Here is a 142011-nt window from a genome sequence, read left to right as displayed (position 1 = left end):
CTCGACTTGTGATTTCAGTTGTCGGACTTTTCAGAGAGGATTGGAAGCAAACTGAAGTGTTGGTTGAGTTAATAAATATGCGGAAAACCTTTATTAGGTGACCTCACAATCATGATACTGAGCTTGTAGTTGACACCTCTCTCTACACCGACTTTCGTAGCGCTCTGTGAATAAAAGTTGAGTCATTTTTTGATTCATTCATTACATTTTTTTAACAGCTTTCTGTACCTTTATGTTTTTTGTCACAGTTAAACTGTTTGTGGCGCCGCCCATGCTTTTCTTAAAAGAACAACGATTGGGCAGCCACATCATGTTGACTGGTTTCCGTCTCCTTTTTCTAAATCTTCAATTAAGTCGAATCTAAATCCACAGTGTCATCGACATACAATGTGAGGATCATGTTCCGCGTCTAAACACAAAGACTTTTAACATGGATCTTCACAAATTCAGATTTAGAATCTGAGTGATATATTATATTATATTATATTATATTATATAGCTACTGCCAGCTCCAGGGCCAATCTCAGTGATCCCCCACTTTTCTATTTCTGTGCAAGTTAACCACACGTATCCGCGCTAATTCTGCTCCCGCTTTATTTTTCCCCCACCACTCACTGACCTTCTTTTTTGTTCCGTTGGGCTTTTGCAATGTCACATAAATCACTTGCACTGAAGATGAGATATAGACTACTGGACCACTCCCACCTCTGCTGGGCAACCTGACCCATTTGGACCCCAGTAATCTCTAAATCTTTTGTGGCCGTTTTTGATGACACGTTACCTACAGCCACCATTAGAAGGAAAAAAGCTGAAACACAAGACGAGGGCCAGCGGTTAGCCGCTTCACAGCTTGTGCATTTGCTGGTCTGCTGGATTTCAAAAGGATGAGCTTCTTCTTTGCACTCCAAGGGTCTAATGTCCCTAGGTCAGGGCTCTACATCATGTCCAGATATGAAAAGACTGTCAGTGGGGTTGAGGCCCATGTAATAAACACCTACTGACCACTGTGAGTCCATTCAGGACTTCCTGCTTGCACAGAGTTGTGACGAACACGATGAGAAGGAACAAAAACAATACAAAAACAACGTTAGACTCACAGCCTCTTTTCGATTGGGGCTAATTTTCAAAGTGCTGGTCTAAGCTTGTTTTCTGCTTATGCAGGTGGTGAAATAATGGCGCTCATGTGATAATTTATCACATTCTGAACGCTGGCTTTCAGAAATGGGGGGCGGGGCTTCCTGCAGGGAGACAGAAAAGGTTTCAGCGATGGTTCACTGCTCGAACCCGTCGGAGCAGAAACTCTTTCGCCTCCAACCGCACGTCCTCACTCCCTTCTGTTTCCCGTACAGTGTGGCATGACTCTGTTAATCCCCTCCACTGACATCGTCCTGTTTGTTTTGAGAGGAATGTGTCCGAGTTGATGAAGCAAATCCAATCTTTTGTGGTTCCGCAGAATGATGAGGGAAAAAAAACAAAACAAAACAAAAAAAACGCCTGCCATGGATTTTGTAAATGCAATTAGCCGCCGCCTGCCTTTCAACGCTGATTGTGAGAGCTCGCCATTGTATATTAATGGCACAAAGTAATTAGCAAAGTGAAGACAGTCCATTACAATCATCATTGTTATCATCTAATCAGGGATATTAAAGGGAAAATTGTTTCTCAAGGACATGTATGGATCATTAATAAGAACAGGGGGAGGTCGCATTTGTCTCGACTTTGACGGCACTTTGTGCAAGAAAAGACACGACTAATAAAGTCAAAGGGACGTTTGTTTTATTTTATTTCTTTTCATGAGAACGGACTCGTGCTGCATTTGTTACGTCTACTTGGAAAAAAACAAGAGAAATACATGATTTGATCCTTTGAAAAAAATGTTTAAAAAATTAAAGATGTCTCCAGAGTGGTGAATAGTAAGAGGGAGAAATAGCATTTATAAGGACACTCTGGAAACAACTCTCTCTATCTATCTATCTATCTATCTATCTATCTATCTATCTAACTAACTAACTAACTAACTATCTATCTATCTATCTATTAGATCAATGGTTCTCAACTGGTGGACTTTCAGGATCCAATTTCTTTTCTCCCTATTATGAAGCCGTGACCCAAATTAATTTCAAAGTACTCAAATTTATTCCATAAAAATAAAAATGCTGTCATGTCAAAATATCCAGATATTTTCTGGGCCCACAGTCACCATGTGTTGCCCTCCTTCCCTGTCTTTACATTTGTTTTTATTTTCAGCCTGCTCCTTCTCTTCGCAGCCAAATCCCGTGACTCGCTTTATCGATTTGGAGATATTACGTTCTGGGCAGCAGAGTGGAAGAGGTTTGGGATCAACAAACTGATAAGAGTGCAACACCAAACTGCGTCTCATCCTATTCAATGGCTCCTGTGATGGTGCAGGACAATTGAACACAAATGAATGACGACAACATTTTTTTTTGTTGTTGTTGCGTCTTGTAAGGATTCGGGGGTTGCAGAAAGTGAAGGGCAGCGCACGGCAAAGGAAGTAGCACATTTCAACTGGAGCAGAGGGAGAGAGCACGCCACAATACGACAAAATTGTTCCCTTTGTGTTCCTGAAATGAGAGCCGCCCTCCTAACGACTGGAGCGAAGGTCCCCGATCAGACTTATTTGCCACTGAGTTGGTGGTAATTTAACCTGCGGCTTTCAGCCGTTCCAATTTTTCAATATGGACATAAAGGTCATTTTTCAGAAGAAGAATTTCAGCACAATGGCATAATCAGGTAAAATCTGCCTTCATTAGCCAGTTGTATGAGTCTGGAATCTTGCAGAGCCATCTTTAGACACTCAATAGCCCACACACACAAAAGGCAACAAGCATAGGGTGGAATTTTACAGACAGATGGTTTCAAACATGTGTTTCTCCCAATGGATGTGCGACACATTCACAGGGTGATACATTCCATTCAGAGGATCATGCTGTATTTTCTTCTGGATTAGACAGACTGCACATTTTGACAACTCCTAAATACCTCTAGAAAAAAACTATGTTGATGCTGGATTATGTTCTTCCTTTTTAAAGGCTAAAATAAAGGGAAAAAAATGAGGTGGGGAGGGATTCCTGCCGGCAATGGAAAATGAGTCAATAGCCTCAGTTTGGATTAGAAAGGCTGTTTTTTGGGATATGCTAATTCAGAACACAAGGACTTACCGAGGCGTTGCACTGAAAACCGTCTCAACAGCATTGAATTACTGATGAGAGCTTAATGGAAAAAGTGTAAACAGCCCGCAGAGTCGTAAAATTTGAGAGGTGTGTAGTTTTTTTAATAGCATTTTTAAATTTATTATTTCCTCAAACACTCGCTAGCGCTGCAGCATCTCTGCAGGATTTCCTTTTATGGTCTTCGACCTGAAGGAGAATAAATAAATAAAAGGCAGAGAGGCTTCCATCGCTGTCCAAAGGCTTGTAAACACACACAAAATCACAACCCATGATTTATTGGGCTCTAACCCGGCGCTGGTGTTACACACAAGCATGACAGAACACTGCCAGAGTTCTGCCAGCGGATCGGGTGCATATCAAAGAGTTTTGTCTTTCAACGTCTCGCTGCAGTCGCTGCGCGCAATTCAGCAGCTTGTTGCAGAATTAGTGCTTCTCCTTTGATAAAAGTTAGAACAGAACCAACATTGTGATGCCTGTTGGTCCAAACCCGTCCCGGTGAAGTGTATCTGCTGGGCCTCGGCCTTTGAAGTCTGCCAGCGCTTCCTGTAGGAGCGCCGCTCCAACAGCTTTGTTTTAATTGCTCCCACAGAAAGAGGTGAATGGCTAAGCAGTAAGAGACTCTGCGCAGGGAGGATTACAGTTATCTGAATACAAAATACTGGCAGCCAGAGTCTCTGAGGGACTGTGAGAGTAGTTTTTAATCCTCGCTGTATGCCCACCGCCTTGTGCTGTTTTGGTAGGATGTCCTTCGAGATCTGCAGGAAGGAGAAGTAAGAAAAAAAAAAAAAAAACAATAATGATGATGATGATGATGATGAATTACAAAATTCCCATTGTTTGACTCACATTGACATCAAAAACATTGATTCATAACCAGCCCAGGTAAACAATACAAACATGCAAAATCTTTGTGAAACATTTTTTGTGTTTTGTTCGTAAACTGATTCAATCTGCTTCCACGATCAAACAAAGTGACACGGTCAAGCAAATATTCATACTTCCAGCTAATGAAACGAGTGGCTGCTGTTTCATGTATAATTTGCTTCCCTTTATCGCCGCTTCCACGCGCGCCCGAATGGCTCTTTGTGTACCTATTGAACAATGGCAACAAATCAATTCCATAATCAAAGCGTCAGCAGCGCTGAGAGAGCCTCACGGTTAGCAGCTCCTATGGAAAATACATAGACTGGCAAGCATAAAATCAATAAGTGCACACATGCCCTCGCCATGGGGAGCCATTAGGAACGTCTGAAGCGAATTCCCTCGCATACGTCAAGCGTGCGGGAACACAATAGACTCCTAAATCCTGTTTTCGAATGGCTGACTTGACATGAGGCGGCTTATTGCCGTTGTGTTGACACAAATTTACTTCAACAATGGACCCGGGGAGATCAAAATGTGGCCCGGGACTAATCATTGGTTATCCCGCTAGCTTAATGACCTGTGTAACGTGACATTACGGCCATGAACGCTGATGACTCGCCGACGCTCTTGATCTTGTTCTTTTAATCGGACGCCGACTCGGACGCCCATGGCTTCCGAGCACCGCTGAGGCAATGTCCTGGGGCTCTGGCATTATCTGGAGAGGTTCTGTAGTGTAGTAGTTTAGTAGTGTTCAAAGTTTTATTGACCCTTTTATCAATTGCAATGCAAAAAAAACTAAAAACAAAACTGTAAAGCCTGAGTAGACAGAAAATTTAGCCCTCTGTTTACAGCTAAGAATATTTGGAAGCAGACAAAGACGAGGTGGTGTCAGAAAGTGGAGCCAACACTCAATGCTGTTTATGGCAAGACAAAGGGATGTTTTTAAGAAATGACTGTTTCGCACAGACATCCTGTTATGTGTAGCTACAAAGGAAATGAGAGGATGGCTTTTTTCACTTTTGACTGACAGGATAAAGGCAAACGCTATCATTAGAAACCATTAGTAAAGTCAAATCTGGCACAAAACAGCATCTTTGAATTAGATTCTAGTTTTCATGCAACATTCTCCATCTTTAATTACATGCACTCCCAGTCAAAAATGTGGACACGCACTATGAATTTAATGTCCTTTCATTCTCATGACTATAGACATTGCTGTTTCTCACTGAAGGCATTAAAACAATGTATTAAGACATGAAATTATGTAGGAAACAATAAGAGTGTAAAATAATTCAAACACGTTTTATAATGAAATTCTTTAAAAAAAAAATAAAAAAGCAAAAAAAAAAAGCATAGAGTTGTTTAACATGTTTTTCTTTGCTGCATGATTACATATATCTTGCTCATATATTTGATGTCTTCAGTATCTATTTGCAGTATAGAAAGTTGCATGAGAAGGTGTGTCCAAACTTTTGACTGGTAGTGCTGCTCGGCACTTTATTCCTGCTCTTTTTTCCCCCAGACTTTCTTTTGCACATCTTTTGCACATCAATGAGAAATTGCATAATGGAAAGAGAGAGGGCGTGACTGGACAGTTGCATCTTGTTACCGTCAACCCCCTGGCCCAACACCGTCGCCACCACCACCACATATGAAGTCCCGGACGTTAATTGGATAATCAATCTCCCCTAAATCGCGGCGGTCCGAGGCAGCGGCCGAGCGCTTCATCACTGTCACTTTGTCAGCAGTTCCCTTGTCCTTATTTCCTCCCTTTCGATAAAGCTGCAAAGTTGAGGCGAGACGGTTCAGGATTTATCTGTTGCGAATCACTCCGAGTTGATTTATGTATCTCTGCGAGAGAGTTCACAGTGGGAGTGGAGCTCACCTGATATCTGCTACCTTTGACCCCCAGTCCGGCTTTTACAAGTTGTCTTGCCGAGGGGGAACCCGGGGAGAGTTAAATCCTTCTCTCAGTACCCTAAACTCTGATGGCAGATGTTTATGGAAGGGAGCCGGCTGACCCCCCCCACACCCATCCCATCTCCCCACTCTGCTGCCGGCCTGATGGAATTCAGGTGGCAGGAGCTAACAACATATGGAAAGCCCATTAGGAGGCTGCATTAGAAATGACCTTTTAAGCCCCCCGTGTCTGCGCCATATTTCATCATTTTGGACATCACCTGCACACGGGCATTAGGCTCAGTTTGACTCTGACCGGATTAGGAAGTCTGGTGATGTCTGAATTTGGAGGGAAAACTCGAGAGCGAGCTCTCCGGCGGAGGGGGAGCGACATCTCCATCGTCAAAAAAATCTGTCGGGGGCATTAGTCTCCTCAATATAATAACAAGGCTTGCTCAGAGTTTTTTTTTTTTTTTTTTTTTTTTTCGACAGCGAAGCCAAAATGTAACAGATCACGTGGTTTGAGTGCAGCAGCTGCAAAGCATCTGTGTAAAAACGTTTATTGCAGCAAAGTGCAGTAATAAATTGGTACATTTAAAAATGGGCAGTAACATATCGGGAAAAGCTGCTTCAATTTCCAATAACGTATACCTTGGGGGGAGGGGGGGGTCGGTTTAAAGCTAAATGGCTTTTTGTCATAAGCGACATACAAAATTAAAAAGAATGGAATGTTGCCACGGACGTTTCGTTCGGCTCCTTGCGTTCCGTCCTAAAGCAACAGGAGCTGCTCGTTCTTCACGGTCCAGCCGGAGGGTCTCCTGCCACAACTTCCCTGTAAACCATAATGCGGCTTCCACCACATGTTCACGAACAAGGACCCTCATAGCGGCATGAATGAAATCCCAGTGCACACTTAAAAACAGCAGCCATTGCTTTCCTGTCAACGCTAAATTGGATTTGTTTTCATCACATGCTGTTGTTATGTGACAATGTTTAACGCTTTTATGTCTTTAACTGTGTTCATCACTCTGGTGTAGCAGCCTTAATTATCCAATAAGCTCTGTAGATGTCCAGAAGACAGCCTATTTGGCTCTGCGTGTGCAGCGTCCTACCAACAAACACAAGTGCTGCTACAAACAAGGCACCAAACGGAGCCGACGCCCTCGCTGAGGTTAATGTTACAAGAGAGGTGCTGTGTCTTTATGACATCACAAAGAGCTGATTTTTTTACCCACGCACTTTACTGGAGACACTGTCACCGTCTGTTGTTTTAGTGTTTCCTGTTTTATTTTGAAAGCCTTGTCTCCCCTTGCATTTTCTGCAGATTACTTCCTGTTCCTGTTTTCCCGCCTTTTGTTGTTGCCTCATGATTTTCACCTGTGTCTCGTTGTCAGTCCTGCCCTTGATTGCTCTCACCTGTGTGCCCCTGCCCTCTTGTATAAATAGTTCCCTCCTCCCTTTGTCTGTGTTTGAAGGTTGTTTCTCCTCAGCTGCCTTGTGTGGTTCGACTCGGTTGTCTGTTTCTCCGTCAAGCGAAGGTCTGTTGTCTGTTTCAATGATCTGTTTCCTTTGAGTGCCAGTTGCAGTTTCCCATTTTGGTTTTGTTACTTACACCTTTCGGGACACATTGCGCTAATGTTTATCATTTAAAAGGAAAAAAGACCACGCCCCTCCCTACTCTGTGACAGACGCACATCACAGCGGATAACATTGGTATCAATTCACCGTTATGTTGGGCTTTTAAATGGCCATTACACAAGCATATAAACACCTAAGTGCATGGTTGAATAATGAAAAGGATCCCCATTTAAAATAATTTTCATCGGAGTGACGGGTGAATTGTTTTTCCATGACAAGATTCCATCTAAGAGGCCCATTTTGAGAGCGACTTTGCGCTAAAAGCCCCTTTCCCTGTTTTTGCAGGGACCTGATTAGCAGCAAATGTGCTTTCGTTTTTGGAACTAAGCTGAGACTCATTTGCATCTGCGGGCTTAACATAAATGTCAAAATGCACTCTCTGGCTCATTAATAATAAAGCGGAACATCTCGATCCCAAAGCCTGTGTGGCATTCTTGGCAATTAACGGTCTGACTGTTGTATTTTCAGTTCCTGCCCTTAGGGGGCATGGGGGGGGGGGGGCGATATGCATATGATAAATATTTAAATTAAACTGCAGTCAACAATCAGCCTGGGAGAGCCAGACGCAGGCAGCAGCTATTTAGCCGCTGTCACTCACCATGAATGTTTAACTGCCGACCTGCTTACGCCGTAGCCCAGCAAGATTCACAACTGTGTAGATCTGCGCTCATCTGCATATTTTTCAACAGCTCGCTCTGAAAACTGCAAACATAGATCATTTCGTTTGAATTCATCTGCATTTCATTACACTTAATATACAGATTATCGTTATTGTTAGGAGTAGTAGTATTATCATTATCATTGCTGTTGTTCAAAATCAGCAAAACAAAGCACAAGGGGGGGAAAAACAAAAAAAATCCTCTGCAGCAACAAGAAAGGAAACCTGCCGGACATAAAATAGTCTGTTTATGTGCGAGGCGCTAGTGCAGCCAGTTTGAGAATTTTAAACAAGCCACATTAGAGTCGCAATCATGTCTCCCTGAGTGCACGTTAGCGTGTGCATTAGCACCCACGGTGGATTTACGAGGCCTTGTAAACTGTGCCCGCTTCAATTTTTTGTGTTTTTTTTACGGCGTCTTTTTACAGGCTTCACTGCGGTGATGCATTGCCCCGCAGGTCAGCTGTGCCTCTCTTCTGCGCTCAGGTAAAATTAAGCTCTTGAAGGTAAATCTGAGCATCCCGCCGTGCCGGCAGGAAGCTTCTCGATCTCCGAACAAAGGAATAAATACGTTTTCTTAGGTCTCGGCAGCAGCAGAGCTCAGCTCAGGGTTCGGGTTCTTCTGCTGTCCAGTGTTACGGTCAGCTCCACCAGTGGGACCCCAGTCTGGGCCCCCGACCAGCTGGGACCTCAAAGGGGCCTGGACCCTAACGTCTGCCACAGACGGGCGTGCCTGTAGCGCCTCTATAACCCCTGGTTTGCACCAGACTCGTGCGTGTTGTCTTGCTGTGGTGCAGCAGAGCAGCTGATGGCTCTATTCTGGTCAACCGGAGTGTTCACACTTGTTGCTTCGACTGCGTCCGCGATCCGCCACAGCTCCGGTGATCCCAAGCCCCTGGAGGAAAGTATGAGGCTTTGCGAGATGCAGTGCAGCAATCACAACACAATAGCAATTCAGCCCAGAATGAACCATTCGGTTTGCTTGTTATTGCCATGCCAACAACAATGTTTGTGCAGCACTTTACAAAAAGATCACAAGCTACGAAAAACACATTCATTTCATTGTGATGCAACAATTTATTTGGAGATAATGTGGTTCCCTGTGGTAGACGTACAAAAACCCTCCAAACAAAGGCTGATCGGCTGCTGACTTCTTCTTTTACAATCTCTGATCAGGCCTGTAGCTCAGCTCTTCGGACCTGGAGCAGCAAGAATCCCACTATACAACAAAATATGATACATTGCATGCAAATTGCATGCATTGTATCACTATCACCACTCCCACTAATAAGCACCGACGCAGCATTTATACGTCCGCAGGGCTTTATTCTCTGCAGGTTTAACAAATGGAGGGAGCCTGGTGTCTGATTTGCTGCAGTTCTTTTTTCCCCCCCTGTTTGTTTTAGTCACGTAAACAGAACAAGAGTTGCAGTGGAGACAGTGGATGAGTGGTTTTATTTATTTTCCTGTATTCTCAGAGCGTCGAGGCACTTCATAACAGTCGGCTGATCCGCACACAAAAGGGCACAAGAGCAATGAGAGAGACAACAGTTGCAAAACTTAAACAGCTTAGTCTGCAAACAAATTGTGCCGGTTATAAATATTCACAAGCAAATTTCAGTTGGCGTGCATTTTATATATATATATTTTTTATGTACTACGGTGCCTTTATAGTGCAGCATCCTCTCTCTTTTATGAGGCTGGCGCAATCCTTGGAGTCTGAACCTTGCCAGTCGCAACGTTATCAAATAAAACATAGAATCACCGCCATAGTAAACAAGCCGTGACGTGCATACACGTGCACTTATCACTTCGGTCCCTGTGGAGACCTTCAGGCAGAATGCTGCTCCTGAAGAGAAGACGGGCCCGGAATTGAAGGCTCTGTTTTTGCTTGTGCTAGTGACATAGACACCAGACGACCTCATTTGACTGAGACACGCACCTCGTCTAAGCTAAGCAAACATGCTGAGAAATAAAATATCAGGATTTATGTCCTTGATCCACTTAATAAAGGAACAAAAGCACACAGCTTTGTGTTAATTGTGTTTGTTTGTGCTAAGCGCTAAACCATATCTGTTAGCTCACAAGCTTGTCTTGCACACGCAACACTTTCCAGAGCTGCACAGGGAAACGTCAACATTTGCCACAGCGGGGCAAAGATTTATGGGTAATTGTGGAATTGGGCGTTGCACGCAATGCACAGCTCCATCCAGCGCAACCCAGCGCCCCCGGAGTTAGCAAGCAGTCAAAACGATTCATCTGAATTTTGCATCTTGATGTCTTGCTTTACATCAGCTGTGGGTGTAAAACCTGCACCGTGGAGCTCAGACATGGGGTCAGGCAGTAACGGCTGATAATAGCCCTGACGGCGGCGCTTCCTCATGTCGCTGGGAGCACTGAGGTAGAAACTCTGCGGGTTGCCCGGCTTTCCAAAAAAAAAAATTCCCAGGATCTTTTTTCAAAATGCGAACTATGAGCGCATCTTCTGCCAGGTACCGGTGTTTCCGTGCTCCCTGTTGTCATAGCAACCATACTGTAGAGTTTGCAGGCAGGTTTGAATGTTGCACCCTCCCCTACGCAAGCCACAGTGTCGGGTAACCAGCGTCTCTGTGCCGTAAATGCACTCGGACAGCAATGTCAGGAAAGTCAAAATCACAAGTTGCAAGGTAATGCGTCGTCATTTTTAAAGAAAGTAACAGACTTAGCATTTACCAGCTAGCTATTGCTTGAACAGCCACTTTAAGAAAAAGCAGCCTTATCAGGTGTATTCTACTCTTTGTATTAAGATAAAACAAATCTATACTACATTTTACCACAGTGCGACGGTATATTTTTGTTCTTTAACCAAACATGGCCACAGCTGCTTCTGTTCCCTTTAATCAATTGTTTTAGCGAATCAACCCCAGTGGCCAACCTGTCTCTGAGCCTCACGCCTGTTGACGCATTGCTTCAGAAATGCAGAGGCCCGATCCTCTGCGGCTCTGCCCGCGTCCAGATATTATCCGCGTTTCCGCCTCCATCCCTGCGACTCTCATTGTTTACCGGGAAGCCGATAACACAAAGCACAGCGGGGAGCGCTGTACGCCTTCAAAAGGCGGGCGAGAAAGTCGCTACCAACCGCGCTTGTGAATGCCATTATCTCCCGTCTGCATATTGAGAGGCACCGAGGGCATCGGCTAGCGACGTGTTGTGTGTGTTTTCGCCGCGCTGTGGGGCCCGCCTTTCAAAATGCGCGCTTCCAAGGGCAGCGTTGAAAATGCGCCACAGAAGCCCAGAGATAGAAAAACAATATCCTCAATGGGCCATCAGCTCCAGTTCCTTTCTTCGGCGGCGAGAAGGGAGAGGAATGAAAAACCACCGTGACCTTTAAAAAATTCACAGAGGAGGGATGATCCCCGCGGGGCTTTCAGGGTGTGCTACAACCTCGGGGCGGCATCACGCAATCGCGCTGTAGTTTAACCGTGTCAAGGGAGGCCTCGAGTGCGTCATTTCTGACATTACCCCCCCCCCGAACTCAAACAAAGAGGTGTTTTCTCACACAAACAGGCACTCCGAATGGGCTTCCCGAGCCGCGCTTCCAGCTTGGATACATTTGTAGATAGTGTCTCTCTGTGGCCAACCTCGAGAACCTTCACAGCCGGGTCACAGTGCTTAGCAAACACTTGTGTTGAGGGATTCTGTGGTTTTTCAGATTCCTTTAAGATTAAGATTCCCCTGAGATGTGTGATGGATGGATGGATGGATGGACTGCAAGTTAAACAAATACAAGTTAAAATTAAAAAAAAAAAACATAATAAAATTGCCATTCTTCAGGTTTCTTAACTGAGAGTTCAAATAAGGGCTGAATAAAAGGTTGTTTTTTTTTTTGGTTGTGTTTTTGTTTTGTTTGAATGGTGAAACAGCAAACAATATGTGAAACAATTGCAACATGGCATTTCACAACAATAATGAACCAAGAACTAGCAAAGCTACATCCTGTCCACAGATATATATTTTATTGGAAATCCATAATACAAGGTGGCTGACCTTTTTTGCACTCTGTAATAACCTGGAAAGTTTTCACATGCACCTCTTAGACGGCCTCAGACAAAATGATGGACGGCATTCAACAGAAACGCCGGTGCTTTTGTATGTTTCTGCCAATCATCCATGTTGTAACTCAACGGTGCTGTTTCCTCCTCTTAATAGGAAAAAACTATGAGCTGCCATTCATCCTTCTGTTATACAACTAAACAACAACTTCCCCACTGTGAGAAAATTCATGGCAGGAAACATTGATTTTGCCCCCCTCCAGAGTTTCTGTTAGCCGGCTACTTTTAACTTCTCTGTGTGTGTGTGTGTGTGTGTGTGTGTGTGTGTGTGTGTGTGTGTGTGTGTGTGTGTGTGTGTGTGTGTGTGTGTGTGTGTGTGTGTCCAAAAGTTTCAATATACTATCAATGTTTATGCACTCACGCACAAAACAAAAGAACCACAAAAAGAAGTTTTATGACCTGAAATGTCAAATTGAAATATACCAGATTCATCTTGAAGAGCTCCAATCGGATTCGTTCTCAGAATGCGAACAAACCAATCAGATTGTGGAAAGCTGCAGCTAGCACATAAGCAACGCTAGCCACGGTGCGACCAATTTGATCAGAACTGGACAGTGTTTCCTTGTTGAAAGAAGAGCAAAGAACGACGCTTGAAGATTTTCTCTCGTCCTGACCGGCTGGCCGGCAGAGCCTCCGTTTGATTGGTCCACTTGGAATGTCAAAAACAGAGCGTCAATCAGATCTTGCCTGATCCTTATAGCAGCTTTTTCTAAGGGCGGCCACGTTGGGGATCCAATCCAACAGCACCAAACGGCACCCATTTTTGCTGTAATTGTGGCTGTTTGCAATCAACATAGATCCTGACACAGTCCAAGAATTGAACCCACGATCAGTGACATTCTGCAGATTGTACACACGGTCTCCCCTTCCGTTATCTCCCTTGAAGTGTGACGCCCGCGCGCCCGCCCGCCCAAATGTGCTTTAATTATCTGCGTGTGTTCCCGAGATTCTCCCAGCCTTTTATCAAGCCGGGGGTGTCTGAAAGTCATTACAAAGCGCCGCATCGAGTGGAGACGAGGCTCGCGGAGACAAAGAGGGCGCGCCGTGGTGGTCAACATTTAGAGCATTAACGCTGCCCCCGCGTCTCATCATTATCCCCGCCGCAATCTAAAGCTCAATAAAATGCAAATCAAGAAGCGCCGCGGCTCCGTCTCGGGGAGATTTATACATTAAAGTGCAGCAATAAAAGGAATCCACCGGGGTTTAAGGTCATGTTGAGAGAGTGCCGTGTAATGGAATATAGAATGAGCGCGATGGCTGATTAAATTAGCTGCGCGCTGCGCGACTGTGCTGTTGGGTATCAGGTGTTTTAATCAGCACCGAAGCTGAGTGTGACCGTCGCTTTACACACTGCATACACATGATTTACTCCTGTGCCTGGTGCATTTTCATTTTTTATCTCATTTTTTTCTTTTAGAAAAAGGCAATTTCTTTGGTTCTCACAACTTGTTTTTATAGACAAACGAAAGAAATGTAAGCTTTTGACAGAATTTTCCATTTTTGTTTTCTTTCAAAGTTTCCATTTCATACTCATTTTTTGCCTCCTGGACAGCAAACCAGAGCCAGAGCGTTGTGTTTAGCACTCTGTTTAGAGCCTCCTGTTAAAACGGATGCTTTGCTGCAGCTGCCACGTTGTTGGATAGAGGACAAAAACACGGCGCTCTCGGGGTGATGTCACAACGGTTCATTCCAGTTCGTACCACGAAACCCGACTTGGCTTGCATCAGGATTCACCGTGAATCCTCTCGAGGCACCGTGCGCTCACAGGTCGCTGGGCGGCTGGCTGCACGAGTCGACCGTCCCCGAGGTTTAATCCGGAACACGGCTGTGCAGAGTGAAACACTGTAGTAGGAGAACCGACCAGATGGTCGTTGTTGACGTTGTGCGTGACAATGAAGCGACTCCCTGGATGTCCCTCCCCTATGCCGGTGGTGCAAGGCGAGGCGAGGCAGCTTCATTTGTGTTGCACATTTCAAACACTGGGCAACTCGATGTGTGATTAAAAGTTCAACATTTTAAAAGCATTAAAAAAAAAAAACAAAGAACACAGTCTTCAAAGACAAAATGCAGAGAAGAAGACAGCATAAGATGCATAAATAGAGAAGTCATAAAGAATAGAAATAAAAAGATGGTGATAAAATAAGATGAACAAAAGCACTCAATCATGAGCATAAGAGAAGAGTCTCTAACCTGGATTTAAAGAGACGAGTGTAAACAAGTAGCACAACTGGCTACTACTTTGGATTCTACACGGGTGTTTTGCAAACCTGTTTGAAGCATATCGCCACCTACCACACTGGAGTATGTATTACCAGTGACCGGTGGAACGCCTAGCAGTGGGTTATCAGGAGGGAGCAGGGGGTTTTCAGAGTGGTAAAAGTGCCCTCAGTGACATCACATAGGGCTAGTTTTCTAAACACAAAATTGGATCAAGCTAAAACAAACAAAAAAAAAGATGGATATTTTCTCATTGTCTTTGTATAGTTTTTGGGGTTGGCTATGGACAAATATTCATGTTAGAAACAATATAATTTTTTTTTGTGTAATATCAACACTAATCACTTTTGAGTGCATGTTTTTTAAGGTTGTTTTTTATCAACCTGAGGGCTAAAACTGTAAGTACATCAGCACACCTCCCATCAGTCACCTCTTCCCCGCCGCCACCATCCCATCCCGGCCTTTGAGGAGCCTGCCTTTTCTTTACTTTCACATTTAATCCAATTCATTATTGCAGACCCCCCCACCCCCCGCCCCCTCCGGCTCTCCCCCCTTACCCCATACACTCAGCTGTCAGGGGAGACAAAAGCCCCCTGCCAAATATGGATGCGTTTTTTTTGTTCCCTTGGATTTGCGCTGCCCTCCCGTGGGGATACTGCAACCCCTTCCTCACCTCCCAGCCTTTCACACACACACACATGCGCGCGCGCACACACACAAATACCTGGGGCTGTTCATTGTGTCACCTCTTATATGTGTGGAAATGGCATTCAGAGAGCTGAGCGCAGCCGTATTCTTTCTGACGGCCTGCTAATTCCAGGCAGAAATGTCGCCCAACTCGGAGCAAAAGGAGGAAAAATATCAAGGAAAAACTTAACCAGTGACTGATGAATGTGTGGGGGGGGACACGACTCAAATAGGCTTTCACATATATATACGTTACATATTTACCATACAAAATACCACCATATTTACTGATGTTGCCCAATTGTTTCATATTTCTTCTTCTTTCGAACGAGTATTTCTAACGTGTCTCCAGTAAAAAGGCACTTCTGCTCAAACATTTCACCGAGGAGACCCTGGACTTTGTTTCCACCTGGTTCTCTTCAGGTTCTTCTTCACAAAGCAATGAGCTCCTGGGTTTCACCTCCAGGGATGTTTGGGTTTATTCATGTGAATGTGTAACGGCTCTCTAATAAGTTGACATTTTGCCATAATAAATGTTGTTTACGGTGAAGGGGACCTCTCCTTGATATATTCACCAAAACCGATCAGGTGATGGGATGAGGGAGCGTTTATGCACTCGCACACCTGGGACTCTCCCCTCTGAAGACGACCCAACAGCAGGGGGCGTGGCCAACCAGCAAGGCCGGGAAGAGCGGCACTCACTCTATGAAGAAGATGACGTGAAACCCTCACGCTTGCCCGAGTGTAAATGTAAATCCCGTCAGCGCTGCCAATGTAAAACACAAGAAACCGACAGCAGCGTGCGTCCTCTCTCTGGAATGGCCTGAAGCATTAAAAAAAAAATAGGATATAAAAATTCTGAGTACCGCTGTTTCCACCAGAGGCCTCCACCTCAGGGTTCAGCTCACGCCGCTGAAGAATAATCGTGCAGGCAACGAGCGGCGCGTCGCACGGTAGAACCACGGCCGGACTCAGACTGCAGGGACTGTTACGAGGAGATGTGAAAATAATGGCGCGTGTCGCAGGCTGTTGTTAAAAGAGAGCAAGCGTTTCCTCTCGTGACTCCTCCGCACAGCGGGCGGGCGCAAACGCCGGAGCGTTAAGTCCTGTTTGGCGCTGCGATGCACAGAGTGGGGAAAAAAAAGGAAGATGAAAAGGAGAGTGAGCGGCTGATGGGGAATCAGGCCCCCCCCCACCCCTCACCCCCGTTCTTCAGAAGGAGCCGCAGATTCAGCTGCCAATTACGCGCAATCTCCGCCACTCTGATGATGTAATGACTTGGGGCAGCTCCCCAAAAAAAATAAACAAAAATAAAACAGACAGCGGCTCACGCTGCAAGACAATCAGGACAGATTTACTGTGCTGGGTTCTTGGAAAGGGAGGAAGGAATCAAATCTCAGATTGGCTCCAATGTCTTGAGGCTTGAGGGCCGTCTTTCGGGAGGCTGTTACCGGACCTGGACATAGAAACACAGCTAATCACGTCCAACCGCAATGTTCTGCTGAGAGGAGAAGATGCCGACCAACTGAAAGGAAAGTTTCAACACGAGCTCCGGCGTTCACATTCATCCTGGTCGCTGAGGTGCATCCGCACCCTCCTCATTTAGGTTTTCTTCATGGAACCTCAGTTGACAGCAAAACACGTCCTTTGTCCAGAAGCGACGGTTCAGCAGAGCCCGGTCGGCGTGCTGAGAGCTTTTTCCTTTTTTTATTTTTTCCTTCTTCTTCTTCTTCTGCTTCTCTTCTGCAGATGTTAGCCGTCCAGGGCTACATCTCAACCAATTACCCGCCGTGAGTGATGGGCGGTGTTGGTGGAGGTTCCTGGGCACAGACCGGGGTCACCGACGCTGGGTCTCAATTAACCACACAGCCACACAAGGGATCTGCCACGGCCCTTATCTCATATTTATAGAATAACAGAGAGACAAACACGGAGCCGTGTCGGCAGGCGAGGTCAGCTGTTGTTACCGCCGGATGTTTGCAGCTGCTGCTCAGGGACGGAGAGAAGGAGGAGGGAGGGGAGAAAAGTTCGCTCCTCTCCGACCAGTTGGGGTTTGTTCTTCTCCGCACTTTGGCCGCTTTTTCACTCACAGCTAATTTCTGAAAGAGGGAAACTTCTTTGGTTAATTACCGAGCGGCAGCTCGGCAAGACACTCGAGGGGGCGACGCGGCACCGTGTTGCGTGATGAAGCTGTGCCGCTTAATCAGTGGTTCTCTCCTGCTGGAGTCGCAGGACCCACATTATTTTCCTTATCTTGAAGTCACGACCCAAATTTCTCCCACAGCACTCAAATTCATTCCACAAAAATGGTCTGGAAATTATTGAAATGACTGAGTTGAATTGTGTCCTGCAAAATAAAAGCATACATTTTCTCTGTAAAAAATATATACACTATATATACTGTATATGTGTGTGTATGTACATACATATACATATATACATACGTATGTATATATATATATGTATATATATATATATATATATATATATATATATATATATATATGTATATATATATATATATATATATATATATATACATGTGTATATATATACACCAGTCAAATGAAGCTGCGACCCAATCAAAACAGTTCCGCGAGCCACTTTTGGGTCGCGAACCATCAGTTGAGAAACGCGGTTCTTAATGACCTTGGATATCAGTGTGCAAGACCGTCGGTATGTCGCTGGATTGATTCATTAAATATTAAGAATGAATTATGCTGCTAAGGAGCAGCGCCTACCTGTAACGTCCCGAATGTCTCGCTCGTTGTCTCGGCAGACAACAGCTGTTACACCGATACTCAAAGAAATACGATGATCTCTCCCTGAGAAGAATCCTCCCCCCCCCCCGCCGCACATGAGACCCAACTTAATGAGCTTTGGCAGATTAAAAATTGTTATCCATGCGCTAATGGCCATGGCATTTTTGTCTTGCTTCATTACAGAGATTTAATGCAGACAGTGGGAGCCGTCAGATTCACCCACCCCCCCGCCACCCTACTCACGCACACCCCCACCCTTTGTTTTATGACAACTGAAAGGCAATCAGAGCTCGCATTAAGAGGTTCGTTAGGTGGCTCGCAAGGCTTCGTGGGATCCAATTTGCGTCTCCGGTCGAAGAACTAACAAAGCTAAACACGCGGCGCGCATGCAGATTGGTTTAATTATGGCTCGGCCGCCGCCTTCCTCGGCATCCACGGCCCACGAGCCGAGCCTTTGCTTGACGAGTAGCTGCGCAACACGCAACAAAGGTCGAGCTCCAGATTGTGCACGCTATGCGATGAGATGTCAGCCCGCATTTTTGTATCGTGCCCGGTAGCAGGAAAACAACACGCTTTTACGGTTCAGTTATGTTTACAGGGGATAGAGAGGATTGTAGTTGGAAAATGGAACCGAAGAGGCACCGTTTTTTTTCTCTGTGAGCGTCCGTAAGAGCTGCCGCCTGAATGAAATGAAAAGGCACCAGACCAATTCCTACTTTTTAAATAAGGAATGACAGCGGTCCATGCAATCACCTCGCAAGGCCGTTGGAGGAACACATCCATCTGCGGTGCTCCCCTTGAAAGCACTTTCGGCCGACCTCCAGTTTTCCTGAACCAATCAGCTTGCAGGAGGGATGGATGACACCAGGGGGGCGACAAACGCAGCGTGTGGTCAGAGGCTGAAGATGAGGAAACCAGAAGAAGCAACTGAAAATGTATGACGCTGCATTAATCGCAGTTTAAGAGCATCCATGGCATGACAGAATAATTTATTCATTCATTCATTCATTCACTATTCATTTATTCATAAGTGTATTTATTTTAAATAAAGCGCTACGCTAGCACTTTGCTGCTTGCTCTTTTTTCACCTTGATCATTTGAAACTGATTCGCTGCAAAGGCTGTTGTCACAATCAGCCTTGGATTTTATTTTGAAATGGCCCTCCTCTTCCAATACATTCTTCTTATTAGCTCTAGCAGGAAAAATATATGCAAGCCTATAATTAAACGTTATCTTTAGGGAGCAAGCTTGATTTGTGGAATGCCGTATTGCAATATTAACGCTCTTTGACTTCATCACAACACCTGCGCCAAAGGAGCTCAGCCGCTGATGTCACGCTGGATATCGTCATTGATTTGTCCCCATTAAAAAAAAAAAAAAATGCACCTGTTTCATACGGTCAACAAACCAAATGGCTCTTTCATGCTTTCGCATGACGCTTTGAGACGGATGACTCCCCGTTTCCCAATTGACGTCGACTAATAACGGCGCAAAATGGTTTTCAGAGTAATGATTCATTAAAACATTTATTTTTATTTCCACATCAACTTGATTAAAGGGGCAGGCTGAGGCACTGCAGCGCCGTGACCTTCTGCCTCCCGGCGGCAGCCAGCGGGGACAAAATAGCAGAAAAAGTATTCCGCTCTAAACTGGCCTTGACAGCTCTGCCTTTTCAAAAGGAAGAAAAAGCACTTGCCTGATGAAACACAGCAAGAGCGCACAGAGAACAAAGCAGAGAGAGTGGTGCTTTCTCATATTCAAATCCGTGTTACGCCAAAACAGAAAACTCAGCAAAAGGGAAGGGAAAAAAAAAAAGAACGGAGACAAAATGAAAAAAGTGCAACCATGTCAGCATCTCCCTCATGCAGTGATGCATTTACAGTTGGAAATGGTTCCCCCGAGTCAAAGAGGTGCCATCAGGGATACAGTAGCTTTGAAGTAGAATGGAGCTGCAGACGGCTTTAATGGCACCAAATGTGCCAAAGTGCAGCTGCACCTGCGGTGATGTACAGACCTGTCAGGGAAAAAATCACCCAAATCAGGTCAGTTTTTGCTCTGCGGGCAAATGGACAAAGTCTGGCCCAGACAGATTTAATCAGTGTCTGATTTACCACCCTCAACCACTTAATGTCCCAGCGCCGCCATCAAACAGCGCACTCATTTCTTTTCCTATCACTGGGCTACAATAAATCTGGGTTGAAAAAAATACGGGAGGAGAATTTTGGTTTAAGGGTTGTTTTTTTTCCTCTCCTCTATTTTCAGTTCATCACAGGACGGTAATGGCTTGAAAATGACAAAGGGGAAATGATAAGAAAAAAAAAAAAAAAAAAACGGCGTCAGTGTTTTGCTGCAGGAGTCCAGAGTTTCACATCTGCGAGGAGCCACTTGGCACAAAGAGTAAAACTGCAGAACGATCCCAGAGCTGCTCCTTCAATAGTTACACAACCTCCCTTTCTCAGCGCTTTGTCAACAGATTTTACTCTCCGCCGGTTATTGGATGCAGCGAGACTCCCCGGCCGCACTGAATGGGCACAGCTCCACAGGTTTTTTTTTTCCACCCTGAGAGGAGAAAATTTGCGAAAAGGCCACGAGGTGGAATTGGGAGCTCTAAAAGAGCCGCTGGAAACGGAGCGCGTTGCCAGATGGCTTTCTCGGCCGTTGTTTTCGAGGTCAAGAACGTCAGCGGTCAGGCCAACTGGACGGCCGCTTGGATAAGAATCTGCTCCTCCCGTGGCAACATGGCGAGCGCAATCCTTGATGATATCATTTAAAGTTTAAAAAAACAGGTTTCTTTTGGTTTGGTTTTTCTCAGATTCGCTTATGCAAGCTTACTGGGGGGGGGGGAAGCAAGTACTCACCCTGCAATACTGTTCTAATCCAAGAAACACCAACAATGACAACAATGATAGAGTTGTTTTTTTATTTTCTTATCATTTATAATTGTACGTTTATTAGATCTTTAAGATTAGATGAAAGACTACATTTAAAGTGTATATACGTGTGTGTGTGTGTGTGTGTGTATTTATATATTATCATATATATCAGATATTTCACAGCACAGATTTGGTTTCGAGGGATGAACGTTCGCATCCTTCCTTCGAATCTCCAGTCTGAACGGTTTGCAGTCAGTGTCCAGTGATTCATTTTACTTCCTCCAGGAAGCAAAATAAGACAGCAATGTAAAAAATAATAATGAATTGATAATAATACCGAAGAAAACAAAGAAACAAGCAACCGTGAAAGGCTTTCGTCAGACAGCTGGCAGCCGGTAAGCGGATTAACAACGGATGATGCCGTGGCAACAGACTTATCAAAACTTTGTGCTATTACACACATTTTAAGGAGATTTCCTTCGGAAGAAATTATGTTATTTTTTCATCTGCCTTGAGCAAGAATTCAGCTAGACACCGTAGATTAAAGCTCGTGCAACATCAGAAGCCTCTAGTTGTTGCTTCCTGGTTCAGTCAGCTATAAACAATCCGTTCAATTTGGCAGGCAGACGGCTCTTTCAACCACGTTTTACTGTTTTACTGAATGACTCTCAACTCTGGGCTCTTTTCTCATCAGACAAGTGAAACATGGTCAGAAGGTTTGGGATGGAAACCTTCCATCTGGCACATCAACTTCCAGCGAGCTACTTCCTTTTTATTTACTTTTTTTGCCTTTGTATGCATTTATATATTGTCCTGTCACGAGGTGTGTCTGGTCTGATCTGATCTGTTCTATATGGTGGCATCATGCACACAGACACATACACACACACAGAGAGACACCCTTGGACTGATAAGGAAAAAAAAACAAAAATTGACAGAAATTGTCTTTTTGCAGCAACGACTCGGAGCTTCAGGGCGTCCATTCGAAAAGACCCTTAAAATTTGGGCTGAAAATTGGTTTCCTGGCTGGGACATTGATGGGAAGGTTGATGGCGCTTTTGCTCAAGGCTTCTTCCCCGAATCCCAATTGCTTGAGATTTGATCAGCTGCTCTCCTGGCACGACCCGAACCCATCCTGTCGGCTAATGAAAACTCCATTTGGGCGCCTGGCGATGTTGCCTCCTCCCCTTACAAAACGAGGGTCGGTGCTCGGTGGGATTGCAAAGCACTTGTTCCCAAATAAAATAAAAGAGGCCGCAGCGATGCATCAGATTAGAGGCATGAGCAGCTGCTTTCTGGGGAATCTCCACAGATTAGATGAAGGAAAACTCAGCAAAATGGGGCAGATGGTAAAAAAAAACAAAAAAAAAACAGCAGCAGCAGCAGTGAGGATGTCAATTGGTGCCATTAGGGAATCTTAAAGACGGCCTCAATTTATGAGCGCTTGTCTGAGAGAGGGAACAATACAATTTAAATTTCATACGCTGTGGCGCTACCAAGTATTATTAAAAAAAAAAGAAAAAAAACAGTAATGGATCACATGATGCTTATTCCGCTTCAAGGCTTAATATTTCTGTGGCTACTTCACCAGTAATAGACTCGGGGGAAATAAACTCGGCGGCTCCATAACTGTTTCCACTCCACCCGTGGCACTTTGCCGGAATTACTCTCCATTTCAAAACAGGGTCATTCCCACCTTTTCCATGGCCGAGATGGAGCCTGTGTTGAGCAAGTGTGGCCGTTGTCTTTTCCCAAAAAAAAAAAAAAAAAAATGAACAATCTTGTTGGAAGCAGAAAAAGTGTGACTGACCCCAGAGAACGAGAGTACTTCCTGCTGAAACTGGTTTTCCTCACCTGGCATGAAGCAAAATAAGCTTTGATTCGGTTCTGTATCAGTCAGCTGTTGAGTTTTTCCACTTCTAAACTTGCAAATAACAACAAGTAGACGTAGAGCGATCCATCGTTAAAGGCTCCAGCATTATTTTTTTTTTTTCAGTCGCTCCGCCTACGACTTGACCAATCAGTAGAAAGAGGACTTTTATTAGGACAAAGACAGGGAGCTATTCTGTATGGCTGTAAACAATAGTGATAATGTGGTGCAGCCACTTTTGATTGTTTGCTTATTAAAATGAATTTGTTATATCAAAATCATGGTGGATCACGCCAATATTTTTTTTGTTCGATTTTTTTGTTTTGTTTTGTTGTTTTCACGAATGTGAGTCACAGCTATTGTTTACTCATGTTGTCCATCTTCCTTAAGCTTTTGAAAAATTTTTGGAGCTTGTTTGAACCAAGAAAAAACCCCACAATTGTTCACAGTCACAGTTCGCAGTCACAGTGTTCTGACGGATGTTCAGAGCTTACAAACAAAGGAAATAAACGGAGGGAAGCAGGCAACCGTTTTTCCCTGTCAATAACAATCTGAATAGCACTTGGCTTTTTCTTTTCTTTGTAAAGGGTGCCAGACCTGCTATGTATCAGCTCTGCACTGTGTGTCTCCCTCTAACAATCCTCTCCTCTAACAACTTCAAAGTGTCTATTCATGTCTTATTTCCCTGGAAACTTACCGATCGATGACTTCACATTTTTCCTGGCCAGCTTTGGAGTGTATTTTGTCGCGGAATCGATATGCCTGTTGTGGACTTTGAAAAGGTTGTTGATGCAGAAGCACAATTGATCCATTAATAAAATAGACGACTGCGATCCATACGCAACAAATGAACATTTGAATGAGCAGCGAGCGTGCGCACGTGCACACGCAGGCACAGACAATGAAACACACAATCAAACACGTGCAATAAAGGAACACAATCTATTTTTTTTTACTAAGCCGGCGCACCTGGCAGGTGCCTGAATAATACATTAAAGGTCAAAGATAATAAGAAGTGATGTCAATCTAGTTTTATTAATGTAGCTGCACTTGTTCCAGCTCTTCACCAACAGAGTGTCTCCTCCTCTGCCTCCCCTAAATCTGCCTTTCTCCAGTGTAAGCGGCTGTGATTTGTGATAGTCTGCAGAAACTGCTCCGTGAAGGCATCTTTAAACGACTAACTAGTTTGGAATTGCCTTGTTACTGTCGCATAAAGCGGCAAAAAAAAAGGAGCGAAACACAGAGAAAAAGCAGCCGTTTTGTCTCAGCCCTTGAGCCTTATCGCAGGAAGGATATTGGAGGAACCCAGTGGCCTCCGAGGACGGAGATTTGTCGACAACAATCGTTTAAAGAATTTCACATAGAAGTGCAAAAAAAAAAAAAAAAAAGCCGCAAAACACTCTCCACTCAGGCGTAGAGACGCGGGCTGAAGTTTGCCTGCCTCATTTTCAATCATCAATGGCACTCGATGTCTAAAGCGCGAGGCATTCATTAGGAGACATCTTCTTTGCAAATGAGGAACCTGAAGCATAGGAGGCCTCTTTAACCCTGGAGCAGGAAAAATCTGAGAGGCTTGAGCTCTTCAGACGAATCTCGGTGGGAGATCTATTTTCTCTCAGTCATCCCTTTCTCTGCGGGAAGGTTGGAGGAGTGTGTGTGTGTGTGTGTGTGCGTGTAGGTGTGTGTCTGCCTGTCTGTGTGTGTGGGTGTGTGTGTGCGTGTAGGCTGAAGTCAGGGTCACAGACGGATGGTAGAGTAACTCCACATTGTCAGATCCCCGCACAGATTAATGGAGCGGAGTTCAAAAGGAGCGCCGCTGAAGAAGGAACGCCTCTCTTCTTTAAATGTCTACCGACTAATTAAAAAGTCTGAGGGACGCTCCCGAAAGCAACATGCGGTTCGTAAATGTGCAAATTCTCAAGCGGCTGACATCTCAAGGTGTGAAAAAGAAAAGAAAAATATGTGAAAAGAGAATAGTTGCATTACACTTGCAGGAACAAATTCGCTCTTCAGCCTCTCCGGGCTCAATGAGGGGAATCAATTCCGCAACCTTCCCGCTGTATTAGTCGGCAGAGCTTAATATATCAACTGGAAATAAAAAATCCAATGGGTCCACTTTGATCCAACTCATTTTTACTTGACAAAGATTTTCAATGAGCTCTTTTCCCGACAGATAGGTGTGTAGCAGTGTGAGGAGAGATTTAGGAAATGTTCCATTTGGCAGGACAAATTAAAATGTTTGATTTAAAATTCGGAAACATGGAAATGGACAATCGTGAAATTTTAAAATCTTAAAAACTGACTTTTTGCATTCAAGACTTTTTTAGTATTGGATCCTTGTTGCAGCCGCATCGCAGGTAAACATTTTGAGGACACACAGAGGAAGGAAACACAACGGCTTGAACTCGGTGAACTGCTGCCCTCAAGCCAGGAGACGGTGACATGTTGGAGAAGGTCTTCAAGATTTTTCAAGTGACAGCAGCATCACACCAGCCGGGGGTGAGCGTTATCAGGAGTGCTCAGTGTGCGTGGGGGGGCGGGTCACAGACCATCACGGTGCACCAAATATAGAATTCCTCGTGTCTCTGGGGAGACCATCAAGTCTCTTTTCTTCGTTTTTTTTCTCTTTTCTTTTTTTTTTTGCTCAGCCCACTCCAGCTGATGAAGCACACGCCGAGGAAAAGGCTTTTGTTCCCCTCGCGCTGCCTGAGAGGAAAACGTGGGCTGAATTTAAAACAACGTTGGAGTAAACAAGCGCTTATGAAGCCATTAGAGACGGCCAGCGGAAAAAAGAGAAAGAAAAGATCGTCACGACAATAATTACAAGAGGTCTTTGAAAATTTTAAATCATCCCTCAGATGAAAAAAAAAAACAAGGTAACAAGTGTGTGAGTGTTTTTTTTTCTTTCTTTCAAAACATGGGGGTGGGGGAGTTGTTTTTGATTGTGCGACAATGATTGCGAGTAGCCGTGTGAGTTATAGCAGTGTGTCTGCCAGTTGCAAACATGGAAGTAATAAGAATTTATAGCAGGAAACTGTTGTTCTCAATTCATTTGATAGCAACGGTTTACCGGTGATGGTGGACGTTTTGGTGACAAACGCGTAAAAGCCAGTTGAACGGGTTCAGGCCACACACAAAGACATGGGAAGGTGCGAGGGACAGACACCTTCTCCATTACTTGGCAATGAATGCATTACTTTGTACATCAAAGGTCCAGTATGTAATAATTGTCCTGCTTTATGATTTTTATATTGGTAAAGTTTAATACACTGCCCATAAATGCATTAATAAAAGTGTATACTCGCAGTACAATAAAAGTAATTTGCTTTCCCCACCCATAGAATAGTTCTTAGTTGTATATAAGAACATACATAGAGCAAGAGTCTTGCTACCTGACATCTTGAGCCGCCATGTTTGAGGAAGCGAGGTATCCAGGTTTGTGTGCGCGGGCCACCGTAGTTCACTGGCAAGCTCGGGAGAGGAGGTGTGAGGGGTTGAGTGCTGCAATCTAAATCGTAACCATTAGATGTCGCTGTTTCTTCTCAAGATATCCAAAGATCACACACGTAACCTTGAAAAAAGCAAACACTTAATTGACGGTGCGTCCCTGGGAAAACGCAAAATTCCACATTGTTATTGAGACTGTCGTACGAGAGCGAAACCCTATGAACTGCGAGTATGATGGAAACTGACTCGGTCATAAAACCACCACTCTGGGCCTCTCCAGCACGTACCGTAGCATCCCATCAATCATCATGCAGAAGATAGACGTTGCATTCTCCGCATAGCTCTGACTCTAACTCACTGAGAAGCTTTACTGTCTCAGTGGCCCAAACGATCCTGGTGAAGGGCCACAAGTTCTCAGCTCTGCAGCGCGGGGTGCCTGAGCGCGAAGGCTGGCCTCTTTGTGGGGAGCGCCAGAGGGCAATGGAGCGCGGCTCTTTGAGAGTTTGATTTATAATTGAAAGCTGTGTTTACATCAGCTCTGCAGCGCAAGAGAACAGTCGATCGCCTGATGGAGGAGGAAACCTGGAAATTGGGCCCGTTAAAAAAAAGTAGAGTGCTTTTTTTTTTTCTAAAAGGAACTCTGTGGCAGAGGCTGAAACTGAGTTGGTTTACGTTTTGCTGCTGCTGCTGCTGCTGCTGCTGCTGCTCTGAAAGCGAGGAGAGGAAATGTTAAATCACATGTGACAGCTGAGAAATTGACCACGCTTTAACGCTCGGATTGTGGGAAGGCAAGCAAGGTCTGAGCGAGAGAGATAGAGAGAGAGAGAGATGGCGACGGACGCTAATGAGCAATCATTACAGTTGGTCTACTTTGTGTAATAACATGTTGCGCGCGGCCGTGTGGACGAACTGCTGAGTAGAACCGTTTTAATTCGGTGTGTAATCAGAGCGTAATCACAGAGTTTTCATTTTACATCCATAGACAATAAAAGACAAGAAAAACAACTGGTTTTATGAAAAGACAAAGATGCGATATCAGCATGCTGCATCACAAGATATGCAGAGTCTGCAGCCCATAATAAACATTCAGCACCGGAGGGAAACATTGATTGGATAAACCTTGAGTCAGATTAGTCGGATTCCCATAAAGCTGCCGGAGCCCGTTGACAGCGGCACCGGTGCATCGGTGTAAAGTCTGTTGCTGGCCTGTGAGCCGAGCCACACGCATGCAACCAAACTGCGTCCAGCATTCATTCATTTGGAACGGTCTACAGGCGGCGATGAACACGAGAGCGCGGTTAGCATCACTTGGCTGTTTATGTTTCTACTGAGCAACAACAGGAAAGTCAGAGGAAGTGCAGTCACTTTCCTCAATTTGGTGCGTCAAGTAATTGAAGATTGTCCTCCGTTGGGCCCATTTAAAGCGATTGGACTTTCAAACCTCGTCCTCGGTTGTGTAAATCTTCCTCTTTTTGTAGCTGTCAGCAGGCGAGCATTAACCTCACTTGACTTGGCTTTTCTTTGATTCCTTTTTACGGCACTGCTCTCACAAAAACTCTAAATCTTACAAACATCCATCTCTCTGTTGCGCAGCAGATTCCTGGCATTCAGGCCCACCCCCCACCCCCCACACTCGCAGACATATTGCCTTTAATTAAATGCTGTTTTGCACCGATATTATTTATTTAAATTTCTGCAGTAAATTGACTCCAAACCATGTAATGGCCCCTCCAACTGTTCCAAAGGCCTCAGCAGTACAATTAGAGGCAAAAAAAAAATAAAAAAATCTCCATCTGCGTCGTAACCACAAGACAATCCTGCGTGTGCTCACTGTGGCACGTTATGGTCAGCGGGGGCATGAATCTTGAAGACTGGGAGCAGTTTCAATGGTAAATGTGGAAATAAGTTTAGTTATTTCTGCTAATGGATGCTTTGTAGATAATGACGAGTAAGAGTGCAAGACTGTAATGACGTTGCCCATTTAAAGTGGGCGTCTAAACTGGCTGTGCTGCACGTTGACATAAAAGAAGAAGAAAAAGCACATTGAGAAGATTTAAAGTAGTTTGCAGAAGGAGGAGATTCCACTGAACTGCGAAAAAAACAACAAAGAAACCTCTTTAAAGTGGATGACGTCTCCCTTTTAACGCTGTCCTTATCAAACCCAACTAGTTTTACGCCTTAGTCCCTGTTGTTAAAAAGGACAGAGACCGCCATCTAGTGGCTGGTTTGTGCATTACACCAATAATCCAGATTTATTATCTTTTTTTAATCATTATTACATTGTTATTGTTACCTAAATGCATTCACTGATATTCAAGTGGTTTTGCGAAGTTGCAACATTAACAATATGTAATAATCTGTATATTTTAAGGAGTTGCTTATGGAGTTTCACATATGGTGTCTTTGCCCATATACTTTTCCAAAATGCCCTCCACTAGAATTCCTAGCTTGCTTTCTGCAATCACCTAACTAATTTTCTGGCCTTGGCGATCTTGGTACAAACAGGCCTCCTCTTCCGGAGTCTCTCTCTGACTTCTCTGGCCTTCCACTCGAAGCTGAAGCGACCGAGCTTATCTTATCTTTATATCCAGGTATAAAAAGTCATCATTCTGTGTGTTTTGGGGAGCTCCTCCCCCCACAACCAAGACTTCTGCTGACTCCATCCATCCACACTCATCCATTCACACCCAGAGAGGACGCAGGCAATACGTCTAGATGTAGAAAATATTTTATTCAGCAAAATGCACGGTTTCACCAACACTCATCTCACTCAGGACAAACAGGTTCACTACAGTTTCCTATAGAACAATCAGTCCACATGACCCACGTATCTTTTCACCTTGATACGCCTCTGGTTTTCTTTTGGTAAAAGATTTCTACCACACACTGAAGATCTGACATGACGCAGTAGGACTCGGCTCTGGTGCGGACGTGCCCCAGCACCCCTGCTATATCTTCAGCTCCTCTCTTCCTGGAGATCAGGAGGATGGAGCAGCCTGAGACGTTGAGGAGCTCCTCTCGCTCCAGAGCCAGCAGGTCAGGGAGGTACTGCTGAGCGTCGTGATCCATCAGCACCAGGCTGAAGCCCTCCCCAGGCCCTTCTGCCCAGCTCCTCTTCCCATTCACCCCAATTAATGACCGCAGCTTCGGCATTGCTTCTGCAGAGCTGGATGTCAACACCTGGAACTGCAAAAGACCAGAAGAGCAAATGTCTCTCTGAAGGCTAGTTTGCACTCAGCGAAGTACTGCATTTACTTTGGGACAAATGAAGTATTCATCTATCTATCAATCTATATATCCATCACCTGGTCATGCTTGAAATTAGACACCAGTATGATTTCCTCGCCCAGGTCTGCTGTGACCGGGTCCTGCTCCACTGTGATGAGTTTGCCACCAGGGGGCAGCAAATGCAGCATTCGGACGGAGCTGTAGCCACAGTGGGTACCCAGCTCCAGCACCAGGGAGGGTCGGGTTCTCCGCACCGCTTCATCCAAAGCTGCGGCTGTGAGGGACGACAGTGATGTGAGACGTTTCATCCGAAGCACCACAAACACATCGACCAGCTGCTTCAATCAACAACCGGGTGGTTCTCTTGAAAAACGACCGCCACCCAAACCAGTCCAATGGAACACTGACCCGCCTGTGGGCTCACGCAGAGGTGCGGGTGCGTGCGGTTGTAAAGGTCAAAGGTCTCCAGGACGCTGACCACTTTGCCGTGGGTGCAGTTGGTGAAGACGTAGGCGTGGGTGCTCCTCACGCACACTTTCCCTCGAGTCAGCCTCTGCAGCCAGGACAGGAGTCGGCGGCACAGAGCCGCAACCTTGGCGCCGTAGACAGTGGAGGCCACGAGGACGGCGGGGAGCAGCGGGATGGAAACGGCCACCAGCCACATGTTCCCGAGCTGCGAGGGAGAGAAGGAAGTTACATTTACATCATTATATTTTTGATTAATCATGGTTCGGTTTTTCTTACATAATCATGCTAGGAAAAAAAAAAAAGTACTTTAAATCTTTAAAAAAATAAACACCACAGCGTGACCCATTTATAAACAGCATCGTGACACCCGGTGCACAGCAACCAGCATAAACCAAACCTCTGGCTCCCCCGTCTGACGTGATATGTGTACTGCCCGCGGCGTAAACCCACTGGCGTGTCAATAAAGTCATTCTGCAAATAATCTACAGGGCGGTTAAGTACGTTTTTATTCAGTTAAAGTGGTCACAACCTTTAGCTAAGAGGGTTGTAGTTCGTTCAAAGAATACTGACAGACGATAACTCAGGGAACAACGACCATGTTTCATCGCAAATCAAACATCCGCGCTCAGGATTCACATCGAGGCAACGTCAAACTCGTCACGAAAATGAACGCGGGGGGAGTGTTTCTACTTCCGAGGCACCGCTTGGCATTTAAAAGGGACGGAAGCTTGTTAAATATTCGATACTTACCGACGCGGCCTTTCGCCTTGTCCAGGTCTGTCACGCACAGATGGAGCTGCCGCCACTTCAGGAAGTTGACAAGTCAAAGTCGAGCAATCAAAAGAGCCGCCGAACTGGAAACACAAACAGGCCATGATTCTTCTTCCGCGCAGAGACGCCCACACGCACACGCAGACGGAGAAGAATGAACAGCCGAACTGGCAGAGGGTGCACACACTCAAATACACAAATAATACACAACCTTTTTTTTGTTTCCTTTCTTTCTTTCTTTTTCCTTTCTTTTTTTCCCCCCTGGAAGACTCGGCCTCTTCCAATGTATCTGCAGTAGTGCGCTAGTCCACTGGGGGGCAGCAGAGATGTGGAAACTTTTACCGAGCTCTCACAGCCGGGAAAGGAGTGAAATGGGATGAGGACCTGAGTTTCACATTTCAGTTTACAAACACTGGGAAAGTGGAGGAGGAGGCAACACGCTGCAAAACCCATGAACAGGCTCTGATAATAGAAAAAAGAAATACATGTTCAAATTTTAAACAAGTACGTTAGACACGGAGCCGTTTAATATTGAGCTGTGGATTACTAATCAAAATGTTTGTTGGTTTCTTTATTTTCTTCTTATTTTGAAGGGTGGTCCTGACGCGTTTACTTCCGCTTCTGCATCCCAGTTTGTTGAAAGGCCAGGTATATACCAGCGCTGCAACGTCTTTGAGATTAAAGTTTAGAACTTTACAGACCTTTATTATTTCTCCCCCAGTGCTCCCAGTTAGCTGTCTTCTGTCACTGGTGCCGGCGCTGCAACAGTGGGTGTTCTACGACCCCACCAGTGGCCTTGTTACTGGCCTCATTGGTCGGCCTGATCCGTGTGTCTCTGGCCATTGGAGCGCATCAGCACACTGCGGCGTGCGTGTCCTGTCAGTGCACTGGCGCTAAGTGAGCCGAAAGCAGCTGCATTGTCACCGGATATAAAGCTGACCGGCTGTTAAAATAAGAGCTTGAAATTATGTTTGATCCATGATAAGGGTGTGTTTTGACATTCTTTTGGATATCAGTTGTGATAAATATTATAGTATCACATGAATTGGGGCCTAATGTTTTTTTTCCCCCTCTGGTCACATGAATAAATGATTTCTGACTTACTCACCAAAATAAAATTATGCAAACCAATTCCAGGCGCTTCCTGTCACATGTTGCATTTTGTTGAAGTATGTCGCCGAACTGGAGAACACGCTCCCTTTCAGGTTTGAGCCCTCCTTTTTTTTTTTCTTTTTTTTTTTTTTTTTTTATCATTTTGAATGGATTTTAAAGAATCATTTAGTCACACAGTATGACTCACACTGTCACTGTGTAGGCTGAACATGAAACTGCAGCCTCTGTTAAGAGCATGTTTAATAGCCTTTGTGCTAAATTGGGGAAACTACTAGTAAACATGCTAACCAACTGGGGTTGTCCACAACACAATAAATGCAATATGTTTATAGAATTGAACTATTTGTCTCTAGTTTGAGTAACTGACTCAACTACTGACTACTGTCGCGTGTTGGTTAATCCAGGAAGGAATCGTACAAAAATACCAAGTTTCAAAAAGGTTTAATACTGAAAAAACAAGCAATCATGGCCATGGATTCCCCGTTGGATGGTCAGAAGAGCAGCCCCAGATTAACCGAGATGGAAGTCTCCGGGTGACCCCCCAAGTGAGAATGAGAATCCTGTCTTCAGTCCGAGTTTATGTAGGATGAAGTCCTATCCGTTGCAATGAGGGGTCATGGTTCAAGTTTAACCCCTCTGATTGGCTTCCTCTTGACCGTCCCGATGGAAACAGTTGATGCCCTGAGAGTATGACAGATTAAGAGAAAGAAGGAGGAATCGCCACCTAAACAACCAAAAAACACTGTCCTTCCTCCAAAGCATTGGAAGGAAGGGGAGTTTGACCTTTTTCTGAGTGTCCGCACACTCAGCATTTAAGAACAGTGCCTTATTTGAGCAACCACTCAACCGAGTACTCAAAGAACAGTACGCTGTGTATGAGTGACCACTGTCTTTGCCTTGTCATTACTGGTCACTTCCTGGACTTATGAACGTTTGCCTATGCTGCCTGCCAAAATCACTATTATTGATCTGCAGTGTTTGCTAGCACTGCGGGAACTGCTATAACTTCAAAATGGTTAATTTATATTTTCTTTATTAAATGACTTTTAATCACTTTTAATCCTAACACTACTATTGTGTGAAAGGTATTGGATTTTGATTGCTGTTGTTTTGTTTTGTTTTTACTGTTTGATTGCTTTGTGTTGTATTCATTTCTGTTTTGCATGTATACACTTTTGTAGACGCAAAAGACAGAAAAAGTTACATTTTTCAATTAATTTATATAATATTTGATTAATTTCATTCATATTAAAATAAAGGTTTGTTGACGTTCTTGTCAAACCTTATACAAGTAATCTTAACCTGATGGGACTAGATTTAAAAAAACAAAACAAAACATACTCCTGCGTCTTGTACCTTGTTTTCATGAAAACGTTTAACTTTGCAACACGGGTGCTTGTGTTGAACATTTTACTACCTATTTTCGTAAATGACAGAAAGACGCTACAACGTAATTTTCAGATGTTGGTAGTTTCTTAATTATGTCGCAATAAAGTGTGTCTCATCAGGGGGGGAAAAACAAGTAGTTTGGATTTGAACCGATGCTTTTATTTTTGTACCTCACAACCGGATACTCTAAAAGTGGCTCCGGCTGACTTGACCGCGGCTGTGTTCGCGTCCTCAGCCTCCCAGACTGGAGCCGCCACCGGAGAGCAGGACGCGGTTCGTTCGCTCGCCTCGCCGGTGCTGCTGCGGCTGCTGCGACATCCCACAAGCCGACGTTGGTGGCTGGTTCGACGGGGCCGACCGAGTCACCTGACGGCTGGTTCCGCTTTGGAATAAAACCACGCACGCACGCACTCACGCAAGCACTCAGGTCTCAACAAAAAAAAAAAAGAAAGGCTGTAACAGTTGGAGAGCGGAGCCTCCTCCTCGCCAATGGCAAGTCCGGTTGCAGGCATCGGAGCGTCTCATCAGCATCACCCTGCGAGCGAGTCGGCCGCAGACTCCGCGTTCCAGGAGGCGCAGAAATGGATCGAGGTAAGCAGCAGCAGCACTGATTGTGGATGATAAAGCTCTCTGGCACTTTGCTGCTCTTTTTTTTTTTTTTTTTTGCACTGAAGTCTGGTTTGGGGTTTTTTCTGCCACCACTTATTTCATTTTAACACAATTTTGCTTGGTCACCTGTTGAGAGGTGTTCAAAGCTCTAATAATACCACCCCAATGTAGGACAGCGTTAAAATTCCAGTCTTACAAAGGCTGCGTCACGGGGTCACGATTGAAATGAATAGATTTAGCTGAGACTTTTGCAATCCCTGACGTGACTTTATCTGAGAAACCCACTGCCAACCTGATAGCATGAAGCTGTAAGCATAGCATTGTTATAGTTCAGCTTAAATATCTCCATATAGTGATGCACATATTTGTGCAGGAGCCTGCTGAATGTTGCACTCGGCTGTGTGTTGTTATTTGGTGAGGGCCATTGTACAGTGGCAGCGGCTGCTGTGGGGCCTGGCGCGTGTTTGGCTTAAAAACAATGAATGCATCATGTGGAATGGGTCCCCCCCCCCGCCCCTCCTCACCCCCCTCTCGCTGCTTCATTGCGAGCAGGGTGAACAATAATCGCACAAACAAGGTTTTGTGCTAAGGGAATTTCAATCACGACGCTCGCCTGCCCCCGCTGCATTTTGACTTTGTCATCCTGCGGTGGGCCGGCCTGCTGTCAGCCTTCAAAGGGTTGGCAGCCGGCTGACGCTCACCGTTTCTGTTGGAATGCAGTCGCACAAAAAGCTGCGTGAGAGCTGATGGAAGAGCTCAAGGTGTTTCAAGCAAGTGCGAGTGAGTGCAGGGGGTGTCGGTAAGGATTGGGAGGCGGGGGATCTTTTAAAATTATGGATACAGTTTTGGCAGTTTTGTTCACTTTGTCTCACTAGGAACCCAAGTGCAAAACTTTAAGGTGTTGAATATCGACAAACATGCGATGCATTTGGTAACATCTGTGCTTTAAAGTGCCGCCATGGGTGAAAACTTCAGTCGCCATCTTCAGCCTCCATCAGCTCCTCTTCAAAGAGACTCAAACGCCATCGCAGTCCTATTTAGCGGCAGCAAACTCCTCGGGGGGGTAGGGGGCGCCGCCCGTGAAGTCTTTAAAAAGCCACTACTGACCCAGAATCGGCGAGACAGATTGGGGCCGCGAGCCGAGAAGCTGCGGCAGTCGGAGCCCCCGTTTCACTGTTCCTGATTTGTTTTTAAGCCCCTCCCACCCCGCCCGCCACACCTGGAGACAGTCACCTGAGGAAACCGGAGACGGGTCGCTGGCCGGTGTCGTATCGGGTGTCGCTCCCCCGAGGGAACCAAGTCGGGCCTCCTGTCTGCAAATTGTTCTCATCATCCTGCAGCTCGATGATTAAAATACCACCTCTCGTCCTCCGAGTTCGGCAGCGCCAACCAGGCGTTCCACAAAACCCCCGTTGCACAAATAGCGTTGGATGAGGAGACACCCGCAGTGTTAATAACGCCAAACAAATCTGAGATAAAGTCGGCATGAACTGCAGAGACACGCATGACGGGCGAGGAATGTTTGGGATGATTATTTCTTTGGCAGAAAATTTGGTTTTAATTGCCGCGCATAGCAAACCGCACTGATAGCGATGTCGAAACCTCAGCGCAAAGGCGATTGTTTATTTTTGTTTCCCGGTCTGTCGCCACCGTAGTTGTCATGCCATTGATTTATTTGTGCATGTTTTGACGGATAATAATTTGGTGGAAGGTCTTGTTGCGTAATTTTAGCTTCCGCAGCAGTTAAAAAGGAAAGCTTGGTCATCCAACCACAATAAGAACCGATTAATATTTTATGTTTTTCCCCGGAGAAACATGGAGTTGATATTTGGAAAGATTTATTTATTTATTTATGTATTTATTTTTTTGCTCCAAAAATCTGAGGAATCTTGTGTTATCCACTTTAATTGGGCAGGGGGCCACCACCACTTTTTGCCCACAACTTCCCATCGCCGTCGGGTCAGTTAACAGCGTTTATGTGTTTAAGTGTTTAGACTCCATTTCGCTCCAGAAGATGTTTAGCGGCTCCTCTGGCGTGAGTGGAATCTTCAGTCGTGTGGGCCGCTCGGCTTCTTCTCCTCTTCACACGTTTGTCCTGTGATAAAACGTTGCTTCCTGCCCAACGGTGAGCCAGGCCTCTGCAAATTCTTATGAAAACATTCGCCAGGACATCCCTGGCAGAAATTAACATACGCCGCTCTGTGGAACAAGTGGAGGGAGAGGGGGGCGGGGGGGGGGGGGGGGGGGTTTGGTTTCTAATTATGTAACTGAAAACTTTGAAAGAAAAGCAAACCCGCTTCAGCACATTGAGTGTAATAACAAATCCCGTCCCCTTTTAAACAGAGTCAAGGATGAGAGATTAGCTCACCGCAGAGCCGAGGCAGCTGATAGTTCCGGCTCTTACACATGTTAGCATTTTTCACTGCGAGCCTTTGGCTTCTTCTCCGCTGACTGTACTTCTTTATCTCGTCCGAAAACCTCATCACTATCAATATTATTACCAAAGCAACTCGACTGAAGCTTTTTCGATGTATGTGCTCGGTGAGCAACTTCATTGAAACGAACGGGCCGCCATCTTGGACTCTGGGGGCCTGAAAATGACACAGCAGATAAAACGAGCCAGTTTTAGGCCGAGGAGGCTTTACAAGCAGCCAGTCACCCTGGCTGTAGCTCCGCCCCCTTCTCCTCCACCGGTTCCTGATTTGACCTGCACTAGTCCGACCAGCCGGACGACCGTTCACACTGGAACTTTTCTAGACGCTTCTGTGAGAGCGCAGGTTTAGCAGTCCACCTGCATCGCCAGCTTGGAATTTTTGTCAACTGAGATACTTTTAGCACATCCGCTCCTGGAATACTTAGTCCTAACAATCGTGCGGCTCCATCCAAACACAATGCGGCGCAAACAAAAGGTGTGGACTTTGATGGAGCTGCGCTTCAAAGTGGCCGCCGCTCTTTTTATCAACTCTGCCACCCTTCAAATTGGAATGTAATCAGAGGCCTCGTGTTTGTTTCCAGCATCGCTGAAAATGAGTTGCGACATGTCGGAGGCTGCGCAGATGACGCTGTCTCTTTGTTACGTGCCCCAGCGGGCAGCGTTATACCATCGCATTGTCATTGTGCTCCGCATCCAAATGACAGGGTTTGGATTTTGGCATCAGCCAGTCGATCTCTGCTGCTGTTTGCGCAGCGCTTTGCAAAATATTTCCAGTTTTTTTTTTTTTTTCCCTACGTGGATGGAGGTGGTTCGTGCCAAGCAGAGCTAAAAGCAGCGCTTTGTAGACTGACAGATTCTTGTTTCTTTGTTTTCGATTGAGGAAAACATCACATCCACAACATCGGTCTGCCGAAGCCAAAACAAATCAGCACAACTCGACTGTTCTGCAGCCAGCAGTGGGACACAAACAACACATACTGAACGTGCTGATTTGTGGAAGCTAAAGTTTCCCTTCAATTGTTATTTTACAGTTTCTTTCAGTGTCATATTGAAAAAATGAGCACAGTTTTGTCGATTAGGTGAAGCCGTCTGGCTCGACGCGCCTGCCAGACTTTGAATCTGTACTATCAACGCGTTATTTCCCCTTTCCACGACTGCAACTCAGCACACGTTTATTTTTTTGGGCCTGGGGTGCTTCTGGAAAGCTGCACTTGTCTTCTTTGACAGATTTTCAGTCTCTGCTCGTGCATCCTTCAGGCCATCCTCGGTTTCCAGGTGATGTCAGTTGTTTTTTTTTCCGGATGCCGTAAGCCAACATGTTGATGCTGTCAGTTTTCCCCTCAGAGTTCATGACTTTTAGTGTGTCGACACGTTGTTGAAGAATCCCGTTTCAAAAGGGAGCTCCTGTCAGTGAAGAGTTCAGGACCTGCACTTGCATCACTCGCTCAAACATTCAAACAAGCAGGACGTTTAAGCCTGGTTAAGTTCATTCTGTTTGACTGGCAGCTTTTAAGCCAGGCCTTTCTTCATATTTTTATTGGCGTCATTACTTCCATAAACATGAATGACGACTCATTCATCCGTGACTGTGGTACTTGATTAAGAGGTTCAATAAAAACCAACTGCTTCAGCCAATAAAAAGATAAAGCAGAACCTGCTGCTGCAGTGTTTGCACTTGGATCCAAGGCTCATTCTCTCCCGAATGGGCCCCAACGCGCCCTCAAGCCCCTCGCACACGAATGAGAAATCCCTGAAAGTAAGACGCTAATCACTAATCCTGTGGTTATGATCTGCTTAATCTCAGAGCCGGCCGTCTGTCCCCCCCTTGCGTGGCCGGCCAGCGTCAGAAACGCCACAGTGGCACGAGCGGAAGAGAAAATAACGGTTCAGCTCTTCCTGACGGGTTTATTCAAGGCCTCGTCGCTCTAAATATATCAAAGTCATCAGGGTTTTGCTTTGTTTGGTTTTGTTTGGGTTTTTTTTCGCAGCTCTTTTCGCGGATGTTGCCGTAACTCTGACGACCTTGGCGCTTTTCAAGGACGATGCAGCGAGACGCACGCCGCAAAAAGCACTGGTGTTGAGACAATGATGTACTTTTGTCGGCGGAAAGCCTGCCACTCCGGGTCCAGATGGGTCTTTACAAACACACGCGTTTGGGGTGAGAGGTGATCATGTGGTGGATTACCAAAGTAGATTGGAGATTAGCACACACACACACACACACCCACACACACACACACACACCCTTTATATCCCAGTCACCTTCCTGGAGTAGCCACTCAGGCAACATGATTTCTTGATGTTCTTCACTTCCTGGGAACCATCCTCATCAATCATCAGCCTTCCCTCTGTTTGTCCCTGTTCCTGTATGAGACGGCCAAAAGTAAACGGACGTGTCCCTTTTAAAAGCGGCACAGAAGAGCAGGATGCACCGGTACTTCATCTCACAGCCAGCGAAGACTGCTTGGCTTAAAAAAAAAAGAAGAAAAAAAAATTGGCATAGATTGAACCACAAAGCTATGACGTGAGCTGCAGGGTGTGAGTGTACCTGTGACTGTGACTTGTGTTGCTTGTTGTGCCTTGTGTGTCTGTTGTCGCCTGATGTTGCAGGTCTGTCTGTGACAAGGTGAGCACGCCGATCTTGTTGAGCTGTCACGTCAGTGTGTGTTCCTGCACTGAGAGAGAGAGAGAGAGAGAGAGAGAGAGAGAGAGCAGCCTGGCAGTCAAACTGCACTGTGACACACACACACACACACACACACACACACACACACACACACACACACACACACACACAAAGTACGTGACAGCTTTCTGCTGTGTAGCTGTTACAATAAAACAGCTATTGTTATATGAAACATGTCTACTGCTGACTCCAAAACAGAGCAACACCAAGTGTCATTCAGAGATGCAAAAAAAAACAAATCAGTTTTTGCTCCAATTTAAAAAGAAAACGACAATGACACAACAAACGTGTCCACCCAGGCATCCGAGAGCTTCATCTGCACCACAGTAGGCCAACAATCCACTGCTCTGCAAAATATGTTGTGAACTGTGCCGATAGGCCCTTTAAATAAGTCCGGAGCCGCCGACTGATAAACCCATGTGGTTCTATCTGGTGGCTGCAGTTCCTGCTGCGCTTTTCATTTGTATTTCCCCCAACAAAGAGATTTGCGACGGCTCGGTCGCCAGCTCTCTGCTCTCTCTGACCTCTCAAATCAAAAAGCTCCGCAGCCTCTCGCCCCCTCGCGTTATCTGCCACCGCTCTATTGATCGGCCCTGTTTGCAGGGAATTTGGGTCACATTGCTCGTCTCCCTCTCAGATTTATCGACGATGTTGTGTTTTTTTTCTGTTTTATTTTTTTTTTCAAGGTCTCAGTACCTTTTGCCAGAACTTTCAAACATGCAAAACCTTCTTTAAATCCTTCCTGCAGATATATTTTCTACAAAAGTGTGCTTGAAGTGTACATGGTGTGCTGTACTTGCAAGTGTTGGTGTGAGAATGAGCGATGAGTGGCGACGGAGACGGTCCGGGTTCTCGCTCCGTCGTCCAGTGGGGATGGTTCTAATTGGGTCGCGCGGGCTGAGCTGGTTTCCTAGTTCTCTCCGGCGAGGCGCTGGGGAGCTGGACTCTTTCCGACTGTCGAGGGAACGAGTGCAACCTGCGCTGGATGGCAGGCTGAGTGACAGTCACCTGGAAACAGTGTGCAGTGCCAGTCTTTTGTTTTCTAATTGTTTCGTGCTCGTTCGACTGGTTTTGACAATACTTTTGTTCGTTTAAAGTTTTAACATATGCAAAATAGCACGATAAATGATGGCATCGGTCAAAGTAGATCTCAGATAAATGTCATCAAACACAAGTTGCTGTGTTGACTTTGTTCAAACCTTCCATGAAATTGCCTTCATCAGTTTTTGAGATTTTTTTGTGGGTATTTCTCACCTCTGCTGCTGTGGAAACACAGGAATGTAGTTGTTGTCAATTATTGTGGGAGATGTAGTAGATGATAGTTGATACAATACAATATGGACTAATTTGAAGACAATCACCTGCGTGCACCTTTAATGAGAAATCCCACTCAAACGTCAAGGGACCGTATCTTTCCCCCAAAATTCTTTGTTTCATTCCATATCCCACCGGAAAACTACTTGCAGCATTAAATTTCCGAAAGGGACTTTTAGCATTTGAAACAGTCTCGCTTGGTTACAGAGCCACACAAAAAAGTGCCTATCGCCACCGCAACAGAATCGTCTTTTGTGTCCTGGAAGCGAAACCGAGAAGTTAAAATATCTCCCCCTTTTTTTTGCGGCACGCCGGGACGATGCCATGAATGAATCCTTTCAGTGAGCGAGTGCGACGCCTCTCGTCGTCTGATGCAGATCATCGCGTGGCCACTCGCCCCGGCATTCCTCATCCCCTCCATCCCCCGGCCCATTCAAAAGCCGCAGACTCACACAGACACAATCGCGGCGGTCCCCCAGCTGGTGCGCCTCCCACCACCAGCGGCAACAATACGTGCTGTCACCAGCCTCTGGAAAGTGACACAATCGACCCTCAGCTGACTCGGCCGTCTGGACGCAGCTGCGTGATGCAGCAGTGTTGTCGGAATCGACTTTCCCGTGTGGTTATTGTCTATTGGTTTATTTCCATGAACGCTTGAGCGAACGCCACAGCTTTGCTGGTTCATGAGCTTCTCGCATCGCGTTCAGCTCAGCTAATCGGCTGGTATTTGCATAAGAACAAGCGTCTTTTTTTCCCTGCATTTCCCCACGCCTCCTCCCCAACTATTCTCCGGCTAAATCTAATCCCAGTGCCACAATTTTAACCATCTGTTGGATAATAAGGCCTCGAAAAACAAAGCAGGCACTTCCTGGTAGTGATTTAATAAACCTCTGGTAAATTGTCGGACTGACTGAGTGACTGTCTAATTCTTTTCCCATTTGATTCTTCGTCATAGAACCCTGGGTGGTCCGGCTAATGATTCCATGTTTTGACGATTTCCCAACTGTACTTGTAAAATGTGCCACCTCCGCGTGGGAGGTTTTTAGACTCGCAGGCTTGCTGGAAAAAAAAAAAAAAAAAATAGTTTGCCTGTAAACCTTGTTTTAGCAGATGTTAAGCAGTAAACCTGTCGTGTAGTTATTTCAGCGGCGCACTTGTTGCCGTCGCTGAGCCAGACACGACTTTCCATCTCATCTCTCACGTTGAAACTAATCAAAGTATTTCACCAAAACAAAAAAACAAAAGGAAGAAAATCACAGCTCAGCTCTGTTTACTGATGCAGTGCTGCCACCGGTGTAAGTCACACACGGCGGGTGCGCATTACCACCGGGCTCGGCTGTGCAGTCGCTCCAGTGAAGGCGATAAAAGCCTCCACTGAACGGCAGCGGGAGTCCTGTTCTCTGCGGACGCTGCAGGTCAGCAGGCAGAAGGGCTCCTCAGCCTCCCGCACGCTTGGACCGCTGCCAGCGCTGCAATCTGGGGAGGCGGCGCCGTATGTCCGTCCAAGTATTGAACTGCTGTGGGCAGGACAAGAGGCGGCACTCGTTGACGTGCGATCGTGTTGTGTTGGGTGATTGACAGCGAGATGCCAACCAGGGGGACCCACTCCTGAAAGCCTGGAGTGTTGAGGATGCGACTGGAAATTGGTGCATCTTCTAGGCGGGCATTTACACTAGTCTAATATTATGTATCTCTACCATGCCAGGGTAATATTGGGGATTACTGCAATGCAGTCTGTTTGACAAGACAGTTTGATCCAGTTTGTTCCAGTAAAATCTTCCTCGTGGACTGCATGTTGCTAAAAAGCAAAATATTGTTTGGCATGAAACCAAACATCAGCATCTTAGATAAATAGTTTGTTTTTTTTTAAATCTAGTATATCTATCTGGCATTGGCCAGTAACAACAGGGAGGCATCGCTCACGTTTGGTCCCTTTGGGAGTGCTGTTGTCCCAGTCGGCTCGCTGGCAGCAGAGGATAAACTCTAATCCGGACTAATCCAGCTAGTTGCACCTCCCCCCCTAAGGAAGAGTTTGGCAGCTGCCCCCAAGTGACATAACTCCGACTCTGATGCCATCTGTAAACAGTAAAAATTAAAAGCTGCTAGTTGCGCATGCTGTTTTGTTCTTTTTTTATTGATGTTTCGCACAACTAAACAACACCGGAAAATGCAGAGAATCTACGAACACCAGTTTTGACTCTTGATAAGAAAATCACCTCTCAATCACCTTCATTATTATTTGCAGTAGTCTTTGCGAGAAGGAAAACGTCTTTGGAGGAGGTGGCCACAGTCATCCAAATTGGACTGACTGAGAAACTGAAGTTCACGCCTGATGTCTTGCCTGTCTGTTCTGCCCTGCTTTAAGCAAATTGACGTGTCGCGTTGTTAAATTTGCGTTCCCCTTCACTGGTCTGGTCCGCTCAGGGAATTGTTTCAACCTCAAATACGATTTCAACAGCCGCAGTCAGTCAGCAGAAGGCCGTCCCACAATGTTCTCAGCAATCCAATCAGTTATGCAAACAGCGTCTTAGTAGCTTGTGCATTTTTTGTGTGCAAACCCCTCATTCACTGAATGTCACCACTCTGGATGTATAAGAACCTGCATTATAGGTGTGAAACTGCTCTGAACTCACTCAACTACTATTTCTCCTTTAGAAGTTCCACCTTTGGTGTAAATTTCCAACCCTTAACAGCATCGAGCTGTTGAGTAACACCAGTCCAACAAAGGAGCTTGACACAATAAGTAAATTCCTCTTAAAATCAGCTTAAAAGGGTACTTTATTCATTTTATCGCATTTGAATATTTGCATGGTTCGGCTTATAGTCGTACAGCTGCTGTTTTTGTTCACGTTCCTCGCATTGGATTATAAGACCTCATGCAGAAATTGCTGTGGAATCGATAAAGTTACACATTCGCTGCCACTTTGTGCTTCCCCCTGCAAGACATCGGTCTCGCCTTGTCTGGAACTTCAGAAGGCAATATAGTTAGTTGATTGACCGGTGCCTTTGGAAAATTGTGTCAGTCCGGGGATCCTTCCCCAAAATCTCTGAACTCCCGGAGAGAAGCACAATGGCAGGATTTCTGTGCTCCCGGCCTCGGAGAGACCCCGGCTCCGGTGCTTCCTCCTCCTAATTGGAACTCACGACTAACCTGGACTGACAGACGCTTGTGTTCCCGGGAGTGACACCCGGGGAGCAGTCGGATAACCGGGATTCCATTTCGTTCAGTGCACACACGATGGAATCTGTGACCAGCTGGCGTATGGACACAGTCATGTTTTAAACCCCTTTGAAGGGATCTGCTCTCTGGTGACATTTTGTGATCCATGTAACCTTTGAATCGCTGGAAAAGAATTCCACACAATTGTCACCGACAGTTGCAATGCACTCAACACCATTTTTTGCTTTTGGTTTGTTTTTTTACACTGTGGATCATAGCTACTGCACGAGCATCCACTAGGGCTAACAAATATCATCTTACCTTTCCTCTCATTCTTCAAGATGCACAAAGCCTAAATATTATATACTTTAAATAATTAAAGTTGAGATCAAATTTGCTGACATAAAACCTTAAGGTGCACTGTATCTAATTTCCATGGAATGGATTTCCATGGGTTTGTTGTAAAAGTAAAAATTGACATTTTAATTGACTTTTTCAAGCAGCAAAGACGCCGTGAACAGTGTTGACACGGTGTTGCCACTGAGGCTCCTGATTGGCCGAAAAACAGGCTCCGTCATGAGACGAGCAGAGAATGAGTCTGAACCTGAACAAAAGACTGGAAAAAATACCAAATGGGAAAGAATCTTAAATATCTTCACGTTGAAGGTTGAAACAGGTTTGTGTTGGTTTTGGCTGCAATGCCAAGTTTCCAGCTTGAAGATGTAAGATGTAGGTTGTCGTCATCCTCAAAGATCGTGGGTCTGTTGCCTGGATACTGTGCTGTTGCGTGGAAGACTGTGTGGAGTCTGAGCCAAAACTTGTATTGCTGGGTTTCTCAGATAATAACCCCTCAGGTTACGCTTCACAGAATTCCATTAGAGAATGTGAGAGAGAAAAGAGAATGAATTTAATAATCAGAGTACTCTCAACTTCAACTGCAGAATAGTTGGTGCATTTTAGTTTTTTTTTTGTTTCTTTCGTAAAAAGCCTTAATTTGGTCATGGTGGCCTACGGACGCCTAACTACACTTGATGTGCAGCAGGTCAACTTTAATTTCACACGTGAATGAAACGCTTTGACAGGTAGCTCAGCCTACTTCCTTGAATTTCAAACGTCAGCTCTGCTGGCGTCGAGCAGTCCATTGCAGCGGGTCAGGACCGGGCCATGTGTTCCTCTGACTGTGGCTCCCAGTGTGGCCAGTGGCAGGATGTGCCAGCGGCCTCGTGGACCTCTAGCAGGCAGGATATTGGAGACTAGCCGAGGCCCCTGCAAGAAGCCCGGCTGCATACAAAGCTCTGGTCAGAAGTCTGGTGTTGACGCCAAGCCCCTTTTATTTTTGATCTGGCAGAGCCGTGCAGGTTCGGGGTGGGGTAAAGACCTTGACACTTTTTCGAGACCGGCCACTGATCTGGTTTTCTGCAAATGGCTAAAAAAAAAAAAAAGTTTTCACAAGGACTGAAGTTATGTAACGAGTCCCCTCCTAGTGCTTTGCCTCCTGAATGGAATTAAGTTCAGTTTATTCATAGAGCACATTTTAAAAACACCAAAGTGCTGTAAATTTTAGACCTTATCTAAGATGAATATGAGGCTTTAAAAAACTCCTCAAGTTGTTTCTCTATTTCAGTTAATTATATTCCTCTCTGCAAGTTTTCTGCCTGATTATTTCATTGTAAACTCACATCATGGTCTGTCACCAGGATTGTTTTCACATCTTACACCTCATTAGACATTTTGTTGGCTGCTCAGGTCATCTTCATGTATTTTTAATTCAAACCTTCCACCTCCTGCTGGTTGAAACGGCAGAATGTGTGAAGTGACCTTGGTAACACCAAGGAGGGTTTGTAACTGCTCAACCACCGTAATGACTAAATTAAAAGAAATAGTGGCATTCATGCCACTCGAGGAAATTGGGGCTCCTCTTGAGTGTGTGTTAAGAGGAACTTGAAGGTTCATTACACGCACACACACACACACATACACACCCACACACCAATACAACGAGTCGGGACCAGCACAATGAGACCTCTGTGTGTCCGGTCTCAGTCCAGACGCTCTTGCTGATTTTCTGAAAGGACATTGTTAATGTGATCAGACAATTTTACCCTTCCACACGTCTCCTTTAGCAGCTTTTTCCAGCCGGTGCTGCGAGGTGGCTGGTTTTGTGTTTCACGTGTTCACTGTAGCTAAAGTCGGCCGAGCGATATTTCATGGCACGTTTGACTTCCTTGTGTTGATTTGATGTAGCCGCCTTTGTTTGTGCTGCCTTCCAGCTTCCGCCTGCATCCACCTGAACTCACCTGTGTGCCAATAAGCCCGGTTCACCTTTGTTGGGTTTTGGATTTTGGATTAATGCCACCTCGCAGCTGAAGTAATTCATGACTTGCCTCACAATGTCCCTTATTTAACATGTAACCCTAGTTAGAAACCCCATTCGCATTTTTTTTTTTCTTTCGTTAAAGATCCACAATGGTTTCTTTATCCCGCAGAAGTGCCGAGGAATCTTCAGACTTCCCTTCATCTGCGTTCCAGGCCCTGCTCAGCCTGGTAGAGAATGGAAGGAGAAAATCATCCACGGAAGCGGTGGGGGGTGGGAGTGAGTAGCGCCGACGGAGGCCAGGAGTGGGGTTAATCCACAACCCAAACACTGTTCCATCATCTGATCAGCATGGAAATGGGGCAGATCGGCTGAAATAGTGGCATTTAGCCACAGTTTGGGCCGTTTCACTGGTTGGGAATCGGTTTTGTTTTAATCCCAGAGTTAATGGAAGGCGGCCTGGGAGGCCGGAGGCAGGGTGTCTTGTGTCTTGTCTGAGCTGTCTGAGCTTTTGGAAAAACAAGTTTGGAAGCAAACATTCCCCTCGGCGTGAAGGTCTGCGTCACGATTTGCATGCCAAGAGCAACGTGCGTCACGCGATCGCAGTTCGGAGTCCCTGCTGGGCCGGCAAACCAACTGTTGGACTTTGATGGATCTGAATATGTGCGCCTGCCGCATTTGTTTGTTTGTCAACAAAGGACATGGTCTTAATCATTACACCTGGGGGCAAAACTGTAATCAAGGAGATTGTGGTGCTTCAGAGAATAGACTTGGGAGTGTGGTGGCTTATTTGCAATAGAAAATTCTGTCTGCGAAAAAACACGGGCAGGACCAGAAGAGCCCCGAGGTTGAACTGTACCAGGAGTGTCTGTAACAGAACCAAACAAGCTGTTTTCACTTTCCTGGAGAAGTGTGACCACATTTATTAGAACCGGATACCAACTACTTTTATTTGATGTAATTATCTTATTTTGTGGTGGAATTAGACATTTCAACAGGTTGTTGTACAGGAGTGGGTGTAGACAAAGACAAGCAACTGCCTGAAACTGCTTTTGTTCGCTTCGGAGGTGTTTGAACGTTGACCTACGCGCTCTCAGGCTTCCTCAATCGTGGAGGAAGTGGCTTTTTGCCAGTGTTCCTGCTGGCGCGTGTCCACCTGACTTTGGTGACCTTTCATGTCACATTCAAACAAAGCATAAGAACCACCATCTGTGGCCGAACCTGGATATCCTACAAGAGTCAAAAGGCCGCCGTGGGCTTCACCGACTACCATTCAATACAAGAGGACTTCAGTGTCAACGGATTTGGCGTCATGTTGCATAAGTAGTCAGTGAATAAGCAGAATTACAGGTTCCAGTGGAAAAACCGAGAGAACTGAGAAGTTTTGTAGGAGAAATATTCTGTACCTTTAAAAAAATAAAATCCCTTTTTGTTTAGCTGCTCAACAGGCAATTACATAAAATTGTTTCTACGCTTGTTAAAGCTGCCTTGATTCCATTAAATACTACATTCACAGTGGCCATGAACCTCTGTATTTTACCTCTTTAAGAAAATATGTTAAACTGTGGACATTATCAACTGCGTTGTTTACATGATTTAAGATGATGTCATGCCCCAAACTCGACCAGCCTGACCAGTTTTTGTTTGTTTGAGGTTAGGAAAGGCCCCCGTCTGTGTGCGTGTGCAAGTGCGCATGTGCATTTGTGTGTGTGTGTCTGAATTTACAACATAGTTGGTTGACTTGTGTCACCGGCAAATTGGCAGATGCTTTTTATCGTTTGTGAGCCTGCATTCCTTCACATGGAGACCAGTCGTTAGAACAAACTGCACTCAGGCCGTTGTTTGTGTTTATGTCACACAAACACTCTATTTGTGGAGATCCGTGATGTGTTGCTCGACTCGATCAACAGCCTGAAACTGAGCTGTGCCTTGGATGAGTTTGACAGCTTCGTCCAACGTTAAACTTTTGCACATGTGGTGCCAGTATCATAATCACAGGTTTAGTTTACAGAGGGGGCCGGGGGATCTGGTTTGAAGAAGTTTGGTGTAAAACTGCAGGAAAAAAGACTCGAGGCTCCTTTCTGTCAATCAAGTTTTATTTACAGCGCGCCAAATCGCATCCACCTGCATTTTCAAAGCACTTTTCCACAATCAAACGAGAAACCCAAACAGATCCCACCAGAGCAGTGGGAAGAAACCCTGAGCAGAGCCCGACTCTGGAGGGCAGCCATCTGCTTTGACCGATACTGCAGTCTGCCTACCACCAGGGGGAGCATTCAATGTGTTTTGACTTTGGCCAAGATCTTAGCAGCATTTAAAGCTGGCGATTAAGCTTATAAAAACAAACTCTTTAAGAGTTTTTTTTTTCTTGCCTCCACATTTCCAGTGTGAAGACTCCAGAGACACTCACAACATAGTGAAGAGTTCTGCTGGAGGGAAACGTCCCCTCAAGGCCTCGTGCAGCTGACACATCAGAAGTCCCACAGGGTTCTTTTATTTTACCACTTCTAATTCAGTATTGCTGCCCGGCGGGCCTTGTAATTATGTCAAGCTGGTGTGTTTACAGTAATATTTCCACCAAGTGTCCATCCGGCCTTGTTTATGTGTGTATTTTAACAGCTTTCCTGGGCTCCTGCCGACGCTGCTCCCACCTCCTCACCTGTCAGCGAGACAGCCGGATGTCACGCGCTCAGTCTGCTGTTGGTGGGCGACACGTGATGAGAATCAAACTGCTGCATCTGGCAGAGTGGGAGAAATAAATGAGCAAGCGACGTTTGTGTAAGGTTTTCCCACGACTGCGCCTGGGAACCCTGGTGCTTTTCTGGATAAAATTAGAATGCGGAAACAGAAAGTGTGTTTGGCATATAAATATTGTCAATAAAAAGGGAATTTTGGTTGAAAAGAAGGCCTTTGATTGCCAAGTCTTCCAACGCAGACTTGGGGGGGGGGGCAGGCAGTTGTGAAACATGTTTACGACAGAAAGTTTGGTGCTTTCCCCCCTTTTGTTTTTGTAAAAACTTCCAAAGTCTTCCTAATGAAAGCCACTTCTTTCTGAGTCCTCCATCAGCGTGTTGGAGAGACACACAAGCTGCTGCTGTTGTTTTTCCAGACTCTGATCTCCTGAGCACCTTTTTTTGACGGGGTGCAGCTTTCATCGAGCAAATCTTACCCTCAGTTCGTTTAGCAACTGTAAAGTCCAGTATTTTCATTTTATGTACACACTGCGATGCCATGTATTGTTTGAGTCACAGTGTTTTGAGCGCTACTTGAATAATCCCCATTGGACCCTCTGCCTCTCTCGTCCTCCGGCGCAGCAGGCAGGGAGCAGCGGGCCGAGCTCACAATAGGAGATCCCCGTGGCGGCGGCGGCGGTGGCAGCTTGTGAAAAGGGCAGAATGATTGACTGTCTGTTGGGACAACTTCTGACCCCTGGCTGAACTTGGTGGAAACACCGTGAGCGGAGGGGAACCACCGCTGGAGACCCTTCCCACCCCCTCGTAACGTGGGAGCAGTCTCCTTTTTAGCAGTTTGTTTTTGATTTATTTACTCAAACATCGGTTCTGTTCAAGGTCCGTAACATTTTTAAGGAAGCCCGTCTGACGCCGTGTTTCGTCTTTAGGGTACTGACAGGCTGCCTTCCTTAACAACTGGCGACACAAGATGGCAGCTAACTAGGATCTATATCTATATCTAAGGGGAGGAAAACCAAATTACTTTTATTATGCTGCGAGTATGCACTTTTAATAATGCATTTATAGTCAGTATGTCAGGCTTTTACCAATATGAAAATCATAAATCAAGCCAAATTTTACAGACTGGGCCTCTACATTGAAAGAAGAGATCATTGTCTACTTGTTGAACTGGAGTGTGTCAGTGTGCGGCAGCTTGCCGGCGCTTCACAGCCGCCCCGGGCTCCGACAGCGCTGTGTGGTTTCCTGTAATTGCCTTAAAATTTTGCACTGAGTGGCCAGATTGCCAGCTTCTTTTTTACACGGCTTAATCAGTAGCGTTTACAGATTAGGTGCTCTTGCCAAGTTCCATTAACCTAGATTATTGGGCGCAGGCCAGGAGAGGTGATTACATATGTTCTGGAACCGACAGAGAAACACACTGCGGGATTCTAGTCGGGATTATGCAACCCAGTTACGGCAGCGTCTTGTGAATTGGAACGCCTGCGACTATACAAAGCAGCTCTGCGCGTGTGTGTCTTGAGAGCACATGTTTCTTGTTGATGCTCACTAGCAGCAGCGGCCCTGCAGCTCGCTGCTGTCAGCTCTTCAACGGGCCGATCTGGCTTCAGGCCCTCGTAGGAAGTCGTGTTTTACCTTCCCAAGTCACGGAAACTGGGACGTCTGAGACTTTGAATTATTGGTCGTTAATCTGGGACAGGTACCAGCTGAGGCCACGCCCCTGGCAAGTCCTGCAGCACCTCGTCCTGCCTATTTTCTTTCTTTATATCAGCTTTGATCCGTCGGGCCCTCGGGGTGTGGGGATCCCGCTGGGCCGGTTGCAACAGCGAGGTGTTGACAGCGCGCCACCGCGGTGTTATCACCGCTGTTGACGGCCCATCAACACTATTTTTGCATCGACAGGAGTTCTGCGTCGACTCACGGTGAATCCTCCAGAGAGAAATAGTCGTGACAGAGTGAAACAAATGATAAAAAAAAAGAAGTAAAGAGAGTATCCCTGGTCTCCAGGTCAGGAATGAAGGGTTTTCAGAGGGTAAGAAAGCCCAGTGGGGGCTCATCATCGTCATCATCATCATCATTGGTTGGTTGAACAATGCCGACATTCCAGTAGGAAATGAGTGAGGCAACACATTCCTCGCCATAATTGTGTCCTCTCGCATGACTCCGCAAAACTCTGCTCAGTTCCAGATGCTTCGGGCACTTTTCACATGCGTCCCTCTGTGAAAACGAGCCGCTCTGCCGCAGCATTGTGCGATTGTGCCTTGGAAAAATGGTGCCGGCAAATTGGGACGGTTCTGCCTTCTGGTTGTGTCTTCCACGAACATTTAACCAACCTGATATGTCTGTCTGTATGGATGATGAGAGGAACAGACAACCCACCACCACCACCACCACCACCACCTCCACTGTTAGCAGTCTAGACCTTTTCATAGCCATGAGAATGTAATTTATGTCAATGTGCAGGGAGAGGATGTAAAACTCTAAGGTACTGGTTCCCACCTGGAGCTTCCCACCCGGTGGGTGGGCTGTAACGTCCATTTGGAAGTTTCTCTTCTCCCTAAAATCTTGTACAGCACCACCTCAAGGAAAGTGAATTCTCATACGCCTCCGCAGCCTTCAGGCGGTGGATGCACTTACCCTTCTTTTAACATGCAATCGAACCTCCGTGAAGGTGGTGACACTGTAATCCCCCCTTTGCGAAGGTGGTCTGACACTAATCCCCTGCTGTACTTGCACTCACTGACAGCGGTAACGGTAGAGAGGACCTGACCTAGTTGGAAGACCTTTTTTTACACACTTCCATCCCCTGCGGTCACCAGTATCAACTCTTCCCCCTTTACCCCCTTTTATTAAGTGAAACTGATCCCGACCACATTTGCCGACCTGTTGAGCCACATGTCAGAGCCGCAGAAGCTCGTCTGTCTCGAGCTGGACGACAAAATGCATCCGTGTGTGAATCAGAAATCAAGGTCATCTACTGACTTTTTTTCTGGATATAAATGTATCTAGGCCACGGAAACTTAACTGGGATGTTCATTTGTGGTGTAATACACTGGGGTGGTTTTCATACATTTTATTTTCTGACACGCATACGTACAGTTCTGTGTGTGTTCACCGTGGTGCCAGTTTGCTCTGTCGACTCATTTTGGATGTAAAACATTGCAACTTAATAATACATCAGTGTGACCTACAAATCTATGAAGACCTAAGCCTGCCCACTGAGAGGCTTTCTTCTATAAGTGCAGTGAAAAAGCAAATAGCTAACAAGCTAACACACACACACACACACACACACACACACACACACACACACACACACACACACACATACACACTGCTAAAAATGAAAAGGCAATATGAATCAGTTCAAAGGAATGTGACGTGAAGAGCCATTGTGTTGCGTCGGGCTGATTGTGCGGCAACTTTGAAGCCTCCCAGCGGCTCGGTTTGAGCTGCACCTTTTTGTTTGTCTGTGGTCTCGACTGTTGAATGTTTGCAACTTTGCCTCAACCGCCCGTTATTTCAGCATGTGCGCGGCGAGCGCCTGCCTCTCGGGAGTTCCCGCGGAAACATCGTCGGTGGCGGATTGCGGAACTTGCGGCGCGTGTGTTTGCGCAGTCAGGCGAACCTGTGTTGGCCGTCACTCGTCACTTGGTCTGCGCTGTCAAGAGTACCTGTTCGCCAGAGGAGCTGCGACTGCGCCACTCCAGAACAGCGCAGGTTCAAGGTGGAAAATCTGAGCTTCTCTATTTTCTCTGTTTGTCTTTCATTATCTGTCCGCCCCCCCCCTCGCCCGCACACAAACACACAAAGACACGACACACACGAAACCAGCCGTCCGTTCTGTCTGGCTGCCTCCCAGGATCCCAGAGGAGCCGAGAAGCTGACAGGAACACACGGCCGGGCGAGATGGGCCACTCCGTGCGCCTTTCTCAACAGCTGTGCAAATAAATTAGAATGAAGCTCAGAGGAAATTTAACCTTGAAACCGTCTTGGCGACCAGAGCGTCTGAGCTCTGTTTTTGTTTCTTTGTTTTTATACGCAGATGCTTTAGTTTGTAGGAGGCTGTCCCGGCAGTATTTTAACACAGAGAGCTGTGACCAATCGTGGTCGCTCTGCCACAGTAGGCGGGTCACTAAAGCCCAAAACGCTTGCCTCCACTTGGTTGGCTTGAGTCTGTCAAGGGCCTTCCAGCAGGAAACAGACAGGTTTGCTACTTCCTGTGTTGCGTGTATTTCTCATCTCCTTCACGTCATGAATGCCTATGAACAATTAGGATGTTTTTTTCCCCGCTGAAGTCACTCTACTAGAATAGCCTCTGACCACGTCGCCTGCTCCGGGCCAGATGCAAACAGGCAGAGCCCAGAGGGGGCCGACTGTGCCGGCGATAAATCCCCTGTCACAACACATTAGCCCGGCCGGGCCATTTGGTGGGGATGATTGCGGCTTACGTCAAGCCTGTTAGTCTTTAGCACTGCTAACCAGAGAGTGACTTGATATACGGCCAGCGGCTCTCATTCACCTCTCCGTACTCCCACTTCCCAGCATTTTCCCAGGACGGCCGAGGGGGGGAAATGTGAAAGGGGTGTTGATAAAGGTTGCTGGGCCTCCCCCTCTTTTTATATATATTTCTTCCCAGAACTCTGACTTTGCCAGGACACAGACACAGTGTCACAATGTTGTTGCCTCGTTCTGTCCTGTGCAATGTTTTGTGAACTCAGTTCTTGTCTTCTTTTCTCAGGCTGTAACGGGGAGATGCTTCGGTGACAGGGACTTCCGAGGAGCGTTGGAGAATGGGATACTGCTGTGCGAGTGAGTTTGACCCAAGTTCCTTACTTATGTCCTTCCAGTTAATATGTATTAGACTCTACTGGTGGTCTCTCAGGACCCACATTTCCTTTTCCTAATCGTGAAGACATGAAGAGCCCTTCCAGTATTTTTCTAATCTCTTTAAATGCAATAACAAAAACAAACAACCTTTTGCCAAATTCTCCTATTGCAATTATCCCTGTTGTCATACAAGTATGTGCATTCCCTTTAGTTATTATCAGTGGCTCTTTGTTTTGGGGTCCTGGGGGCAGTGAACAGGTCCAATCTCCTCCCTCAAAACTCATCAAACACACAATCCTACAACTCCAAAACGCTCTGGCGGACAAGTTGTGACCTGCCTGTTCACCACAATATGAAATCATAACGCAACAATACGAGACAGAGTGGTTTTCCAGGCAAATGAAGGGCCGGAACTACATTCCAGAAGTACCTTCAGTGCGGAGGGATTTGAAAAGTGCATGTTTAGTGCAGCTGCTCCCATCAACAAAACAATAAGCTCGACGTCTGGTCACGACGCAACTTCGTGGTTGACAGCGATGATGATTCCTTTATTAAAACAGGACCCACAGTCTGACCAAAACCAAGGCAGTTACTACGACACCGTCTGAGGTGTCACTGTGTCCCTCCGCCCAGCGGCTCACTCAAGAAACTGGTTTCCAGTATTCGCTTCTTGTGTCCTAATGTTACAGAACCCTCTACACTATCATTTCATAACGTGGTGAATGTGCAGATCAAAACTCTCTTTTGAAGGGAGTGAGGGAGACCGACACCATTCACTGCCAACCTGGATCTCAAAACAACAGCCACTGATCATTAAAGGGAATCTACCTGCTCACGTGACCGTATACAGATTATCACAATAGGCGAATTTGCCAAAAATGTTGAACCATCACTTTAAAGACTTTTTTTTTTTCTTTTTCTTTTGTCTTCGTGGCTCAATGATCAGAGAAACTTGAGTTCCGCCCAAATTGTCCTCTGGTGAGACAATTAAACTCTCAACTGTGCGCTGGTAATGAGTCGACGTGTTGACAGATCACCAAAAACACACACAGACACCTGCAACACATTCCTTTCTGCCACGTTCAGTTACTCAAGCACCGTTTTGACACCGTTTTTTTTCCCCTGTATTGTCAACACAGACGCGACATCCAATTTAGCAGATTCCCTGCTGCTTTGGGAATTCCTCTAATGTAACAAAACAAAACAGTGGTCCTCTGATCGTCCAGATGCTTCATTTTTTTTGTCTGTTGGACAGATATGTAACATTCCATATTGGAACCGTGGAAATTCCCAGGGGTGTAAATCATTTTTCTTACAAAGCTGCTGCAGCCTCTTCCAAACAGCGCCCTATCTACTCAGATGTAGATGCTGTCGGTCTCCCGAAAAACGACTGGTCGGTGCATTTTCTTCTTCCCGGTGAAAAAAATGGGACTCGCTTTGGTGCCGTTTGGCAGGCATCTGTTGCTTAATATTTGCATGGAAAAGAAAAGAAAAAAGCCTCCGTGTCTGAATGCAAATATGAATGATCATTATGTTTCTGTGTTTTTATTCACTTTGTATGAAGTTGACTGCAGTTTGCCAACGTCTCCCAGGATTGTCGTGCATCATTTATTGATTAGAAGTAATGGGCCATGGTCAGTTACTCTTCATTAACGCTGCTGGGAAAAAAAAAAAAACTTCTGGCAGCTGCTCAGTCGTGAACAGGCAGCTTCAGGAGCTGCAGCCTTTCCCCGTCTCTGCCTCTGGCTCCAGTTTCATCCTTTGTGTTGGCCTTTCAGCACAGCAAACACAGTCACGATTATGCTTGGCCAAAAGGAAAACCCGCCCTCTCGCACCCCGTCCGTATAAAATATCAACGGTCCCTGTGATGTCGCTGGCGTTCCGAGGGACATCTTGCGCTGAGACACCATAATCCAGCTTTTCATCGAGCCATCGGCCTCAACCCAGAGATTTCCTGCCGGACTGAAAACTTCCCAGAATAAACGGCAAACAAGCCCAAGAGTGGGATGTTGCTCTTCGGTGAAACGCACACTGTCTGTGTAGGAGGGGAGAGAGCGAACAATTGATGCAGGGGAGACAATGCCTTGAGAATACTGCAGCGTTTCGCTTCAGTCAGATACACGACAAAGTGAATCACTTTGGTTTCGAGGGGAAAATGCACCAACACCAACACCATTCAAAAATAAAGTGTGACGCTTTGGCAGGTTTCGTGCAGGAACGTGATTGGAGGAGGCAGGCATGACTGCACTGATCCTGCACCGTGACAAAGTCTTTAACCTTGCAGATCTGCCTGCGAAGCTCCTTAGATTAACTGGAATATGACCAGTGTCGTAGTTGAGAAGGAGGCGGGGTCTGTATTTTATTTTATTTTTTGTGAGTTGTGACACATAGCTGTTTTTGTCACAGCTCTCTCGAGGACGCACTCCCTGTCCTCCCCTTCCCGGATGACTAACTCACTTTTTAAGATGTTATTGTCAACCAATGGCACGACAGTGTGCGTCAGCTGAAGTTTATGCTTCCTCCCCGGTGTTCCTGACAGGTTGCTGAGCTCCATTAAACCCGCCCTGGTGAAGAAGATCAACAGGCTTCCAACTCCCATCGCTGGCCTGGTGAGTCCTCCATGGCATCGTTTTACCCTCATATGTGCTTTACTTCCTGTTTACGTACCTCACACCTCTACCTTCCCTTGTCCAGCATATCTTTATTTCACTTACACTGTAGTTGTCATTCATCGTTAGTTGGAGTTAAATTAATGACAGTGTGGGTGCATTATGGTCTGGTGTTTATCATCGTGCAACAAAGCGCTCTTTGTTGAACTTGCCAGAGTTGGAGTTATACAATCTCTCTGTTTATGTTTCAACGATCTAAAAAGAAGAAAGAAAGAAAAGCCTTGTCACAGTTTCACATGTCACACCTTTTTGTCCTGCTGAGTTTGGAATTTCATATTTGGAAAAAAAAAAACCACCAAACATCACCTGAAGCAGAAACTGCCAACATACCCCCGACGTTCATCGCGCCGCTCGCTGTTATCCAGACTTTGTCTCGTCAAACCGTCTGGCGGAGGTTCAGTTCCACACACCCGCTGAGATGTTGACATCCAACCAATCATCAACTCCACACTGAAACGCTTTCATTGAGTTTTCTGCTGGCATGTCATCTTCAGACTTGACTTTCTCCCCCAAAAATGTGTATTTTAAAATCTAAAAATTGATGATTTCCAACAAGGTGTCCCAGTGATAGGACAAAACTCCATCTTTTACTTTAAGCATTGTTTTTACAGAGTGCGTACCAAAGAACACAGATGGTAACAAGCCCTCCATGATGTCACATAGGGCTACAGTTGGTGTTTTATGGATACAAAGAGTGTTTTTCCTTTGGATAATCAACCATGGAAGGCTGCAATCTGGCATCCAGAATGTAAGAAAAAGCTCTAAATGACTGTAGCAGCACCGTAAAAGACTTCCCTCCACCGGGATGGATTTCCCTTTAATGCATAAACACTCTTTGCCTCCAGCTTTGAATCGGAGCCTGTGAGGTTCGGCCGACTTGAACTCTGATACATTCCACTAGATTACAGTGCAACACAGTGGAGCCTTTTCATGATGTCTTAAGGCCCTGATCTGGATGAAGTGACCTTTCAGGACCAGAGGCCGCCGTGTAAACAGGCACCCTGAAAGCCGAGCACGCTCGCTCGCTCTCCAGCTAAATGCACTTGCGAGGGTCCAAACTTCCTTTTCTTTCGCCGCTTTCAAACATCTGCAGAGTTTACAGGCTGCCGCCGTCTATTTGTCGGGAAGTCTGAGTCCAGCCAAAGTGGATGTTCTTATCTGAATTCTGTCACTAATGGGAACCAATGAGCCTTCTCTGGCTTTGGCAAGGTGTAGATAGTATCTCGCTCTTGTTTCTTTTTCCCTCTTTTTCCCTTCGTGGCCAAAATAACATTTGATTCCGCTGCTTTAAGCCATTTACATCCCTTGATTATATTAACATAAGGTGTGTTTACTTTGAAATTGCAAACATTTACCTATCATGTAAGAAAAAAAACCTCCCATGCATTTAAAAAGACTTTCTTGTCAAAAATGAATCTAGTCAAAAATGTTGCTTTCTTGTTTTTTTTTTTCTTTAATTTGATATTTGAATGCAAATAGAACCCAAAATTGAAAAACTTTCAGAATCTGTGAAGCTGTTTCATTGTCACAAGTTAATTTTTTTTATGGTATTTGTAGAAAAAAATAATAGTTGCACTTGCAATTGCAAATTAAGAAAACTCAGCTTCTTAGCCTCTTGTAGACAAATAACATTCACTCTGGTCACTGATTGGCCCAGAGAGACGACAACATGTTTACATTCCCAGTTTTAGCAGGTCACATGAAGTGACGTTTGAAGAGAAATCACACCTGCTGGTATTATTCCAGTGTAAACAACGCCGCCCTTTAGCGTGTCGCTGCTTCCATAAGTCCGTCTCGAGCCTGTCGCAGCTGAGCGGGGATTTTTTTTCCCTCCGCCCCTCCCTCCCTCGGCTGTGATTAAAGAGGTGAGAAACGCATAAACAAGGCGGTCTGCTGTTATCTGGCCTATCATAATAAAACACAGGCGACTCCCCCTTCCTCTTCCTGTTTTGGGGCTAATGGGAAAACGAGTCTCAGGAGGAGCTGTGGCTGTTCCGTAATTAGAGCCGCTGCCTCCGTGTCGCTGCTGCTGCTGCTGCTGCTGTGGCAGCAGCGGCTGCGTGACTGCGCGTTAGGCTGACCAGGTCGGCTGTTGAGTCGCTCTCTGTTCCCCAGCCACCCCTCCGCCTCACTGGCGTGCTTGTGTTCCACAGTGTGCAAACAGGCCTGAAAGTTGAATGGTGGTAATTCACATGTTCTTTTGAGCGTGTCGCTCTCCAGGCGCGATGGTCAGAGGCGCCAAAACAAAATTTAACCTCTGACTGTTGCAAAAAAAAATAAGTTGATATCCAGAAAACTGCCATATTTAACCCTTTGTTCACAGCCTCCTGCAAAAACCTGTCAGAATGCTGTTGGAATGAATTTCGCTTGAAATTAAAATTAAACCCTTTAAAAATTTGAAAATAAAAACAAAAATATTTGACTGGTGCTGCAAGTCCACAAATAAACCCCCAAAATATATATATTTTTAATTTGTTTTCAATATCTGCACATATATTTAACATGTGTTTATACAGACTCCTCCAGACTCCGCCCTCGTGATCCCTCGCCAGACACATTCAGCTGTCAATCACGTCTCTGGGGTCGACGCCCAGTTTCCTGTCTGACTGACCTTGCGGGTGACCACAAAGTGATTGGCCACTTCTCTAAACACATGCACGCACGCACACACACACACACACACACACACACACACACACGCACTGCACTTTAAACACCCATCTAAGTGACTCTGATAGCATTCGGCTAATTTGATCCGGTGTTGAGCTCCTGTGATTGTTGTGGCTTGTTGCCTGTCGCAGCCTGTGAAACACCTTCTAGTGGAAGCTGTGGAGCGAGCTGAGTCTCTGCCGAGGTCGCCATGGCTCTGTGGCAGCTGAGATTGTTGTTGCCAAAATTGCCGAATCTCCGTGTCGCCCCCTAGCTCCCATTTCTCAACTCCCGGTTTGGTGTCTCGTCTTACAAACAGGGTTCTGTCTTGTTCTGTTTTTTTTGGTTTTTTTTTCATCATTGGGCTCATTAGTGCGGGTCCCTTTACACTGGCTGCAGGGCCAACATGGACCTTACAGTGGCGGGTTTCAAAGTAACCAAGATGACCAACGAATACTGACTCTCGGCTCTGTTTGTTACAACTTCAATCTTAAATGTTGCGACTGGAAGAAAACTGTAAAACTTTTGTTTAACTCCACAGTTAAAACTGCACAAGCTGTGAGCGTGAAGAGTAATTAGCACGAAATTAATGACTTCTTGCAAGGGAATTCCTGTTGCTGGACACCGTTGCACATCCAAACCATCTAGAGGTCAGCAAGTACAAGTGGTCAGCGACAGCAACGGCAACTTTTCAAATAGGTTTCGCCGTATTTTCAAAGGGTCTCTAATCACATGTGAATATCAGCACATTGTTTCTTTGTTTTGGTGTGTGCAAGAGATACGGTGACTTCTGGGGACAATCAGGGTGGAGAGGAAGCGGTGACACCCAGAGGGAGGGAGGGAGGTGGGGAGGGAAAGCTCTGCCTGCACGGCCCCTCCGTGAGAGACAGAGAGAGGGAGGTGTAGACACAAAAGAGGGCGAGAACCTGGGAACGGGAGAGGAGGCCGCGTCTCAGGTTGCGGCCGACAAAGAGCGCGTCTCCGAGCGGGAGAGGAGGGTAAGAGGAGAGCCGAGGCCGGCTGCCGGGGAAAGTAGGTGAAGGGGAGACGAGACACTGGAAGGAGTTTAAAAAGTGAGAGCTGCGGCCATCTGATGGAGGAGACGACACCATAAAGAGAAGAGCGGCGGTGTCACCTTCCCGTGGAGCAGGTGCCCTGGATGTTGCGTCTGTGGAAGTGAAGAGGCGCAAAAAGATTTTGCATCTAAGCTGGTAAAATCAGCCTCAGTCTCATCGCTTCCCACTGCACAACCGGGTCCAGTGTTTCGTTTATGCATTTTTCCTTGTTGATTTTTTTAACTGCCCTGCTGGTTCACAGGTTTGCATGCTTGAATTTGCATGAGCCGTGTGGCTTCACGTGCACACAGGCGCGGTGTGTGTGGCGCTGGAGGGTGAAGCCTCGCTTCAGTTTGGGACCCAGGGGTCCGACAGTGCGGGACGTCATCCTGTTAGTCAGATTAGGGCGTCTGGAAGTGTGGACAGTTTAAACCTGTGTGTGTGTGTGTGTGTGTGTGTGTGTGTGTGTGTGTGTGTGTGTGTGTGTGTGTGGGTGTGTGTGTGTGTGTGTGGGTGTGGGTGTGCGCGCGTGTGCGTGTGCGTGTGCGTGTGCGTGTGCGTGTGTGGGTGTGGGTGTGGGTGTGTGCGCGGGTGTGTGTGTGGGTGTGTGTGTGCGGGTGTGTGCGCGTGCGTGTTTATTTTTAAATCGTGCTCCGTCAGCTGGACGCTCCGCTGCTGAAAGTGCTATGAGTGTGTGTTTCCATGATAAGTATGAGGGTGAATCAGACTGTGTGTGATGTGAATTGTGCGTGTTTTTTTCTTGTTGTTTGTGTCGCAGGACAACCTGGGCGTGTTCCTGCGCGGATGTGAGGAGCTGGGACTGAAAGGCTCGCAGCTCTTCGACCCCGGAGACCTGCAGGACACGTCGACACGCCCCGCTGCAAAGTAAGAGGCGGAACACCTGTCTGTGTTTGCTTGTGTGCTTGGTTTTCTCCTCGTCTGCTCTGCTGTTTTTTTCCCCCGCCCTCTGATGTGATTGCGTTGTTTGTATACCCTTTATTCAAGGCGTCATTGGCATTCTTTCTAGTTCGCAGTTTTTGTAATTACTGCTGTCTGATAAAAGCAGTATTTCAAGTTTTTGGATTCAGTCTTAATTCACTAAAAAGACTGTTTTTCTATTCTTTACCAAACAATGTCTGATGTTGCAACTTTATTTTTACACTAGTTTCTTTTCTCCTCTTTTTTTTTGTTTTTTTTTACGCAGCCCCTGTGGCTCCTGCCTCAGTCAGCAGATCCTTTTTGTAATCTAAGCAAGATGTTTTTATTGTGTATAATAAAGATGAAATAGGGTCTTTTGCGCCTCGGTGGCGAAACAGAAAAATAAATTATGGTAACCCTTCAGAGAATATTACTCCCGCCGTTAATCAAACCAATAAAGGAACAACAAAGAAAGAAAAAATGAATGAGGAGGCGCTCGGTCTGGCGCGTACATGCAGTTCTTTTATTCTGAAAGGGGCGCTCGGCTTTGATGTGGCGCCGTTCAGCTCATCTGACTTGACTGTGATTTATATTAGCTGGCGGTTGTGGCAACCCGAGTGACGGCAGCCTCCACAACCTTGTCTTGGCTCCGCCCACTTTGGCCAGCGTGTTCAGGCTCTCACCTATATGTTCTCGTTACATGTATAAGGCTTAAATCAGCCGCCTTCCCCCCTCCCAGTGGAATTTTGCCTACAGGCTCTGTTCCCACTACTCACCATACAGTGAGTCCGTGATCACTTTATTTATGCTCCAGTTGGATCCGGCCGACAGTGTTCCATGAAGGGAACCCCAAGATCAATGGAATATCTGTTCCGCTGCTTTGGTACATACGTAATAATAAAGGCAGCCTTGTGTAAATGGACTGCCTGTATGCACTGCTGTGTGTGTGTGTGTGTGTGTGCGTGCGCGTCGCACTCCGTCAGTCACCCTGTCTGCGCGACGAACAATCGCCCCCGTTGAGCGCCAACATAAATAAGTGGCTGACAGTCAGTGGAAGTGCGTGTCAGCGGAGCAACAATAGCAGAGCTGCGGGACACAAGTGATCTCTGTCCAAACACAACTCAAGTTGACATCACTCACTCGACCGTGACTCTGTATGTCCACCACAGTGCCAAGTGTGTGTGCTTTTTCTCTGTTGATATAATGTGTGTGTGTGTGTGTGTGTGTGTGTGTGTGTGTGTGTGCGTTTGCATTGCCGTTGTATTGTCCACACTGGCTATGCAGAGAGAAGCCTGGCCTGTTTGCGTCCGGGACATTTGATTTTTTTTATTTAAGTCTGCTGAGGTGTTTGTGTGTAGCCTGCGTTATCAAATTCAACAACGTGCAGGTCTCTTATTCCTTCTTCATTCATTCCTTCTTCACCACTAGGGGGTTTGCTTGAGGAACGTGCTTTGACAGCATGTTGGGAAAAAATGGAAAATAGTGACTCTTGTTTCGCAAAAGGTGCACATCCATCTCCAATCTGAAGTTTTCAGCCACTTGTCAAATTGTCCAACCAAATCATTTACACTTGCAGATTGTTTGTCCGCCTTTTTTTTTTTTTTAACTCATGCGCTAAAAATATTTGTCACAGTGGGAAAAAAGAAAGTGTTGCCGTGGTGACAAAGGCAAGAAAATGAGTTCAAGCATGTTTCCTTATATCCGCTCTCTCCTCAGGTAGATTAAAGGAAAGCAGCCTGTCTGATGAGTTCACTCATCGATCCCTGCAGCTGCACGCGCCCACTTGTCTCTCACTCTTTTCCACGTCAGGAAAAAGTCACGCAACTGCAATTTTAGTTTGAGATCCTCAGGGCTTCTTTTTTTTTCTTTCTTCTTCTTCTTCTTCTTCTTAAGCTGCAGCCTTTTTACACGTCACACAATCTTCTGCTGTCTTGGAACAAAGCCCCAATGAGCCAGTCTTCTAGTTTTCCAAGGTGTGTTTCTGTGTCACTTTAGACGGGATCAGATATCAGACGGAGCCTCAGGGCTGTGGAGACGATGCACGGAGGAGTGTTGTGGGTAAACGGAGCTTCACGGAGGAGCCGACGCTCGTAGCCGCACCGATGAGCAGCTCTTGAGCTTCTCCGTTTTACATGTCCTCATCACTTCTTTCTGTTTTGCACGTGATGCAGTCAGAATTACATGCAAGCCGGTCTGCCTCTGCTCGGGGTTTGAACTTTGACGTCGCAGCCGGCACATCAGAATACATCGACCATCAGAAAAAAACTGTTTGCAATATGCGTTCCTGCCATTAGGTGTCACAAAACCCTCCACACTGCACCTTTGAATAAAATGTTTTTTGAAATAATTTTAGCATTTTGAATTTTGTTGCAACACTTTCCCCCCCCCCCCCAGATGGAAGGAACCCTCTGTTTTATGAACCAAGTGTTTATTTAAGTAACTTTTTTTCCTGTCAAGTCTCATGAGCCGCAGAAATCATTTGTGATCTGCAGATTGGATTCAAATTTCATGTGTTTGGAATATGTGCGCTCCTCAAGCGCAGGAGAGGTACACAGTGTGTTCCCACAATTTGGTGTGTAAGTGGGCGTCCATTCCAACCTGCCACTTACAGCTCCAACTGGCGAGCCACAGGATTTTCATTTCTTTTCATTTTGCCAACACGGCTGTGGCCTGTGGCTCCTGAGAACACTTAGCAGTTTGAACGTGTGTGTGTATGTGTGTGTGTGACATCTATCCATCTATCCATCTATCCATCTATCCATCTATCTGTCTATCTGTCTATCTATCAATCTATCAATCTATCAATCTGCAGCCAAGGCTGATTCCTCCGTTTATTCAGTAGATTTTGTGTTTTTTGTGTGTGGGAGTTGTTGATTTTATGAATGTGAGATTATTCTCTAAATCACTCACCAAGGCATTTCTCTCTCTCTCTCTCTCTCTCCCTCTCTCTCTCCCTCTCTCTCTTCCCCCCCCCCCACCCCCCCTCTCTCTCTCTCTCTCTCTCTCCCTCTCTCTCCAGGGGAAGCGACTGCAGCCGAAAACTCAAGAATGTAAGTGATGCTTGCGGACGACAGTGGGCAGATATGTTTGTGTGCTAAATGCATGTTTGCGTGGAGACTGTCATTATGGTCTGGTAGCTCCGTCCGCGCTGTGGCTGTCGCGCTATTTTTTTTTGTTCCTTTTATTTTTTTGTTTGTTTGACTGTTTTGTTGCTTTGTTGTTTGTCTTTGTCATGTCCGCTGCAGCTCTGTCACTTCTGCCTGTTTCCTGCATCTGATGTTGTCTAATTATTTCCATCTTTTCTGCCTCTTAAACGATCACGTTCAGTTGATCCGCTTTCAAATGTTTTGTCACCAGAATGTCTCCCCTCTATTCCATTCTAATACTTATAGTGGTTCGTTCTCCTTTGTTCTCCTCTCTGTAGTCACTGTTTAATCTGTAGTTCTGCCTCCAATTTATAGAAAGTTTAATTTTATAAGATAGACCATGTATACAGTGTCTTTGTGTTCCTGTTTAAAGCAACCTAACATAGTTTTCTATACCTGGCCTGCTTTGGAACTGTTTGACTTTGGTCGCGTGCCCGGCGCCCTATTGTAGCAGCACATCTGTCTAATCTCTCGCTAAAATACTCTTTCCTTCTCTTTCGCACCTCTTTAGTTTCTCTGGCACCTCTTGTTCCTTACAAACAAGACGTGCACCTCTAAACTCTGGTGCAACCTCATTAGAGGTGCCCCAGCGGGCAGCCAAAGTGATGCAGTCGTCTCCTCGTCCAGCTGGAACCTCTTTGAAACCTCTGCTGAAACCACTCTCCCCTTTTACAAGTCAATGAATTGTCGAGATGACTTTGAAAATTTCACTTTTAGGATTTAAATGAACGACACAGTGGCGCTTTAATGCTGCTTTAAGAACGCTGCTACATCACTGGCCCGGCCCACTCTGCAGTCTCCCTCTCTCTCTCTCTCTCGCTCTCTCTCCCTCTCTCTCACTCGCCCTCTCTCCCTCTGTTAGAGTGTTATCCTGCACAAGCTGCAGAGCCGGCCGGGGCTGCTGGATTATTTCGCTGACGGCACAGAGGGAGTCTCTGTGGCAGTATCCAGCATTTCTCAGCAGCGCTTAGTAATGCGGCCCTCCAGAGCTCCAGCCCGGACCTGCTAACTTACCGCGATGTGATGCTGCCTATACGCTGTGGATCTGCTCCGCAGACTGCAGACTCAGGACGTGCACTCGGACTCTGCAGCAGCTGTTTGTGCGCTGCCTTGGCGCACCGACAAGTGAAGAGACTGCAGCTCCCGAGGGGGGAAATGCATCAGGGAGGTGTTGCCTAGCAAAACCGATTGGATGTCGCCGCGTGGATTGCTCTCAGGTCGTCGGAGTGACGAGATCGCTGTCGTGCAAGTGTGAACAAGAGGGGCTGATTATGTAAGTGAGACTGGCGGCGGATGGTCTGCTGGGGTTCCTGCATCTCAGAACCTTCTGGTGCCTGCAGTTGACGTGCAGCGGTGCTTGTGTGGACACGCAGGTGATTTCTCTTTTGCGTTCCCAACCCATTTGTGTGTACGAATCGCTTCAGTGCGCGTTTGTTTGCACACTGAACCATTCTTTTCAGTGACACGTCTTTGTCAGGCCAGACGGCAGCTGAGAAGTTAAGGAGGCAGTGGGATCAGAGTGGAGCACGGCTGCGTCGGCCCTCTCTTGTGTTTCCATCGGTCAAACTGCATCCGACTGCGTTTCCGACTGAGTTTTGAGCTGAGTCGGTCGGTGCAGGTTGTTGCAGGTTGTTGCAGGTTGTTGCAGATTGTGTTGTGTCTCCCCACAGCAGTTTGGATCGATATGAGCGGGAGCACATCTGGTGTTGACCCATTTCCGCCGTGCGAGCCGGCACAATTGCAGACGGTCCAATGGGTGACGCTCTGCTGCCTGGGCCTCCGAGTTTAGCCGCTGTTAAAGCAACGACAGCAAAAAGATCTTTTTTTAGTGTTTTAGCACAGTAACAAATTCATTTAGTGGCCGTAGCGGAAGTGCACAGGAACTGTGTAATAGTTCCAGTTTGATCCCAGGTGATGTGGAATCCTGCCTCAGCAGATCTTTGATTCAACTCTGCTTCACCGCATGAAGAAAAGTTTCCCATGGGATTCAGCTGAGTTTGGGAGACTCCTTTTTTCTCCGCCGTTCATCCTTCATCGTGTGTTTGCACAGCAGGCTGTTTGCACTGACAGTACGACTGAAATAAACACATTAAGCCGCGCTGAGCTTTCTTATCAAAGCCATCCCTGTGGAGCTCCCCGGTTGACATGGACACAGTAAATATAGCCTGAGCACCGCGCCAGCGAGGTGCAGCTCTGAGTGATCCTCCCGTCATCTCGGCCACTCTGCACCGGCTGTTTTTTTTCCTGTGGTCTAATGAAAAGAAGATGTGAATAAAGGGGTGACGCTCTCACTTAGGAGGCCGCTTTACGAGCAATTACCGCCTCTTCCGCTTCTGAATTCACCAGTTTAGTGCGTTGGAAAGAGGTGAGATTAATTTGATGATTGCACAAGCAGCCAAAGAGGCTAAGAGGCAAATATAAATTGCAGTGACCCCAGAAGGAGAAGCTGACAGGTTTCGGGAAACAGGTTAGGTCCCTCTTTGGGAAATTGAAGATTGGTTTAAACCTGGGAAATAAACTGTGTGGAAATGGTTTTTAAGTGTCTGTTTCTGGTTTATCAAACTCTGACTCTGACTACTCTTTTCCAGACGTCTTATCTCCATCATGTTCTCTGACTGTATCCATTCCTCCCTTTAGGTTCTAATCACCATCTATTGGTTGGGCCGCGCCGCCAACTGCTGTACCTCCTACAGTGGGCCCACGCTGGACCTGAAGGAGTTTGAAGGCCTGCTGGCACAGATGCGAAAGGTTTGCAAAGTCAAATGAAGCAGATTCCAGGCCTGAAGTACAAGTGCAGTTTTACTTCTGGGCTTTCATGAGCACAGTTGGACTTTCCCCTCAACAGTTGGCACAACTGATCCTGAATCTGTTGCCTTCTAATGGGCGAGCAGCTTCCGTACCGTTTCACAGTCTAGTTTTTATTTGAGTTGAATGTTGACTTGAAGCGTTTTCCAGTTTCTGAGTTAAAAGTTTGCTCTGCTCCAACTGTTTTTACGAGGGATTTTACAGACACCGGCTAATTAATTGTCATCCTCCCCCCCCCCTGCTGCAAAGTACCGTTGCACTGACATTTAAAAGCCTCCAGTAGTCGGATATCACATCAATATTTGTTGCAGCTGTATTGCAAATCTCGGCGCAAACACAGCTGCTGGAGCTCAGTGTCGACGTTTAACTGTTGGCCGCCTTTCTGCAGAAAATCACTGCTTTGATGCCTGCACAATCCAAACGCACCATCAGAAGCACAGAAATTAGACTAGACTGCTTATTTACGGTTGCACTAAATGAGTGTGTTCCTCAGGCATGCGCTGACCAATCAGAAATTATCTTTTACTACAGCGTAGAGTCCAAGATGACCTCTTGAATTTGGTCCTTTGGCCGTCCATCACGACTTGATCCCACTTCTTCACTGACTAAACTTTGAAGAACGTAGCTGCCTTCTTTTATAAATGATGTCACCCAGAAACCATGACGGTCCATTACACTATTTGACTTTGCGATGACCTGCTCTGTAAAATCAAGAAAATTCTGCCAAGGGCACCAGAATAATTTCTCCAGATGTTCGGGCTTCGCAGCCGACCATAACAAAGCCACGTTTCTATGACGCAGAATGGAAATGAATGATGCAACAGGAGCCAGAATCCAAAGGGAACACATCAGGCTGACACATTAAAGCTGAAACTGTTGCTTTTGAAACGTTTCAGACGAAATGCATGAAGTTCAGCTAAACCCAAATTGCACCTCTGCTTCACTGCGCTGTTGTGTAGACAGAGACGCTGCAGCCAAGCCAAGTTCAAAACACTGTGTTTGAGTTCTTGAAGTTGCATAACAAGCGCGTTCCTGGGGTCAGGAACGGGAAGTGTTTAAGTAGACAGGAAAATAACCTTTTGTCACCTTCCATTAGTTTCATGGTCATGTTATCAGAGGGAAACTGGGGGGGAGGGGAGGGGGGGTCAACAGTGTGAAGAGAAAGTGATTTTTTTAAAAAAAAATCCAGTATCCCTTTGCAGGACACCTGAGAAATAATAGTTCATCAGAGTCACTTTAATGCCTGGGAAATCACGTTTTTCATGTGCAACGTTAAAGAGTTCAAAAATTATTTATTTTTATCACAAATATTGTTTCGTGTGTCTTGCAAGTCAGTTAATGTCATAGAAAGTTTGTTTGCTTCACTTTTCAAAGAATGCAGTTCTGTGATGTCACAGAGGGCACTAACACCCCCTCTCCTGTGCGATAAATGACACCCCCTGCCAAATGCTGGCTCCGCCCCTAGTTTGTTTCTCCTTCCAGACACATGCAGGGTCCAACCAGGCAGACTGTAAACACAAGGCTAAAAAGACTATTTTTACACTTAATGTTAATGATCATGCTGGTACTTATACTGGAGTTGGGGATAAAACGTAAAGACTTGCGAATGGGTATAACCGGTCTTCAAATGGTTTTTGGGGAACATTTCTTTGCATGAAGTTTACCTCCAACGTGTGCCGCGCTAATGACCCCGACCATTTCTTTGTGACCGTCCAGGAGGCAGAGGAGGCAGAGAGCCCCAAACGCAGCATCCGGGACAGCGGCTACATCGACTGCTGGGACTCCGAGCGCAGCGACTCTCTCTCCCCGCCACGGCACGGCCGCGAGGACTCCTTCGACAGTCTGGACTCCCTCGGCTCACGCTCTCGACAGACGCCGTCGCCGGACGTCCCGGTCACCCGCGGCAGCAGCGATGGTAGGAGAATGCTTCCGCACTTCCTGGTCCACGTGTTGCATCAGGCGGGAGGTTGCGGGTTTGAGCTGCGCAGTGGCCTCTGTGTCATTTTTAGGCACCTTGAAATATATTTAGGGAGGAAAGTGACTCCACTTTGGGCCTCTAACTTCCTGGCGCCTCACTCACTTCTTAATAATCCATTTTCAATACCTGCTTTTTCCTGAACTCAGAGTCACCGGGGTGTGCTGAAGCCTCTCCCAACTGTCATAGGGTGAAGGCAGGGTGACACCCTGGACAAGTGGCCAGTTCATCGCAGGGCCACATACAAAGGCAAACAAACATACCAACCATTCAAACTCTCACGCACCTACGGTCAATTTAGTTTCCAATTCGCATCACACACATGTTTTTGCACTGTGGGAGGAAGCTGGAAAAGCCGGAGAGAACCCACACAGACCCGGGGAGAACATGCAAGCTCCACACAGAAAGGCTCCAGGCCCAGAATTGAACCCACAACCTTCTTTGCTGTGAGACGATAGATACGACACAACTGCTGCTGGCTCTTACCCGAAAAGCCCCAGAATGACACCAAACAGGAAGCCTAGCTAATGCTAAAAAGAGATTAGCGGAACTGCTACAAAAGTGTTAGCAGCATTAGACAACAGCTTTACACAATATGTTCAAGAAGAGCAAAGAAGAAACGACACTAAAGGGTTTTGTCGCATCTGTAACCAATAGGAAGCCTTGAGCTCGAGCTACCTGGCAACAAAAGCAGTAAACTCCTTCAGTGATGGACAGTCAGCGTTCAAAATTTAGCCCCAACTATCCAAACACGTTCCGCAGTCTCTTTACCAGATGGATGTGTGAGATAAATCTAAACGACGGGGGGAAAACGTTCCATGAGGCGGGTCCGGCTCATTGTCCGGGTGAACGGCCACCTGAATTTATAGCATATCAATTATTTTTGCATTGTTCTTGCAATATTGTGGGGCCGTTTGTTTCCCTGGTTGTGACGACGCCCAGCGTTGGTTCAGAAGTGGTAAATGATCTCAGCGAAAGGCCCGTGGTGAAATATCGCAGCGACCATTGTTCCGCTTCGACAGCAGCGACGCCGAGCCGTGTGAAGGAGAGGAGGGAGGTTTTCAGTGCAGGCGCCCCTGCGTTGTTCACTGGGTTCATGTATAGCCTGTAGACGCTGCACACATGTTCTGTCTGAGGTGGTTTGTGGCTCCGCTCGTTGTGGGATGCCAGTCCTGTGTTTTCATCCTTCTCTTGGTACACGAGGAAAATATCTGCAGGCCCTTTTTTTTTTTTTTTTTTTTTTTTTTTTTTTCCCTCATGCCTGCATGGTTGCTCCCGCAACGACTCGTACCTGATGTCAGCCTGAATCGTCTGAGGGGGGAAAAATGCGCAGGGCTTTTTTACTACAATAATAAACACCGTCACATCTGTTTTGTTTTTTCTTCCTTGAAAGACTCTCTTCACTTATGTAACTTGACAGCCGCCGACAGCCCCGAATAGCTGAGGAAGAACTTGACAGCGCTGACAAATGTGGATTTACAGAAAGTGGCAGGGAGCCTAATTTCATTTAGAAGTTTACAAATATGATGATCTGTCTATTATATGATATAAATCGATCGGCATTGGATAATTTGAAGCACAGTTTGAGAGAGATAACTGTTTCAAACTGGGGAAAAAAAAAACAATAAATTAAACAATAAGAACTCAATGGGAGTTTATTTTTTCTATTAATTTATAGTAATAGATTCTCGCAGCCTTCAGATCCACAATTTGGAGCTTTAGTATCTCATCCTGCACGATAAAGCAAGATAAAGAACTTCAAAGACGTTGTGCATTTTTGTTGCATGTCTGCATTGTGTTACACGTGAGTGCAGTCCTATCGTTCCAGATTGACAGTTCATCGCCGCACACAACTGTCTCTTTGTCAATTGTTTGATCCCCCGTGTCCGGTGCCACGGTGCTTGTGTAGCTCAGAGGAAGTGCCGAGTGAGACGAGTGACAGCACTTAGGACTTAAAGACACAGGAGGGAATCTTGTACAGTGAAAGGAACGGAATGCATGATTGACAGCTGCTTGCAGTTTGACCCGAGGCTCAACTGACACCTCGATTGAGGCACCAGTGCACAAGAATCCGTGATTGCAGCAGAGGTCAGGCCAACGTGCAGAAATGATGCATCAACCAGCCTTAAATGCTCACCGAACACATCTTAATACCTGCAGGCTGGCTCAGCTTCGTATATTGTTGTTGTTGTTGTGGGGTTGTTGTTTTTTTTTTAAAGCTGCTGCTGTGGGAAAAACACAGCGGTGCATCCTGTCTTAAGTGTGTTTTTGTTTCAAGGGAAGTGCGAAAGGAAGCTGCCGTCTCCCGAAGCAGAAGCTGCTGTCACCGCCGTGTCCAGCCAGGAGAAATGCAGCCAATCAAACGTCTTGGTTGTTAACCAAACAAGCCTTGTTTTTGGGTGTTGCCTTGCGTCGTTGGTGTCGATGAGTCCGGCAAGACGGGATGTTCCCAAAACTGCTGCACCAATTTCTCATGCCCATCAGATAGACAGATGGATACGTGGATAGATGGACAGATGGACAGATGGATAGATGGAAAGATGCAATTGTAATTAGTGCAAAGAACGTTGAGTTGGACCAGTTGCACCACAGCCAATGAAAAGATTTCTCCTTTTCTTTTACATAGGAGGAAAATGCTTGTCAGGTCTGATGAAACTGCAGCAGCACTCTGTATATGTTATATATACAGGCTAACCATGGCGCTAACTGGTCCCGCCATACTCACACCTGCTGAAGAGCAAAAGTCTGGAAACTTTCCAAGCGGATTCGTGAAGATTTTCAAACTCCCAAATCCTGAGCGACAAACCAAACGTTAAACGGCTGCAGCCGCTGCAGGTGACGTCTTCGCTCTGGTAACAGTGATTATTATTTCTTTTGCACCCGCTCTGATTTAACAGTGGAGTGTGTGAGGGAGAGAGAGAGAGAGAGAGGGTTTTCAGTTTCACAGCTCCACAAATCCTGGCAATCAGAGCGAGACCCTAAATGGTACCAGCTATCAAAACCTCTCCATCTGGTGAAAATGGCTGTTTGTCTTTCTCCTTCATCTCTCTCATTTTGTCTCGAGTGCGTGCTTCACACCCCCGGAATGTGTCAATATTTATTTCATAGTCACACTGTCGGAAATTATTTGTTCATTGTTCACTGGTTTCCGGACAGATTTGCGACTCTTCGGAACCAAGTTCCACAGTCGTCCTGCATTCCCTTGCAGCACCACGACCTTCTGGTTGTTACTGATGGGAATAACCTTCAGTGGAGCTCTGGCACAGGGTGGCACTGAGCCCCGCTCGGCTCGCCCTTCAGTGTTTCCACATGTGCGAGAAGCACGTGTTCCTCCTCAGGGATGGAGGTCAGACTCGCTTGTTTCTCAGTAATTCTGGTTTCAGACTGACAGCTTGATCTTTCGCATGCCGGGTGTGTAGATGCCTCTCCTGGACCTGGATCTGTTGGTCCACGAGGCCTCGCGATCGTAAATAATCACTTTATAGAAAACTAAAGTTTTCGTCCGGAAAACAGCTAATTTAGCCCTTTGTTTATAGCAAACGCCTGCAAAAATGCAATCACATCATTCTTGGGAATTTGTCCATCCAGTCCTGGAGTCAGGAGATTTAGTCTCCATCCATCCTAAAGGGAGGCAAATTCCAGTAGCACATGTGCTGAAGATCAGATATTTTTTTTTGCGACCTCAGATAAAACCCAGCAACAGGTCTGGATTTACTGCTTCTTTCTTTTCTCTTGAAGTGCTGAGTTTGGGTTGGCGTCAGTAAAGAAAGGAAACAAATAAATGAATAGAGACTGAAGACCGGCATGCCAACAATCCATCAGCAGAAGCGCAAACACGAGTTCCTCAATCGGCGCCGTCCGCTCCTCTTTGCGTGCCCGTCCATCAGGGACGAGGCGGCGGGAGGAATTCAAAGGCTGCCGGTTCAGGGAAAGTCCTTGAGCGCTGCGCGTCTGCAAAGCCAGGTGTTGCCCCCCGGACATTTAAGAGCCGGCAACAACGTGTTTCTGATGCGACGCCGACAGACGAGGTGGAATCCCCGAGCGGATTCTTCCGCGACTCGCGGGGCCAGAACTCGCTCGGCGGAGGCAGCGGCACCGGAGCTACAAATTCAGACCTGATTTATTGGCCTGCTTTGTTTTTATGAAAACAGACCTTCCGCCTGCTGGGCGTCGATTTACGTCCCGGCGGTGGAATGCAATAAATAAAGGATCGCTGCAGTCAAAACGCATTGTGTCGACTTGGCATGCTTGCTAATCAGAGGTTTGGTCAGGCTCGTCCCCGGCTTGCGTTTTGGATTTATTTCTCTCTGACATCACCCAGTGGGAGTTTGTTGATCGTTCCTCCTCACAAAAAGCCTCGACCAAAGCCAATTCCTATGTTTGTTTGATCATATTTCATTGGAGGGCCAACAGCCTCTGTCTGTTTTTCTCGTCTTTTATTCACAATAAATGCAGGTGGGGATTAAAATAGGCTAGATTTCAAAACTATAAGATGTGAAATTCCTTAAATTCGCATTTTACGCGTCTCACAAAGTCAGTGAGCTGCCTTGAAATGACAAAAGTCATAAAAGATGTAGTAGTGAAAATCAGCCCTCTGTGATGTCATAAAGGGCAGTGGAAATAAGTGTGCAACCTTTTTTTTTTAAAACAAATTACACCAGAAATGGATGGACTTGCCGGACTTGTAGTCGCTGAGCTCCTGGCTGCTTCTCTCTGCCCCACTTCCCGCTTCCAGCTCATGACCCAATTGCCAAACTAAGAGCAATTGTGCCTTCAAACGGCTTCCAAACAATAATTCACAGGGTGGCGACTGGATATTCGAACGGCGAAAGTTCAGCCTGTTAATCTTTATGCCTCCGCCGTTACTCTTCACGACGTACGTTTAAATCCAACGACCCCGACGAGTGAACCGCTTCCCCCCGCCTCCTCCAGGCCGCGGCAGCGACTCCGAGTCGGACGGCGCCCCCCACAGGAAGCTGCCGGACATCCGCAAGGACGACATGTCGGCGCGCCGGACCTCGGTCACCGAGCTGCGGACGGTGCTGCCTTTCAACCAGTATCTGCCCAACAAGAGCAACCAGACCGGCTACGTGCCCACGCCGCTGCGCAAGAAGAAGGGCGACCGGGAGGAAGGAGGGCGCAAGAGCTGGAGTACCGCCACCTCCCCTGTAGGGGGAGACAGACCTTTCAGGTGAGTCCTGCACGAGCGGAAGTGGAAGTGTTTTCTTTTTATTTCATTCTTTTTGGTTAATATGTTGTTTCATAATGTTATCCAGCGTTTAAGGGAATTTCTTCTGCAATTAGAAAGCGTTTGAACACTGAGGAGCGTTTCAGACGTTTCCGAGGTCTCCAGGTCCTGCTGCAGCTGCTGCTGCTACTGCTGGGGCCTCCCAGGAGGCGTGGCCTCGCATACTAAACTGTGTCATTTTAAGAGAGAGAGGTTTCGCAGCCACTGGGCTTGTTTGAGGCCGACTCTCGCTGCAGTGCTGGAAGAAAGAACAGAACAAAGAAAAAAATGCAGCAAATTCAAAAAATCTTGGATCTTGGAATTTCGCCTAGTTTATCGCCGGTGCTGGAAACGGATCTTCTTTTGTGTATTATTCAAAAGATGGCCGTCACACCTTTCCTTTTCCTCCGTCTGCTGCTCCACAAATATGTGCATTTTCGTTGGCCGCCACTCTGAAATGAAGCAGATTGATTTTCTGAGGTTTTTTTATAGATGTTAAACGTCTCCACTGAGCAGAGCTTGGAAACGTTGCCCTGTTTTTGTAAAGGTTGATATTCCTGATCCTGATTCTTTAATGGCCACACAGCCGGGCCAGGAAGTGGGAAACGTTTTCTTTGCCTTCGTCTCATCTTCCTGTTGCAGTTTATTTGCCGCATGTGCTTGCATGTCTTAACGGACTGTGACTGTGTTTTCTCTCCATCCACCCTGCGTCTGCACTCATCCCGCCTCGCATCCCCCCCCCCCACCTCTCCTCTCGCTCCAAAACACCGCCGTGCGTGTCGCGCGTGGATGTTCTCCAACCGACAGCCCGACCGAGACCCCCAGTTTAGACGCCCCGCTTAGTGAGTCCCTCAGCCCCTCCCCCACCCAGCTCCCGGCACCCCGGACACAGAACACAGAGGAGAAGCCGGAGAACGAGGAGGAGCAGGAGGATGAAGGCGACCCCTCGGTTTCCGTGCCCTGCTATGAGATCCACGCGACGGGCTTGAGGAGGTGCAGTGAGCCGCTGACCTTTAACCTCCCGCCGCCCGGGGCTGAGCCCCCCGCCCAGACCTTATCTCACCTCATCGTCTCCTCCGAGCAAAGGTTCTTGTCGCTACGTTTTTCTTTCCCCGTTAATCCAGCGTTAACCACTCCGCTCTCTTTTTCCCTAACGTTGATCTGACTTAGTGAGTTCCTGCAAATCTAATGCATCTAATACTTTGAATGTTTGGGGGTTTTTTTTGTTCTATTTTGCTGCTGGCATAACAAATCATGCTTTCACCGGATGAAAAGGTGTCATTTTGCACTCTGGATCGATTGCCTGAGACAGAAAGACTGATTTTATTTTTCAAACATTCATTTATTTTGCCATCATATGCTCCTTTTTGTACTTCATCCATCCATCTCATCGAAACAGAACTCAAAGTTCTTTTTAAATGCAGAAGGTATCATTGCACAAAATGAGAAAAATCCATCGTGCACGTCTTTTGCTTGCTTCAGTTTTTCAGACAGAGTGTGTTCCGAAAATCAGCCCTCTGTGATGTCACAAAGGGCAATAAAACCTATGCCAAGTTTGTCATGGCAACGCCTCCCAGCTTGGCGTTGGCTCCGCCCTCTGAAACAACCTTGTTTTGGCTAGACATGTGAACGGTCCAACAGAGCATTAGCATTAGCAAGAAGCTAAGGGTGTAAACACAGGGTTAAATATGCTTTTCTTTCTGGAGATCTACTCTGTCCTAATCTTTCTTGGGAGGCAGGGAAGTTCTATATTGATAACTGATGGTTTAAGGCCTCTCCACTGGAGTCCAGGATGAAAAATGTATACCCTGAAAACCGGAGGAAATTACTTGGAAGCGTTAAATTCAGAACAATCAGCCTTTGATGATCTGCTCTGCTCCGCTGATACTGACTGAGACTTCATCCCCGAGGATCAAACACTGAGAAATTGCCCTTCAGCAGCACAACGCAGTCCCAGCTGTTCCTCTAATACTTTCCATCCAGCTGCTTTCTTTTGTTATCAGCTCATCAGCTTCTGTGAAAAAACCAAGCAACAACAAAAAAAAAAAACTCCAGCAAAACCACAAATGCAAAACACACTTGTTGCATGCACAAGGTGCTCATTGTTGTCGTTGTTGGTTGTGAGTGATGCACGCTGGGGTTGTGTTGCTAACAGTCGTCATGGTCGAGCCCACAGTTTTCTGATGTTTCTGGCGTTGAAATTCCAGCGGTGATTGTGTTGCCAGGATTTCAAGGGAGTGAAAAGAATCTTCAGTTGACCTGTGTGGTTTCCATGCCTGGAATTTGTTTTAAGTGTGTGTGTGTGTGTGTGTGTGTGTGTGTGTGTGTGGGGGATGGGGCGGGGGGTTGTTTCTGGGATATTTGTAAAAGTTTTTATTTTGGATTTCTCAAGCTAGTATCAGCTTGCACTGTGCCGAGGGAAAACAGAGGCTGGAATTTGTGCGTCGCGGCGTTGCCAGGATTTATAAACACAGTTGTACGACATCATATTAGTGCTTGCCGTCGCCGCGTCTTGTTCTGACACATCTTTCTTGCAGATAAATTGTTTTTTTTCCGTGACAGCTTAGAGGGAAGAAAAGCACTGAGGACAAAAAAAAATGCTCTGATTCAGATTCAGATGACAGTCCTGCTGCAATAAAAGTATGTTTATTACAGTAGCACCAGTAATGAGCTTTGTAGCACTTTTCAAATTAAAGGTACGGTTTGCATACTGTGTGCATCTAAAAAAACAAAATTCTTAATAATGAATTAATTACACAGAAATGTGAAAACAGGATATTAATTTAGAAGACAAGAGATGACTGGCATCAAGACATAAAAATCCTAAATAGCACAGCAGAGGTGGCAACAGTATTAAAATTCTGTACTTCGTAGACTAAATACCTGTACTGGTGTAAAAAATAGTCTGTTAAATGTGCTGATGCATCTCCTTTTCTCAATTAAAAGTAAGAAAGTGCAGGTCAGGTCAGGTCAGGTCAGAGGTCCTGATGAGCATCTGGATAATTGAACAGCCTTGCTGCTCCCAATACTATAGTTTAATTTTCAACTTCAAGCATCAACAACTATAAACAAATAATGAGTGAATTACTTCAAACAGAATTTGCATCTTTTTCGAGACGTTTTTGAACATAAAAGCAACAGCCGTAGGTAGTAAAAGTAAAAAGTCGTCAAAAAAAGTGAAAAATCTGCTCAAGTACAGTCACAAAGTATTTGCACTTTGTTATTTACCACCTTAGTTCTGTGTGTGTGTGTGTGTGTGTGTGTGTGTGTGTTCCCCGCCCTCAGGATGTGGGGAAATGAGTCTGTCTTCCTTCCCTGCTGACCCTGGGCAGGCCGGGACCGAGCCCCTGGCCTCTTCACCGGCCCTCCCTCCGCTCTCTCCCTCCTTCCTTCCCTCCCTCCTCCGCTCACTCTCTCTCTTCTTCACTTCCCTTCCCTTCCCGCCATGAATATCTGGGAATTTACACTCCAATAACAAGTCTCTCAAAAAGCAAAGTAGCTGTTTATCTCAGCGAGCTGTTAGACTCCGCTGCTCTCTCCTCCGTTCTGCTGCGAGCCGATCTGCGCAGCTCTTTTATTAATTCCCACCGCTGGAGAAAACGCCGCCTGACGCCGTAGCGCCTGACAACCAGCAGGCGCCACAACTTTTTAGTTTGCTCTGCTCCCTGCAGCACCCCGGCGCGCTCCAGCTCGGCGGAGCTCTTCCAGCAGCCCAAGCCCTCGACGTCTCACTCGGCTCCGGAAGGCCGGGTGGCGGAGCGGGATGGAGAGGCGTCGGCGTGGACGGAGGTCGCTGACGAGAAGCAGGGCGCCGCCTCCCACTTCCTCCCCGTGCCCGACACGGGCCGACGGAAGGGAAGGGCTCGCAGCGAGAGCAAGGAGCCGCCAGGAGGGACCGCCCGGTTGGATCTTGCAGCAACGTGAGCCTCGCCCAGCAGCTACACCCACATTTCATCCTCCTGCGCGACACTCTGGTCCTGGAGGACCTTGGCATGGGACCTCAACCAGAGCCGGCGATGCTGCTTTATGGAGGCCCTCGTTTTATAATGGTCGCATGATCTTAAAGGGCCCAGTGTGCAAGATTTAGTAGCCCCTAGTGGTAGGAAAGTGTATTGCAAACGGAAATTTGGTTTTTTTAGGCGCTGGCTATCACATCTAATCACATGACCAAGAAAATTTTATCTCACTGGCCTCTAATGGTGAGCAGAGAAAAGCAAAATACTGATTTATGTTTAACAATTTCATGTCACTAAATGCACATTGTACACAGGCGCATTTGATATATTTATGCCATTTTGTGCCCAAATAGTTTCAAATAAATGTTACACAGTGGGCCTTTGTTATTCTCATTTATTTTTTAATAATTATTATTCTGTTTAGTTTGGTCATTTGTGTTCCACATAATGCGTGTTCACGATGCACGAAAAGAGAGACTTTTGTGGTCATGAATGTGCTTCCTAATTGCACTCAAAGGTTCCCATATTTTACCATTTTCCCTGTTTCTTTGCACAGTTAATGATCTGAAAACAACTACATTTCTCGAAAGCAGGGTTTTTTTTAGCCCTCTGTTCACAGCCTCCTGCTAAAACTGATGCTCTGTCGGACCTTACACGTGTTGGGCAGGGGACAAAAACAAGGCGGAGCCAACACCTGGCTAGATGTGTTGACCGTAACCTTGGAGAGGTAACAGTGGCCTTTGTGACATCACAAAGGGCTGATATCTAGAACTAAATACTGGATAGCACTGTTTCAAGGCAACAGAAGGAAATCATTTACTCAGACCACTGTCAGAAAACATTAGAAAGGTCGATTTTGCACATGAGACCTTGAAAAGCCCAAACGGTTGGATTTTTATTTTTTTTATCAGCGGTCTCTAAATTCTTGCAGAAGAAAGCTTGACCAAATTGAACACTGACTTTATAGTAGCGTTACTGCGAGCCTTCTACACAGCATTCCACATTTCTTTTTTTGAAACGTACATGTGGCAAAAAAAGAAAAGTATCTTCACAGCAAATAACCGTTCTGGGAGACAATCTGGCCTTCATCCTGCGAGGCTTCTGTCTCAATTTAGTCTCCTTGTTGTGCTGCGGTGAGAAACCGCAGGCCGCGTTCTCCACTTCACACTCTCCGACATCACAGGGGCCGCTCCCTGAGATCAAAGCCCACGCCGCAGGCGCCCATCACAGGCGGAAAAACAGCCCCATCCTTCAAGCTGCCCTCGTAGCGCCTAATGAAAGATGCATGTGCCCCCATGTCTTATTTTCAATGTGTACATATATATATATAGAAATATACCCATCAGCTGCATCCAAAGATCATTCCCATATGCTCTGCATGTCTTTGAGCAGGCTTCCACTTCTCCTCTGCTGTGGTTGCATCCAGGATAACACTGCCCCCTTGTGTTTGGAGAATTGTCCAGCCGTGCAACCGCAATTACAGAAAAAAATAGAGTCGCAGTTCTTCAAATGAATCCCAACCGGTTTATATTCATCCTTATCCCTTATCCTAACCTCCTCAGTCACCACATCTCTGTGGCCTTCCTCTCTGACTCCTCTCTCCCTCTCTCTCTCTCTCTCACTCTCTCCCTCTCTCTCTCTTTCTCTCTTTCTCCTTGTCTCACTCTCGCTCTCTCTCTCTCTCTCTCCTCTCTCTCTGTAGACTCAGCCGTAGTGTGTCAGGTGACCCGCAGTAAGTTCTGATTTTCCCCGTTAACAAATGGCTCGGCTTTGCACTTCATGGCAAAACTCTCATCCATTCAAAGGATCAATCCCAACCGGATCTGTGTTGTATGCAGCATTTTTTTTGTTTGTTTGTTTTGTTTCCGTTGGACCGGAGCGCAGTTTGTCTCTGTTTTTCTGTCAGCCATAAACAAAGTTTAACTTTAATTAACTGCAAAAATGACAAGACGGTTTCCTGCAAAAAAAGAAATCTTCCCCTTCCCAATGCCGTTAATTAAAACTTCCCACACAAACATTTAAACATACAATATTAGATATTACCTGTTTTGGGACTGTTAATATATGACAACGACCTTTCCCAACTCGTCTTTTATTGACCCCTCTGTCTGAATCACTTTGAAGCAACCAATGATTGTTTTTTTGTCTCATCTTTTTCTGCACAGCAAACACAACTTATTTCCACGAGTTGATTAACATTCTTCCCATTCTTGGGTCAGATGTATTTGTTTTGCGCTAATGATCTGTTTGTGATGTTCTTTCCCACATAACACCTGTGGTAGATGCACCGTTGATTTCTTCACTGTTGCTCACGTCACTTCACCGCTTCTGCTCACGGCGTGTTTCATACAAAATAAGCGTCTGTAATCTATGCAGAGATGGTTGCGATCTCCTTTGCTGCTAAATATAGAAACTATCCTGACATTTTCTGAGGGCAGGAAGCAGGAGACACACATGCTGTTTCTATTCTCTGCATCTCAAGGAAACGCTGTCCTGGCGTCACTCGACCAGGCCAGGCTGCCAGCTACCACAGCTTGTTTTTTCAAGCAAGCTTTGTTTTGCCTTTGTTTCCGTGATTCTGGTTCTGATTCGGCAATTGAGTTTGACCATTTAATATGAATGTAAATTAAAGGGAAAGAAGTTCACTCTGTAGTAGCAGCAGAGGAGAAAGCAAGTGTTGAAATGTCACATTTTCTGTCACGATAACAACAGCTGTTGCTTTTCCTGCACTGCTTCAAGCACCAGGTGCTGATATTTTCCTGCTCCGCTTTCTTGTGGAAGAAACTTTGAAATTTTTGAAAAATGAAAAACCTGGTGAGAGTAACTTAAAATAGCATCAATATTAGACACATTATCACCTTACCTTACCTCTGTCTTCAAAATATGAAATAAGTTGATTTTTCAACTGCATCATTAGAGATTCTTGTTGCTCAATGCCTCTCGCACATGTTGTTCATTCTTATCCCATGCTGATCTTCAAAACCAGTGTTCTGCATGTGTACACCTGCGTGCATATGTGTTGAACCAGATGTATGTTCTACCGGAGGTGCAACCCAGTTACCAGCTGTCATGACACTGGGCTAAAAAAAAAAGGCCTTGGCGGTGACATTCTTTAATCAGCCCTGCTGTCTCTTCTCTCTGGCGTCCCGCAGGAGCGTGAGCATGATCGACATGCGCGACGAGGACGAGGCCGCCCTGCGGCCTCACAGTCAGCTTCGCCACGAGCGGATGCACAACCAGTACAACAGGATCAGGGAGGAGGATAACCACTGGCAGAACGTGAGGGTCCCAGGTTACAGTGAACTGGCGGTTTGGTCTGAAGCGCAATCAGACAATAATTATACTAAGAAGAGTTTGATCCAAGGTGTCAATGAGAAATATCAGATATAAAATCTAAGAACTAAAAACAATTATAAAATTATAAAATGTTACTTTATCTGTGTGAATAAGTTGTTTTTGCATAATGGCAAACTTTAAAATAAGGTTTTAAAAAACACACAAATACACACACACACAAAAGCCAGCCCCCCCCCTCAAATTCCAATGTGTTGCAGGACCTGGCCAAGTGGAAGAACCGACGGAGGAGCATCTCGCAAGACCTCATCAAAAAGGAGGAGGAGAGGAAGATGATGGAGCAGCTGATGACCGGAGAGACACACAACCCCGCGAGGAGGAGAAGCATCAAGACCTACAGGGAGATAGTGGAGGACAAGTAGGTGGTGTCGGCACGCACGGGATGACTGTGACCTTTTGACTGGCGGGCCACAGTGGGTTCCGAAGTTTGACAGAGGGGCTGGAGCAGGAGCAGATGGATGGAGCGTCACTCAAAACGAAACGACAACTCCTCTAAAGTTTCTCTCCTTCTTCTCCTTCCGGCAACAGGGAGCGGCGCGAGGAGGAGCTGCGAGACGCATACCGGCGAGCCCGGAGCCACGAGGAGGCCTCGTCCATCCTGCAGCGCTACGCCCAGCGCTTCTCCATCAGCGAGACCGTCCTGGAGCGGCTGCAGCTGCCCAAGCTGCTGGACCGCAGCGTGTCGGCCGACCCCTCGCTGCCCTGCTCCCCCTTCCCGCTCTCCCTCTCGCTGACCGCCTCGCCCACCACGCCGGACCCCTTCGACGAGGACCCCGAAGGGCCCCTGAGGTTCCTGCGCCAGCAGTCGGCGCCGCCCCCCAAGTTCACGTCCACGCTGGAGGCGCGGATCGAAGAGTTCCCCAAGGAGGCGCCGCACCAGCGGCCGCAGATCCGCTCCCGCTCGTCGGAGCCGCCGGCCTCGCGGGGCCTCTCCTCCAAGCCGCTGCCTTTGCTGATGCCGAAGCCTTTCCTCCAGTCACGGCCATCGGCACCCGAGCAGTGGTCCAATAAGGTGAGGCCCACACTCGACTCTGTCTGCGTTCACGCTGCCAGCAGCAGAATCCCAAACCTGATCTTTTTGCTGATTAAACGCCTGAGGTTTGGTTGCTGTCACCACAAGTGCACAGCAGAGGGGCGGGGTCAGGGCCTTGCCTACTTCACATGTGGTCACCCCCCTCCCCCACCCCGGCCCTTTCACACACACTATATCGGGTGATTCCGCCTCTGCCTCAGTTGGCAGTTGCTTTAAAATGCCGCAGAACCGCCACAGTGATGAATCGCCTGGGAAAATATGAGACTTCCCCTTCCAGAGAAAGCATCTGGTGGTCCAGTGCAAACGCAACCGTATCCGTTCCCTCTGTCTTTGGTGTGAAAACAGAAATATTGGGGAATATTAGAAATGGGATCCTGTGTTTTTGGTGGGAGGAGCGGGTTATTAGTGGACCCTAATGGAGCACGGCACTTTTTCTGGAATGTCTTGTCGGTAGTCTGAGCCTAGCCCGGCTGTGAATGGAAGCCTCTGTTCCCTATTGACTTAAGAAGCTGACAAGTAGCTCGCTCTCAATGTGAAGTGGGCTCCCGGCGGACAAAGGAGGGCCCACACAGGCTGCGAGGAGCGGGATGAGAAAGGCGGAGAGGGGGTCTTTCACCCGACTCCACAGCCGCGTCTTAAGTTCCCGCTCAGCTCCTCGCACATACATTAGCGGCTGTTTTTGTCAGTGAGGGCGGCACAGTGCTGTGAGCCAGATGAATGACGGCTGAAGAGCGCACAGGAGAGGCTGCTGATGACCGCAAATTAGAGCGCAGAGCACTGATTTGGATTTTTTTTTGGTTTTTGTTTTATTTTGGGGGGGTGTTTCTAACCCGACTGGCCAAATTGAATAGGAATTAGATTTATTTTGCATAATCCATCTGTGTGAGAATTCATAGAAGATGTAAAATGGGGAGCGCTATACAAAGGAAATGGAAGGGGATTGGGGGAACCTTCTATGTTAAAGGGATACACATTATAGGTTCTCAAAATGGATGAGCACTTATCAGACTTGAAAGGTTGTTAGAGTGCCCCACCCCCCCCCCCCCCCCCCAAAAAAAAAAAAAAAAAAACTCAATTAACTATTTTACACTTCTGTACTTTAAATTTAATCCACAATGTGGTAAATAATGAGCAGCCATTTGGATTGCATTAAATCTAGTATTCATCTACAGAAACAACGGTCCAACGGTCCCTCTGGCCTTTATTGACATTTTTTTTATTTGTTCATTTAGCGGCGACAATGCAAGAGACGTTTCGGCAGGTTGAAATGACATCATTCACACAGAATGTTTTGCCTACAAATGCTGTGACACAGCAGCCAATGTGGGAAGCCAATGTGTGGCTATACAGCCATCTGGCCACTAGATGGCTGTATAGCATGACAAAAGCAGAAAGGGGATAGCGGAGGATGTGTAAATTCGAGGACAACTGCGAGTAAATCAATGTGTTCAGAGCAGAACAACAGTACATGTAGTGCGTCTGGGGCAGCAGACCGAGTGCTTACTGGCAGTTGCAAGAAAGGGCTCAAATCAACTTTTTCTCCCTTTGCTCCTCGACGCTGTGACCTGCAAGTGATGGACGAGCATTTAAGCCACCACCATAAATACTCTTTTTGATAGTTTCAAGGCTTTTTACCATGAGACAAATGCCAATGACTCACTATGTAAGTGTTTTGGCCAAGCTGACTATTCACTTGCATTGCATACTGCTTGTCCTGCGCTTCAGGGTGATGGTTTCCACCGAGTCAATGGCGACGTAGGAGGCCTGGACGCTTCACCAGGGGGTCATGGAAGGGAGTCGCCCAACGACTTCCAGCCGTCCCCGTCCCTACACTCCCCCAGCGCCGCCGATGCTCCCTCGCCGGCGCTCAGTCCGCACGCCGCCGGCGGAGGTCAAAGCCTGACGTCGACAGAGGCCAGTGGGCATCGAGGTGGAACAGAGGCGGCACGCCAGGAAGCTGGAAGAGAGGAGGTCACCGAGCACTCGACGCCACCAAGCAGGCCCACCTCCCTCCCAGAGGTCAGTCAGTCGTCAATGCAAAGCCCTACATTCTGCTGCTCTTTGAGTGTAAACTGAACACACCTCAGTTCACAGTCAGCTGTTGTTTTGTTGTTGTTGTTGTTGTTGTTGTTGTTTTTTATTATAAGAACATCTTTCAATAAACTGTCCTGAATGGATGTGACATTAAATGTGAAACTTTACTGCGACCCCAACAGGAGCTGCAGAAGGCAGAGGAAAGCGGTGCTGCGACTGGAAACCAGTCAGAAGGCGCTCCAGTGGACGAGACAAACTCCGCACCCCAACAAACGCCATCTACAGGTGTGATGCAGCACGGCTGCTCTGCTGCCCCCTTGTGGTCTCTCAAAGATTTGCAGCACATGCGACTCCTGTCAACTTGTAGATGAAGATGATTTTGTGCGTGCGCGCGTGTGTTTTCAGATGCCAAAGACGAGCGAGAAAAAAGTGAAACAGAAGTGAAGCCGGGAGTCGGCCCGCAGCAAAGTCACGCGGTGTCTTTACAGGTGAGGCTACTTTCCTAAAGCAACACAGGTTGAAATGTTTGCAAAGTGACTTTCCTCCAACTCACCGACGTCCTCTGAACTTCTCCAAAGACAAGTGTCGCAGTTTCTCAGCAGTCATCACAGCAGGAAAGACAGAGTGTACCCAAGTCTTCTCCGCCAGGGCCGTCTGGATATCACCCGCCTACGGAAAAGACAGCAGGTCAGCGAACGTCCCACCCACCCCGAACTCCAGGCTTTTTACTCCCTTGTTGTTTCTCTGCACAGTCACAACAAGTCTGACCTCGCTCTATAATCTCCTCTCCTTGTTTGTAATTCACTTTAGAGGCTGCAAACAGTCTCAAGTCTCCCCCGGCAACCAGCAACCCCAAGTTACGCTGGGATTTCTTCGCCCCGCCAGGTAAGCTCTCGCTGTTTACAAATACACAGGGTTTCCCTTCCGTTTTTGGAGGGGCAGCGGTGATTCAGCTGTCCTACGTCTTGTTTTTAGGGTGTTTCTGCTAGTGTCTTACCTGTGCATGATCAGATGGTGCATGGCGTCTCTGTTTAATATACTTTCTCCTTGTTTCATTGCTGTATGACTGTTATCATATTGGTGAGGATTTTGCATGAGCTAATGATCAAGCCTCATCTCTTCCTCTGCAGAAGGAACAGAGAAGGAATGTCGAGGAAACGTGAGTATAAAACGGCTTCAAGCTCCACAGTATTTACATTTGCTACTGACTCTAAAGACACTTTGGCTGCATCTCATCTGGCCTTATTAGATGATACACAGGACACAAAACTGAAAGAATAAGAATAAGAAACAGAAAAATACCATCAATTAAAAAAAAAACATGAGAAATATTACAAATCCAGCTCCATCGTATCATTCTGTTGTTGGACAGAGGGAGAAATCCTGCCTCCTCTGTCGCTCCTCAGCTCTTTGCTGTTTGTGTATGTTGTTGGTGTCACACTGCAGCTATACACGCAGCTATTGGTGTAGCATGCCAGATGACGATGCCGAGAGAGCTTTGTTTTTTTTTTGCTTTGTTTTTCTCTCTCTCCCTCCTCCGAGCTCATCTGTCTCTCTCTGTCTTCTCTCTCCTTAGTAGGACGGCTTTGGCTAGCATTGGAGTTGTGCTGTGGTGGTAGACCAACTATTTCTCTCTCCTCCCCTCCCCTCTTCTTCTACTACTTCTTCTGTGGTGGATGTCCTCTTTTATCTGTGTGTGTGTGTGTGTGTGTGTGTGTGTGTGTGTGTGTGTGTGTGTGCGCCTGTGTGTGTGTGTAACGGGACCATATGTTGTACATTTGACTGTCCTTGGATTCATTTTGGGGTCTGTGTGTGTGTGTGTGTGTGTGTGTGCGTGTGTGTGTGTAATCTGCGGTCGGTTTGTGGACGCATGCATGGGTATTTTTTTGCGTGTTGTGTATTTGTGCATGATGGCTGTATGTGTGTGTGTGTGTGTGTGTGTGTGTGTGTGTGTGTGTGTGTGTGTTTGTGCGTGGTGGGGCCTACCAGGTGTCGGCACCGGTGTTGCCCCAGGCCAGGCGGGCCGACCGCTGGTCTTGGGATCCGGATGAGGAGCGAAAGCGTCAGGAAAGGTGGCAGCAAGAGCAGGAGCGCATGCTGCAGGTATAATGAAAGAAAAGAAGACAAGAATCACGAAGGGGAAAAGAACAGAGTCACTATGAGTCAAGTTAATGCAAAGGAGTGAAGATCACTGCAAAACATGTATGTTCGTAAACTATTTAGCATATTTAAGCTGATTTTTTGAATTGAAGTCCTTTAAGGATCCTGTGTTACTGTGCAGCAGCCTCACATTTATCTGCAGAGGTCAGCAGATTTAGCCCTATGTTTGCTCCCTCCTATGTAAAAACACAATATTTTTAGATTCCCATTCAAACTGCTGCTTTGTTGGACTTTCCACGTTTGGATGAAGACAAACACAGACAGTATTTTGTTTCACAAGGTGGCTTTTGAATAACTTTACAATTGCAATTTGGGACCTAAATGCATCACGTTTTGGTGTTGCGTGTGTTGCACACAAGTCAGATAGAGATGAAATGAACTAGAAATGAGCCATTGTGACTGCAAGTGACGTCATTGTATAGAAACTGCTCCTAGATTGATGATTTCACAGGGTGAAGTTGCGTTGTTGTGTGTTTTTAACTTCAGGGATTAACCACACGTCATAACCACCTGCAAAGCTTGCGTCCATGTTTGTTTTGCTTTGAGTCTTATAATTCCCCCAACAACCCAGCTACTCCCTTGCACACTCAGACCGCTGGGGGGCGATATTGCGCAGTTTAAAAAAAAACAAAACACATTGCCTCCATCTCATGCTCTTGCACAGGATCAGGACTGTTTTGTTGCCGCTGCCCAGATCTGCCCTCTCTCCCTCCTGCATCTGGCGCAGAACTACAGACATGAAAATGATTGACTGGCAGCTGCGGTTCCGATGGTTTAAACACAGTGGAGCGCTTGGGACAAAGTGATCACGGCAACGTGCCGATTCCCCCGCCTTTCCGGTTGATGCAGCAGGACCGGTTTTTCAGATTAAACGTGCTGTAAAACGGATGGATGCGTGGTGCCTCGATGTGCTTGTCGGCTCCCCGGGTTGATTCCGTGTTGTGTCTGTTCCTCTGTGTTTGTGTGTCATCTCTGTGGTTTTGCGAATGCGGCCCTTTTCCTGCACAGGAGGAGGAGGAGGTTCCTGCACAAGGTCGATAATTTGAATTTTGAAATTTAAACCTTTGCAGGCCATCTTTCTATGGGACTTGCAGGTCCTATTTCCTCTAATGTAATATACTGTACACATCCATTGTTGGCTGATGAAGGTCTGACGGGTGCAGGAACCTCCTCCCAGCCTTTTTCTCCTGCATGCCTTTCATTTTTTCTTTCTTTCTGTCGCTCCTCCTGCTTCTGGTCCCTTTGCTTGCTACTGCTGACATGCAGACGCCACATCTTATGAGCCTTAAAAGAGTGACAGCGAGTTACATTTGCACACATTCATTTAGGTTGTGATTTAAGGCCATTCCACAAAACTGACTTGTCTAGTCCACCAGTAATCGGTGCAGGATTTAGAGATTCCAGTCGGCTGCACGAGGCGAGAGGTCCATCGTCAGAGAGACTCTCGGCGCCCCAAATTTATCTCTGCCTTTGAGTCCAAACATCCACCTGCAGATAGTTGTGGCCCTGGTGGAGGTGCCTGCGCTGCGTTTCATGCCTCTGTTGCCATGGTGACAGGAAAAGTACCAGCGCGAGCAGCAGAAGCTGAAGGAGGAGTGGGAGAAGGCGCAGCAGGAGGTGGCGGAGGAGGGGAGGAAATACCACGAGGAGGTGGGTGGATGTCGGCCGTGCTGCTTCTCCGAGCGCACGCACTTGAAATTCTTATCTCCGCTCATGTAGATCCTGAAGCGATAGTTCACCTGTAGTTGGAATCCACATCAGAAAACCCAGTCAACCCACCGCCTCCTTCAAAACCGCTCCAGAAAATGTCAATTCTGGGTCAACTGTTCCTTTCAAACTAAAACTTTCCATTCTCGCTGCCATGGTCGGCACAGGAGCGACGGATACTGGAGCAGACGGTGGCCCCTCTGACCCCGCGCTCCTCAGCCGTGTCATCCCCCAGCAGAGGGGAGGTCTCCTCCGCCCCGGCGCCGCAGGACACCATCGTCCGCTCGCTGGCCGACTGGGAGCGCAAGCAGGAGCTGCTGGAGAGGCAGTCGGTGAGCCGAAGAGTCGCCACTTTGATTCGTGTGTGCGGCTAACGAGGGCCAAGACACCGTGTCTTGGTCATATATTTGATGTCTTCAGTGTAGAAACTATATATATATCTTTATGTATATATGAGAAACATAAATAAGGGCATTAAAACCACGTTACTTTTATTGGACTGCCAGTATAAACTTTTATTAATTATTTTATTGGCACTATGTTAAGCTTTTACCAATATAAAAATCTTAAATCAAGCCAGATTTTATGCTATGGACCTTTAACGATTTCCCACCTATGACTCCAAAAGGGCAGCACGGCGGACAGCGCCGAGGCCAAGCAGAGGAAGAACGACAGGACCAGTGACATCAGCACGGCCGACGACAGCATGAGAACGGGCCGCAGGTCGGTTGACGTTTCACTTTCTGGACCTTCTGAGGCTGACGAAACCTCGAGTCACGCCGACTCGTTCTCAAAACCCCCTCCAGCCTGGCGAGCCAAGGCAGCAGTCAGGCCGAGACGCTCAGCCACAACCTGCAGAACGGCCAGAAAGCTCCGCCCACCTCGGCCAAAGGCACCCCGGCGAAGAAGCAGCCCGAGGCGCCGGCAGACAAGACCAGCAGGCCTGCCGGGGACAGGAGGTGGGTGCGGCAGATGCAGTCTTCTGTTTGGATGTCAGAGATGAACCCAGGCAAACTGCTTGGGTATTCGCATTGAAAGGTTAAGTGTGTAATATTTGGAGATTTTGAAGAACGAAAAGCAACATCTAGTGGTTACATTTCAGATTGCAGCGTCTTTTACTCTCTCTCCCGCCCCCCTGCTGGGCTTGCACTTGAGCTACAGTGGACTGGGCAGATAAACCTCATCCACCTTCTTCTTCGTTGGTTTATTTGAAGACATGATCGGTCGCCCTAATTACAAAATGTGCTGTGAGGTGGGCTGGATTGTCCTCATCAGCTCAGATGGCAGCTAACTAGGAACAACACCCTCGGCCTGTGTATTACAATAGGAAAACCAAATTACTTTCATTGTACTGCGACTATGCGCTGTTATTAATGTATTTACGAGCAGTATTTTAAGTTTTTTCCAATATAAAAATCAGAAATGAAGCCAAAATCCAAATATTACACACTGGACCTTCAACAAATGCCACGCAGGACTGTGTCCTGCAGGGGGCGTCTTGCACCTGCAGTCTTCCATCAGAGCTACAGTGGGCTGCAGAAAGACCAAAGCCCAAAGAATACAGAATGTGGAACTCCAGCAAAAATGCAAAATCGTTTGGGGTCATTTTTTGATCACATGACTCCCCGACTGATTGGTTGGTGTCAGACGCAACCAACCAGTGGTGTTGCTACTGCAGCGAGAGGAGTTTCATCATCATCGTCGTCATCTTCATGGTCATGGTCATCTTGTCGCTGTCCACTTTCAGGGTCGGGCCTGTTGATAGTAACGCAGGCCACAGCGGCTCATCGAAAGCCCCCACATCACCTGCAGACACGGTGGCCCCCCCACCCAACAGGTACCACATGGCAGGCATGGGGGAGGGGATCGGCACATTGCCTGCATTGTCATTTTCCACACCAGTTTGCCTCCTCACAAACATGTCTTTGCACCAACCTCATGATATTGTCGCTAACGGCGCTCCTCCCGCCTCCCTCGCAGGTCCGTCAGCGGGAAGAAGCTGTGCTCCAGCTGCGGGCAGCCGCTGGGGAAGGGCGCCGCCATGATCATCGAGACCCTCAGTCTCTACTTCCACATTCAGTGCTTTAAGGTCGGTGGCCTCGGCTCCCTGTGTCAGTCATAGAAGCAGTAGAGGAAGAACAGAGTCTCGGTCTCGTCTTGACTCGGAGGCATTTTTACTGGGCCTCGTCTCGGTCTCGTACCGGACGGACTCGGGATTTTTGATCCAGGCCAGTCCAGACTTTGCCAATACTGTAATGACAGATCAATAAAAAAAACTAGTTGGAAAAGCAGCAAAATGTTAAAATGATTAAAAGATACATTGATGAAAGGAGCAAGCAAAAAAAGCAAACTTGAATTTTTTTTTTTTTTCTGTTTTTCTGTTATTTTTCTTTGATATACCAAATCTTGGTCTTTTCTCGAACTCGATGCTCTCTAGTCTTGATAATGTCTTGGTCTCGGTTGGTGACGTCTTGACTACAACACAATCAGTTTGCAAGAAGTAAACCTATAAGGACACAATCGACCACAGCGCCCCCTCACTCCCCTGCTTGTCTCTGCGCCTCCACAGTGTGGGGTGTGCAAGGGGCAGCTGGGCGACACCACCACGGGGACGGACGTGCGGATCAGGAACGGTCTCCTCAACTGCCACCAGTGCTACATCCGCTCGCGCTGTGAGTGTCGCCGCCCCTTCGTCTTCCTCCGTCACTCCTTTGTTTATTGGTCTCCGGTCGAGTGGATGCCAGATCGATCGATGGATAGATGCTGAATTGGTGGACGTGCATTGCAAATCGACGGCATCCATCAGCCAAACCATATCACACGTGACCCCTTCAGCATTAGGTCCTGATTTGTGAAGGGCAGTCACGCATTTCTTGCACATCACAATCCCAGAAAACAACTGCAGCAGCTGTTGGTTTGGTTCCATATTCGCGTCCTTTGCCTTAAACTCTGACTGGTATACATGCTGAATTTCATTCTCTTTCTTTTCTCTCTGTCTACGGAAGCTGCTGGACAGCCAACCACGTTGTGACCCTCGACCCAAACCACTCGGTTCACAGAAGCAGACAGCGTCGCCGCCGCCGCCACCGCCCCCCAGCCCCATTTTAACCAGATTATCGGCAACTCGCGTCCTTCACAGTGTGTCGGGGATCTTTGCATCCGCTGCGCTCCACTAACCAATGAAGAAGATTCATCACAGCGGCGGGGTGGGAACAGCTACCCGGGGACCACCGTCTCACACAAGTAAAAGGAAAAAAAAAAAAATAAGGGGGTGGGCGGAGGAGTTGGAGGGGGCCCCTCCCCCTCCGTGGCGTCGTGTCGTCAGATATGTGAGTGAAATCTGGATTTGATTGGTCCATGTGAGCGCCACGCACTCTGTTTCATCACGCAGCCAGAAAGAAAGAAAGACACTGTTGTCGAGGTGGCGGCCATGTTGCAAGCAACACACAACAACACATTCGGCCAAAAGATTTCTCATTTTCACGGCTCGGGAAATGGAAATATTCAAATTCCATACGAGATGGAAATGTTCTTAGACTTTAGGAGTTTAATAATTCAAGTGACATTATCTGGCGATCACCGTGAGAGAGAGCTGGGTGATTTGGTCGCCGAGCGGCCGGATCTGCAGAGTATTGATGATTTGATCCCTCGGCGGTGACGTTTTGAGGAGAAACAAAGCGAACTGCGTTTAGAAAGTGCAATAAAAGGACGCTGCGAGCCGACTGCTCAGACCCAGCCGCACCTGCTCACCTTTTGGTTCTCAGCCAAACCTGCTCTGTGTTTCTCATCATGCTTAAAAGAAAAAATAATCTTAATATCAACCCCTCAATATGGATGTAGTCCCCCCCCCCTCCCTCTCCTCCCAAAACACTTTTTTTTTAATGATTAGTGCGACAACATGATGTGTGGACTGTCTCTCAGCGCCCTGCGCTTTGGCTGGCAGCAGGTTTGCTCGTCGTCGGGATCTCAACGTGCCTTAGGAAAGCAAGGTGATGCAGGGGGACGAGCACCAGGCGCATGTGCTCTTCCTTTCTCCCTTTTCTTTTTCTCAAGTGTCTCATTTTTGCGGTGCGTGCAGGGCAGGGATTCGTAAGGTTTCTTTTTTTTTCTTTCTTTCTTTTTTTTAGCCAAATTTTAGACCCTCAGTCTTCCGGCTGAGCAGCTGCAGCCCTCCCTCACGTCACCCTTTGCTTTACTTAATAACAATAATAATGTTTTTTTTTTCTGTTTTACATCAACTACACCCTTGACATCAAACCTCCCCCCACCCCGTGACTTGCAGTGCGATAAAACAGCAATAGAAACGTCGTCTATTTGGGGAGATGCACAGTAGATTGACTGTGGAGGGGGTGGCGGCCGTTGATTTCATTTTGAATGTTGTTTTACTTTAGAGCGATATAGACTTCCGTATGCTATTAATTGAGGACATTTTGATAAATGCTTAGCGGTAGGGTTCTTTTTTTTTCTTTTTTTTTCTTCAATCTTGCATTTAAAGAACACAGACACCTGTATACATCTGTAGTTACGCGGTCACACACACACACAAACACACACACACACACACACACACACACACACAGACCAGCAATCGCACCCGCTGCCATCGAGGTCGGATGGAAAAGCAGAGAGATCTGGGCCGCCAGCTGCACATTTTAAGTCATTTTGCTTCTTTTCATTTTTGCAACTCGTGTGAGAAAAGCTCAGTTATGTATCGTGGCTGTTAAAAGAGAAAAGAAAATTGCACGTTTAAGCCTAAAACCAAATGATTTGCTTCAAGCAAACTAGCAGCCTCCTCCTTCTAGAGCCAAGCTTCTGCCACACTCATCTCTCTGGTCAGTACAGTATTTTTCAAACCTCTTCTATTTCCCAGTTGTGTATTTTATCATTATCATTATTATTATTTTTTAATCCTCATTTAGTTCATGGATGAATCTCGGCTGAGTCTCTTATAGCGGGATCTTTGAGATGCAGCTCTATATATATTCAGACGGTCTTCTTCACAGGATAGTTTGAGGGGTGGAACCTTTATGTCTCTTCTGTATTTATTGTAATATTCACCTGATCCAAAATACTATAGATGAATTTGATGTTCAAACGCAATGGCATTTATAGCATAATGTATGTTTATAAATAAAATGTTATAAACAAAAGCTCGGCTCTTGTGTGGTGTTTTTATTTGAACGCAAAATTCGATTTATCCGTTCCTATCTACCACAAACATTTTGTTTTGGGTGATGATGTTTTTTTCTGCAGCTCTAGCCATAGCAACTTATCCTAGGTATCTGTTGATCTGTCAAGTTCAACATAACACAATGTCCTTTTTTTTTTTTTAACAAAAAATAAGTTTAAACTAAATGTTGAAATAATGCTGACATGAAAGTAAATTTTGCCTTCGTAGGTTAAAGCTCAATCTAGCCAATTTAAACAAGGCACAAGTGCAAAGTGCCATGCAGTATTTTGGGAATTGTCTCTGAAAATGTACGCTAGTTTTCACACTAAAAACAAGATTTCTATCATGGGCATCATCATATGAGGTGAGTTTAACCATTTCTATTTTCGATTTTTTTTTTTTTTTCCAGAACTGACCTCTACATTTTGAGTATTTTTTTTTATTTTATACTCCGTTATATCCCATCCCAAAATAATAAAAACCTGATTCTACCTGAAATGCTTTGGATTATATTGCTACATGTAAATAAACGCATCACTGATTGTTTTTATTCAGTCATGCACAAAGTGATTTTTTTATTTTATTTTGTATACCAGGACGCTGTCACGATTTTAGATTCATTTAGTGAGCAGTAACTGTGTTTTATTTGTTCACTATCATATATCATACAAATCAATATTACTGCTTGTATTTATTTTTTTGATAAATTCGCGCTTTAAAGACGGCAGGTCGGTGCTGTCCCTGGTGCTGAAATCCTCGGTCTTTTTTGGACGATAGCATTTTTTTGTATCACTTTGAAGTTAGTTACTCGTAGAAATATGTGCGATTCTATGAACAGAATGATTTGATTCATAACATTCTACTTGTTGTAACAACAGAAAAACGTGACAAAGCAACTATTATGATTTGTTTTTTATCATCAACAACCATTTCAATGGTACACCTGGAAAACTATGTGCACATGTAGAAATATTTCCTTCTTAAATATAAGCATTCATTACCTACATATAAATAACTTTCGGATCCTGGACAAAAACATATTACATAATGTTCACAAAATGGAATGGAAATCGATTTGGGGGAGAGAGAAAAGGAAAGAAATGAGACGAAAAGACGACATGCAAATTATATCCAAATAAATACAATGTTTGCATCCATCCCCCTTCTTTTGAAATCGCCAAAATAAAACTCTTTCGAGGGATTTTTTTTTTTTTTTTAGAACATCGAAAAAGACTTGTATGATCGATCTACGAGGGAGTATGGCCTATGGTTCAACTATAGGAGACAATAATACGTATTAACACTATACAATTTGAGCCACAAAAACACTGCCGTAGAAAGACGCACAAAACACACAGATTTCCTGTCGGAGGTGAACATTGCAGTACGTTGTGCCATTTTTTTTTTTTTTTTTTTTTTTTTTTTTTTTTAAATCCTCGAATAAACAATTGCGTTTAATATCGATAATTTAAAGAAACTAAACTTTGAGCAGCCCTGGAGAACAAAACAAAAACAAAACAAAAAGACACGCAGCTGTAAGAGGCTTCTTCCCAGCGGGAACAGAAACAAGGTCGAATGAGTCCGCGTATCGTCGCTTGTTGTGTCAGCGTGTGGGATTATTCGGGGAGAAAGAGCACATCCTCCTGTCACGGGTATCACGAGTCTCTCTGGCGGACAAAGCGGCTGTTGAACTCTGACACGAAATCGGGACTGAATGAGGCTCCTGCGCGGATGAATTCCCTGCGCGCAGCTCGGTGTTTGCTCAGAGTTCTGGGCCAGAATCGTTCATCTCGTCGAGTCCCTCCGTCAGCTGTTCAGTCTCGATCGGGTTGTGTTGTGAAAACACTGCGTTTCAGATGATTATTTTTTTTCTCCCTTCAAGGAACTCTGTTCATATCGGTTTATATCGGTGTGGTGGCGTTTCTGCATTCTCAAAATGCAATGGGTTTTTTTTCTTGTTCTTATTTTTATTTTTATTTATTTTTTAACTTTCACAGACGATTGAAGGTTGTTTCTGTTGTTTCTGCGGAACGATGCGAGTGGTCAGGATGGATCAAATTGCAGCAACACTGTCCGATGACCGCACGAGAGACTGCGCACGGGCGTAAAATAAAATAACATTTGCATTTTCTTTGAACAGCTTTTTTCTTCTTCTTCTTCGCCTTCTTCTTCTTCTACATCTTCAGTTTGTCTCGGGCCTTTTTTTTTTTCTCATTTTTGCTTCTCAGTCTCGGGGGGATGGGGGGGGGCGTGGATGGAACTCGTCTCTGTCCCTCTACACCAGGATGCCTCATTTAGAACATGCTGGTCTTTACTAATGTAGCTTTGGCTCCGTTCTGTCTTTGCAAAGACGACAGTACGCTGGCGAACGGGCCGCCCAACGAGTCCGGGATGGAGGTGATGGTGCCCGGTCCGGTGGCCCAACCTTGGCTCGGTGCTGTCACTCCCATGCCGCTGGACACGGAGGTCTTCACCTGGTCCACCTGTCCGTTCACGGTGGTGTTGACCTGCACACCGGTGGGACTCGGTCCGCCGCAGTTGCTGGTGGGCACCGGGTTCGGTCCCGGCCCTCCTGTGCTGTCAGGGTCGGTGGACTTGGCGTCTTTGCTGTCATCGTCTCTTGGGTCTGACTTCTTGCCGGAATTGGACTTGGCAGCGGCTGCGGCGGCTGCGGCTGCCCGCTCCTGCTTGCGGAACTTGGCGCGTCGGTTTTGGAACCAAACCTGTGACAAAAAGATAAACAGAGTTTATGTTTCGTCTTAGGTCCAAAACGGGATCAATATGCACATGAAGCTGCGTGTAACTAGTCCCTCCCATTTCCCAAGCAGGATGAGTGAGAAGCCTATTGGGAAATAACTGCTTATGGGTGTGGGGGCTGGCAAACAGTCCCAGATAAAATCAGCATCTCTCTCATTTTAATTTGAAACTTGTTTTGGGATTATGTTAATGTTAAATTTGAAGAAATGTTCTTTAAAAATATCAAAAAACTAGTCGTTGTTTAGATGCAGCGCCTTGAAATGTTGCCTCGTAAATCCAACCCGTGCGTAAAATCGTGCGTAAAAGTGAGAAGCTGCAGGTTTGGCGTCCTATGGTGCATATCCGGTGCCTGCGTACCTGCACTCTGGCTTCAGTCAGGTCGATTTTGAGTGCCAGCTCCTCCCGGGTGTAGATATCCGGGTAGTGGGTCTCGGCAAAGACCCGCTCCAGCTCCTTCAGCTGGGCGCTGGTGAACGTGGTCCGGATGCGCCTCTGCTTCCGCTTCTCGTTCAGTCCACCGTGGTCCGTGAAGAGCTTGTAGGGAACTGCGGGACAAAAATCACGATGTCACGCACTTGGTGGGTCCCGCGTCGGATGGAAGCAAAAGTCAAACTCGATATTTTGTCTAAAATCCGGTTAAGGCTGCTGAGCCGTGGCTTTGCAATTGTATTACGCCTTTGATTACCGGCGAATTACTTCCCAATTGATAACGCTGCTGACCTGTGATGCGGTTAATTGTAACGTTAAACTAATTGTTGCTCCTCATATCGGGACTCGACTTTGAAAACTTGTCATAATGTTGCCATCCGCGCCGCTTGTCGCTACTGTAACTCCAAATCCGTGTCAATAATGAGCTTTAGTCTTTGGTTATCTAATTATTTCCGAAGCTTTATGTCTCATCGCAAAGTAAATAAATTATGCCTATCATTTTGGCAGCTTAAGATAATTCTGTTGGCGGTTTTGGGTGTGACTGGGATAGTATAACCCCCGTAACCGAATTACGGCTTGCCTGCAATCGCTTCTAACGTGATAAATTCTTTCATTTGTGTAAGCAAATTTCGTTTGGTAAATACTAAACACATTTCCATTTTCAAATGCAATCAGGACGTCCTATAATACGGCGCAGGGGTTGAGGCTGCGGAGCCGCTCGCTTACCTGCGGCGTACGGGCTGCTCTGGTGGTCCCGCAGGGTCCCCAGGCTGCACGAGCCCGGCGTGAGGGACGGACAGCCGGAGGTGGCCCCGAAAGTGGTCCTGATGGGATTGTACTGGAAGCCGCTGGCTTGACTGCACGAACTGAAGTCCGCATAGGCCGATGCCAAGCTCGACGTGTCCATCCCGGCCATACACGACTCGTAGGCAGAGGAATTTAGGTAAGAATACTCCATTTTATACATTTGAGAAGGCTTCGGTGGATGTAGAAAGCTGCACTTCCCTGGAAATTAAAAAAAAAAAAAAAAAAAAAAAAAAAAAACAAGCGACAAGAGTAAAGCCAAAAACGAGCCCCCGTTAAGAAAAAAAACAACAACGGACGAGGAGGCAAAAAAGGTGTGTGGGGGGAAAAATGCCGGGGAAAAAATGAGAAGGACGCGCAGTCCGAGGAAAAAGGGGGGGATGGATGCGAGATGACACGTTTGGTTTGGACTGCTGGGAGAGGAGGCTGGACGGTGGGGTAGATGTTCACTGCTCAGCGCCTGCTCCAAAAGTGGCCTCCTTTATAGGAACCTAGCCCTGTTTTATGAAAAGCCCCCTAAGAGCCGCCTAGCCCGAGGTCTCTAGAGCATATAGTCCTCATAATAAACTTGGCTCTTTCCGCTTGGACAATAGCAAAGCGTTTGGTCTTATTGCTGGCGCTTTTTTACATGACAATAACTCATCAGTCTATTGGGCTGGCACTGGGGGCCCGGGCTGTCCAACCTCCCTATCATTGATCCCCTGCATCTCTAATTAGAATTTAATACCACGCCATTACGCACCCACTCCCCCCCCCCCCCACACCACCCACCACCACCACCACCCCCATCCACCTCCCCCACCACCACCACCGCCACCCCTACCCTACCCATCCATCCCGCTCCCTCTCCAACCACCATCTTGCCCTTTAATTCAATCACACCACTTGGAAATAATGAAAGTTGGGTGACGATTCTCCCTGATCCAATTTTCCCCGAGCTTTTAAGCCTTTTAAGCGACCGTATACCTTGGGCAGGATTTCACAGTATTCCCCCTCTGCCTCTCTCCACTCTCGGCCCGTCTGCTCGCACCGGCTTTGTTGTTTTTTTTGTTGTTTTTTATCCTCCGCACTGCAAAAACACACCTTGTTATTTTTGTATTGTGTTTTTTTCCTTCTCCCTCTCCCAGAATATCACGCCTGGCGTTTGCGGTTTTGGGGACAGCGATGCTTCTCTTTTGTGACGCGCAAATAAAATCAGCACCTGGTGATTCTCCTCAGCAGGTTCAGCTGAAATTTTTTTTTTTTTTTTTTACCCCCCCCCCCCCCCAAAAAAAAATATATATATATATATTCTCCTTTTTGCGCCATTATTGTCCGGTGGTTTCGGGATTTCAGGGCACCGCTTACATGAAGCTACTGAAGCAGAGCTCACCTGCTGACTGTTTTTCACCCGTCCTGATTAGATTGTAGCAGCAACCGGCTGTAAAAGGCTTGTTCGGCTGACTTTCTCCCTCCCCGCAATCCTGTTAAAATAAACTGTCATATACCGAGTGCTTTTGTTGTTGTTGTTTTTGTTTTTGTTGTTTTGGGGCGGGGGCTGGGGGGGTATTATTTACCGTATTTTCTAAATATTTCCCCTATTTTGCAATTTATAATTGGGGGATATATTTGTGTTTCATCTCAACAGCTGACATTAAAATGATCTGATTTGATTTAAAACATAAAATGCACTCCACAATATTATATTTTATATATGACGATTTATTTATTTTTTTAAATCTTTTTTTGGCCAAATTATATTTCTCCATCTTTCTTCTGCTTCTGCTGCCGTGTAATCTGTGCTAAATTTACCCGTGCGTGCCTGCGTGTGTGCGCGAGAGAGAGTGTTTTTTATATGATTCAAATGAGTTTGTAATTGTCTTTATTACTTTCATTATTTCATTTATTTGGCAAATAACATCTTTCTAATGAAAGTAACGAACTGGTGAGGCACTCCTCGGACCTCTCAGGCTCACAATATTGGCTGAGTGGTTAATTCGGTTTGTGTAATAAGGTGAAGCGTTTTGTATAGCGCTTACACCCTTGTGAAAGTGTGGCCTGTTTTTTTTTTCTCTCTCTCCCTCTCTCTCTTCTTCCTTTTTCCGTCCTTCCTTCACCATGGGTGGGACCGAGTTCATGTTCGCGGTGAAACCTCTCGCGTTTCTTCTTTTTTTTGCTCATCATTTTGCTCACGCGCAAAATGCCGCAAAACACTATTCAGGTGAATCAAAATTTTTAGTGAATGATAATTGGTATGACTTGATCGCCGTATATATGTGTTGTATCGATTTGAGGAGGAAGACCTGCAAAACAATATTGTCTTTATAATCCTGACACTGTATATGATTCCAAGCAAAAAATTTTAATACGTATCTTCTTCAATATCTTTTGGTCATATATGCCTCATGGTAAACAATGTCTCGCAACCGGTTAAATTCTATGATACGATTTTTATCGATTTTTCTTTATATCGGATTTTTAGCCTCGCGATATTAAACTTATTTTTCATCATCATCAAAGCTATGAGAAAAAAAATTACCCGATGCAGAAAACTTATAAAAGGGAGTTGGGAAAATCTCTGCAAATTCCGAGGTCAATACTTAAAAGTTGTTATTTTAGTTTCACGTTTCAATATCTCGGTTTTCAGTAAATCAAATTATCGTAAATAAAAAGGCACCCATTTGATTAATTATTCCTATGTTTTCCAGATGGGAGAAAAGAATAATCTGAATTTTAATAACAGGCCACCAGACGCTTTTATAAATGACCCAGCCTTGAGCCACAAGGTGCACCTCTTACTGGTTGTTTTTTTTAAAAGACCGGCTCGCATTCGCCATCCATTATTCCCCCCCCACAATCGCTGACGTGTTGCAGTGTGTTTCTGCCTTTTCTTCCGTGTGTACATTGTCTTTTTTTTTTCCAGAGATCAACGAGCGCAGAAAGAAGTTAATTCTTTCTTGACACAACCCGGCCCCTATTATGTAAATTGTTTTTCTCTCTCTTTCTCTTTTTATTTCTACACACACGAGCTGGGAGCCCACAAAAAAAGTTGTACCAAATGGTTAATCTGATTATTGAAACCAAAGAGCCAAATGGTTCACCGTCCTCCCTCCACGCGTCTGGCAGCGAGAAAAGAAGCCATCTCTGGGAATTAATCTAATAACGCTCAAAGAAACGAGAAGTCTTTTCTGATATTTCGCCGAGGCAAATACAATTATAGCTTTTAGCCATCGGTTTCTTTCACTGAGGCCGCTCTTTATTCTTGCGGTCTATAGTCCCCTCACCATAGTCCACCAGCTATTGAAACGCCCCCTCTATAATAGTTTCAACATCCTTTAATTCTTTCAGCTGCAATGGACCGGCTGCATGGGACGAGAAGCCGCAGCTTGATATTCTTGCGATGTGAGAATATCAAATCCGGTTTGGGGGGGGGGGGGACTTCGCTGTGTGAATTCATTATTATCATCATTATTATGATGATGATGATGTTTATTTTTCGCGGCATTTCTCTCTCTGCACGATGCAAGTCCTGCACACGCGAGGCCTCTGCCTCGGCTCGTGCTCGCTCCAACAGCTATAGTGGCCGTGCGCGCAGTCGCGTGATTTACAGTAGCGTAATGCCCTTTTAATGCCCAACAAAGCGGTGGTTAATGCGTAATTACGTAGCGAATGAAGGGCCGCAGCCATATGCCCTCACTCAAATAAATCAGCAAAATGCGGTGCGCGCGAGACCCCTGGCTCCCCCTGGCAAGTGGCGGACAATGGGCGGGATGTGGCAGCGACTCCTCTCCATTTAGTGCGCGCGATCGTTGCTCAGCAATCTAGGAATGCGGGTCGACAGGAGGCACAAAAAGAGGAACAAAATGCCATTGTCTAATGGATGGATTGGATGGATCCACTCCCCCGGAAAGGAGGAGGAATTAGAAGAAGAAGAAGAAGAAGAAGAAGAAGAAGAAGAAGAAGAAGAAGAAGACACAGGAGGAAGGAAAGAGAAAGAGGGAGGGTCCCGCTGTCACATTTCACCGGCGATGTCTCACTCTGTCCGCCCGAGGAAAAGCCTCCGCGCTTATCAAAACGCTTATTAATAAAGGCCGCGTGCTTGCAGGGGTTAGGAGGTGGGGGGTGGGGGGTGGGGGTGGTGATAGGGTATTGAGGGGGCGGATAAAAAATTCATTGGGGTGGGATGCTGCGGCGACGGTTTAGTCTGATGTCTCAATTTGACAGGGGCGTGTTGAAAAGAAGGAGGGTCGCGGTGGAAACATCAGAGGGATGAAACAGAACCAGCACGATGAGTTTGATCAATGTCCGGTTTGGTTACCAATTCATTGAAATTTAGAAGAAGAAGAAGAAGAAAACAAGCCCTAGCTGGACATGATATCCGGTTATTATTATTATTATTATTATTATTATTATTATTATTATTATTAATAAAATAAAAATAATAATAATAATAATAATAATAATTATTATTATTATTATTATTATTATTATTATTATTATTATTATTATTATTATCAATAATAATAATAATGATAAATAATAAGCGATTATTAACATCAACATTCTTTGAACCGTCTCACCATAAGAGGCTGTTTATATTTACACCCTGGGCCTTTAAAACTGAAAGATGGACTTTAAGAAAAAAAAAAAATACAAATTAAACATAAAACTTGTGTCGTGCCTCCGAGATGCATGAACATGTGCACTGTTCCACTAGTTGCAGCACGTTGATTTGATTCATAGATCTGTGTGACCTTTATAAATGTATGTATGATTTGTAGGGGCTGCTAAACAGGTTTTCCATCCGAGAAAACAAACTGCAAACATCTAGGTTAAAATGTTCAGAGCGATCGCATTACAAAAAAAAAAAGAAAAGAAAAGAAAAAAGAAAAAGAAAATGCGCGTCGTGTTTCCAAGTGCACAGATGGAAAGTGACATCTGGAGAAGAGTCTAAATTCAATTAGAAGCTGGTGTCTTTTCTCGGAGTCTGCGGGAGGAGGGAGAGAAAACTAACTGGTGCCGCACAAAAGACTTTTTAGTAACGCGGCCCGCAGCTTGCAGGGGCCAGCGTGTTGTTGTTGCTGCAGCTGTTATTCACGCGTCTTCTTTTCTTTTCTTTTTTTTGACGTATTCTTCTGCTTCATGCGTCAGTGTGTAGCCTACGTCTGCGTGCGTCGCCAGTGATGCGGGGGGGGAATAAACCTCCCTCGGCGCGTTCATCACACTGGTAATTGTACGTAAATGTCAAAGAACGACTTTTCTGTGCTTCTTCGGCGATCCATTTGCAGTCGGTGCCGGTGGAAAAGGTAAATACGTGACCGTCGTGCACCTCACACTCCCCCGGCCGGCCGGTGCTGCACTCACGTCGCCCATTATCTCTTTGTCATCCAGGTGCAGCAGTGGCCGATCCCAGCCAGCCTGCGCCTCCCGCCTGGCCTCTCCCCCTGCGTGGCCTCCCTCTGCTTTTATCTGCGCTTCCCAAGTGACCAGGAGACCAGCCAGTGGATTAACATAAAAATCTTATTCCGGGGGATGAGATTAGGAAACATATTACCCTCAAACGCGGCCTTGGCACGAGCGAGAGCGCGGGCAAGGAATCAATTACTAAATTACTCCAACCTCTAAGTCGACATTAACGCAGAGAAATGCCATCGACCGCCTCTGAAATAAGATTTCGCCGAGATGTGATCATTAAATCTCTTGCCAGTGTTCAAGAATCTGATTCATAAAATCGCCCTGAAATGAGACGGAATTAAATTCTTATCGGAGCTCTTGTCATCGTTTCATCCGCGCGCTGTTTAGCGTTGGTCAATGGCCTTCATGAGATTTTCCCCCCTGTAAATAAACTTAGTAATTGAATCCTCCTCTCCACGACACATTGTTTGCCGGTTATTAATTTATTGCAGCCGTGCGTGCAGGCGGATGGACGGACGGGAAGCAGCCCGAGTCTGGGGACTCAAGCGGCGGCTGCGCGTTGGTGCCCAAATATCTCAGTCGACTAAATTAAAAGTCGAACAATTAAAGCTGCATCTCAGGTCTTGGTTACCAGCGGGTCAGCCTTAAATGATTAATTTCATCAAATTTAAACCATTAAAAAAAAAAGAAAAAAGAAGATCCACTCAATTTAATCTCCAAATAAATCACATGTTTAGCCCTGTGTTTACAGCTTCCTACTAAAATACTTTGAATATTTAGCTTTATAACAAATGGTTGAGGTAATCTCAACACCTTGGAAATTCACACACTTCCCTAAGGCTGTTATTTAGCAACAGCCTCCTGCTAAAACTGATGCTTTGGTGGACCTTTAACAAGAGATAGAGAGCAGAGCCAACGCCTTGGCTGGGACTGTCGTCTCCACTGCCCTTTGTGACATCATACAGGGCTGACGGCCGCATCTGTACAACTGGCTAGTTCATCACTCTCTTCAAACCGTCAGAGAGAAAAAACACGATTCACTGATGGGCAGTTCTCATTTCTAAGCCGCTTACAGATTATTGTTGGCAAACATGAGTGAAGTTCGCACTGCACAATATTGCAGCGTTAAGCCGACAGCTTTGTGGCTGCGCGAAGCAGAACATCTGAAACATCATCTGTCATTTTTTTCCCCCTCCCTCCCTCCTCCTCCTTCTTTTGGCCTCCTGGACTTCAACCCCACCGCCGCCCCTCCACTGGGGTCAAGGCATATTTTATTTAGCATAGACTACCGGCATCGCCCCACCCCCCGCATTAGCGATTGACAATTATTAGCCGCAGCCTCATAAATCAGCTGCGTGACCCGTTATTATTGTTGAATTGAATAGCTGTTGGGGAAGTGAGGGTCAGTGTCATTAACTCCACCCCACCACCACGTCCTCCGCCTCCCACCCACCCACACACACACACACACACACACACGCACACACAGCCTCGGGCCCCCTGAAGGCATTTGGCCCTCTATACAAGGACCTGCTGGCTAATAATGCCTGTGTGGACGGCCCCCCTAAAAGCTTAATCACACATGCATTAAGCGGGCGGACAGCGGCCCTTTTGTGCGCGCGCCGGGTTTTTACTGGAATTAAGCGATTAATGGTCATCCGAACGGCAGGCGACAAGGCGGCGCAACGAGAATGATGGAGTGATTTTTAATGTCAAGGGGGAGGGAAAGAAACGGGGGGGGGGGGGGGGGGAGGTGGGGGGCGATGCAGAGAAAGCAGGATGGATGGATGGAGGGTGGGAGGGATGCAGGGAGGTGGCTGAGCAGCAATTACAGTAGGCCGCCTCTCCCAATCCATCATAAAACGTCAAGTTCATTGTGAATCATATTGATTGTTGCGTGGGGTTTTTTTTTTTTTTTTTTGGAAAGCGGACCCCCCCCCACTGCCTCCGTATTAGAATATGCAAAATAATAACAAGAGCGACAATCATCGCGCGTAAACACCTGCTATCAGTTTCTAAAGGCCCGTAATTTGTCTCGCCTCGTGCGGACCTCATCTCGTATTCTTTTGAGTTGTTTATGACCCATGCGTGTGCCGTTTACACGCCACCAGTCCCCGCCCCCGCAAACAGCCATCTGCATACATATCTACATATGAATTATTATTTCCATAACGTGGGAGCTGTGCCCGCGAGGGTCACACGAGGCGCCCAGCGGGTGGAGTGGGGTGGTGGGGGCCGACCCGGCCTGCATTGTTTCTAACCGGGCAGGGGGAACCTCAACGCAGCTGATCAATAACGCGGCAACAACAACCGCCTGAATTATTGGGACTGTTGGGTTTAACATATGCAAATCACAACCTCGCAGCAGCTGAGGATTCATAAACGGACCGGTTCACATTTACAGGTGTCTGACCTGAGATGAAGGGGGCCATTCCCCTTGCAATCAGGTGGGTTTCACATTGTCGCTGCAGTTTAGCAGTGACTAGTAAATCATAGCGCTAAGAAGACTCTGATTGGTAATATCATACGACAATATTGGCAACTAAATGTATTTTAGCATCATATTTACTAAAAAAAAACATAATGTTGAAAGAGTTTTTGTTTTTGTTTTTTACATTTTAATTGTTTGCAACTCAACTGCCATTCGTTATATTTGTGCATCGTTCTCTGGTCCTCCTGGTCTGTTTTCTTTTATCAGGTTCCGGTGACGAACAGCATCACAGCTTCTCTCCTCTCCAGCAGAGACGCCCGTCGGCAATGAGCTCAACTTCCTGGAACAGCACACCACTATTTTTGCTCTTCCCAGGCATTCATATTCACGTCAGACGGTGATTTATATATCTGTTTCTGCCTACCAATGGCGGCGCCTGTTGATCCATCAAGCCTAATCTGATCCTTAAAGGAAGACCAGATGGGAATCATCAGAGTCGGTCTGTCGGCTGCAGACTCCGGTCCACTTCCTGCTCCCAGAGGGCAGTTGTGCTGCATCACAGAGCTGGAAAAACAAGACGTAGCACGCGCTCGCTGACATCAGTGCAGTGGAGCTGCAGCACAGGTGTCCTGATGCTTTGTGCCTTGAAGAGCTAATGTGTGTCTTTTTGTTTGGATGGATGAGAAATAAGGTTGGACTTACATTTACAAATAGCTGCACTTTAGCTTGGTGCTGAAGTAGCATACTAGCATTACACACTGAAATAGTTGCAGTGTGCAAATAAGCGACAAAGAGAATCGTCCCATTTACTGTTTCTGAGATTATTGTCGTCCAAAGTCATTGTTTGTTAATTAGTGACAGGCTACAGGGCTAAATGCTAATATAGCATAGCACACTGTCATTATGCACAAAATAACAGCAGCAAGTCTTTTAATAGCATATGGAGGCATTCATCTCATGCGAGGACACAAACCCTCGCTCTTGCACTGTTTCAAAGATTTGATTCAAGTGGAGTGGTGATGGTGATGCTACGCTAGCTCCCTCAGTCCGGTCAGTGCATATGAGAGCTGACTGAGCCTCTGCTGCATTCACGCTGCCTCCGCACTCTGTATCTCTCCTCCCCTGCCTCCCCCGCTGAGGCTTGATGTGACAAATAGCTGGATCTGCACTTTTCTGTATCAAAACCAACATGCCCCTCATCATCGCTTGGTGCAAATTTGATCAGAACACACCCAGAATCCCCCGGCTGCCTGATGATGAATTGGCATATTAGGGACGATGCTTATGCATCAGTCCAGCACTCGCCGACAAATGACAGTAAATTGCTTCTCAGACAAATCTGTGGTCTGGGATTCCACTGACTGAGGATGAATTGAAGCCCTCCCCCGATGATCTCGGCGGGGGCCGGGGGGGGGGGGGGGGGGGGGGTTCCAGGAAACCTTGTCAGGGAAATCAGATGATGACCCCACCTTATTCTGCTGGGATATGCAGATTACCTCTCGGTTGCATCAGTCATTTTCAGCTTGTTTGGCAAATGCAAAGGTGAAATCGAGCAAAGTGCTGCCTTACAAAGGGGGAAAGTGTCGGGTTGAAATATGATCGAAATTTCTCCAATAACACCTCAATATGTGGTCCAACTTTGGGGCAAATATCAACTTTTGTCAGGAACTTCAACTCGTTTTACTGTACAATAACCTTAAATACCACTGTCAAGTGCAACGTTCCTCTGACGGAGTGAGCTGGTGGATTCCAGGGGAGCCGATCCTCCGTTCATAAAGCTCCCGTATGAATTAGCGTCACGGTGCGCCGGCCTTCCTAGGCCCGGTCCAGGTCCAGAATGAAAACCAATAGCCCAGGGCTGATTTGGAGTAGCAGCAGCGTGCAGACCGAAGCGGCCGTGAGAGGAGCAATAAAGCTAATGTGATCAAAGAAAATGGCTCCACCAGAATGGGAGGTGGGATGAAAGCCGCCCCTGAAATGTGGATCTGCAGGCCCTGACAGAGGTGACACCATGATGAAGTTTCTATTGGATTTTTTTTTTTTTTTCTTCCTGCGAACCGAGGCAAAGTACTCCAAAACCACTGCCGTCACGTGTCGGCTATGAAATTGAAAGGCAATATGTGTCCGCTGTAGGGGGGGGAGGTGGGGTGGTGGGTGTCTGCAAATACAAATGTATATATAACATCCCAGAGTCGATGCGATTTTGGAAATATATTAACTGAACGCCTCGGCAGTTGAAGCATGAAGCAAACACTCTGCAGCGGCGTCGGTGGCTAAGAATGTCCTGTGAAGCTGCACACACGCATGAACGTTGCCGTTACTTTTGCACTGACCAAATGCGAGTATAACTTCAACCTACAAGCTGATGTTTGAGTGAGATTTGAATGAGACGTGCAGGGATCATATTGACTCGTCTGAAAAAGCTGCACAGTGGCGCCGCAGATGTAACTGAAGATCTGGATGCCGGACGCAGATATGACACCAATTTGGTTCAGTGAGGAATGGCTTCCTGGTTTGGTTGCCCAGAGAAAACTGGCAAAAGTGTTTCTCCATGTGGGTGCGGCCATGATTTATAGGAATTATTATTTTTTTAAATTGTCATTGCAATAACATCTTTGTAAATATAATTATCTGTAATTTTTTATCTGTTTTGAATTTGTGATTTGTGTCTTTTTAGCTTCGCTGCGATACCTTGAGTGGCCACCATGCCAAACTTAGACGCTCTGGGAAGCATTATGCTCTTATTTCTGAAGAAATTGTTTTTCTTTTGAAGTTACCCATTAACAATAGTGATGTCCCAACCAAACAATGCTGAACATGAGTTCCAAGCCGAGATCAGGATTAAATAACTTCATTATGTGACTTGTTCCATCAGACCGGCAAGGTTCCCAATCGGTCACATCATTGGATCCCAGAAGTCGGAGTTTAACATGAACATGAACATTAACTTGGTGGATCGTCAACAACCCCAGGCTCTGTATCCAGGCCAAGTGAGCAGATGACCACTGTAAATCAGCAGCCTCATTCTATGATTGAATCGTGAACAAAGACACTGAAATCCAGCATATACTGTGTTCTTATTGGCAGGTATTTGGCCCCTTGTAACTTGGCCGTCCGGCATCACTCCTGGAGTCTGACTCCTGAGGTAAGTCGGACCATTAGGATCCATTAGTGCTGCTGAACTGATGTTAAACGTGCATCGCCCTCCCTCGTTGTTGGGAGCTTGCCATTAGTGTTTCCTCCTTCTATTACTGCGGGGTAGAAGGAAGTGCGCATTGAAAAACTTAATTCTCCTCATAATTCCGAGTCCAAAGCAGGAAAAAAAAAGAAAAGGAAATGGACGCATGCGAACAAAGGGTCACCGTAGCCTGATCACCGGAAGGACGTTATTGACTTTTCTCCATGAGTTACGTGTAAATGTTCTACGATCACCTACGTTCTCCTTGCAGCGTTTACACTCATGATCTGCATCTTAAAGACCAGCGGCCGTGGTCACGTGTTCAGCGCAGCGTCTGTTCAGCTGTGATCCCAAAGTGCTCGGCAGTTTTGCAAAAAAAAAAGAAAAGAAAAAAGCGCCACCCGTCCGCCCGTCTCTGGGCGCTTTGCAGGTTTGCATGAGAATCAGGGGAGCGATGGGGGCCCACGAGCGAGCGGGCCGGCCGGCCAGCCAGCCACGTGGACCAGATTGATGTCATTGTCTCGGCACACTGACCTTTGCTGTAATACCCACGGCAGACATCACAAACTCTCACATCAATTTAGCCCAATTGGATGTGGCATGTCTTGGCTAACTCGATTTGTGGAGAAATGCACCTGTCTCTGCCTTCCCTCCCTATAGATTTACCCCAGAGAGGGGAGGAGTGAGGGGAGGGTGGGTGGCGGGGGGGGCGGACGGTGCGCTTAGGGGAGGGGTTTCCGAGTGGAGTCGGCTACTGATCCGAAGGCAAACCCCCTCCCACACCCCTCAAAAAAAAAAAAAAAAGAAAGAAAGAAAAAAAAAATCATTCACCCACATGCACATAAACACACCAACCGCTCTCTCTTTCACTCTGGGCTCTTTGCAGATGTAGCTCTATTTTTTGCAGTAGCAGCAGCAGCACACACACACAGACACACACACACAAAGCCAGAACATTGTGGTGTGTGTGTGTGTGTGTGTGTGTGTGTGTGTGTGTGTGTGTGTGTGTTTGTGTGTGTGTGTGTGTGTGTTTCCAAGGTCTGGGCAGAGTGTCTGGGAGGAGCAGAAGGAGAGCCATTAGCCCGGCGCTAATCGCATTACCGCTACGTTAAAGGGGGATGTGAATTTAAACAGCCAGCAGAGAGAAGAAAGAGGAAAAAGTTAGAGGTGTTATTAAGGTTGTTCATTACTCATACGCTCTCAAAGTGTGCGTGCGTGTGCGCGCACTCGTGTGTGTGCGTATTTGCCTGTGTTTGTGTGTGTGCGCAGAGTGACTACTGAATACAAGGTCGACGTTTGCGCGTGTGTGTGTGTGTGTGTGTGTGTGTGTGTGTGTGTGTGTGTGTGTGTGTGCGTGGAGCTTTGTGCAGCTTCGCACATCACATGCGAACACTTTCTGGCAACGTTTTCATCCTGCGATCACGTGCCTGTGATAAAAGTGTGTGTGTGTGTGTGTGTGTGTGCGTGTTTGTTTTATGCAAAGCGGCCGGCCTGTCAGAGATGAATAATACGTGTTGGGATCTGAGCATTAGGTAATGAGCAGCCTGCTGCGAGGTGCGGCTCGGGCCCTTCCATCTGCACCGCCGCCGGCTTCGCTCGCTGCACCGCAGCAACGTTTTCCTGGCCTCAGCGCTCATAAAGACTCCTATCAGTCTTAGCCTACGGCTCTGGAACCTCAGGTGAACCAACAACATCGGAGAGGAAGATGTTGTTGTTTTTTTTTTGTTAAAGCTTCCTGCATTTCACCACAGGATCTTTGACACGATCCAAGAAAGCATATTTGTTTCACAGGATACGTCCTGCAAGAAAAAAAAAAAACCCCAAAAAACCTTGAGAGCCCTCAAGTGCTTGAGTGAACGTGCGCACAATAAACGGACGTCGAGATAACATTTGCCGGCTTTATGGATTTCCCCTGCAGTGGTATTGACAGGCGGGTCAATAAGCCAGCGGGGTAAAGACGAACCTAACCTTGCAATTCACTTAACATTGACTGGAGCGGAATCACCTGGACGACACAGCGGAAGGAGCGGCGCGGCCGGCAAATAACAAAAAGCCACTATCTTTATGTGGGAATGTATTTTGGTCGGAAGTGGGGAGGCGGTTCAGTGACTTCCTCTTACCTCTCCTTGCAGTTCCCCTTTTGTCTTGATATCTTATGATTCAGCTGCACTACCAGTCAAAAGTTTGGACTCACCTTCTCGGCCAATTTTCTTCTTTTTTTTTTTTTTTGCTCTACAACTTTGCACACTGCAGATAGATACTGACTACATCAACTATATAAGCAAGATACGTCATTATTATGCAGCAAAGAAAAACACGTTCATTAACTCTAAATATGCTTTGAGTGAAAGGAGGCTATTCTGGAGAATTTCAATATAAAATGTGTCATGATGAATGAATGATGTCACAAGGGGCAGAAATACCTCACTGAGACCCTTCCTGGGTTTGTGATCACACCCCCCCAGCCAGGTGTTGGGTCCACACTTCCTTGTTTTTGTCCATTTCCAAACATCTGGAATGTCAAAAAACAAACAAACATCGGTTTTAGAAGGAGGTTGTAAACAGAGGGCTAAATTCTGATGTTTTCTAGACGTCCAGAAAGGTTTGGGCTAATAAATGGTGCGAGGCAGGTCCACTGCAATCTGGGAATAAAAAAAATAGGTAAATAAATAAATAAATATGAAAATGAGTGTAATACAGGACCTTTGATATAAGTGCAGATCTAAACTCATTTTATTTGCTTATTTGAAGAAACTTTGCATCGTTACTGTGCAGGAAAGTCTCGTGAAAAGAGGTCGATGCAGCATTTAGAAAGTTTTTCAACCCAGTTGCGTGATTAAAATCCATTTCAAACATTTTGCCTCGAGGCCGCTGCTTCATTGATGAAACACCTGAACAGGTTTCACCCCCTTCCATGATGAGCAGAATAATTACCACTGGCCCTGGTTGCAGCCCCAGTCGCAGCCCCAGTCGCTGCCCTGCTCCCTGCACTCGCCCCCGTGCAGCCAGAGGTCCGGTCGCCAGCTGACCTCTTACAGCAGAGCCGGCTGGCTGTGACCCCTGCTGCCCTCTCACACCAGCGCCCGGCCCTTCACACCCTTTCGCCCCCCCCCCGCCCTCCCACCTCAACGCTGAGGCATCGCTGCTCCTGAGCACACAGTCCTGTAGCGCCCCCTGACCCCGCGCTGTCCCCCATTATGGAGCAGTCAGAAAGCTTTTAGGGGCTCCGGTAACGCTGAAAGATTGATGGCGTAAAATGGGGCGGAGGAGGGGGGAAGAGCAGGTGGTTAAGAAGAGAATGTCCCGCTTAATGGGTTGCCAGGAATGTAATTCAATAATTATGAAAAGTGACTCAGGAGTAGCTGGATGGATGGACGGCTGAATGGCAGCCGTGAGGGGTGAGGGGGAGGAGGGGGTGGGGTGGGTTCGGAGGGGGCCGCGCATGCCAGAGCATTGGGAGACAGCGGCAGGAAACAGGTGAACGGACTTCAGCGCAGGAATCGCACCGTTTTAGTAATAGTTTGCGGCAAAGTGGGAGGAGCCGGTTTTGAGGAAATTCGGTAGCGCACGATGAGGAAGATCTTCAGTTTGCAGCATCAAGGAGAAAAACTGAACTACAAAACGACAAAAAAAAGCGGCTGAATATTCAAAAAAAAAAGGGAGAAATTGGAGTTGATGAAATGTTTCCATCAAAAGGGAATTATGATCCCAAGTTGGTTCTTTTAATAATGATGGGCTTTTTTTGTAGCATGATTGAATACTGCTGACACCACCTTCCACATCCTAAATCAATTTGCTTTGAGATGGTGGGTCGCTTGTGGATTAATAAAGGAAACTGAACCAACAACAAACTAAGAGAGCAGTGGCTGAGGCTCAGCAGCGCTGGTAGAATTCCAAAAATAAATGAACATACAGTATATATGTGTGTGTGTATGCAGTATATATATATATATATATATATATATCAAAGGGGTCAAAAGGTCAACACTAGTGATCGCAAAGTCAGGATGGATCTCAGTGAGGTGTTTCTGCCCCTTGTGACATCACAAAATGCAGAACTGTGTATTTTTTTTATTGAGAATTATTTAACATGTTTTTCTTTGCTGCATAATTGCATCTATCTTGCTCTATATTTGATATCCTCAGTGTCTGTCTAGTGTATATATGGAGTACTCTATCGTAGATAATGCTGCTTTTTTAACAAGAACCAAAAATGGCCCCTTTGAGTTCTTCTTTAAATCCTTTTTCTTCATTGTCCAAGTGAAAAATAACAAACAAATCTCACTTTTAGCAACGCACACGAACCCACTTTGTTGCTTCGGGAGCCAAAACTTCGAGCCGACGTCGGCGTAGTCTGACCTCAAAACTTAAAATAACTGAGCAAACAAATGCAACAGAGCACCTGCGAGCAAAAACATCTGCTGGTGTGATTGCAGATAAAAGTGCACACTGACTGCTACAACCCATCTGTGAACGCCGCGATGCCAAACACAGAAGGCCCCTCTGGCTGCGCGGCTGCTTCTTGAAAATCACATTTCAGGATGGATTTCTTTAGCTGTCCCTGTTTACTGTCTGAGGCCGCTGATTGAATTAAAGGTATTGGTTTTCCTCAAACTCTGCGTGTCATCAATATTTCAGCGGAGCAGATGCAAAACACTGCAGGTCCACAGAGCCGCACCGAAAAGACCCACGGTATAATTTTCTTCTTCTTCTTCTTCTTCTTCTTCTTCTTCTTCTTCTTCTTCTTCTTCTTCTTCCTCTTCTTCTTCCTCTTCCTCTGCTGCTCTGACCGTGTCACGGTCATTTACACACTGAAGGAAAACCGCAAAAAAAAAACCATCATTTGGAACTGAAGCCATGTTAGTCATTGTTTTTCCTGTTGTTCACAGCAAAAAGTAACAGGAAATGTGTTTGTGATTTATCGTGTTTTGTTGCTCAGGCGTTTTCGACTTGGCACGGTCATTTATCTGCAGTGCGCTGCGTAAAACTACGATGGGAGAAAATTGGCCTCATTAGCCTCCGAAAGCAATATTTGCTTCGCGGGTTGTTGTTGTGTTTTTTTTCCTGCGTCTTATCCTTGTCAGTAGCGAACAGAACAATAAGAGGTTATGTATTTACTTACTGCGCAGCTCTTCCGCTCACTTGCTCCTCTAACAGGAGCGCAATAAAGTTGTTTCGGCGCAGGAGCACTATTTTGCAGTTTTGATGCGATTTACAAACTGTAGCATAGACGTCTGACCTCTGCGTGTCAATAAACCCCCTCCAAAACACACACACACATGCACGCACGCACACACATGCACGCCGCTGAACGTCTTACCCATCAACTCGTCCTCATCTTTCATCCCCCCCCCACCCCAGTTTCACCCACAGTCTACTTTTGCTCTGTCGTCTTACTTTTATTTTTTATTTATTATCTTCTTCTTTTTTTTTTTGCTCGCCGAGATGTATTGATAATTTCCAGCAAAAATACGATTTCAGTTTATTCTACAGAGCAAAAAAAATCTAATAGCCGGGGCCTCAATTGGATTGTGTTTTACCGGAGTGGAGAACAATAAACAGGGAGGAGAGCTCCGTTCCAGACGTTCGCCATGAGATTATTGTTCAAAAGAGATCTGATGCGATTACAGGAAGCAATAGATGATAATTACATCAGAACATGACTTTTTCCTCGGCGAACACTTATATTCATCTGGGTTATGCATCGGCCCCAAACTGAAATGTGGCAATGCGGGAGGATGACATGGCCTCTGGTAGTTCCAGAGTCTGGAAGTGGGGGAGCTGCGGCTGCGTCTGCAGTCGTCAGGGGGTCACGAGGACGTCTGTGACGTTCACTGGACTCGATTTTCTTCAATACTTGAACGCAGCGCGTCGCTCCCTTCACATGAAACCATGATTAATGTCTAATCACGAGTAATATTACATATTTAGTGAAAATGTCTTATGTTTTAAAGTGTCCAGTTGGTTTTGTGTTACATATTTTTTTTAGTGAACCTGCTTTTACTCGCCGGTCGCTTCGTAAAATCCTTGAATTACTTCATTGTGAAAATGATTATTGGTTGTTTTAGCAGAATGATGAATGCATCGTAAGGCTGAGACCCGGTCGAAGATGTATCGTGTTTCAAGAATATTGATCTTCGTTTATGGAAAAAGTATTGATGTAAATCATCACAAAAACATTTCAGATGATGATTTATTCCTTTCATTGATAGTTTGGATTTTATTTTGTAAACAAAGAGAACAAATGCCAAAAGCAAAACAAAAAAATACAATCACACTGAAAAAGCTTAAATTCTTAATTACAATCATTTAAAAAAAAAAAAAAAAATCTGTTGTGAACAAATTGTGAGAAAAATGTCCAAATTTCTTAAAGGCAAAACTATTATTTTGTGGACAAAATAGTATGCATACATGAATGTTCTCCACTAAAGTGGAATTTTTTGTAAAGGTGCATAGAATATTATGTTAAAAACCAAAAAAGAGCAAGGATGTCCACTTCGAAGTAAATATTACGTAGTGGCAAGAAGCATAAATAGTATGCCCTCTATTTGATGCCTCCAGTCAGTTTATTGGCGCTCGCCAGATTATTAAATATGAGAAATCAAAAATCCGTCCGAGTGTTGTTGTGAGCAGGTGCTGTAAGTCGGCGTGCGAAACGTGAGCAGTGATTTATGCCTGCGGTCGATCGGGTCGTGCGTGGCCGCTGTTGAGTCAGCCCCTCGCTCGAGTTGGCCGCACTTTCTTTGAAAAACTGTGCCGGCCGGGGAGGAGAAACAAACAGAGAAACAAAGTGACAGTTTGCCGGGGCCTCGCTGTTTGGTGCGGCGGTGAGGGCCGGGCGGTGAAAGATGACCACTTTTACAAAGCAGGACAATGCAAAAAGAAAAATCACAAAAGTGGCCAACTTTGATGGCCCCTGAATATATTGGGCACTCTGCCTCGGCTGCTCTGCGCTGGTGTGTGTGTGCGTGCGCGTGCGTGGCTGCCTGCCTGCCTGCCTGCCTGCCTGCCTGCTTGCCTGCAGCAGCAGCGGGTGGGGGGCAGAAGGGTTAAGTAGGATAGAAGGCACCCATACTTCAGATTGGCAGCAAGCTGCCGCAAGGATAATCTAATCAGGGGATGCAATTCAATTAGCTGAGGGTCTCTGGGGCCGGCGAGCCCGGCAGCCGGTGGCGGCGCTGCTGCCGAGGGGGCTGCTGCTGCTGCTGCTGCCGCCGCTGCCGCTACCGCCACTGCCTCCACCAGCCAACACCCCAACGCAGGCCTCCAACGGGGGCACCGGCCGCTCCGCATGAATGCAGATGAAATTTGAAATATGAAAATCCCTGATAATTTATGGAAGTTGTCAGGAAGGCAGAGCCGGGCTGCTGCTGCTGCTGCTGCTGCTGCTGCTGGATGGGTGGAGGGTGAGAGGAGGCTGGGTGGAGGAAGAGGGGGGCACTGTGTTGTGGTAGGGGGTGGAAATTGTCACAGAGCTGCTGCTGCTGCTGCTGCTGCTGCTGCTGCTGCTGTGCAAAAATGTTGGTGTTCGAATATCGAGTACAGTAAGAAGCAGCAGTGATTAAATAAGGAAAATCCCAGTGCGTGAAAATGTTTATTTGCTGTTTTCGCAGCTTTGCTTTTGTTCCAAATCCTCAAAACCGAGCGGGCAACTCTCTGTAGGGCTTTTGATTGATGATAATATCAATGATATTTTGTAATCTGGATGCAAAGACTTATTTTTTCCATAGTTTCCCAATTTGGGATCAATAAAGTACATCTTTTCTATTCTATTCTATTCTAATCTAATTATAGCGGTTTGAAAGAATCTATTTTACTCTAATGTGGTCCTTTTAATTATTCCTTTTACGGCGCCTGGTAAAAGCACGTGTCTGTCAGCTGTCATCCCCACCGTCACCTTAGCGCCGTCCGCGCCGTGGATTTCTTCAGCGTCAATAAGAATTATGCAAACAATGCTGTCAATTTACGGTGAAATGCACACACTGCAGCTGTGGCAGCAGATGAAACGTGCGAAGCAAAATTAAATCACGGCCTTTTCTCTTTACGGGATCAATTAAACGTGAATATTAAAGAATTTGTGTTTTTGCTGGTGAGATTTAGGCTTTATTCTAGAGAGCCATTTGCTGAATGGTGCGGCACCATTTTTTTTTTCTCAGTGTATTTTTGCAGTTAGTTTAATTCTATACATTCTATACATCAGAATGACAAAAAAGAAAAAAAGAAAAAAAATTACAGTGCAGTACCTTTTATATTCATGTTTCATCCACATTCCAGAAAGCACTATAATTATCTGTTTACAGCTTCCTGCAAAAGCAAATAATAATAATCTCTGAATTAGCAAAAGCCACAACCTGGCTATGTCTCATTGCCCTTTCTGACATCACCATGGGTTGATTTCCAATTCTCCAGCTTTAGCCCTCATTGGAAGTGCCTGCTCGAGAACATATCTAAAGTGAATGTTGCATGATGGCATTTTTCAACTGGCACCTTCTATTTTCTTGTCGTCCAATTAAAGTTTTAAATCATGCAATTTTTTTTTTTTTTTGCACGCTACTCTGAAAATACTAAAAATAGAATTAACTTCACCTGTCTCTTGAAATACTGCACCTTGCATTCTTTAAACTCTACTATGATGGAGATTTAAGTGGACTTCTCCCCAGTGGTGTCAAACAGTGCAGACACATGCACCTCTGGTGAGGCTGATGAGAGGTGGAGGCCCAGACAGGATGAGATAGAAGATGGAGGAAGGAGCTAAAGAGAGGGAGGGAGAAGCAGGGATGCTCTTAGACAGATTATTGCTCATTAGAGGCGGCCTCGCACCGTGCCATTATGTCAGGAGGAATCCTTTTTCATTTGCACAAATTTGCTTGGAATTTTTCTTATTTAGCCGAGCCTCCATTATCAGAGCTGGAAATCGGATTAGCCTATGATTATTCTATGGCTCGCCTGCCAACATTTCCCCCTTCTTCGCAGCCAACGCCGGTGGCTTGGATTCCTCCTGGCCTTTTGTTAACCTCTGCCCACCGACAATGAACACAACAACGGCCGCATTATGAAATAATACAGCGGCGGCTCAGCCGGGGCGCCCACGCAGGATTCGATTTGTTCGCGCTGCACATGAACATGTGTCTCTGGTGCCGGTCATCGAGGGGGCAACGCCGCGCTCGGCGCTCTTGAGATGGAAACGACGTGAGGAACGTAATGACTGTGAGGCAAATGAAGTCAGGATTTGGAATTTTTTGTCTCGGCGAAGAAAAGTTTTTAATATTTGCAGGTCCTGGGAAATCACAACGCTCGCGGTAATAGTTGCAGAAGGCCTTGGAGTGAAATAGTGGATAAAAAAAATAAGAGTTGAATACATCTTTTAAGTGCAAGACAAAGAAAGAAATTAAGTATTTACTTTGCTGGCACCTGAAAAACTGTTTCTGGCAACTGAATTTACCCCCCTCATATACAATTGTGTCGCAAAACGGTGAAAATACTGCTGACGGATGGGGAAGAGAAGTGAAATTATTGGATTAAAAATAAAACGCTGATCGAAACAGCCTCTTAGACAGCTGTGTCTGTTTTCTGATGGAGAGCTTTTATTTGGATTGGATTGAGTCTGCTTTGGGTTCATGTAGCTTTTCCGTGAGGTGGCATTGTGGGTAATGCATGCTTGAGAATTCCAACAACAGTCGTCTTGATTGTCCACAAGCGACAGATCGACATTGACAGTGATTGTAGTTGTCAAGCATTTTAAAGGTTGCGATGGGGGGGCTTTTTTTTTTTTTTTTTTTCCGCCGCCGAGCCTCAGCGCGACAAACAAACACCCTGCGACGTTTGCAAAAGAGCCGAGAGGAGCAGGTGGACGGCGGTGGTTTCCCATTGCTAGATAATCACTCCAATTAGACAATTACGACCCAAGTCGGAAATCAGGTTATGGATACCCCACCACCAGGACCCCCCACCACACCCCACCCCCGCTAATCACAAATCAATGAGGAGCATTCTGACGCGGCTGTCGCCGTCCTATTGCTTTTTCAACTGCTCGCACAGATTTTGCGGGGCATTAATTGGCTCTCGAGCAATAATGACAATTTGTTGCCATGTTAGGCAATTAGGAGAACGGTGCGAGTCGTTGATTCTCAAACTGTGGTTCAGCCTGATGAAGTTGTTACCTTCAAGGACGGGCGGAAATGTGCAGGTTTAAATCTGGGATTTGTTTTCGTTGAAAAGCCTGAAGTCGGAATTTCTGAGCTGATGATGTCACAAGTCTGTATCAGTATGATAGGCCTTTGTTGCTGATGTCACTGTTGTTGACAGTGTGCAACGTGGTTGTAAAAGGAAAGCTCCATGACATGGGCAGGTGGGCGTTGCACAACAGTCAGTGTGTTTACATGCAGAGCTTAATGGCACTAAGCTCATAATTCAGTTTTCTCGTCTAATCGAACTTCTCTCCTTGTCCCAGTTTACATGCAGCTGATAAAATTAAATCATTGACGGGAAGGCGTCCTCCTCCCCCACACTAGGTGGCGATATGAGTCTTTTCAGCATGTTAGCTTCCGGTTAAAGTCTTTCATCGCACAATAACTACTAACGACTGGAGCGCGATACTACACCGGTGTAATGTCCATACTGGTCTTCAATTTAACGAGTTTCCTCACCAAACAGCTGCAGATGTGTTTCCACACTGTCAGTGGATTGGTCAGAAATTTCAACAAGAACAATTTACTGGGGACGAAACAAGATTGAGGGGTTGATGAACAGTGTGGTTTCTCCTCCTTTTGGATTCACAAATTGCAACAGCAGACCACCTGTCTGGTGACTCAGCTGACTGGCAGCCTGGACATCCTGTGTGTTGGCTACATCTTGACTCTTTGCTCTCCATTGATGTACTTTGGCCAAATAGTACAAAACACTAAGCGAGGTTTGGAATGCTTAACGTTTAATCTATTATTCTGTTGTAAAGAAGACTGCTTTTTTTGCATCTGAGAGTAGCATTCAGGAGATTGCACAACAAGTGGGACTCATTTGGCAGCTGAAATTTTCTTATCCTCTCAAAATGCTGCAGAAAAAAGAACTTGACTTCGAGCTCCTCCAACGTCAGTTTTAAATGCAAATGAATCGATTCAAAATCATCCATTTTGCCGAACTACATTTTATTTTTAACCTATGAACATAAATGACTTCAATGTGTTCAGGTAGAACCTTATGCTGAAGCTAAAGGAAAGAATGAAAAATCACACATCCAGACACTTTTAAAGCTTTAATCAAAGTTGCTTCAACACTGCCCGACTTTCAGAGCAGTCAGATTTCGGTTAAACTGATCCGTTTTGAGTCGAACAGAATGCAGGAACTCCTCATCCTTGATGTGTGTCTGTCCCGCCAGGCCATCATCATGTCTGCGGCCCCTCGGCGCTCTCTCAGACCTCCGTCCTGCCAACTCCAGCCAGGAGGGCCTGCAGGACATCGTGTCGCCACGGCGCGGGGGCTGAAAGCCGGCTTGGTAGGAGCAGATTGCTGCCTAATTGTGCTTTTCAGGGCTGCTGTGCCGCGTCTGGGCCGTAGGAGGTTGTCGGGAGGGGGGGGGGGGGGGGGGGCGGGAAGTGGTGTCTGGGGTGGGAGAGGGGAGGGGCGGTGTAGCCAGCGGATGCGGCACCGGCGGAATCCAGCCTGGTAGGGTCTCATTGATCAGCAAGAGGCAAAGGTCAGCCAGAGTGATGCATCTGCAGGGTGGACGGCGGCCACCGGGGGTGGCAGCAGAAGGATTTTCTGAGATTCTGCTACTTTCTCGTGGTCGACTTTTTTTTTTTTTTTTTGCCCTAAAATAACAGAACACACACACGAAAGAGGAAAAAAAAAAAACAGAGCAGCAGGCAGATCTCATCTCCAGCTTGGCTCATCTGCTTCACCCGGCCGCCCACCCTTCCCACCATTACGCACTCCGAGGCTGGATGATCCATCTCCCTCCCTCCTCCCCTCCCTTCCTCCTCTCCATATCTTTCACCCCCCCGCCCCACACCTACCCCCGAGCGCTATACTCCGCCAGCCGAGCCCTGCTATTTTCACCCCGCACACATCCGTCGCTGCACTTATCCAGCCTCAGACGGGCTGCTGGCTCGATGGCTAAACGGATTATCCAACAACAGAGCACCTCTCTCCCTTCTGCCTCTCTCTCCTTCCGCACTCCTCCTTGCCGTCGGGTCCTCAGAGGCGGGTGCGGGGGGAGTGAGGAGGGGGGGGAGTGGTGGGGCGCCTATTGAGCGGGGCTCATGGCTCTCCACTAGCCGGGCTCTTTATTGAGGCGTCTATGGGGCTTTATGCTGCCAGCGCTCGGCCTTGCCCTCGCCGTCATCAATCATCCTCGGCTCCGGGGCTGCTATCCGCGACCCAGACAGGCGGCCAATCGCGGGGCCTTCCAGGAACCTCTATAGGAGATGGAGGAAAAAGAGGCAGAAAGACAGGGGGGGGGGGGGGGGGGACAAGAGAATGACTCTGTTTCTGTTGCTGCTGCCAGTCTGATTTGATTGGCATCTTCTGTACCTTCTGGGTGCATGACCACACTGGTATAAAACCAAGTCCGGCCCGCGCCAAATCTGATTAGGCGGCGAAGTGAGAGTGTGAGTCATAAAAGCCCGCATAACCGGGTTAAAATAATAATTATAGTCGGTGTGTGGCAGCAATAACAAAGCCTTTTTATGAAAGATCTATATTAATCTGATAAGTTTGAATTCCAGATGAGTTCCCAAGTATTGCAGCAAAAACTGTAAATCCCCAAAGAAATAAAAGAGGAATATTCTGACAGATTAAACCCTACAAGTTTCTGCGAGATCATTTAAAGAAACTGGCTTTCCACTTTCCTCTCCTCCATCAACACTGTCTGGTTCTTCTTCTTCTTCCTTTTTTTTTCTTTTTTTTTTACTAAACTCTGAACGTGTTTTTTCCCCTTGTCTTTTCCTCCTCTTCCCCTTCCAATCTCTCTCTGCAGCCCTGAGCTCTCATCCTGCTCCAGGAGGAATAGGCCAAATCTGATTACAGACCTATTTTACAGCAGACGCCAGGGCGCAATAAAGGGAGAGAGAGCACGGAAACGGGACTCTGCCCATCAATTAGATCTCTATTAGCAGCCAATGCAGACCTCACCTCAGGAAACGCCGGGGCCCTGAAATTAAACAATTCTTCAAGCCCGACAAGCCCGTCAACCCGACTGCACGAAGAGGGAGAGGAGTGTCCGAGACGCAGCGCTTACGTTTACAACACGTGATACGAAGCCATGAGGACTGAACAAGAACTAAATGCGAAAAGGGTCCAAGGTTTGAAATTTAAAAAAAAAATCATTCTCAATAGTTATTTTAAAAATACAGGGAGGTCAAATACAGGCACAATAACAACCTTAAATATTGATTTTCTGAGGAAACTCTGTTGGGACCTTAAACACATTTGGCAAGGAACATAAACAAGGCGGCCGCTGGGGGCGGAGCCAACACCCGGCTGTCACTAACCTGGGAGAGGTATCCATGGCCCATTGTGACATCACAAAGGATTCTCTGCACTGCAGCCTTTATCAGGTGCTTTCTCCAAGCGAAAGAAGTAAAGACCGGACTTTCCTAATGCTGGGACATCACTGAAAGACAGGAGGCGCATATTACTCTCCGAAAAGCAGTGAACACGTCATATTTAAGCTGTTCTGCAGTCCGGTTACAGTGACTGTCGTCAAACACATCCCCGTGCCATTAATCCCCGGCTGTTGACCTGCTGACCTGAGGCGGGACGAGATGTCACTGTTGGATAATTAGCGGCGGCATCAGGCCCCATCTGAGGCATCTCCCCTCTCTGTTACTGCGTTTTTATAAGCCTGAACGTGTGTCCGTGCACTGCACTGAAAAGAGTGTTGTTGCAGGAGATGCTGGTGGATCAGCGTGGATGCAGCTCCTCCTTATCTTGTTCGCTGCTGCATCCGTATCACCTGTGGGATGTGACTTTGCACCAGCGGCTGAACCCGCCACCTGTCAGCCAGTGTTGTTACACCTCGCAGGATTTATCATTTCCAGTCATGGGGGAAATGTTGTTTTGCTTAAGAGCAGTCGGGCGTTTCGCAGATCTTTCACCCCGCCAGACTCTTTAATGTCTTGCAGAATGCAGTGGCCCCGATGCTTCATGATCAGACACACAGTCCGCGAACAATCTCAGCCTGTTTCTCTGCACACTGCGGCCCGCATCTCTCTCCACTTGCCCCCATCAAAGGACAGGGCCATTTATCATCGCGGGGGACAGCTCTGCACTTTTTTTTTTTTCTCTCTCTCTCTCTCTCTCCCTCTCGCTACCTTTCCCGTTCTGCTCCTCCACCACCAAATTCAGCATTTTTATGGAAAACCGCAGTCATTTTGATTGATGAAATCCAAAGATGTCCAAAACAATCCCCGAGATCCCCAACTGTGGCGCACCGGCAGGGGTGCTGCAGTGTTGCCATTGTTCCCCGCGAAGAAAGGAGCGCGTCCGGGGAACACCATGCAGGAGGAGAGAAAAATCCCGATTTTCAGCTCAAAAGGGGCAGAAAAGCGTTTCTTTACAGGCAGTGGGAAAGTGGAGGAGAAGCCTTTCCACTCGCACATGGAAACAATACTTGCTTGGCCTTTTTTTTCTCTTTCTCTTCCCTCTTTTCGATGCATAAAGACGAGAATAAACAGGGCAGATGAATGAATTGATTATTTTACTGTGAGGGTTGATGTTATTTGTGTCGGCTCGGGTGACTGGTGCAGCACACTCCCTCTCTCTCTCTCTCTCTCTCACACACACACACACTCACCCTCCCTTTCATCCCGCGCATTGAGTCAAACTGCGCACACAGACGCCTTTGTGCGTCACGGAGTAGCGCCAAGGAAAAACAAAATAAATGATAATAACAGTAAACAACCATTCCTTAAAGACGCGGATCCCGGATCCCGGAGCGGATCGTGGCTCTTGTTTACCCACGCTTGTCTTGTTTGCGGTGATTCATAACGTCACAAGAAATGTCACCTGTCTGGCCCTAATTGCCACCTTCTGTTATTAATACCTCGAGCACACCCTTTCCCCCCCAACCCCCTTTCTTTTTTTCTTTTTCTCTTTTTTTTTCTTTTTTCCTTTTTTTTTTGCACCCGCGGAAATAAGCCCTTATTGCGTACTTAATACAGCGTCACCCAGAGGGAGATCCAATAAATCTCCCTTTAACGGGCGCCTCTCCCCCTCCACCAAAAAGCTCCTCCGGGCGAGTGGAGGCCATGTCAAGATTGCGATTGTGTGCGCCAGCGCTTAGGAGCAGCTGCTCCCAGGACAGACAAGCCCTTGTCAATTAGGCGCTGACAAGCAGGTCCTCCAACCGCCTGCGGGAAGCTCCGGCAGCCGGCGGTGTACAGTCCCCGCAATTAGTATCAATTTCTGTCGCGACCTCCTCGGAGCTGCGCAGACACAGGACGGCTAAATGGCCAAACATTGTCCAAATAACACCGAGAGCCACGAATGACAGCGCAGTAATGGCTGGTTGGGAGGGAGGGCGAGGGGACGGGAGGGGCCGTGTTAACCTGGCGGCGCGCTGCAGGCTGCTAGAGGAAGAAACCCCTTTGGCAAGGAGGACACAAACAAAAATATACTGGGTGGATTAACACGTTGCCAGATATATTTTTGTGCAGCAGTAACAGGCTTGTGAGATTATTCTAAATATCGCGAGCAATGAAATGTGGTACGGAAACAATGCAACAAATCCATAGGATTTATAGTTGTTATATTTCTTCACTAATCAATTAAATTAATTGGGCTCATCAACACCATAACAAGGGGTTTCCTCCTGCGCAAATTTAACGAGGCAATAACGTGTTTACCTCCCAGTCAATAGGTGTCACTCTCACTGTTCTGTTCTGCTGGTTGGTTTGTGAAATAATGTCAGTGTTGGTGTTTTGGTAATAAGGCAAACATCATAGGGAAGAAACCTATCAAAATCATTTGTTGGAAGAATTTCGAGGGGGAAAATGTGTCTGTGAGTGGATGCAGTTGCCAATTATGAATGTTATATTCCTAAAATTCTCTAAAATAAAATTAGTGACACTTTAAGCTGTCAGGCCTTTGGTTACTGGAGGTTAGATCTGCTGAGCGCTCCTGTCTTGGTCCATTTTGGTTTCCATGTTTTAGCTTAGATGTTACTTGACAACATTCCAACAGCTTACCTGTGCAGCAGAAAAGTGGTGGCCATGTGGTGGCTTTTCTGACCAGTTTTGGTCTTGTGCTCGGCCTGGGAATAATGAACCAATACTGATTGAAGTCTTGCTCCATCTGGCTCGTCTGAAAGTATAGAGCAAATAGCAAAAAAATAATAAAACATCCAAAAAGCCGACAAGGAGTCCCAATGCGGACAACACATAGAGAACTTGTGGTATCAGTGCAGGTGTTCTGCTATATTGGCTCAGAGATCCCCAGGCAACTTGTTCCAATTTAGACGCTATGAAGAGTTTTGCTCTAATACAGGAAAATATACACTTTCCTTGCACATCTTTCCAAACGTGTTGCAGTGTAATTATTTTTTAATTATTTCTCTTCTTCAGATTGTTGTCTATGCCACCTCTGAATCTTTGGGGCTTCTGGCCGGATAAGTGTTCTATTTTATTTTTTGTCACAGACAAAGCAGTTCAACTGACCGCTCTATCAGACACGTATTTGTCATTTACAGTCAAAAGGCCTTTGTCGAGCGGGGACGAGCCTCGGTGGTCCCACCGAAAACAAAATGCTCAGTATTTTGTGGGTCCATGAGAGAGTAAATAAACGTCAAGCCGGCTCTGTCACAACACTGACAGCCAGTGGACGGATTGCTCGCCATGCACCCTTTTGTAAACGGTGTCACCGCAAGCAGCTGGTGGTGGCATTCCCGTGCCTTGGACGCTGCCCTTTGGCCCCTGAGGGGGGGTTGGACTTCGGACAGGGCGGTCCAGTCGTCTCCACAGCGCCGCTATAGCGCCGGGTCAGCGGGGCCAAGTTTCCAGCGGGAGAAGCTGGAGGCACGGACGGCGAACAAAAAGGCCGCAGCTCACCGAGCCAGTGGGATCATTAGTATGAGCGTTTGTTTAACTAATTAGCAAGCTGGGCAGCAGAGGGGAGGCTTCTATAGGCAACGTCATGCACGTCATAAACGCAGCGACGGCGCCGACCCCTGCGCTTCAGTGCGCTGGTCAAAACGCCGCTGCGTGAATGATGTGCGCAGATTGGTGCTGCGGGGTGCGCGGAAATTTGATTTCAAGGGGCGGTGGGGGGTGGGCGTGCGGGGTAAGACGGGGTTGCGGGGCTCAAAGCGCGGTGTCCGGACGGTCACCCGCGACAGTTAAGACAGCGCATGGGAAGTTGCCGCTCAATGAACTGCGGGGACTTTGCGCTGCGGAACAATCAAGGCATTTGTCCGCTCAGCGCGCCTTCAAAGTACAGGATGGGGACATGGGGCATGCACACTGAAGTTCAAGAACAGTGCAAACAGCACATGCCAACAAAAGGGGCCGCGCACAGCGTTGAGCGTCAGCGGAGGACTTCGCGGGAGCGGTTGTGGGAAGGAGAGGGAGGAAAGGGGAGGGGGGGGGGGGGGTTGGAGGGGTTGCGGGTCCCGCGTTAAATATGGGAAAGTTTGGGGAGCGAGGTCGGCGGGTCAAGAAAAGTCAACAAGAGAGCAGTCCTGATGACAGAAGGAATTTAATATCAAAAATGCATAAATCTTCAAGTGAGGGCAGGCGCACAATGGGCACAAAGGGGGCGAGTGTTCGAGTCAACACAGATTTGTTGTTGGCGATTAAATGGATCGGGCCAAGTTGTTAACATTTAGCACAAAACGCTGGCACTAGAATGAGGCGGTGAGGTGGTGGTGGTGGTGGTGGTGGTGGTGGTGCAAAGCAGGGCGACCGTGACGGACGGACGGCGCCTGTGAGGCAGAGATGAGGCTGGAAAACGCACGTCAGGTTTTGGCTGGAGATTAAAGGTGAACTCGTTCTTCGGTCCTGAACATGTTGCTGTTTCGGTGCTGTTAAGCTTTAATACGCACGGCCTTGACGCGCTTACACTTTCTTTTGCCCCTTTATCAGTTGAGCTTCTCGGGCTCCCTGACTCGCAGTCGTCACGGCGCGGTTATCAGTCATTCCGGGCTCACGCATCAATCTTTCCCTCTCGCGGGGAATAGGCGCGCATTTGTCTCCAGCAACGTCCACCGCGACTGCCACTGCGCCAAACTGGACGCTGCGATGAGAACTCTGTCTGACCTTCGCCCTCAGCCCCTGCCAAGCCCCGGCAAGTTCCCCGACAGTCGCAAACAACTCTGAATTCCATAATTCTTCGCGTGGATGGGGAAAAAAGGCACGATTAGGGGGTGAAATCCTTCCTTTTTGACAATTTAATAGTGCAAACTAATCATCCGGTTGACACGGGCCATTCATCTCAGCGCGGGCAGACAAAGACAAGGCCTTTTCCATAGGTTCGTCTGGATCCTGCAGTCACAGCGGCCTCTATTTTGGGATCAAGTGCACAATAAAAGCATTGTGACTGCCTAATGGCTATGTTTGTGAAGCCACCCAAAACCAAATGTATTAAATGCATTTTTTTGTGCACGGGGTAAAAGAGGGACTGACTCGGACGTCAGAAGTGGGAGGATTAAAAAGCAGGGATATAGCACCAAAATTCATGCTCCAAGGCAACCAAACCGGGAGACAAAAGGTGTGAGATTACAAAAAAAAAAAAAAAAAAAAAAAAAAACTCAAGAAAAATCAGAATCCACAGAAATGCTTAAACCCCCCCCCAAGTTATGAATTCGTTTCTGAATCAATTTAGCGGTGCGGGCATTTTCCAAACATCCTCTTGCGGGAGTAACAAGGCAGGGAAATTGATCCGGTGAGACCTCACCTCTCGGTGCGCCTCAATAACAGAGACATCAGCCTCTCCCGACGACTGTATAATTTTTAATATATATGCAATAAATGTTCAATTTGTTTCCAGAAAATGACGGGAAATAATAACGTCAAATTTTAGAGCCATCCATTACGGCCAAACAACGCTCGTGCGTGCGCGCTCCAAACGCGCAGAGCTTTGATTAATTCGCGCACTGATTGTGTTTGATGAAGCAATAACGTTGCAGCGCTGCACTCTGGACCGTTTTCTCTGCAGGGAAACAAATATGACGGTGGCTATAGGCTGGGATATTTCTTTAAAAAGAGTAGGGGGGGGGGGAGCATATCAATATGTATTTATTAAAATCACCCTGTTTTTATGGCCCTGTCTGACGGTCTGTGCAGGTGGGGTCCGTCCGTGTCCTCAAGGGCAAATTTCCAGGCAAGTATCAAATTAGGAATGACGTCCAATTATGGCTGTCACACTATTTCCCACAGCAGTAGTCATTTAGAAAACAATATTCATCCTCGGACACATCGAAATAATCCCCCATAGAATACAAACACTAATTTTGCCTAATTGGATCTTATTGGTGAGAAAGTTATTTTTTTTGTCTTTGTCTCTCGCCCCCTTATTTCAGAGTCTCATCAAATCCTTTCATTAATTAATTTAATTAAGATAATTGCGTGTTTTAACTGACGCATTTCAAAAATCCTGAGTTGATATTTTTACGAAATGCTTCTTTAATGCAGATTGGCAAAGGGTCCCGTTTTGTTTGTTGCCCTCTATGGCTCAATTTAGGAATTTTTTTAAAGAAAGGTTTTACTATTATTTTAACTCGAGACTTTCATGTAAATTCATTGTCAAAGGCTAAATATTTGACCAATTTTAGAGTTTTCTTCTTTTTTTTTTAGGGTTTGTTTGTGTTTTCATCCTGGTTCCATATAAGCAGCCTCTCACAGAGCTCCAGAAACAATTTAGCCCTGTGTTGACAGCTTCCAAACTGATGCCTTTTTTTGACCTTGCACGTGTTTGGCTGGGGTCAAAAACGGGGACATCTGATTGGGAGGTTTGTCACTAAACTTGCAGAGGGATCAATGGCTTGTGAGACATCACAAAGGGGGGCATTTACGGAGCATTTTGAAAAATGAAGTCAATTATAGAAGTGAAGGATGGACACTTTTTTCCATTTCTTATTTCGCTGACATGGCAGACACAGATTAGAACAAAAGTGGAATATCTAAATGTTGGGTTACTAAAACTTGGAATAATGTTGATATAGTGGGTTTGTTGTGCTTTGATGAATAATTTGATCATCAAGTGTAAAAAGTGGCGCAAAGGAATTTTCTAAAGCGACGCTAAATCAATGACTGAATCTGCTTTTAATCGCATTTTAAACGGGAAAGTAGTGAACGCTGTGTCAAAAAAAAAAAAAAACATACTGATGTGATGTGATGAGGCTATACGGCGTATACCTGCATATCACTGCATTATCGCCTGCACAACACTGGTCACATTGTTTGTTAGTTTTTGTGTAACACAGTAACGTCGCTGGCGTGCAGGTCGGAGGAGGCCGAGGTGGGACGGACGGTGGTCTCGGATCACTGTAGACCTTGACACAAAGTGCATGAAGTTGGCCGATCCCTCTCCAACCATTTGATTAATTCACTCCCATTCAGGCCCGAGCGAGCAAGGAGTGGAGGGACGTGACCGGTGACATAATAGGCTCTGTCAAACAGCCGCGCAAAAACGCCCAGGCCATTTGTGGTGACAATCCTGATGCCATCAGAGCCATTGGAAAAGCCCCCATTCAGCCCAGAAACAAACATAGCTTCACTCCAAAAAAAGGGGGAAAGTCAGCTTTCTGGTGAATCTCCCCCTTTTTATTCTCTCCTTCTTTGTGTCGGCGGCGCTTTGGCTCGAAGCGCGCCGGGCACCAGTTTCCCCTGCAGCGGTTTGCGGAGGCAATGAGCAGGAAAACAAACACGTTGTTCTTAATAACGTTAATTAATGAGGAGGCCCCTCCTCTGGTGGCGAGAGCTGCGGAGACATTTCTGCATTGGTCATTTTATGTTGGAAATGATGAAGCATAAACTGTGCACGACGTGATTCAAACGTCTCTTTTGGATTTTGTTCTTTGTGTGAGAAATCTAGCATAAATGACACAAAAAAAGTCAATAATGCTATTGGGGTTTTGCTTGTTTTTTGTTTATGGTAAAAGAAAGGTAAATTGTTAGCGTTGAAGTAGAAGTCAGGGAATGTGACAAGCAGAAGCTCTACGAATAAGAAGCTTTTCTGACAAAAGCCTTTGGAAATATTTCACCAGTCTGGTCAGACGCCTCTGCAAAGAATGAAAATCTTCTTGTCAATTCTCACATTATATCCAAATTCAACATCGGAATTGTTTTGCTTTTTCATATATGCTTTTCATCCCTTTTAATTTGGAATCTCTACGGAGAAAAACAAACCACATCATCTTCAGGAAATTACTGCTGCTTGGTTTTTATATTGGTTGTTTTTGCAAAACAAACAAACAACCGGTTATTTTTCGATTGAATAACCGTCATCGTTGTTGTTGTTGTTGTTGTTGTTGTTGTTGTTGTTGTTGTTGTTGTTGTTGTTGTTGCAGCTGCTGCTGCTGCTACTGCAATTATTACACCAAAGTCCTGTTTACAAGATCAAATTAGAATCAAATGAACCAAGTTTTTTTTATTATTATTATTAATAATAATAATAATAATAATAATAATAATAATAATAATAATAATAATAATAATAATAATAATAATAATTGTACCTATTTGTAACACATGAAAAAAGTGTCCATCTTCCCCATGTTTTTATTATGGATATTTAAGTTTACCTCTAGTTTTTTTTTTTCTCTCTCTCTCTCTCTTCTGTATTTTTCCCCAAAAAACTCAGCACTTTAATTTAAATACGCCTCCTCTATTTTTCCCCATTGAGTCCTACAGGGGTATGTTCCGTGTAGACTAAAGTAAACTCAGTCCCTGCAGCTCTTCGTGAAAGCTCCTAGTCAACGAGTGATGAGACGCCTTCATCGTCTCCTCCAACAAAGACATGAAAGGCTCATGCACAAGTCTGTTGGTGACTCGTTTTGTCTGCCTTTTCTTGACGCGCTGCCTCCGAGGAAAACACACCGTGTCCCCCCTTTTGCCTCGGCACATCAAACCGACTCTTTCTTTCTTCGCGCTGCTTGTCGTGATGTTCAGCCCCGGCCACACCCTGTTTGTTTGCCGACACCGAGATGGAGCGATTACAAGCGCATTCCTCCGAGAATACACGGCTGTTTATTCCTTTGCCTTTGGACTGTCACTCAGCCGCTTTTCTTTGGTTCCCTCCCTGGAAACTGCTGGTGCAGAAGTAATTAGGGAGGAAGGATTAAATAAATACAAGGCTAAAAAGAAGGCCGAGATTTTCTTTTTCGAAAAAATAATAATAATTTAAAAAAAAATCTCGGCCTGCATGAATAAAGAAAAGTCTTGTTTTTCGTTGATTTCTGTTAAAGTGTCATGATGGTATCATATTGTTTGATCAAATTATTATTATTATTATTATTATTATTATTATTATTATTATTATTATTATTATTATTATTATTATTATTATTATTATACTTTTGTTTTATGACAGCAACTAAAGTGAAACGAATATTTTAAGATGAATTGTCACAGTTTGTCTGACCATGACTTCATGACTATATTATAATCTATCTCCAGAACTATTAGTAATAGTAATGTTTTAGTGTACACATTTGATATTTTATTTATTTGTTGTTGTTTTTTTATAATAAAAAAAAGAGAGAGAGAGAATTTTTTTTTTTTTTAAACTAGGTTGGAAATAAGCAAATTTACCGGGAAATAAATCAATATGTTTGAATGCATGAACATTTCTTTGGATGAAATTCTCAAAAGAAAATTTAGTTTTCCAATTATTTACTTCTTTGCGTGAAACCGCATCTAACGCACTAGTAAAATAGTGTATGTAATAAAATCGTAGTCCTCCAAAATATCTTTGTTTCTTCTCTTTGCGACTCTGAATTTTTAGGATGGAGAACCGTTTTGCGCGTTTTTGTGCGGTAAAACCCCAATAGGAGTAAAATAGCCGATATGATTACCTTAAATAATACTTGACATGCATATTACATATATCGAGAAACTATGTGAAACGAGCTCAATCTCATTCCTCGGCAGCCCCGCAAAATTAAAAATCCGGGCGCTAAAATGAAGTCTCATTTAAAATTCTCACCTTGAGCTCTCCGGTGATTGCTAATGGTCCGAGAGGAGCTGACGTGTCTAAAAAAAAATCATCAACTATATTCTCAGTGCGCGCTAATAGTGCATGAGCTCAGTGCGAATATTGAATCGGAGCAGAGGGAATATAGCGACAATGCTTATTTTCGGCAGGCAGAATCGTCGTTTAAATGTAGAAAATGCATGCGAGGCAGGACGCTGCAGCCTTACTTACTCTGTGCGCTGTGCCCAGTCTCCGCGTCTTAATTTTACGAGCCCTAATTCCCAAACGCGGAAAGTGTCAAAAAATTCTGCGACTATTTCTCAGAGATTCCCTCTTAACAAGTGGAAACTTAGTGTCCTCCTGCACCATTTTATACATGATGAGCCGTCAGTAATGGGATTATTAAACAAAAACGTTTCAGGCGCTGGCGTTAACCTTTTTTAATGCCTAATTAGGTTTTGCAAAGAAATAATTAGATTCTACAGTGCTTACACTGCCTATATTTTCAAATGGCATCCCCGGCAAACACATCATCCCGCCACACTCGTGCCAATATTCTGCGGATGTACGCGCCGCAGTGGCAGTCAGATGTAAGATTCTTTTTTTTTTAACAGAAAAAAAACAAAAAAAACATGTTGCGACCAAATAAGGTGCACTTAAAGCTAAAATAATTATCCAACGCAGACCATAGGCCGAGCCACACGGAAGCGTGTATAGCATCGTGGTAGAGGGCGCTCTCTAGTGGTGGCGAAGCGAAAACGCACAAGCGCCCTAGTGCAGAACATTTTCGACACAAATAAAGAAAACAACAGCAATGAAAAGAAAAGAAGAGAAGAGAAAGGGAAAGACTAGAAAAAAAGAAAGGAAAAAAAACGTTTGTCGACGATGCAACTTGTATTTAGGAGCAGATGCATCGTCGACTTATGAAGAAGTGGACAGGAGCGATGCCAATCGACTGTTCCAGCCTATGGTTCCTGCTATAAACAAGTGGCCGTTGACGTCGACGCATGCGCTTTGTTCTGGCTTACAGGCAAAGAGCTTCCACACCTTGCGAACGTTTAATCACAACTCTTTAATGAGCAATAAAAACATTTCTTACAGCTCTGTGCCCCGTCTGACACGTCAGTACAAAAACAAACAAAAAAACATTCTTTTTGTCATGAGTTATTTCGAATTCATGAAGGTAAGCGCTTAATAAACAGTGGTTTGTCGTTGCATCACATACATTCACCACTGGAGGGAACTGTTGCAGTTTAAGCGTCCCGGAAGTGTTACACTGAAATATCGCGAGCGTTTGCTCAAAGCAACTGGCGATTTCTTTTTTCTGTAGGAAAGCGAGGTCTCATCCCGCCTACCTCAGCCATTGATTGGCTGTTCTATAGAATGGCCTTGTCCATCCTTCGAAGAAGAACCCTTCTTCCGCTGGTCAGCTGATCATTTACTTCAGGGGTGACTCGCATCCTTTACATTTTGATATTTTGCCGCCGCGCCACCGTTCGACGTTAAAACAGCGGTAAGCTTTATTCGCTGTCCCCGTTTTTCAGTTGAATTACAATGTTAGATAATGCCGTAAATGTTTCATTTTTTGGAAGTGCACAGTTTGCCCGTACATTAGGCTGTGGAGCGTCAGTTCGCGAGCTAGCTTGTAACAAGGGAGCTAGCCGTGGTAGCGAGGCTACAGAGCACATGCTAGTAACGATGGTAACAGAATATTCTAGAGCCACCTGCTGCTAACATTAGCAGGGCTTCTGCTAGCATTAACAGGACTGCGACGATCATCGATCCAGAGTCTTAAAATTCGCCGGTTTCGCTTCTGCCAAGACCAAAACACGTCGTCCGTGTGTCTGACACGTTTACGTCTTGGCTTTATTCAGTCTCCCGGTGTTACGCTAGTGAAATCAGCGACGACCGGTGTTGTGTCCCTGCTGGTTTCCGATTTATCTGGTTTCCTTGTTGGAACAGCTACAGATGTGCTGCGCCGCCGTCAGCAGATTCGACACCAATTCTAGGATTTTTGTTTTTTGTTGGACGCATATTTTCTTTTCTTTCTTTTAAAATAAATAAATAAAATACATGTTATTAGTACGTAGCGCTCATTATACAGAGAATATACAGAAGCATATTCGCTGTGGTAGATGTGTAACCTGAAACTCCGCTAACCAGTTGGGACACAACACCGGCAAGGCTAGTAGTGTCGCTAACGTCGTTGACAGTGCTAACAGCACTGGCTTTCCCCGGGGGGTTGTTTGCATTGTTGTTGCCGTTTAACGAGGTTTTCTTTGGTGGGAAAGATATATAGTCATAATAGGTTTGCTGTATTACAGTTGACGAAAAGTCTGAAGTGAATCACCCCCCCCCCCCCGCCCCCCCTTTTTGATAGCTCAAACACTGTGGCAATGCTGTCTCAAAGTGTTTAAATTTTAACCCACCAGAGCAACACCACACTGCCAAAGATGGCTGATACAGACCAACAAAGTCCACCTCGCCAGCTAGGACCTGCTGTAAGTTGCTGTAACATTCTCACTCACAGTCATCTGTACTTTCATTGACTTGCTTCCATTCTCTCCTATTTTCAAGTATTATTTTTAAATGTTCTGAAATATGTTCATGTATATCCTTTTTTTCATTGTGCACAGCAATTCTTAATGAGCAACAAACTGGAAACCGCAATGTGGCTGTCACGTCTCTTCACTGTCTACTGCTCCATAATGTTTATTCTCCCTATTTTGGGGTAAGTTATCGCTGGAACAAGGGCAATGCCAACGTGCAATGCCAACGTGCAATGCCAACGTGCAATGCCAACGCGCTCGCCTATTGTCATCTCATCGGTGTGATTCCTGGTGTTTCTTGTTTTGCAGACCCCACGCAGCAGCCAACTTTTACCAGCGAGCCTTGTTAGCCAACGCCCTCACCAGTGCTCTTCGGTTGCACCAAAGGCTGCCACACTTTCAGCTGAGCAGAGCTTTCCTGGCCCAGGCTCTTCAAGAGGACAGCTGCCACTATCTGCTGTACTCACTCATCCTGGTCAACTCCTATCCCATCACCAGTATCCTTTCACCGTCAAACAGCAAAGAGTTTCGCGATAAGTGCAGCAGTGACCGTCTGTAGCTTGAAAGCTTTGAAGAACGTGTTTTGGAAACTTTATGTAGGTTTTCCGTGCTTTCCCTGTTCTTGGCAAATTTTTTACTAAACCTTATTAGCATCACATGGACCTCACACTTACCTTAAATACTTTGGCATGACTAAATCCCATGATTGTAAGCGTTTGAATCCAAAGCAGCTGTGCCCCAGGTTGTTTCGAAAGTTCTCTCTGTTGGGATTTTCATCCTTAATGTTCGTGTCCAGTGAGCATTTTTCCCGTCTTCCTTTTCTCCTTGCTCCATGCAACTACCTACACAAAGAAAGTCCTGGATGTAAGTAGCAGATGGGGTTTCAGTATGTAGCTACTCCGCTACTCCCCCGACATTTTAGATTTAAATTGAGCAGTTATTAATTGTTTCTCCTGTGGGTAAAATTCCATTCTGTGTACCCATTTCATCCTCCGACTGCTTTTTATTGTCAGTGTTTGACCTTTGGATTTCTTCTTAGTCTGTGGGACCCAACAGCTTGATGTTTATCAGAAACCTCCTGGACAAACTTACGGCCAATCAGCAGAACATCCTGAAGTTCATCGCCTGCAATGAGATCTTTTTGATGCCAGCAACGGCTTTTATGTTGTTCAGGTCGGAAACGTTTTTAACTACACCTCAAATCGGATCCTTTTTTCTGCATTGTCCAGAGTAATGATGAACATTGTTGCAATGTTGCGATTATTTTTCTTTATTTTATTTCTTTATTTTCTTTGACAGTGGCCAGGGGAGCTTGTTGCTGCCTTTCATTTACTACAGATTCCTCACTCTCCGGTACACATCCAGAAGAAACCCTTACTGCCGGTGAGTTGTTTAACATGACGGTACTGTAGCAAAAATCTTTCCATTAGTAATTAGTATTACACATCAAAATTGTGCTAAATTACAAAGGAAGACATATGAAGACTGAAAGATTTTGCTCTTTTTCTCCCTGTAAATATTCACAGTTTGGTTTTAAATGCTTTCTATGGTTTTGTTCATTTCATTATTTAGAAGAGAAAACTAATGGTCACAGCAGTTTAGGATTAATCATTCTGTTTCTGCACAGCACCTTGTTCACGGAGCTGCGAATTCTCCTGGAGCACTTCATCATGAAGCCTGCCTGCCCCATCTTCTTCAGGAGGATGTGCCTCAGCAGCATCGCCTTCATCAGCCGCCTCGCTCCCACCGGCGTCTGATCGAGCCCTAAGAAAGTTCTTGCTCTTTTCATTGTTTTGTTTCCGTTTTTTTTTTTTGTTTGTTTTTTCCTCCCCACACCATGTAGGATGTGACTTCATCTTTGATGGAGATAAGACAGACATTTCCATCAACAGAAGGACGCATTTTTGAATGTCAGCTGTGCAGTCTGCACTCCGGCTTCTCTGTGTATCCGAGGACGACTCGAGACGAGCTTGAAATGCACAGGAGTCCCGTGGTGACCCTTTTCTCCTCCCTTCATTTTAACGTGACCTCATTGAAGAAGTGGATGCGTCTCACTCTGGTCGGCCCACTGAATGGATACAGTAGACGTCAGCTGTCTTATTTATCCCTCAGCTGTCATTAGTTTATCCTCTGCTGACCTTATTTATTCATGAAAATTTCTTATTCTGTGATAAAGAGTTAACATGATTCTTGCTTACGTAACTTAAGTGAAAATGGTTATTCATAGTTAAAATGTTCTTTTTAAAATCATCTTATTGTTTGCAATTTCTACCTTATTCTGTTTGTTGTTTTTTTTACATGCATCTAACAATGAGTTATGAATGCCTAAAAAACATGTTCTAGAAATGCCATCATCAGTCTTTAAAAAAAAAAAAACACACACACAATATATTATATGTTAACAAAATGGGTGTTGAATTGAGAAACAAGACACGCTGTATTTTATGTAAATGTTGCTGCTGGTTTTTCTTGAGATGAGCTGCAAAATGCATGTCCAGCCCCTGAATGCCTGCTTGCAGACCTTGTCTCTCACTTCAAAAACTGTTTTGAATTTGCATCATTACTGTCGTGTTGCACTTGTTTTGCCATTGTGGTACCACGTTGTTTTTGCCTACAAGATTTCTATGACAGGAATGAAATAATCCTGAATTAAATCAATAAAACATTAACAGGAAGATTTTGTTGAAAATGCATGTTTGCATTGCTGATGGAGCATTTTGTTCTAAATGTGTCTTAAAACAAATATGCAGTTTCAAAATGCAGATGACAATGTCATCTATAATGAGAGCAGGTGGAGGAAAGCCTATAGCGAGGTAGAGGTAGTCCTTGGGAAGGCGGAGCATTCTAGTGCCAGGGGTCAACCATCCAGACCAATGGCGAGAGGGTAGAGAAGTGCACAAGCAGGTTACGACAGGTGGAGCAGCAAGAGTAAAAGGTGTTTAAAGCAGTGGTGACAGCAGTGGCTTCCTCCTTGAGGAAGATAAAAGAATACATTCTGAGATGTATTGAAAGTAAACATGAAGTTGGTTGTTGGTGAGAGGATATATACACATTATATATATATATATATATATATATATATATATATATATATATATATATATATACACATTATATATATATATATATATATATATATATATATATATATATATATATATACACATTATATATATATATATATATATATATATATATATATATATATATATATATATATATATATATATATATATATATATATATATATGTGTGTATATATATATATATATATGTGTGTATATATATATATATATATATATATATATATATATATATATATATATATATATATCATATATATATATACACATAGATATAATCGGTTCATTTTGCATGAAAGGACTGAATAAAAATATGTTGAACTATGTTGAACAATTTTCAGCAGGTTTCAACTGCGTCCAACTGTCCTTTGCGGCTGCGCGGTTGCCAATAGCAACGCGTTCATCCGCTCCTCTGTGTTGTCGCTGGACGTGAACGCGAAATGTTTTCATGTTTAACAATAGTCGTGGCTTTGTATCTCACCTCACACCACGAGTGTCTTGGTAAATCGGTTTTACAAATCGATTCGTCACCTGCCCGAAGTGGAGAAAATGCGCGCGTTGCGTGCAAAAAGCTCATGTTAGCCGATTAGCCTGCTAGCCACCGTTAGCAATCGGAGCTAATAATCTCCCTGCTGTTGATAGTTAATCCCCGACTCTTTAAAACCCTTACCGTCGCTTCTTATCGATGGACATCTTACCCGGGAGTCGTTGTCGTCGGCGTCTTCCGATGTTGATCTACAAGTGAATGATTCGTGAGGGTGTGCTTCGTCAATAAGATTGTTTTCCTTTCTCTCTCTCGACCGTCCCCGTGAGTGATTAAAGAAGATGGAGCTCCACTTAAACCGAGTTGATTACATCCAGGTAACACGCTGAATGAATAGATACTTTTGGTGACGGGTTTTTCACAGATTTGAAGTATTTGTTAAGTGCCCCAGTCCCTCCCTTTAAGTAGTGTTGTGACTGATTAGTTCGTGCTGTGATGAACAGGTTGGTGTGACCTCCCAGAAAACAATGAGGCTCCTTCCAGCCTTGGGGAAAAAGGCAACACAGAAGGTATCACCTATTCATTAAGCATTCAGCTGACTGATATGTTCATCGTGATAATGAAAGTGATTTTCTCCTCATTTCAGGTTGCCATTGCTGATCATGATGGCATATTGACCTGCTTTGGGATGAAGAAAGGGGAAGCAGTGGTGAGTGACAAGATTTGTCAGGATTAATCTACCCCACGTATCTCAAATCACTGGTGTCTTCCTGTCCAGAAGCAAAAATAAAATGTACGTGTCTTCAACAGCCCGTTTTTAAAACACTGCCTGGGCCAAAGATATCCCGAATGGACCTCGGAGGAGCCGTGGGAACGCCACAGGAGAAAATATTTGTGTGTTCTGGCTCTCAGGTCCGCGGATTCACAAAGAAGGGCAAACAGTTCCTCACATTTGATGCTAATCTCACTGAGAGCATTAACGCCATGTAGGAGCTACTTTCCCCATCTCCTTTTTTTGGTATAAACTGCTTGGCTAGGAATCGTGTCACTTTTTAACTCGCATATATTCCCCCACATTCTTTTTTTTTTTTTTAGGCACGTGGCAGGCGCCGACCTTTTCGTTTGTGCAACTTACATCTACAACCACTATTGTGACTGCAAGGACCAAGACTACTTCCTGTCTGGAGATAAAATCAATGACATTACATGTTTATCGTCAGAAAACCTCACTCGGCCCGTGCCAGTTCTTGCATGCCAAGATCGAGTTCTCAGAGTCCTGCAGGTAACAACACAGCATTATAGAAACACCATTTTCATAATGCATAAAGTTGTTCCTTTGTAATGTGTTGACGTTTATCACACAAGGTTATTTAGTGGCAGATTTCTTTGAACTCTCTAGGGATCTGATCTTGCTTATGATGTCGAAGTCCCAGGACCTCCATCCGTCCTGGAGCTCTACAATAAAGATGGAGGCAAGTAAACTGTGCCGTGTCTTACTTCTCCAATTTCAAAAATTAAGAAATAAAAGCACCTTTTCCAACACAAGAGAGATTGTTTCTCTGCAGGAGAAGAAATTCTCTATGGAACCACAGATGGCAAAATAGGATTGGTCCAGATTGGTGAGAGTTCAGCAACAGCAAAATGGGAAACCAGTAATGAGAAAAAGAAAGGAGGTATCTTCAATTGTTCTTTAGTTTTGCTATTTTTTTGTGTAAAGATTGCAGCATTGAATGAGCTCGTTTTGGCTAACAAGTATGTCGCAACCTGTCAAACATCAGGAATTCTTTGCATTGACATTTATGACATAATTGGAGACGGAGTGAATGACATCCTGGTGGGGAGGGACGATGGAACAGTTGAAGTCTACAGTTTGGACAGCAGCAATGAGCCAATGTTACGATTTGACCATGTAAGTTTCTGAGTTGTTTTTTTTTGCAGAATTTCAGGAAGGACCTGCACAGACGCTTGTGTCTTTCCACATTGTTTGATTTATTTGAATGTTAAAGTAACCATAGTTCTATGTCTCTCTCCATTTGAGGTGTTGTCAGAAAGTGTAACTTCCATCCAGGGCGGCTGTGTGGGCAAGGAGTCTTATGAAGAGGTTTTGACTGCCACGTACACAGGTCAGACAGTAGCGGGCTCAGTGAGCTCCAGTGACTAGTGCACTGTTAGATGCCTGGTTAACAGAAAGGCAATACACCAGTATTATATCATCTGATTGTATATTTGCTCTTTCAGGATGGGTGACTGGTTTGACCACTGAGCCCCAGAAGGCTGAGGCTGGTCCAGGAGATGAGGTTAAAATGAGCAAGGAGACCCAGCTGAAAGTGGAAGCATTAAGGTAGCAACTTTGTGATTTCTGTCTATGCAGCGGTTTCATATCGGAACACAGTCAATCTGCAGCTCCTCTTATCCTCCCTGTCCAGGGCGGAGCTGGAGGAGCTGCAGGTCAAAGTCCTGCAGGGCCGCGAGCAGTACCAGCAGTCGTCCCAGTCCAGCACAGCTGTCTCCGCTGTCCCTGTGTTCAGCATCAATGACAAGTTCACCCTCTGCCAGGACGACGCCAGCTACAGCCTCACTCTGGAGGTGCAGACTGCCATCGACAACCTGCTACTCCAGGTTTGTCCCCTTGTTTAATCAAACCTGCTCCCACACACTCTCTGAAACCGCATAAAAAACGCTCAAACAAAAAGCACGGTACACAATGTCTTCCACAGAGTGACGTCCCAATAGACCTGCTGGATGTGGATAAGAACTCAGCTGTTGTCAGCTTCAGCGAATGTGATGCTGAGGTGAGCAAGCTGCCTCACCAACAAACTCAAAAAAAACTTGTTCCTGTTCCACTGAGACGTGGCTCTCATGTGTTTCTTTTCAGCAGCCCAATGGGAACTTCCTCTTGGCCACATACAGATGTCAGACTAACACAACCAGACTTGAGCTCAAGGTAACACATGCATTTGAACTCTGCGAGGGCCAGTCCTGATGAATTATAGAAGCGGAATCTCTCAGACGCTGATGTTTCATCATTCTTTGTAAATAATAAAACAGCGGTGTGCCATTCATCCATATTGCATCATGTTCCAGGTGAGATCCATAGAAGGACAATATGGTACCCTGCAAGCTTACATCACACCCAGACTTCAGCCCAAGACGTGCCAGGTTCGCCAGTACCAAATCAAACCCCTGTCCCTGCACCAGCGAACTCACAGCATCGACCAGGACAGGTCAGACTTCTTCAGAGAGATACTTTGAGATTAACGAAGCAAACTGGCTTTTATTTTATTTTTTAAAACAGAACAGATATTAAGAAGTTTTATTTTGATTTTAGATTAGTAAGTAAGCCACCTTGTCAAGCGGCCTTTTTTTTTTCTATTCCTAGGTTGCTTTCAGAAAATGGGAAGGCAGATGAATCATTTTCTTTCCTTTGAAGTGATGAATTCTGGCTTTATTTAGAGGCCAAATAGGAATTCTATGTAGGCCAGTGGATGCATTGTGAATTTCAGTTGAATTATATTTCATAAACATCACTTATAAAACAAACTTTTCTTTTCTTTCTTATTTCTTAAAGGCTTTTATTTTATAGACGGTGGTCTCCTCGCTTCAAAGTCAGCAAAGTTTCCTCTCCAGCTCTCCTTCCACTCATATTTCTCCTGCTCCTGTCTCTGTCCATCACACAGGCCAATGAACAGACTCAGTCTGGTGGGACAGTTCAGTTTTGCTGAGATCCACTCCTGGGTGGTTTTCTGTTTGCCAGAGGTCCCTGACAAAACGCCTGCAGGGGAGAGCATCACTTTCTATTTCCGTAACACTTTTCTTGGGACACAACTGGAAGCCACTTACTGGTAATACTTTATAACTGTTTGTCTGGCAAAAAGAAGTTTGCCCAATTGTTCCTCGTATTGGTTGTTCCTGTGTGAATGCATTCATGTTATTTGACAAGATTGAGTTCTTTAAATCCATCTTTCTTCTTTTTCCCTCTCTTGCAAAACTGCAATTCTAGCAAAGGTGAAGGCCACTTCAGGTCTGACAACATCTCCACTATTTCAATTCTGAGTGACGTCCTCTCTAAAGAAGCAACCAAGAAGAAAATCAATCTCAACATTTCTTACGGTATTAATATTCAACATTATCAGTATTAATGCTCACCGCTTCAAGCAAAGTGTTATTAATTAAAATCCTGATGATTTATCTGTCACTGAAACCATACAGATATCAATGACGACTCTGTGAGCCACACACTGAACATGATCCATCCAAAGCTGGAGTACCAGTTGTTGCTGGCGAGAAAAGTACAACTGATCGATGCTTTAAAAGTAAGACCCACCTCCAGCTCTTTTCTCCGTCACTGAAGTACAGAGGCAGTGCGTCTATGTTGAACTTGTGGCGCCTCCTGTTTTCTCCCCTCTGATTGGTAGGAGCTGCAGGTTCACGAGGGAAACGCTGACTTTCTCATCCCAGAGTATCGCAGCATCTTGGATGAATCGGCGAATCTCCTCGAAGAGTATAAGAAACAACCGGCACATCTTGAGAGGCTTTATGGTACCACACAGAGGGATCAGTCTAGAGACAGAAATACAAAAAGTTCTCAGATTTGTGCTTTTAACAATTGTTTTTTAACACGTGTACTTTTCTCTCTTTTTAAGGAATGATTACAGACCTTTACATCGACAAATTCAAGTTTAAAGGACAGAATGTGAAAACCAAGGTGTCCTCGCTG

The 142011-nt window shown here is 45.9% G+C and overlaps 5 protein-coding genes and 1 long non-coding RNA gene across 15 annotated transcripts in view; 3 read left to right on the top strand and 3 right to left on the bottom strand.

The window, feature by feature from the left end:
• Window positions 1-28912: 28912 nt before the first annotated feature.
• Window positions 28913-31242, bottom strand: LOC142902768 (transmembrane O-methyltransferase homolog). The gene is made up of 4 exons (XM_076048190.1): window positions 30647-31242; window positions 29837-30101; window positions 29506-29702; window positions 28913-29386 (listed from the first exon to the last, which is right to left on the bottom strand). The coding sequence occupies exons 2-4, from the start codon at window positions 30090-30092 to the stop codon at window positions 29036-29038; spliced, it is 804 nt and encodes a 267-aa protein (XP_075904305.1). The 5' UTR covers window positions 30093-30101; window positions 30647-31242; the 3' UTR covers window positions 28913-29035.
• A 2160-nt stretch (window positions 31243-33402) lies between these two features.
• LOC142902705 (LIM and calponin homology domains-containing protein 1-like) lies at window positions 33403-93044 on the top strand. 9 transcript variants are annotated; one of them, XM_076048033.1, is made up of 28 exons: window positions 33403-33760; window positions 53118-53188; window positions 55746-55815; window positions 60358-60464; window positions 63517-63547; window positions 66281-66391; window positions 68165-68363; window positions 73356-73614; window positions 77322-77570; window positions 79309-79338; window positions 80759-80885; window positions 81161-81318; window positions 81489-81972; window positions 83719-84012; window positions 84210-84312; window positions 84433-84515; window positions 84606-84714; window positions 84838-84912; window positions 85158-85186; window positions 86017-86130; window positions 87745-87837; window positions 88062-88226; window positions 88523-88617; window positions 88701-88853; window positions 89642-89731; window positions 89875-89983; window positions 90464-90566; window positions 90900-93044. In XM_076048033.1, exons 1-28 carry the CDS (start codon window positions 33659-33661, stop codon window positions 90923-90925), a joined length of 3639 nt encoding a protein of 1212 aa, XP_075904148.1. In that variant the 5' UTR covers window positions 33403-33658; the 3' UTR covers window positions 90926-93044. The 9 variants fall into 9 exon arrangements, with proteins under 9 accessions (XP_075904148.1, XP_075904150.1, XP_075904151.1 ...); XM_076048035.1 differs by lacking the exon at window positions 79309-79338; XM_076048036.1 differs by lacking the exon at window positions 89642-89731.
• A 917-nt stretch (window positions 93045-93961) lies between these two features.
• On the bottom strand, window positions 93962-97621 carry phox2bb (paired like homeobox 2Bb). The gene is made up of 3 exons (XM_076048194.1): window positions 96977-97621; window positions 96179-96366; window positions 93962-95787 (listed from the first exon to the last, which is right to left on the bottom strand). Exons 1-3 carry the CDS (start codon window positions 97215-97217, stop codon window positions 95359-95361), a joined length of 858 nt encoding a protein of 285 aa, XP_075904309.1. The 5' UTR covers window positions 97218-97621; the 3' UTR covers window positions 93962-95358.
• A 22375-nt stretch (window positions 97622-119996) lies between these two features.
• LOC142902730 (uncharacterized) lies at window positions 119997-131562 on the bottom strand. The gene is made up of 3 exons (XR_012929138.1): window positions 131410-131562; window positions 124239-124353; window positions 119997-121663 (listed from the first exon to the last, which is right to left on the bottom strand). It is a non-coding gene; the product is annotated as an uncharacterized LOC142902730 (long non-coding RNA).
• Window positions 131563-132537: 975 nt separating this feature from the next.
• tmem33 (transmembrane protein 33) lies at window positions 132538-136402 on the top strand. The gene is made up of 8 exons (XM_076048147.1): window positions 132538-132691; window positions 133611-133679; window positions 133815-133909; window positions 134037-134224; window positions 134524-134591; window positions 134767-134900; window positions 135027-135110; window positions 135355-136402. Exons 2-8 carry the CDS (start codon window positions 133632-133634, stop codon window positions 135482-135484), a joined length of 747 nt encoding a protein of 248 aa, XP_075904262.1. The 5' UTR covers window positions 132538-132691; window positions 133611-133631; the 3' UTR covers window positions 135485-136402.
• A 775-nt stretch (window positions 136403-137177) lies between these two features.
• Window positions 137178-142011, top strand: part of bbs7 (Bardet-Biedl syndrome 7) — a 5206-nt gene continuing 372 nt past the window's right edge. The window contains exons 1-19 of one of the 2 annotated variants that reach the window (XM_076048172.1): window positions 137178-137671; window positions 137798-137863; window positions 137941-138003; window positions 138105-138280; window positions 138390-138576; window positions 138694-138766; window positions 138860-138967; window positions 139073-139203; window positions 139333-139417; window positions 139533-139635; window positions 139721-139913; window positions 140012-140086; window positions 140173-140238; window positions 140379-140518; window positions 140972-141136; window positions 141295-141404; window positions 141504-141607; window positions 141710-141833; window positions 141938-142011. The exon at window positions 141938-142011 is cut by the window's right edge and continues 372 nt beyond it. In XM_076048172.1, coding sequence (XP_075904287.1) covers window positions 137636-137671; window positions 137798-137863; window positions 137941-138003; window positions 138105-138280; window positions 138390-138576; window positions 138694-138766; window positions 138860-138967; window positions 139073-139203; window positions 139333-139417; window positions 139533-139635; window positions 139721-139913; window positions 140012-140086; window positions 140173-140238; window positions 140379-140518; window positions 140972-141136; window positions 141295-141404; window positions 141504-141607; window positions 141710-141833; window positions 141938-142011 — 2079 coding nt within the window. In that variant the 5' untranslated portion in view covers window positions 137178-137635. Of the gene's footprint in view, window positions 137672-137797; window positions 137864-137940; window positions 138004-138104; window positions 138281-138389; window positions 138577-138693; window positions 138767-138859; window positions 138968-139072; window positions 139204-139332; window positions 139418-139532; window positions 139636-139720; window positions 139914-140011; window positions 140087-140169; window positions 140239-140378; window positions 140519-140971; window positions 141137-141294; window positions 141405-141503; window positions 141608-141709; window positions 141834-141937 lie in introns of both variants that reach the window. The other variant, XM_076048170.1, reaches the window with a different exon arrangement.

Source organism: Nelusetta ayraudi, unplaced genomic scaffold, assembly GCF_046127955.1.
Source record: "Nelusetta ayraudi isolate G7.1 ecotype Tasmania unplaced genomic scaffold, CSIRO-AGI_Nayr_v1 ptg000097l, whole genome shotgun sequence".
Classification (NCBI taxonomy): domain Eukaryota; kingdom Metazoa; phylum Chordata; class Actinopteri; order Tetraodontiformes; family Monacanthidae; genus Nelusetta; species Nelusetta ayraudi.
The sequence above is the reverse complement of the archived record's forward strand: the minus strand, read 5'-3'. Positions and strand labels throughout refer to the sequence as shown.

Excerpts from the sequence above, each read along its gene's own strand:
- LOC142902705 (XM_076048033.1), top strand. The coding sequence starts at position 33,659 with ATGGCAAGTCCGGTTGCAGGCATCGGAGCGTCTCATCAGCATCACCCT. Across the intron at positions 86,131-87,744 it reads AGCAGGAGCGCATGCTGCAG|GAAAAGTACCAGCGCGAGCA; the intron begins GTATAATGAAAG and ends CCATGGTGACAG. Across the intron at positions 88,227-88,522 it reads AGCTGCTGGAGAGGCAGTCG|GGCAGCACGGCGGACAGCGC; the intron begins GTGAGCCGAAGA and ends TGACTCCAAAAG.
- tmem33 (XM_076048147.1), top strand. The coding sequence starts at position 133,632 with ATGGCTGATACAGACCAACAAAGTCCACCTCGCCAGCTAGGACCTGCT. Across the intron at positions 133,910-134,036 it reads TTTATTCTCCCTATTTTGGG|ACCCCACGCAGCAGCCAACT; the intron begins GTAAGTTATCGC and ends CTTGTTTTGCAG. Across the intron at positions 134,225-134,523 it reads CAACTCCTATCCCATCACCA|TGAGCATTTTTCCCGTCTTC; the intron begins GTATCCTTTCAC and ends GTTCGTGTCCAG.
- LOC142902768 (XM_076048190.1), bottom strand. The coding sequence starts at position 30,092 with ATGTGGCTGGTGGCCGTTTCCATCCCGCTGCTCCCCGCCGTCCTCGTG. Across the intron at positions 29,703-29,836 it reads CTGCGTGAGCCCACAGGCGG|CCGCAGCTTTGGATGAAGCG; the intron begins GTCAGTGTTCCA and ends CGTCCCTCACAG. Across the intron at positions 29,387-29,505 it reads CTAATTTCAAGCATGACCAG|TTCCAGGTGTTGACATCCAG; the intron begins GTGATGGATATA and ends GGTCTTTTGCAG.
- phox2bb (XM_076048194.1), bottom strand. The coding sequence starts at position 97,217 with ATGTATAAAATGGAGTATTCTTACCTAAATTCCTCTGCCTACGAGTCG. Across the intron at positions 96,367-96,976 it reads GAGCAGCCCGTACGCCGCAG|TTCCCTACAAGCTCTTCACG; the intron begins GTAAGCGAGCGG and ends TTTGTCCCGCAG. Across the intron at positions 95,788-96,178 it reads TGACTGAAGCCAGAGTGCAG|GTTTGGTTCCAAAACCGACG; the intron begins GTACGCAGGCAC and ends TTTTTGTCACAG.